General features: G+C 39.2%; 2 protein-coding genes, 1 long non-coding RNA gene, 1 other non-coding gene and 1 pseudogene across 5 annotated transcripts; 3 read left to right on the top strand and 2 right to left on the bottom strand.

Annotated features, from left to right (window-relative positions):
• Positions 1 to 32515: 32515 nt before the first annotated feature.
• Positions 32516 to 68790, bottom strand: NUP35 (nucleoporin 35). Its single transcript, XM_005573661.4, has 9 exons — positions 68686 to 68790; positions 64725 to 64895; positions 62570 to 62697; positions 59495 to 59552; positions 42391 to 42532; positions 36533 to 36602; positions 35652 to 35780; positions 34408 to 34572; positions 32516 to 33148 (listed from the first exon to the last, which is right to left on the bottom strand). The coding sequence occupies exons 1-9, from the start codon at positions 68723 to 68725 to the stop codon at positions 33071 to 33073; spliced, it is 981 nt and encodes a 326-aa protein (XP_005573718.2). The 5' UTR covers positions 68726 to 68790; the 3' UTR covers positions 32516 to 33070.
• On the top strand, positions 68312 to 94471 carry LOC135966568 (uncharacterized). Its single transcript, XR_010579961.1, has 4 exons — positions 68312 to 68391; positions 84385 to 84438; positions 86831 to 87046; positions 93939 to 94471. It is a non-coding gene; the product is annotated as an uncharacterized lncRNA (long non-coding RNA).
• Positions 94472 to 97595: 3124 nt separating this feature from the next.
• On the bottom strand, positions 97596 to 118488 carry DUSP19 (dual specificity phosphatase 19). 2 transcript variants are annotated; one of them, XM_005573659.5, is made up of 4 exons: positions 118107 to 118488; positions 113725 to 113771; positions 110084 to 110236; positions 97596 to 101714 (listed from the first exon to the last, which is right to left on the bottom strand). In XM_005573659.5, exons 1-4 carry the CDS (start codon positions 118330 to 118332, stop codon positions 101487 to 101489), a joined length of 654 nt encoding a protein of 217 aa, XP_005573716.2. In that variant the 5' UTR covers positions 118333 to 118488; the 3' UTR covers positions 97596 to 101486. The 2 variants fall into 2 exon arrangements, with proteins under 2 accessions (XP_005573716.2, XP_045223288.1); XM_045367353.3 differs by having other exon boundaries at positions 110084 to 110118.
• Positions 118489 to 125151: 6663 nt separating this feature from the next.
• On the top strand, positions 125152 to 126579 carry LOC102141041 (keratin, type II cytoskeletal 8 pseudogene; annotated as a pseudogene).
• Positions 126580 to 133296: 6717 nt separating this feature from the next.
• LOC123568171 (small nucleolar RNA SNORA77) lies at positions 133297 to 133408 on the top strand. Its single transcript, XR_006691392.2, has one exon. It is a non-coding gene; the product is annotated as a small nucleolar RNA SNORA77 (small nucleolar RNA).
• Positions 133409 to 144179: the final 10771 nt, after the last annotated feature.

The following is a 144179-nucleotide window of genomic DNA, read 5'->3' as shown; positions in this document are numbered from 1 at the left end:
AAAAAAAAAAAAAAATAGTCAGGCGTGGTGGTGGGCGCCTGTGGTCCCAGCTACTCGGGAGGCTGAGGCAGGAGAACGGCGTGAACCTGGGAGGCAGAGCTTGCAGTGAGCAGAGATCATGCCACTGCACTCCAGCCTGGGTGACAGAGCACGACTCCGTCTCAAAACAAAAAAAAAGAACATAAGGCATTCTGAATAAAGGGGTTATAAACAAATTCTCAGAAGCAATTTGATCGTGGCATATCTAGAGTGACTGCTAGAGTGAACAAAAGGTTATATTAGAACTAGTGAAAAATAAACTGGAATATACAAGGTAGGGCCATATGTTAAAGGGTTTTGAATTTTAGGTTGAATTTTATCCTTTCCAGTAGTTCTAAAATGTTAGTGTACATCAGAATCACTTACGATGCCTTCTAAAAATGCTGATTCCCAGAATCCAGGCCCAGAGATTTGGTTTAGTTGATGTGGGATGGCCACCTTCAGCAAATATCACAAGTGATCCTGATGCTGCAATTCACGCATGATGTACTACACTTTGCCAAGTGAAATACTAACCTAGATTTATTCTTTTTGAAGGAGTAACATATAGGGAAAAAAATTATAATTTAAGATCAGTCTTCCAGCTATGTCTAGAATGAATTAAGCATATAGAAAAAAATTAAACAGCGTTATATTAATCTATTCATAAAATTATCAGGAACTGCAAGATAGTCAAAATCATAGTGGAACATGAATGGCGGATATGAAATATATTTCTAGACTAGAACTAGAAGGACTCTGATTAATTAAGAAAATTAAGGCAATACAAAATCCTAAAAACAACCCCAAAATTTCAAACCTAGAAGACTGGACGAACAGAATGAAGGAAATTGGTAAGAGACACTAATTTGCAAAGAAAAGATGATTGAGTTCTATTCCCAGTATGTGTAGCTTAGGATGGCAGCAGGATCACCCAATGGACATAAATGTTCATTAGGAGTACTAGAAGTCTGAGTCGTGAGTGAGAATATGAGACTAATAATAATAGATTTATTATTATTATTAATATTAATAGAGACTAATAATAAAAGATTTAAACATCAACACAAAAAGAAAAGTTTAAACCCCTAAGAATGGATCATTTCTTCGAGGAAAAAAAAATGAGAAAAGCAGAGGGTCAAAGGAAGAGAAAAATTGTTAAGGAGAACAACAATCAAAAGAACGTGAGGGCCAGGGGCGGTGGCTCACCCCTGTAATCCAGATAATCCAGAATCATCTCTCCACCTCAAGATCCTTAGTTTGATCACACCTGCAAAGTCCCTTGTGCTAAGATAACATATACATAGTCTTAGGTTCCATTGCTCTGCCTACCACACTGACTAGTTGTCTACAAGCCTTTTCACAAACATTTCCAGGAGATGCATTTTTTATCAGAAGTTTTTAGAATCTGGTTGCATATGGAGGGTGCAATATCTAGAGATCTAAAGATAGCTAACAATACAAGTAAAAAAAAAAAAAAAAAAAAGCTTTTCTTAAAACAGCCAACAGGAGCCTATTAGTTGCGGACTTCATATGCTCTAGTGATAGATGTGTTATTCTTTCCATTAACACTGTAACAGTTAAACATCAAGGAAAAGTAGGAGAGCAATATTTTCAACAAAGGTGAAAATAGTGGGAAACTTTTTTAGTTGTCAAAATAATTGGGAGGAATACTAGTGGCATTTAAAGGATGGGGGCCAGATATGCCAGATATACTGCAATACAATCACTAGGACTATACCCTTAAGAATGAAATGGCCATGTGCATGATTTCTGCAAGTGAAAACTTATTTATAATTACTTGGGCCTGGAACCTAACTCCACTTCACATGTAAATACAAAGTATGTCTGGCATTCTTTATGCAGTAACCATATATGTGGTACCATGTAATCAAGGAAAAAAATGTATTTGCTTTACCCAGAACTTAGCAAAGAGTTTCTCAATATTTTGGAAAAAAGTCACCATCATCATGCTCCTTCAATGTATAATACAATACAATGTGCATTCTTAGCTATTGCATTCAACATGCTTTCTATGTATAGATACACATCATTTGGCCAGGCACGGTGGCTCACGCCTGTAATCCCAGCACTTTGGGAGGCCAAGGCAGGCGGATCACCTGAGGTAGGGAGTTCGAGATCAGCCTGACCAATATGGAGAAACCCCGTTTCTACTAAAAATACAAAATTAGCCAGGTGTGGTGGCACATGCCTGTAATCCAGCTACTTGGGAGGCTGAGGCAGGGGAATCGCTTGAAACCAGAAGGCGGAGGTTGTGGTGAGCCAAGATGGCACCATTGCACTCCAGTGCGGGCAACAAGAGAGAAACTCCATCTCAAAAAAAAAAAAAAAAAAAAAAGATACACATCATTATGTCTTCAAGTGTAATTGTGCTCATGAATTTACACACTGGAATGTGTTTATTGTTTTATTTTTATTCCTTTTTCATTTTACAACTAGGGCATTTATTCTCCTAAATTTTTGCATGTAGGTAGGTTAAATTATCTGAGAATTCCATGTTAATATCATAAAGGAGAAATAATAACATATTTGTTATACGAAGGGAGGCTTGGGACTGTGCTGGATTTTCGGGGCTATAACTAGTCTTGTTCTCCTCTGTGGTATTGATTTTATGTGGTCTTTGAAAATTATAGATGCTACTTACTGTAGTCACCAAATAAATATGAAGATGTGTGTGTCACTTTTATACTTCAAACAATTTAGTTGGCTGCTTAGAGCTTTGTCATATGCCATGTCTAGCAGTCCACAACTTGTCCCTCTACTAAGCCCAGGGACTTTCCTCCAACACTACTCAGTCTATAATTAAAGGATATGAGAACATTAAATGATATTATTTTATTACACTAGTAATATAGGGTAATAACAAAATAGATCCCAATTTTAAAAAACAGAAACAGAAGTGTTATGATGCCAGTTATCTAGAAAACTAAAAGAATTATTTGGTTTGTGTAAAAAGTGCATTTTATCTCAATAAGATACACGGTACGGCCATACAAAGGGGGTTAGATGTGGAATGTTATGCAGTAGGTGACTGTAAAAGAAATAATGATTTACTCTTTTTAAAAAAAGTGAATTAATATTTTATATTCTTATCTCCAAATGTGAGGAAATAATTTTCAACATCTCAGAGAATTTTTGATGTGTGTATTCAGTGTTTAGAGGGAAAGATGTTTCCTTTAAAAGGAAATATACTGGATAACCCTAGGGAAGAGAAGATACACACATAATCTAAACATATTTGGGCTTTTGTACAGTCTATTTCTCCTTATCAACCTTGTCAAAAAATGGTAATACAGAAGCCTTGAAAAACAGATATTTACTGTAGTTTTCCTGACAAGTACACCACAGACTAAGCTGTTTTTTTGTTTGTTTGTTTGTTTGTTTGAGACGGAGTCTAGCTTTGTTGCCCTGGCTGGAGGGCGGTGGTACAATCTTGGCTCTTGCAACCTCCGCCTCCCAGGTTCAAACAATTCTCCTGCCTCAGACTCCCAGGTAGCTGGGATTACAGGCACCTGCCACCACACCTGGCTAATTTTTGTATTTTTAGTAGAGATAGGGTTTCATCATGTTGGTCAAGCTGGTCTCGAACTCCTGACCTCAAGTGATCTACCCGCCTCAGCCTCCCAAAGTCCTGGGATTACAGGCATGAGCCACAGCGCCCAGCCAGACTAAGTTGTATATAGCACACATCATATAGAAAGTTGCCTAAAATGCCTCTTGACATTTCTCCCTCCTCCCAAAATATCACACTATGGCATTGTTAGGTTTTCTTCATTAGTCTCTGTATATTTTCAAATTATTACCCTTCTTACCAGGCTCTTAGGATAAGGTTTTTGCATCTGAGGACGATTGCTTTCCTTAAGAGACCAGCTTACCAAGAATTCTGCCAAATAAAATGCATCTCAAATTTCAAAATTAAGCTTTATTTATCACACACCCCAGTTGGTCTGAAAGTCTTTTGCTTCTACTCCTTGGCTGTATCTCATGAACCATCCTACTCAGATGCTCTGGGCTCTTCTGTACCTAATCAGTTTATAATACAACTTGTACCTTCTCAAATCAGGAGCCAGACCAGAAGTTCCTAAATCTGAGATTCTCCATGGTGTCTGAGACATTAGAGTTATTACTAGAGTCTATTTGCATAGGCTATTCTGTTCATGTTTTCTTCCTTCAAGCAGTATTTTTTTTTCTTTTTCCTATGAACCCTAGACCTAATTTACCACTTCTAAAATCCTTCCAAGATGGACTTTTAACTTTTTCAGGAGCTAGCTACATTAAAACAAGTTAGGAAGCTTTCATTTTAACATTCCCTTTTCATAAGACATTATCTTTTCATTCCTTCACCTAAGACTATTTCTTACTTTTTCTTTATGTTTTGTTGTTGTTGACAGGATCTCACTCTGTCACTCAGGCTGGAGTGCAGTGGTGTGATTATGGCTCACTGCAGCCTTGAACTCCTGGGTTCAAGCCATCCTCTGCCTCAGACTTCCCAGTAGCTGTGACTATAGGCACGTGCCACCATGCCTAATTTTTTTTATTTTATTTTTTGTAGAGACAGGGTCTTGCTATATTAAGTAGGCTTTCTTCATCCTGGCCTCAAGTGATCCTCCTGCCTTTCTTTAAAAAAAAACAAAAGACAAATCTATTAAAAACAACTATAGCTACAATAATTTGTCAAGGGACACAAACCATAAAATATACAAAACATGTCAACAAAACAAACTGAGAGTGGGGAGTAAAAGAGTCGAGTTTGTGCAAGTGATCAAAGTTAAGTCATTATCAACTTAAAACAGCCTGTTATTAGCACAAAATGTTTTGTGTAAGCCTAATGGTAACTACAAAGCAAAAACCTATAGTAGATATACAAAGGATAAAAATAAAGAATTCAAACCACACTGTTACCAGTGTAGATATCTTTATCCTAGTTACTGGTGGCAAAATCTGTGCAGGTCTGAAGCAGCCTCGATTCTTGCCTTCTCAGGAAAGAATTCGAATGAGGGGCATAAGACAGAAAAAGAGACTGAGGGCCGGGCACGGTGGCTCACACCTGTGATCCCAGGACTTTGGGAGTCTGGGGTGGGTTGATCATGAAGTCAGGAGTTTGAGACCAGCCTGGCCAACATGGTGAAACCCCATCTCTACTAAAAAAAATATATATATATATACAAAAATTAGCTGGGCATGGTGGTGCATGCCTGTAATCCCAGCTACTCAGGAGGCTGAAGCAGGAGAATCACTTGCACCCAGGAGGTAGAAGTTGCAGTGAGCTGAGACCATGCCACTGCACTCCAGCCTAGGCAACAGAGCAAGACTCCATCTCAAAAAAGAAAAAAGAAAAAGAGACTGACGCAAGTTTCAGAACAGCAGTGGAAGTTTATTAAAAAGCTTTAGAGCAGGAAATAAAGGAAAGTACACTTCGAAGAGACCCAAGCAGGCACTGAGAAGGTCAAATGCAGCGTTTGACCTTGATCCTAGGAGTTTATAGGCTGGCCCACGTCCGGCGTCTTGCAACCTTTTTCCTTGATTCTTCCCATAGGGTGGGCGGCCTGCATGTACAGTGCCCTCCTTATGCTTGGGAAGTGTGCATGCACGGTGTGTTCAGGAAGTTGTACACATGCTCATCTGAGGCTTTCTTCCCTTTTCCAGTGGAGTGCCCCTGGAAGGTCATACTCTGCCATTTTGTCTCTTAATGCATGTGCCCAGGCTCACTAGCCCAATACCTGAGATTTTATTGGAAGCCCTTTTTGCTTCTCCCTGGTGTCTGCATTCAATTAACATTTTAATGTTAACAGCTTGTGGACCATTAGGAGATTGTCTGTTCCTAGTGCCAGCTGCCAAATTATCATTTTTCAAGAGTCAGTGTGATCACTGTCAGTCAAGTCATCACCTGACATTCCTAGTGGGTGGGGGAGAGCCCTCTTCCGCCCCACTCATGCCTGTCTAACTTGTAATAATACCACTACAGAAAATTATCAAACCGCAAAGGATGACAGCAAGAGAGGAAGAGAGAAACAAAGGATCTACAAATTAACTAGAAAACAATTAACAAAATGGCGATAGTAAGTCCTTACCTATGAATAATTACTTTGAATGTATATGGATTAAATTCTCCAATCAAAAGACACAGAGTGGCTAAAGGAATAAAAAAACAAGACTCATCTATATGTTGGCTACAAGTGACTCACTTCACCTTTAAGGACTCACAAAGACTGAAACTAAAGGGATGGAAAAAAGATATTTCACACAAATAAAAACCAAAAGAAAATGTGGACAAAATAGACTTTAAATCAAAACTATAAAACAGACAAAGAAGATCATTATAGGGTCAATTCATCAAGAAGCTATAACAATTATAAATATATATACATCCAACATTAAGCACCTAAATATATAAAGCAAATATTATAATATCTGAAGAAAGAGATGGACAAGGAAATATTGGACTTAAATTACAATTTATACCAAATGGACCTAACAGACATTTACAGAACATTTTATCCAACACTGCAGAATAAATATTCTTCTCATCACCACATAGAACATTCTCCAGGATAGATCATTAGTTAGGTCACAGAACAAGTCTTAACAAATGTATAAAGACTGAAATCATATCAAGTATCTTTTCTAGCCACAATGGCATGAAACTAGATAACAATAACAGGAGGAATCTTGGAAAACTTCACAAGTATGTGAAAATTAAACAGCACACTCCTTAACTACCAATGAGTCGAAGAGGAAATTAAAAGGGAATTTAAAAATATCTTGAGACAAGCAAAAATGGAAATACAACATACCAAAGCTTACAAAATGCAGCAAAAGCAGTCCTGGGAGGAAAGTTTATAGCAATAAAAACCTACGCCAAAATAGTAGAAATATCTCAAACAACCTAACGGGAGAGGCTTCTGATTAGAGGATCTACTTGCCTCCTCCGCTAGGAAGAACCAAATTAGTCAGTAGTCACACTTCAAATAGATCATCCAGGAAAGAACACTGGAATTCAACAGAGAAGTGACAGGAAACACCTAAAGCAAGGAAAAAGAGGGAAGCACGACAACCTGCTTGGTGGAGACTGAGATTGGCTACGAACCAGGAGAGACTCCCCAAGGTTGGAAAAAGATAAGTGAGGCAGCCCCAGCAATCCTCATTCCCAACACAGGATCCCTACAATCCTAGCTTCAGGAGAGCCCCTCAGCATTCACTAGCCCTGAAGCTCCCTGGAAACTGCATGAAGGCACTGCTCCAGAGAGAGCACACACTGGATCCCACAAAACCCTGAATCCTAAGCAGTGGCAGCACAGCACCACTTTAAGCCTACCCCACACTGGACTGCATACTACCCTACAACTGGAGTGAGGAGAGAGTCACCAGCAGCAAACCTACCCCACTGCAGAGGGTTTGCCAAGCATTCTCACACACCCCCAAGGACAAATTCCACTGCCTGCAACTGCCACAGCTGCACTAGCAAGCCCATGTCTCCTAGCTGCCTGCCTAAGACTGCTCCCAGGAAAAGCAACTCTGTCCTCCCCAGTAGCAGGGGCACAGCACGGCCACTGTGTCTTCCAATTGAGCATTCTACTGGGGGTCTGGGGTCCATTCCACCACTGCATACCACCCCTAGTAGCATCTATATGCACCTCTTAGGGCTCTAAAAGCACAGCCCAGCCTGGCTCCAACCCCCAAATTCCAGTACCTGAGCACACAGTCCAAAGCCCTGGGGAACGCCCAGCCAAGTCCACTACCAGTGGCACACCTGAGCACCCCTCATGGGATCTGAGGTCAGGTCCACTCAACCTGCTGCCACCAAACACACACACCACCCAGATTCATAAAGAAAATATTATGAGATCTAAAGAGATAGACTCCAATATAATAATAGTGGGGACTGTCAGCATTAGACAGACCATTTAGATAGAAAATAAGCAAATTAACATTGGATTTAAACTGGACTTTAGACAAAATGAACCGAAAAGACATTTATAGAACATTTTTTCCAACAACTGCAAAATAAATATTCTTCTAATCAGAACATGAAACATTCTCCAGAACAGACCATATGTTTGGCCAAAAAATAAGCCTCAACAAATTTTAGAAAGTCAAAATCATATTAGGTATCTTCTCAGACCACAGTGGAATAAAACCTGGAATCAATACCAAAAGGGACTTTGGAAGCTATCCAAATTCATGAAAATTAAACAACATGCTCCTGAGAAACAATGGGGTCAATGATGAAATTAAGATAAAAATTTTAAAATTTCTTGAAACAGAAATTTTTTGAAAAAGAGAATATAGCATACCAAAACTTGTATTTTACAGAAAAACAGTGCCAAGAGGGAAGTTTATAGTAATAAACGCCTACACCAAAAAAAAATAGAAAGATTTTTTAAAAATAACAATGCACTGCAAGGAACCAGAAAAGCAGAAACAAGCCAATCCCGAAGCCAGCAGCAAAAGAGAAATAATAAAGATCAGATCTGAACTAAACAAAATGAAGACTGAAAAAGCAATACAAAGCATCAGTGAAATGAAAAGTTTGTTTTTGGAAAAGTTAAGTAAAATTGATAAATCACTAATTAGACTAACCAAAAAAAGAAGACAGTAGATCCACATAAACAAAATCAGAAATGAAAAAGGAGTCATTACAACTGATACTACAGAAATACGGAAGATCATCCTAGACTATTAAGAATAACTATATGCTAACAAACTGAAAAATCTAAAGAAAATGGATAAATTTCTGGAAGCATACAACCTACCAATCATTAATTAGGAAGAAATAGAAAACCCAAACAGACCAATAATGAGTAGTAAGATTGAATCAGTAATAGAAAGTCTCTCAACAAAGAAAAGTCCAGGACCAGGTGGATTCACTACTGAATTAAAGAAAAATTAATACCAATCCTCTTCAAACTATTTCAAAAAATTGAAGATGAGGGAATCTCCCTAACTCATTCCATGAGACCAGCATTACCTGACACCAAATCAAAGACACAGCAAAGAAAACTATACACTAATATCCCTGATGAACAGACACAAAAATCCTCAAAAGTGCATAAAAAAGATCATTCAGTATTATTAAGTGGAAATCCTATCAGGGATGCAAGGATGGTTCAACATATGCAAATAAATGTGATACATCAAATCAACAGAATGAAGCACAAAAACCACATGATCATTTCAATACATACAAAAAAAAAAAAGCATTTGACAAAGTTCAACATTCATTAATATTGAAAACTCTCACAAAAAACAAAAGGTATGGAAGGACTATACCTCAACATAATAAAGGCCATATATAATAAGCCCACTGCTAACATCATACTAAATAGCGAAAAGTTGAAAGTTTTTCCTCCAAGATCAGACACAAAACAAGGAAACCTATTCTCATAACTTCTATTCAACGAAGTACTGGAAGTCCTAGCCAGAGCAATTAGGCAAGGAAAAGAAATAAAAGGCATCCATACAGGAAAGGAGGGAAATCATCTCTGCTGATGACATGATTTAATATTAAGAAATCCCTAAAGATTTCACCAATAAACTGCTAGAACGGATAAGTTCAGTAAAGTTGCACATTACAAATTCAACATACAAACATCAGTAGCATTTCTATACACTAACAGTGAACTATCTGAAAAAGAAATCAGGAAAACAATCCCATTTATAAGAGCATCAAAAAAAGGACTTAGGAATACATTAACAATCAGCTGATTTTTGACAAAAGGACCAAGAACACATAATGGAAAAGGATAGTCTCTTCAACAAGTAGTGTTGGGGAAACTGCATAACCACAAGCAGAGGAATGAAATTGGACCCTTATCTCACACCATATATAAAAATCAACTAAAAACATATGAGACTTCAATTTTAAAGCTACTAGAAGAAACACAGGGTCTCAACACATGAAAATCAATTAGTATGATATAGCACATCAACAGAATAAAATATTTGTATCATATGATCATCTCAAAAGATGCAGAAAAAGCATTTAACTAAGTTCAACACTGTTTCAGAGACACACTCTTAACAAACTAGAAATAAAAGAAAAATGCCTAAACACAATAAAGGCAGTACATGAAAAGCCCACAGCTAACATCATACACAACTGTGAAAAAAATGAAAGCTTTTCCTCTAAAATCAGGAACAAAACAAGAAAGTCCACTCTCACCACTTCTATTTAAGATAATACTAAAAGTCCTAGATAAAGCAATTCAAAAACAAAACGAAATATAAAAGGCATCTGAATTGGAAAGAAGTAAAAATATCCCTGTTTGCTAACATGATCTTATATAGAAAACCCCAGGCTGGGCACAGTGGTTCACATCTATAATCTCAGCACTTGGGAGGCCAAGGTGGAAGGATCACTTGAGTTTAAGAGTTCAAAATCAGCCTTGTCAACATAGTGAGACCTTGCCTCTACAAAAGAAAAATTTTAAAATTAGCCAGATATGGTGGCACATACCTGTGGTCCCAGCTGCTTGAAAGGTTGAGGCAGGAGGATCACTTGAGCTCAAGAGTTCAAGGTTTCGGTGAGCTTATGATTGCACCACTGTACTCCAGCTCAGGTGAGAGAACAAGATCCTATCTCTAAAATAAAAAAGATAGAAAATCACAAACACTTAAAAATATATATTTTAAATAATAAATGAATTCAGTTAAGTTGCAGGATACAAAACCAACATACAAAAATAAGTCGCCTTTCTATACATTAACAGCAAACTACCTGAAAAGGAAATTATGAAAGCAATCCCATTTACAAAAGTACTGAAAAGAATAAAATACTTTGAAATAGGAATAAATCTAGGAAAAAAAGAGGTAAAAGATTTATATACTGAAAACTACAAAACATTCTTAAAGAAATTAAACAAGAGACAACAAATGTACATACATCTTGTGTTGCTGAATTGGAAGACTTACTATTGTTCAGATGTCTATACTACTCAAAGCAATTGACATATTCAATGCAATCCCTTCAAAATTTCAAAGACATGTTTTACAGAAATAGAAAAAGGTTATATACTTCACATAGAACAAAAGATTATGAACCAAATCAATCCTGACAAAGAACAAAGCTAGAGGCATCACATTTCCTGATTTCAAAATATTTTATGAAGCTACAGTAATCAAAACAGTATGGTACATGGTACTGGCATAAAGACAGCCATATAGACTAATGGAAAAATAGAAAACCCCAAAGTAAACCTACACATATATGGTCACTGACCTTTGGCAAGGATGCAAAGAATACATGTTGGAACAATAATAGTCTTTTTCAACAAATGTTGTGAGGAAAACTGAATATTCACACATACAAGAATAAAATTGAACCCTTATCTTACACTATATACAAAATCAACTCAAAATGGATTAAAGACTTAAACCTAAGACCTGAAACTATAAAACTCCTAGAAGAAAACATAGGATCAGGACTCCTTGACTTTGGTCTTGGTTGTGATTTTATGGATATGACCCCAAAAGCAAAATAAATAAGTAGGACTATATCAAACTAAAAATCTTCTGCACAGCAAAAGAAACATTGACAGAGTGAAAAGGCAACCTACAGAATGGGAGAAAATATGAAAACAATATAGCTGATAAGTGGCTAATACCCAGAATGTACAAGGAATTAATACAGATCAAAGCAAAAAAACTAATAAGCCAATAACAACAACAAAAAAAAATGGGCCAAGGGCTTCACTAGACATTTCTCCTGAGAAGACTTCAGCTTTTCCAGTTTAGAAAGGATAGTGGAAGCAGCATATCTATTGTAGCTAACATTTTAGCACAAAGACCAGAGGAATGGGAGTTTTTCCTTAAGAATGCTTATATATTATAGTTCTATCACTGAAGAGTGATTTTTGAAGCTAGTGGTCTTCTAGTATACCGTAAGGTCAACTTATTTTGAAACACAAAAGCACAATAGAGGATTAGCTTCCATCAATATACATACTATACTGAATACAGCCGGCTTGAGGAAACCTCTTTTTAAGAACGTTCTATAAGTGACTGCTAAATCCTATTTCTGATCTTTCTACATGTTGGCCCAAAAGTTTTCCTTTGTCATATTCTCCTACAGCTATAATTTAACCATCACTGATTGGAGCAGTTCTATTGTCCCAAGCTGAAATTGATTGCCTCGGATGGAGGTAGGGTTTTTTTTGTTTTTGTTTTTGTTTTTGAGACGGAGTCTTGCTCTGTGCCCCAGGCTGGAGTGCAGTGGCGCGATCTCGGCTCACTGCAAGCTCCGTCCCCTGGGTTCACGCCATTCTCCTGACTCAGCCTCCCGAGTAGCTGGGACTACAGGCGCCCGCCACCACGCCCGGCTAATTTTTTCTTGCATTTTTAGTAGAGACAGGGTTTCACTGTGTTAGCCAGGATGGTCTTGATCTCCTGACCTCGTGATCCGCCCACCTCGGCCTCCCAAAGTGCTGGGATTACAGGCTTGAGCCACTGCGCCTGGCCGGAGGTAGGTCTTATTGAGCCACTATTTCATACAAATTTAGAAGACAGTTATTTACTGATGATCAATTAATAAATCTCATGTGCTGTTACTGCTTGAGGCAGCCAAATTGGAATGCTGTGAAAAACATACCCATATTTTTTTAAAATACTGAAACATGGGCTTAGAGACAATATCTTTTTATTCTTCACTAAATTTTCAGCAACGTTAGTTTTAACAAGGACTTAGTTTGTGGGAAGAAAGATGAAAAAAGAAAAAAGGTAAATGGAGGGTTAGGACTGGCTTTAGAGAAAATTTAGGCTTGGCTTTGCTACCAAAAAAAATATGTCATTTTTCCATAAATGAATTAAATAACTTTAAATTTATTTAATTGTTCCAGATCATATTAATCTGGATTTCCTGGAAAAAATACATACATATTAATGCTGAAATCTAGTATAAAAGGCTTTTTGAACTGTCAAAATTCAGTGTCTGGTATCCAGGATATAAATTACTCAGCTCTACTACTAAAGCTGAAAGGATTTTAACCTTAATGAGAGATTGTGATAACCATTAACAGGTCATGGAAATTTACATGACAAAAGACATTAGTCATATCATGATTACTCCTCTACTCAGAAGCATCCAATGTTTCACTCAGAGCATATTAGTTTTCTATGACCACCGTTACAAATCACCACAAATTTAGTTGCTTAAAAAAATGCAGATTTATTATTTTACAGTTCCCATAGGTCAGAGTCAGGTGAACTCAGATGAGTCTCTGCTTAAAGTCTCACAAAGCCAAAGTCAAGAACTCAGCAGGGCTGCATTCCCTTTGGGAGGCTCTAGGAGAGACTCCGTTTCTTGCTCATTCAGATTATTGGCAGGATGCAGTTTCTTGCAGTTGTAGGACTGATGTCTCCATTCTCTTACTGGCTGTCAGCTGAGGGCTATTCTCAGATTCTAGAGGCTCTATCTCTGACAGGGAAGTTAGGAGGTATCATGTTTAAAAGCTAATGTGAATGATTAGATTGGACCCACCTGAATAATCTATGATACTCTCCCCATCTTGAGGTCTAGACTCTTAATCACATCCACGCAGTCCCCTTTGCCATGTGATGTATGTAACAAATTGACAACTTAAGAATCACACAATTTATAAATTTTAAAAGGAGAGTTTATTTCTTCTGGAAGTTACAACCTGCAAGCTAAGAAGCAGCCTCTGGTCAAACTCAGAGGCGGGCACTTCGAAGGAGGAGGGATTAGGGCAGGAGCTTTATGCTGAAAGGGTGGTCTAAACATACATATTCAACAGCTTGCAGGAGTAGCTAGATGCACAAAGGGGGTTTACTGAATAAACATTATGTTACCTACAACCCATGTTCATTTTAGGATGAAGACTTAACATTTAAATGTATTACAATTAGGCCCGTACATCAAAAGGTAAAGCAGGGGCACGAAGGCATTCAGTGCCTCTATAAATCAGCCAGAACCAGTCCATGGCAGGTGACATCTTATCAAGAGAAAGTTACTGAAATCAGTCTGTTGTCCAGTCGAAGCTGTAGTTATGGCTTGTGGAATAGGGGGTTAGTCAGTGTCTAGCAATGGATGAGATGCAATTGTTTCATCTTGCTTATCTCCAGGCCAGTGCTTGTTTAGCTGCTAGAGAAAAAGAAAAACCTTGTGGCAGTTAGAACATGGCTTATTTTTTAAATGTAGGGGTGCATGATTTAACCCTTGCCTAGTATGGCCGTAGGTGTTATCATTTTGGTATCTTATTGCCACAGAGTCCATTCCACTAATCTTATGATCTCTATTTTATTAATGCTGGTCAGTTGTGTCTAAACTGCAAAAGGAAGGCGGCATAATGAAGAATGTCCTACCTCCCATCCCATTATGGCCAGGAACTCAGTTTTTAAGGTTTCTCTGTGGTTCTCTTGGCCAAGAGCGGGTTCGTTCAGTAAACTGGGGGGCTTAGGATTTCATTTTTAGTTCTCAATATTCACAAGTACTGAGAATTAGAATGCTGACATCTTTATTCTGCCTACCGCAAAGAGTAAAAACCAGTCTTTATAAAGGTCTAGCAGATCCCATGCAACCTAAGCTCCCACTACCTCTAATCTCTTTTCCTACTACTAGTCCCCTTGCTCACTGAACTCTAGCCTCCTCCATGCTGTTCCTTGAACACACCAGGCAAACGCCTGCCTTTGTTCTTAATGTTCACTCTGCCTAGAATGTTCTTCCCCAGAGTCCATTCTGCTAACAACCTCATCCCCTTTAAATCTTTGCTCAAATCTCATCTTTTCAATAAAGCCTACCATGAGTGCCCTGTTTTAATACTCCAGCATTTCTTATCTTTTCTCCCCATAGCACCTATTGCTCTTTAACTTACTCTATACCTTATTTACTAGAATCATTTCCTACTGTTTCTTTCTGCTAGAATGTTAGCTCTGCCAGAGCGGGTAACTATCTTTCTTCCTCTGATGTATCCCAAGGCCTTGCACATATTAGGAGCTCAATAAATATTATAATACTTGAATTGGTTGTTGAATGCAGTTCTCCAAGTATTGACTGATGGAATGAGTTATATACAACCTATGCTGTTCTCGCAGCTCCTATAGACTGCAGTAGAGCTGCTTGAAACACTGAATTATATCCTCTTATTCTTACTCATTTCCAATTTTTAAATCAATGACATAAATCCATGCCAAAATCCAATATTCTTTTTATTCTGGCTTTTAAAAAAAAAGTTTGAAGGCCAGGTGCGGTGGCTCAAGCCTGTAATCCCAGCACTTTGGAAGGCCGAGGTGGGCAGATCACGAGCTCAGGAGATCGAGATCATCCTGCTTAACACGGTGAAACCCCGTCTCTACTAAAAATACAAAAAAAAAAAAAATTAGCCAGGTGTGGTGGCAGGTGCCTGTAGTACCAGCTACTCGGGAAGCTGAGGCAGGAGAATGGCGTGAACTCAGGAGGTGGAGCTTGCAGTGAGCCGAGATCCCGCCACTGCACTCCAGCCTGGGCAACAGAGCAAGACTCTGTCTCCAATCAATCAATCAATCAATAACTTTGAAAAAGAAAAAGTATTCTTAGAAAAATGTTTTAAGAAAAATATTTTGTAAAAGTATTTATGCCTGTTCATTACACTCAAAAAACATTTCTGATCCTTTCTGATAAAAGTAAGTATGTATAATAGGACTAAAACCAAGCCTTAAGAAAGGTGGAAAGGAAAAAAAATGTAAAGGAAAAGTTGTCAATCTTCCTAAAATCTTAAATACAGCAACTGATTTTTATGTCAGATTTTCCAGCTTTTGTATTTAAATTTTACTCTAGGAGTTCCTGGGCAAGATGGCTGAAGAGCAACAGCTCCCGTCTGCAGCTCCCAGCGACATCAACACAGAAGGCGGGTGATTTCTGCATTTCCAACTGAGGTACCCAGTTCGTCTCACTGGGACTGGTTAAACTGTGGGTGCAGCCCATGGAGGGCGAGCAGAAGCAGGGTGGGGCAACACCTCACCTGGGAAGTGTAAAGGTCCAGGGACCTCCCTCACCTAGTCAAGGGACTGTGCTATCCAGCCCAGATACTACAGTTTTCCTACAGTTTTTACAAACTGCAGACCAGAAGATTACCTTGTGTGTCTACACCACCAGGGCCCTGGGTTTCAAGCACAAAACTGGGTGCCTGTTTGGGCAGACACTGAGCTAGCTGCAGGAGTTTATTTTTCATACCCCAGTGGCACCTGAAACCCCAGCGAGACAGAATCGTTCACACCCCTGTAAAGGGGGCTGAAGCCAGAGAGCCAAGTGGTCTCACTCGGCAGGTCCCACTCCCACTCTTAGCTTGCTGGAACCAAGCAAGTTAAGAACGACTGGCTTGAGATTGTCGCTGCCAGCACAGCAGTCTGAAGTTGAGCTGGGACACTTGAGCTTGGTGGGGGTTGGGGAGTCTGCCATTACTGAGGTTTGCATAGGCGGTTTTCCCCACACAGTGTTAAGGAAGCAACCGGGAAGTTCGAACTGTGTGGAATTCACCCCAGCACAGAAAAGTGGCTGTGGCCAGACTTCCTCTTTAGATTCCTCCTCACTAGGCAGGGCATCTCTGAAAGAAAGCCAGCAGCAGCCCCAGTCAAGGACTTATAGATAAAACTCCCATCTCCCTGGGACAGAGCACCTGGGAGAAGAGGCAGGCTGTGGGCACAGCTTCAGCACTGAAACGTTCCCACCCGCTGACTCTGAAGTGAGCAGCGGATCTCCCAGCACAGCACTCCAGCTCTGCTAAGGGACAGACTGCCTCCTCAAGTGGGTCCCTGACCGCCATGCCTCCTGACTGGGAGACACCTCCCAGCAGAGGTCAACAGACACCTCATACAGGAGAGGTCTGGCTGGCATCAGGGGGATGCCCACTAGGATGAAGCTGACAGAGGAAGAATCAGGCAGCAATCTTTGCCGTTCTGCAGCCTCTGCTGGTAATATCCAGGCAAACAAGATCTGGAGTGGACCCCCAGCAAACTCCAGCAGACCTGCAGAAGAGGGGACCAACTGTTAAAAGGAAAACCAACAAACAGAAAGCAGTAACATCAACAAAAAGGACACCCACACAAAAACCGCATCCAAAGGTCATCAACATCAAAGACCAAAGGTAGATAAATCCACGAAGATGAGGAAAAACCAGGGCAAAATGCTGAAAATTCCAAAAACCAGAATGTGTCTTATCTTCCAAATGATCACAACCCCTCTCCAGCAAGGGCACAAAACTGGACAGAGAGTGAGTTTGATGAACTGGCAGAAGTAGGCTTCAGAAGGTGGGTAATAATAAACTCCTCTGAGCTAAAGGAGCATGTTCTAACCCAATGCAAGGAAGCTAAAATCCTTGAAAAGAGGTTAGAGGAATTTCTAACTAGAATAAGCAGTTTAGAGAAGAACATAAATGACCTGATGGAGCTGAAAACCACAGCAGGAGAACTTCGTGAAGCATACACAAGTATCAATAGTGGAATCAATCAAGTGAAAGAAAGGATATCAGAAATTGAAGATCAACTAAATAAAGTGTGAAGATAAGACTAGAGAAAAAAGAATGAAAAGGAATGAATGAAGACTCCAAGAAATATGGGACTATGAGAAAAGACCAAACCTATGATTGACAGGTGGACCTGAAAGTGACAGAGAGAATGGAACCAAGTTAAAAAACACACTTCAAGATATTATCCAGGAGAACTTCCCCAACCAAGCAAGACAGGCCAACATTCAAATTTAGGAAATACAGAGAACACCACTAAGATACTCCTCACGAAGAGCAACCCCAAGACACATAATTGTCAGATTCTCCAAGGTTGAAACAAAGGAGAAAATGTTAAGGGCAGCCAGAGAGAAAGGTCAGGTTACCTACAAAGGGAAGCCCATCAGACTAACAGTGGATCCCTCTGCAGAAACCCTAGAAGCCTGAAAAGAGTGGGGCCAATATTCAACATTGTTGGAAAAGAATTCTCAAACCAGAATTTCATATCCAGCCAAACTAAGCTTCATAAGCAAAGGAGAAATAAAATTCTTTACAGACAAGCAAATGCTGAGAGACTTTTGTCACCACCAGGCCTGCCTTATAAGAGCTCTTGAAGGAAGCACTAAATATGGAAAGGAAAAACTGGTGCAATCAAATTAGAACTCAGGATTAAGAAACTCACTCAAAAACGCACAACTACATGGAAACTGAACAACCTGCTCCTTAATAACTACTGGGTAAATAACAAAATTAAGGCAGAAATAAAGAAATTATTTGAAACCAATGAGAACAAAGACATAATGTACCAGAATCTCTAACACAGCTAAAGCAGTGGTTAGAGGAAAATTTATAGCACTAAATGCCCACATCAGAAAGCAGAAAAGATCTAAAACTGACATCCTAACTTCACAATTAAAAGAGCTAGAGAAGCAAGAGCAAACAAATTCAAAAGCTAGCAGAAGACAAGAAATAACTAAGATCAAAGCAGAACTGAAGGAGATAGAGACATGAAAAATCCTTCAAAAATTCAGTGAATCCAGGAGCTGGTTTTTTGAAAAGATTAACAAAGTAGATACACAGCTAGCCAGCCTAACAATGAAGAAAAGAGAGAAGAATCAAATAGACACAATAAAAAAATGATAAAAGGGATATCACCACTGATGCCACATAAATACAAACTACCATCACCTCTATGCAAATAAACTAGAAAATCTAGAAGAAATGGATAAATTCCTGGACACATACACCCCCCTAAGCCTAAACGAGAAAGAAGTCGAATCTCTGAATAGACCAATAACAAGTTCTGAAATTGAGGCAGTAATTAATAGCCTACCAACCAAAAAAAGTCCAGGACCAGACAGATTCACAGCTGAATTCTACCAGAGGGACAAAGAGGAGCTGGTCCCATTCCTTCTGAAACTATTCCAAACAACAGAAAAACAAGGACTCCTCCTCAACTCATTTTATGAGGCCAGCATCATCCTGATACCAAAACCTGGCAGAGACACAACAAAAAAAAGAGAATTTCAGGCCAATATCCCTGATGAACATCAATGTGAGAATCCTCAATAAAATACGGCAAACTGAATCCAGCAACACATCAAAAAGCTTATCCACCATGATCAAGTCAGCTTCATCTCTGGGATGCAAGGCTGGTTCAATATATGCAAATCAATAAACGTAATCCATCACACAAACAGAACCAATGACAAAAACTACATGACTATCTCAATAAATGCAGAAAAGGCCTTCAATAAAATTCAACACCCCATCATACTAAAAACACTCAATAAACTAGGTATCCATGGAACATATCTCAAAATAATAAGAGCTATTTATGACAAACCCATAGCCAATATCATACTGAATAGGCAAAAGCTGGAAGCATTCCCTTTGGAAACTGGCATGAGACAAGGATGCCCTCTCTCACCACTCCTATTCAACATAGTATTGGAAGTTCTGGCCAGGGCAATCAGGCAAGATAAATAAATAAAGTGTATTCAAATAGGAAGAGAGGAAGTCAAATTGTCTCAGTTTGCAGATGACATGATTGCATATTTAGAAAACCCCATCATCTCAGTCAAAAAACTCCTTAAGCTGATAAGCAACTTCAGCAAAGTCTCAGGATACAAAATCAATGTGCAAAAATCACAAGCATTCCTATACACCAATAATAGACAAACAGCCAAATCATGAGTGAACTCCCACTCACAATTGCTACAAAGAAAATAAAATACCTAGGAATACAACTTACAAGGCATGTGAAGGACCTCTTCAAGGAAAACTACAAACCACTGCTCAAGGAAATAAGAGAGGACACAAGCAAACGGAAAAACATTCCATGCTCATGGATAGGAAGAATTAATATCATGAAAATGGCCATACTGCCCAAAGTAATTTACAGATTCAGTGCTATATCCATCAAGCTACCATTGGCTTTCTGCACAGATTTAGAAAAAAACTAATTTAAATTTCATATGGAAACAAACAAAGAGCCCATACAGCCAAGACAATCCTAAGCAAAAAGTAACAAAACTTGAGGCATCACACTACTTGACTTCAAACTATACTACAAGGCTATAGTAACAAAAACAGCATGGTACTGGTACCAAAACAGATATATAGACCAATGGAACAGAACAGAGGCCTCAGAAATAATGCCACACATCTACAACCAACTGATCTTTGACAAACTTGACAAAAACAAGCAATATGGAAAGGATTCCCTATTTAATAAATGGTGTTGGGAAAACTGGCTAGCCATATGAAAAAACTGAAACTGGATCCCCTTCCTTACACCTTATACAAAAATTAACTCAAGATGGATTAAAGACATAAGCGTAAAACCTAAAACCATAGAAAGCCTAGAAGAAAACCTAGGCAATACCATTCAGGACACAGGCATGGGCAAAGACTTCATGCATAAAACACCAAAAGCAATGGCAACAAAAGCCAAAATTGACAAATGGGATGTAATTAAACTGAAGAGCTTCTGGACAGCAAAAGAAACTAACATCAGAGTGAACAGGCAACCTGCAGAATGAGAAAAAATTTTTTCCATCTATCCATCTGACAAAGGTCTAATATCCAGAATCGCCAAGAAACTTAATCAGATTTACAAGAAAAAAAACAAACCCCATCAAAAAGTGGGCAAAGGATATGAATAGACACTTCTCAAAAGAAGACATTTATGCGGCCAACAAACATATGAAAAAAAGGCTCATCATCACTGGTCATTAGAGAAATGCAAATCAAAATCACAACGAGACACCATCTCATGCCAGTTAGAATGGCTATCATGAAAATGTCAGGAAACAACAGATGCTGGAGAGGATGTGGAGATATAGGTACACTTTTACACCATTGGTGGGAGTGTAAATTAGTTCAACCATTGTGGAAGAGAGTGTGGCAATTCCTCAAGAATCTAGAACTAGAAAATACCATTTGACCCAGCAATTCCATTACTGGGTACATACCCAGAGGATTATAAATCATTCTACTATAAAGACACATGCACACTTATGTTTACTGCAGCATTATTTACAATAGCAAAGACTTGGAACCAATCCAAATGTCCATCAATGATAGACTGGGTAAAGAAAAAGTGGCATATATATACCTCGGAATACTATGCAGCTACAAAAAAGAATGAGTTCATGTCTTTGCAGGGACATGGATGAAGTTGGAAACCATCATTCTCAGCAAACTAACACAAGAACAGAAAAACAAACACTGCATGTTCTCACTCATAAGTAGGAGTTGAACAATGAGAACACATGGACACAGGGAGGAGAACATCATATACTGGGGCCTGTCAGTAGGGGGACAAGGGGAGGGAGAGCATGAGGACAAACACCTAATGCATGCGGGGCTTAAAACCTAGATGATGGATTGATGGGTGCAGCAAACCACCATGGCACATGTATACCTATGTAACAAACCTGCAGGTACTGCATATGTAGCCCAAAACTTAAAAGTATAAAAAAACAAAAAAAAAAAAAAGGAAAAAAATTTTTACTGTAAAACTTTTTCATGTTGAACACTTCTGACAAGTCACCACAAGATGGAGGTACATCTGAAGTTTGAGTTAGATATGTTTTTAAAGTATTGAGTACATGAAAGCTGTTTTCAATAATAGACAATCGCCCAGGCCCAGTGGCTCACGCCTGTAATCCTAGCACTTTGGGAGGCCAAGGCGGGTGGATCACCTGAGGTCAGGAGTTCAAGATCAGCCTGGCCAACATGGTAAAACCCCATCTCTACTAAAAATACAAAAAACTAGCTGGGCGTGGTGGCAGGCACCCGTAATCCCAGCTACCCAGGAGGTGGATGCAGGACAATCACTTGAACCCGGGAGGCAGAGGTTGCAGTGAGCCGAGATTGTGCCATTGCACTCCAGCCTGGGCAACAAGAGTGAAACACCATCACATATACAAAAAAAAAAGACAATCTATTTAAATGCCACTTGAAATTGTGCTTTAAAACCTGCTGCAAGACTTTACTACATATGAAAAAAAAAACCAACCAGGAAGAGACAGATGGTTTAAATTTATAAAATATCTTCCACTGATGAGCCAAGAAATAACCTGATAACTTAAGACATGACCCAAAGGCTCCAGACAAACCTTCTTCACCAACCCTCCTGAGACCAGCCTGGCCAGCATGGTGAAACCCCGTCTTTACTAAAAATACAAAACTTAGCCAGGCGTAGTGGCATGTGCCTGTAATCCCAGCTACCTGGGAGACTGAGGTAGGACAATCACTGGAACCCAGGAGGCAGAGGCTGCAGTGAGACGAGATTGTGCCACTGCACTCCAGCCTGGGTGACAGAGCAAGCTTCCGTCTCAATAAAAAAGAAAGAAAAAAGTTTGGAGTCCCTTCACTGTGTCTTTGCCTCTATCCCAGCACACATTGCCCTGATGTTTCTCCCAGTTGGCAAAACATGGAGATCTTGGAGCTAAAGGATGCATATGTGTCCTCTGAGTCAGAGACACTTTTTTGTCCCAAGAATGTCCCTGTGCCTCAGCCTAGACAATAAGTGCTAGCACAAACAAAATATATGAAGAAGTCAGCACTTTGATACTATTTAAATATTCAGTTAACAAATGTGTCCAGTAATTTACACTGAGATCATCCTTTGCACGTTGTAAAGTTTTAAGTATACTTTTTTTATATGACCAAAAAGAAATATTTTATTTGGCTTTATGTTTTTAAAATACAATCTTTTCAAATATTCTTTAATTAGTAGTTAATTAAGGAGCTGTGATTGGAACCCAGGAGATTCATGTAAAATATTTATCCAGTTCACCTAAGTTTAAGTGGTTTAAAAATCAAATAACCTTGGGGGTTGGGTCAAGATGGAAGACTAGAAGCAGCTCATGCATGCCATTCTCATGGAGAGGAAACAAAAGGGCTAGTGAACACTGACGCTGCAGGCCAATCATCTGAGAAACCACATCAGGATGCATAAAGGCAGCAGGGGGGCAGAGAGAGCAGAGAGGAGCGAAGCTGGGCACCAGCCTGTCTGGGCTTAGGGTGGAGGCAGGAGAATCTCCTCAACACAGAAAAAGATCAATAAGCGAGAGCCCCCTGGGGGACACACACTCTCCACAGGGACCTGTGCAAGACTGGGAACAGGAGAATCCTCCTGGCTCCCCTGCACCTCCCGCACTGTGCTTTGAGGACTGAGGTGGAGAGACACCGGGACATTTTGTAGGGGCAACACTCAAGTCCAAGGGGACCTCGACAAGCCTTGAGCCCCAGAGCAGACCAGCACTGGTGCCACAGACCCAACAGACGCTGTAGTCATGGTGCCTGGGAGCAGTAACATTACTGCACACCCCCTCGCTGGACAAGGCTTGGTGCCGGCCTCCAGCCCTGCAGAACCACTTCTGCCTGGACTCAGCCAGTGGCTGCAGCCTCTTGTCCTGGAAACACCCAGACAGCAGGGTGGGTGACCCCACTCACCCCACCCACCCCACTCACCCCTACTACTAGTAGCCTGGTGGGCAGTGCTTGCCAGAGCTTCCAGCTCAGGGGTCGCACTTCCGTGTGAACTCAGCCAGAGTTTGCAGCCCCCTATTGCCCAGGAAGCACCTGAATAACAGGGTGAGTGACCCCACCCAACCCCACTACTAGAAGCCAGGTAGGCAATACCTGCTACAGATTCCAGCCCAGTGGTCCCCTTCTGTGTAGACTTAGCTGGTGGGCACAGCCTCCTGTTGTCCCAGGAAACACCTGAATAACAGGGTGGATGACCCCACTCACCCCTGCAGCTGGCAGCCAGGCAAGCAATGCCTGCTAGAGCTTCCAGCCTAGCTGTCCCACTTCTGCCTGATTGTAGCACCCTGTTGTCCTGGAAAATACCCAGAGGGCAGGGTGGGTGACTCCAGGAGAACCACACCTGCTAGAGCTTCCAGTCCAGAGGTCCTACCTCTGCCTGAATTTGCTGAGGGGCACAGCCTCCTGTTGCCCTGGAAATGCCTGGATGGCAGGGCAGGCAACTCCATCCACTCTCTTAAGAAGGGCCATACCCATTAAAGCTTCTAGTCCAGGGGTCCTGCTTATGCCTGGGCAGGCACAACCCTGTGGCCCCCCAGGAAGCACTCGGAGAGCAGATTATGGCTGACCCAGCAAGTATATGGCTTGTCTACAACTGTGAAACCTGCCTGAGGGAGCTCCATGGACAAGAACACCCAACAAAAGAAAAGCAGGGGCCAGGTGCAGTGGCTCATGCCTGTAATCCCAGCACTTTGGGAGGCTAAGGCAGGCGTATTACTTGAAGCCACAGGTTCGAGACCAGCCTGGCCAACATGATGAAACCCTGTCGCTGCTAAAAATACAAAAATTAGTCAGGCATGGTGGCAGGCACCTGTAGTCCCAGCTACTCAGGAGGCCAAGGCAGGAGAATCACTTGAATCTGGGAGGCAGAGGTTGCAGTGAGTCAAGATTGTACCACTGTACTCCAGCCTGGGCAACAGAACAAGACTATGCCTTAAACAGAAGAGAAGAGAAGAGAAGAGAAGAGAAGAGAAGAGAAGAGAAGAGAAAAGGAAAAGAGAAGAAAAGCAGGCACAGAGACAGTAATTGAGGGGGGAATCCTCCAAGACCCAGGAGCAGACTAGAATTAAGGCCAGTTGACTGAACTCACCTTATACCACAGTGAAACCACAAAGGGCATCAAAGAAGGTAAAAGAGGGGGGAAAAAACATTCAAAAGACAGCAACTTCAAAGATTGAAGGAACATCAGCCCACACAGATGAGAAAAAAACAACACAAAAACTCTGGTAACTCAAAAATCCAGAATGTCTTCTCATCTCCAACCACACTAGTTCCCCAGCAATGGTTCTTAACCAAGCTTAAATGGCTTAAGGTCAGAAATAGAATTTAGAACATGAATAGGAATGAAGATCATCAAATTTCAGGAGAAAGCTGAAACCCAATCCAAGGAATCTAAGGACTACAATAAAATGATAAAGCTAATAAAAGACAAAATGATCCTTTCTACTTTTCAGTAGAAAGAACTACTGAATTGACAGAGCTCAAAAATTCACTTCAAGAATTTTATAATATAACCACAAGTATTAACAGCAGAATTGACCAAGATGAGGAAAGAATCTCAGAACTTGAGATTGCTTCTCCAAAATAACCCAGACAAAACTACAAACAAACAGCAAACAGAAAAAAGCAGGGGTTGCTATTCCAATTTCAGACAAAACAGACTTGCGACCAACAATGATCAGAAAAGATAAAGAAGGGCATTACACAATGGTAAAGTGTTCCACAAGAAGACCAAACTATCCTAATATATTAATATATGCACCCAACACAGGAGCACCCAAATTCATAAAGCAAGTTCTTAGAGACCAACACAGAGACCTAGATAACCACACAATAATAGTGGGAGACTTCAACACCCCACTGACAATATTAGACAGATCATCGAGGCAGAAAACTAACAAAGATATTTGGGACATGAACTCAACATTTGACCCAGGGGCCTAACAGAACTCTCTACCCCAAAACAACAGAACATATATTCTCATCTGCACGTGGCACACACTCTAAAATCAACCACATAATCAGTCATAAAACAATCCTTACCAAATTCAAAAAAAATTGAAATCATACCAAATACAGTCTTGGACCACAACACAATAAAAATGGAAATGAAAACTAAGAAAATCACTCAGAATCATGTAATTAAATGGAAATTAAACAACCTGCTCCTGAATAACCTTTGTTTAAACAGGAAATTAAGATAGAAATAAAGAAATTCTTTGAATAAAACAACATATCAGAATCTCTAGCACACAGCTAAAGAAGTGTTAAGAAGGAGAAGTTGGCTGGGCCCAGTGGCGCAAGTCTGTAAACCTAGCACTGTGGGAGGCTGAGGTGGGCAGATCACCTGAGGTCAGGAGTTCGAGACCAGCCTGGCCACATGGTGAAACCCTGTCTCTACTAAAAATACAAAAATTAGCCGGGTGTGGTGGTGTGCGCCTGTAATCCCAGCTACTCTGGAAGCTGATGCAGAAGAATCGCTTGAATTGAATGAACCCGGGAGGGGGAGGTTGCAGTGAGCTGAGATCGTGACACTGCACTCCAGCCTGGGCAACAGAGTGAGACTGGGAAAAGAAAGGGGAAAGGGGAAAAAGGGAAAAGGGAAAAGGAAAGGGAAAAGGAAAAGGAAAGAAAAGAAAACTAAACTTCAGGTCAATATCCTTGATGAGCATAGATGCAAAAATCCTCAACAAAATACTATCAAACTAAAACCAGCAGCATAGTAAAAAGGTAATCTATAAAAATCAAGCAGGGTTTATCCCTGGGACACAGTGTTGCTTCAACATATACAAATCAGTAAATATGATTCACCACATAAACCAGAACTAAGCACAAAAACCATTTCAATAGATGCAGAAAAGGCTTTCAATAAAATTCAACATCCCTTCACGTCAAAAACTCCCAACAAACTAGTCATTGAAGGAAAGCACCTCAAAATAATAAGAGCCATCTATGACAAACCTACAGCCAACATCATACTCAATGGGCAAAAGCTGAAAGCATTTCCCTTCAGAACCATATCATGATAAGGATGCCCACTCTCACCACTCCTATTCAATGTAGTACTGGAAGCCCTGGCTAGAGCACTCAGTCAAGGGAAAGAAATAAAAAGCATCCAAGTAGAGAGAAAGTCAGTCTATCTCTGTTTGCAGACAATATGACTCTATACCTAAAAAACTCCATAAGCTCTGCCCACAAGCTCCTAAATCTGATACACAACTTCAGCAAAGTTTCAGGATATAAAAATCAGTAGCATTTCTAAACACCAAGACCGTCCAAGCCAAAAGCCTAATAAAGAATGCAATACCATTCACAATAGCCACAAAAGTTATAAAATACCTAGAAATACAGCTATATACAGATATATATACATATATATATGAGTATATTAAGTATTAACTTACAAGATCACAAGGTCCCACAATAGGCTGTCTGCAAGCTGAGGAGCAAGGAGAGCCAGTGAGTCCCAAAACTGAAAAACGGAGTCCGATGTTCGAGGGCAGGAAGCATCCAGCACGGGAGAAAGATGTAGGCTGCGAGGCTAGGCCCATCTCTCTCTTTTCATGTTTTTCTGCCTGCTTTGTATTTGCTGGCAGCTGATTAGATTATGCCCACCAGATTAAGGTGGATCTACCTTTCCCAGTCAACTGACTCAAATGTTAATCTCTTTTGGCAACACACTCACAGACACACCCAGGATTAATACTTTGTATCCCTCAATTCAATCAAGTTGACCCTCAGTATTAACCATTACACAGACTAAACAGACAACCTACGGAATTAAAGAAAATATTTGCCAACTATACATCCCACAAATGTCTAATATCCAGAATCTATATGGAACTTAAATTAACAAGCAAAAATAACCCCATTAAAAAGTCAGCAAAGGATATGAACAGATACCTTTCAAAAGAAGACATATATATAGCCAACAAGCATATGAAAAAATGTTCAACATCACTAGTCACAGAAATTCAAATCAAAACCACAATGAGATATCATCTCACACCAGTCAGAATGGCTATTAAAAGTCAAGAAAAATGTTGGCAAGGTTGCAGAGAAGAGAGAACACTTATACACTGATGGGAGGAAGGTAAATTGGTTCAGCCATTGTGGAAAGCAGTGTGGCAATTCCTCAGAGAACTGAAAACAGAATTACCATTCAACCCAGAAACCTCATTGTTGGGTATATACCCAGAGGAACATAAATCATCCTACTATAAAAATACATGCACACGTATCTTCATCACAGCACTATTCACAACAGCAAAGACATGGAATCAACGTAAATACCCAACAACAGTAATAGACTGGATAAAGAAAATATGCTACATATACTCCATGGAATACTACACAGCCATAAAAAAGAACAAAATCATGTCCCTTGCAGCAACATGGATGGAGAGGCAGGCCATTATACTAAGCAATCTAACACAGGAACAGAAAACCAAATACTGCATGTTCTCATTCCATGTGTACTCAATGTGGAAGCTAAACATTGACTACACAAGGACACAAAGAAGGGAACAACAGAAGTTGGATGGTGGGAGAAGGGAGAGGACTGAAAAACTACCTATCACGTACCATGCTTATTATGTAAGTGACAAAATAATCCCTGTAACACACGATTAACATATGTAACAATACTGCATATGTACTCCTGGACCCAAAATAGAAACTAAATACCTAAATCTTAAAATGTTACAGTTGAACAAAACTGCATTCTAAAAAAAAAAAAGTTTTTATCCTATTGCTGTTACTACATATCTATGTGATCTTAGACATTAATGTATCTGTGTTCTTACCCTCTGTTCTAGTTGTTGTGTACCCTACAACAAATCAAAAAATGGATGATCAAATATGGTAATATACATGAGAGAATATTATTCAGCCTTAAAAAGGAAATTCTGACATATGCTACAACATATATCAATCTTGAAGATATCATGCTAAATGAAATAAGCAAGTCACAAAAATACAAATACTGCAAGATGCCATTTATATGAGAAAGCATAGTCAAAATTTTGGAGCTAGAAATAATAGCAGTTGCTAGGACCTGGGAGAAGGGGAGGGGTATTATTTAATGGATACTTTCATTTTTGCAAGATTAAAAGAATTATGGCAATGGATAGTGATGATGGTTGCATTTTATGAATGTATTTAATATCACTGAACATCTCTTAAAAACTGTTTTAAGATGAGATGGGCACGGTAGCTCTCACCGGCAACCCAGCACTTTGGGAGGCTGAGGTAGGCAGATAGCTTGAGCCCAGGAGTTCAACACCAGCCTGGGCAACGTGGCAAACTCTACTAAAAAATACAAATTAGCCAGAAATGGTGGTATATGCCTGTAGTCCCAGCTACTCAGGAGGCTGAGGTAGGAGGATCACTTTAGCCCAGGAGGTTGAGGCTGCAGTGAGCTGTGTTTCCACCACTGCACTCCAGCCCAGGTGAGAGACCCTGTCTCCAAAAAAAAAAAAAAAAGTTAAGATGGTAATTTTTATGTAGTATGTATTGTACCACAAGAAAAAGTATTTTTTTAAAGAAATAACTGGCCGTGCCCAATGGCTCATGCCTATAATCCCAGCACTTTAGGAGGCTGAGGCGGGTGGATCATCTGAAGTCAGGAATTGAAGACCAGCCTGGCCAACATGGGAAACCCTGTCTCTACTAAAAATACAAAAATTAGCTGTGCATAGTGGTGGGTGCCTGTAATCCCAGCTACTCAGAGAATCACTTGAACCTGGGAGGCAGAGGCTGCAGTGAGCCAAGATCCTGCCATTGCACTCCAGCCCACACAACAAGAGCAAAACTCCATTAAAAAAAAATTAATAACTGGAAGTACTCTGGATGCCCTAAGTCACATGCATCCCAAAAGGTTAGAGATAAACCACAAAAATTCAGAGGACAACCACATTGGTAAAGTTATGAGGGGTTCACTGGTCTGGAGCATGCTAGGACTGCCCCTCACTAATGGATAAATTATTTCACCTTGATCCTCCTACCATTAAAAAGAGATACAGCACTTTATAGGCTTCTGGATTTTAGCAACACAAATTGTAGACAGGAAAACTCCTTTGACCCATTTCTTATGTGGCTTAGATTTTAAAGGGGCCCAGAGTGAGGGCGTTTGGGAGCAAGTTCAGGCTTATAGTACAAATAACTTGACATTTAGGCCATAGGACCTGGCAAATACCATGATGCCAGAGACATTCCTGGTAGACAAGGATGCTACATAGAGTCTCTGGCAAGCCCTGGTTGCATAAGTTGTAACACAGACCTTTAGGTTTCTGGAGTTAAGTCAGTCTTTCCGCAGCAGATAACTAGTCACTATTTAAAGAGTAGCTCCTCACATCAGAGCACATCAACTATGTGACCAGAGCTATCCATCACAAGCTGGGTATTGTCAGATCCACCAAACCCTAAGAATAGACCAGCATAGTAATAACTCATGGTACATTCAGGATGGTGCCCAAGCAGTTCCCAAGGCTCCAACTTTCATGAAAAGGTGGCCCATGTAACTTACCTCCAAGACACCAGCACCTTTCCCTCAGCTCATGGCTTTGTTGGGGTTCACCATTATCAGGTGACAGAGGAGGAAAAAACCCCGGGCTTGATTCACAGATAAATCAGCTTGGTATTTTACTGTAAACCAAAGACTGACTCCTGCCATATTAGCCTGAGTAGACTTGAAAGGCACAGATAAGGGAAAAGCTCCCTAGTGGCCTGAGCTTCAAGCAATAAACCTGGTCAGCACTTTGCTCATGATGTAACATAAAATTAAATGCTCACCAGACTTTGTCATCTTTCTAGGAATTTAGCTTGCTGAAGGTGCATTTTCTAGTCTATTCCTCAGGACACACTCAAGGGAAACACGTTCCCTGAACTCTTGCACGTTGATAGTGTCTGAGGAGCTATTTTTATACTTAATCAGTTTTGGTAGATACAAAATCTTTCACTCACATTTTCTTTCTACAAATATCTTAAAGGGGCTATTCTTTTTCCTCCTGACATAGTGCTGCTGTTTTAACTCTTGCTCTTGTAAGTCAGTTGCTGTTTTTGTCTAGTCAAACCCAGTTTGTATATTGCCATTGGTTGTTCTGGTATAATCTCAGGTAGGCAGGGTTTTTTTCAAAGTAGTCATTTGATTTTGTTCTGTATGTTGCATTTTTTCTTTTCTGTCTCTAAAGTTTGTCATATCCCTACTAATCCTTTTTATCTCTTTTCTTTCTGATTTCTAAAAGTCCTCCATTTTTATTTTTCATTTCTCTTACGGTATTATCTGTTGTTCATCAGTTGTCATTTATTCTAGTCTTAATTTATGGTGATTTTTTCCTCTATTACTACTATTTCCCCAAGTTCTTCAATTTTATTTTTGTTTTCTCATATCTTGTATCATTTTCTAAACATCTTAAAACTCAATTTTAAGTATACTCTATAGCTTTTATTCATTTTATGGGCATGCCTTTCTGGTGTGCTTTCAATGTCTACAGGGATGTTATTTTTTTCCTTATACTCTTTAACAACCTTGCATTGACTATAGTTTCATATCATTTATTTTTGTTTGAAGTCAGCTTCTCTGAGGTTTTAAAAGGAGGCTTAGTTCAGGGTAACTTTCCTAACATCACAGATATTCCACTTTTGTTGTTTTTATATAGTGTTCAAAAATAAGACAGCTTGCTTTCTGAAATTTTCCTGGATCTTTTAAACTAAATAATAGATACAAAGATGGGTAGGATATGATACTGGGAGAAATAACAAAATATAGCAAACAAGTATTTTTGGCCCAAAAGCAAACTTCACACTCCATGAAGGCCTATGCAAATAAATAAAACACTCCCTTCAATCAACAACCCTTTTAATAAAATGTGTATTAATTCAAATACAAATGCAGTGTAAAATGGAATTTAGTAGCCAGTTCTAAATTGAATAATTGAGTTCTACACATAATGAAATAGGATATAAATATAATCCTAAATTGGAAGAAAAAGACTTCAATGTAAAACTTTTCAGATGAAAATATACTTTATAAATGCATTTTCATTCATGCCAATACATTCCTCAGTATTACTTAGTAATACTTCCCAGTACTTTGGGAGGTCGTGGCAGGCAGATCACTTGAGTTCAGGAGTTCCATATCAACCTGGTCAACATGGCGAAATCCCGTCTCTACTAAAAATACAAAAATTAGCCAGGCATGGTGGCGCACGCCTGTAGTCCTAACTAATTGGGAAGCTGAGGCACAAAAATCACTTGAGCCCAGGAGGTAGAAGCTTCAGTAAGCCAAGATTGCACCACTGCACTCCAGTCTGGGTGATAGAGCAAGACTCTATCTCAAAAAAAAGATATTAATTATGTCCAGTGGGATACTGACATTGTAATTCCATGTAGAAATATTTTTTGATATATCCTCAAGTATTTAGAGTAAAATAACATTTTATCTGAGATGTGCTTTAAACAAAATAAAAGGGGAAGAAAAGAAACAAGTATGGCAAAATTTAATGGTAATTAAAGCTGGTATATAGTGGTTCATAACATATTTTCTCTTTCAAAAAGTACTTAAAGCTTTTTATAATAAACTGCCCTTTCAAAAAATGTTCAATACATATTGATATCATTTGGATATCCGTCCCCACCAAATCTCATGTTGAAATATGATCCCCGATGTTGGAAGTGGGGACTAGAGTGAGATGTTTAGATCATGGGGGCAGATGCCTCATGAATGGCGTGCTGCCCTCCCTGCAGTAATGAGTTCATGTGTGATCTGGTTATTGAAAAGTGTCTAGAACCTCCTTCTTCCTGCTCTCTTCCTCTCTTTCACCATGTGATATGCTCACTGTCCTTCAGTTTCCTCCATGAGTAAAGCATCACGCTTCTTGTACAGCTACAAGTCAAATAAACCCTGAGCCAAATAAACCTCTTTTATTTTTAATAAATTACCCAGCCTCAGGTATTCCTTTATAGCAATGCAAACAGACGAATACACATATCATTGACAAGGTTTATTATCAAGAAACTTTAGTAGTAAGTTTTTAAAAAGAATGCTCGTTTTAGAATACATCAAGAGGACATTCTGTGACAGGACATATACAAACAAGGATAATTAAAATATTAAATACTATCTAAATTAAAAGACCATAATTCAAATTGCTAATTATAATCTTTGTGTCAGTAGAAATAACTACAGTTCCCCTTCATGAAATTCACCCCCACGTTCTCATGAAGACTAAGAAGTCTCACCACAATTTCAGTTATTTAATTTACAATAATCAATGCTGAGTTTTCGGTGCTGAAGCATGCACTGTTACAGAAAGCACAAAATCCTATTCACAGGGATTTTTAGTTTTCTTTAAAATGTATCTCAAGCATCTTTTAAAGTGCGAGCTACAAAAAGGCTGTATCCTTAATGAAAAAGGCTTCTTTCTAAAAGAAGTATGAGACAGCTATCCAATATTGCAGGAACGGTTATATAACTAACCGAAGGAACCAGCAGCACTCTGCTAACTCGGTTTTAGTGTAGCAACCTCCTCCTTGGTCTTCTACTACCAGCCAAACATGTACTCCATTGCTTTGGATACAAGACTTTCATCTTTTTTTGGCGTTTGTCTGTCAGAAATAACCTATTAAAAACACACACACACACAAAGCTGTTAGGTTATTGTTACTTCAGTGTCATAGTCAATTCTAGAATTGCTCATTTAAAAGAGAAACACCAAAATGCATGTATAGCACTGAATTGTATATTTTTAAAATTAATATATGGACTTAGAATATCCTTATGCTTTTAAGAATGCCAAAATTTCATTTCTTTGGAAAAGCAAATAATATCTGTTTCTTAAATTAGAAAATTTAATAGCTGTGTGCAGTGGCTCATGTCTGTAATCCCAGCACTTTGGGAGGTCAAGGTGGGCAGATCACTCGAGGTCAGGAGTTCAAGACCACTATGGCCAACATGGCCCCATCTCTACTAAAAATACAAAAAATTAGCTGGGCGTAGTGGCACGTGCCTGTAATCTACTCAGGAGGCTGAGGTAGAAGAATCAACTGAACCCAGGAGGCAGAGGTTGCAGTGAGCTGGGATCGCACCACTGCACTCCAGCCTGGGCAACAGAGTGAGATTCCATCTCAAAACAAAAGAAAGAAAACTAAATAAAACAAAAGCTGCAAAAAATGGGAAATTTAAAATAACAGTAACAGAAACTAAAGAAACAGTTCTAGAATGATCTCCAAATTTCAGAGGAAGTCAAAAAACTGAACTACCACTATCTGCCCTACTAAAGCACAAGTGTTTCATGTACTGTGTTTGCAGGACCTGTTTCTGCAGCTGGTTAAGTTCAAACACTTGGCTACTCAGTAGGAGACAATAATATACTGAATGAGGTCATAATACTTCTACCATTCTTCGAAGAACATAATTAACTTCTTTAAGCTTTTTTGAAATGAGAAATTTTTTTCTGTCTGAATGGGAGTTGGTCAATGTCTTCATTTCAATAACCAAAGCTACTCCAACCTAAGGTTCTGCACTTTGGATACCATCAATTTAGTCACCAATTTAATAGTGCTTTAATGCGCCCTCATGTCAAAGATGTACATGGGATACATTTTGTATGTATGCAAATATAACTTAGAAAAAGCTAAAACAACTCTCAAAAAATTTTAAGGAATGGCAAATAAATTGTTCTTTAATTCATGATAACTTTCCAATTGGCCAAGATGCTAACTTTAAAAAAGAAAATTTTTAAAGTGTAAAGGTTTCATCAAGGTAATAGCCTCATCAAGAAACATTTAATAGCATACAAATCAACACAATGAAAAAGTTAAGCATGCTATGCACTCAGCCGCTAAGGTACATCTTTTTTTTATCTAATCCTTAAAATACCTGATAATCACTAGTAGAGGCTTTGTATGCTGTAGCAAGAGGTCTCATGGTAGAAATCCTAGGAGTACTTCCAGGTTGTGTTGGTGTACCTAGAGTTTTGATTGGTGGTGTAAAGGCTAAAGATGGAGATGATAAAGCACATCTGTCACTGCTTTCCATAACACTCTAGAGAAACAAAGAAACAACTCCTTTGTTTATAAAAGTAATACATATCATCCAGTATTACAGTCTACTTAGAAAGAAAATTTAATTAAAAGATAAGGATGAAATACTTTATTTGCTCTAATTAAACTTCCAAATAATTTTAAGCTTGAGAAAACATTTGCTCCTTAGGTAGCATGAGATTGAATGCTCAGCCAGAAATCTCACTTCAGTGACCTCAAACAATCTCAATACAACTATAGACCACAAAAATAAGAATTTCCTAAAACACTATGAAAAATCATCAAGGACAAAAAAAGTTCTTAGGGAAACCTGGAAAAGAATCAAAATCCAAAGATTTTTAATGCTCAGTAACCCCAAATATTCTCTGGCCTCTGCAAACATTTGTTACAACACAGTATTATAACTATATAACTACACTGCTATAACAGATTCTAAGAATAGGAACCACGTCTTGCTTTGTTCATTAATGTGTGTATACTGGCACCAAGCACAATGCCTGGAATGTAGTACAAGTTTACATATACTTAAAGAATGTTCACAATGATTTAACAAGCCACAAAGAACAGTTTAAATTGTACTCTGTACTATTTAATGAGTATATATAGAATAATTTTAAAATAGTTTGAAATAGAAATATTTTGAAACAAAAACCTTTGGCATTTAAAAGTTAACTATCAGTTAACATTCATACGAACTAATTCATTCTGAAATAGTACCATTCCATTTAAGTACTTTAAAGAATCTGGTATCGCTTTGCACAAGAAAGAGAATGAATTAGTAGTCAAGAGACCTAAAATCTAGGCCTCATCTGTAACAACTCTGGACAAGTTACTTAAGTTCTCTCGGTTTCTTTCCTTTATCTGAAAAATGAAGAAGTGAGGACAGATTATCTCTAAATTCTAAAGTCTATGATTAAATACCTTCGGCTTACCACAAAGAGTACTGTAAGTATCATCACATGTTACAAACTACGAAAAAGAGACACAGTGAAACCAAATGACACAACCATCAATTTCAATCCTTGGTCTTGTGTTCTTCATACAGATTAAGCTACTTTCCTTACATCACCAATAACTTACTTTGTCAATACATGGTTTTACACCAATCATGATGGATTCTCCAAAAATCCTCCCATCTTTGCTTAAGGCTTTCCGAGCCTGCAGTTTAGATTGGTAACGAATATGCATCCAATTTCCTGTATTAGACATCTGCACAGAATGAAATTCTCTTAAAATAGAAAATATATAAAATCTACATCTAATGAATTCTACTACAAAATAGAAACGTGAAGATAAATTTACTTCCATTTCATATTTGATGCCTTGTAAAAAGCTGTGAAGTTCAACAAAAATCATATTTAAAACAGCTTCAACAATCTCTCAATTCTCTACAATCAATATGTACATATTCTCTGAAAGTAAAATACTTCTCAAAATATGTTTATTGTAAAGAGATCATAGCAACACTTGCCATAAAATTATTTAAAACTACTCAATTTGATTTTGTATAGGAGTTAATTAAGTCAATCTCTAGTAACAAAAAAAGATTTGTTACTTATAACTTGTAGCACAAGGTAAGATAATTTTTTAAATTTTAGAACTATAAAGCTCTAAAAACTCTAAAAGCTCAGGAACCTCCTACTTCCTTTATCCCCAATAAAAGAAGCTCAAATTGGAAAACAGTAATATAATACTTGGTATAATCTATCTTTTTTAAGACTGTAAACTGTTTAAGGAAGGGGGTGAGAAGAGGTGGATTTTCAAACTCATTTTATCTCTTTTTATCAAAAACTATGCAACTTCCAGCCTTCCAGATTTCAAAGGATATACGATATCAAAACTTTTAAAAAAAATTAAGTTTAAAAAAAAAAATCCACAAAATTCAGAAGCAAAGTTTCTCTCAATTCACAATTTACCCCTCTTTAGTCAAAACTCTGAACTGAAAAAAAATTAAGCCTTACCACATGTTTTAAGATATTCCCATACTGTGCAAATTGTAATAATATGTAGGACGCAGATGCTTGAGGAAACCTGAAAAAAACAGTTGTCCAAAGAAAACAGTCAGCTTCTACTATCAATGTGAATGCAAATTACTACAAGATAATGTTTCAAGATACATTCCCCCCAGCTGTCTAGAACGTTAACAGGAGAGTGCTGATCATCCTGTTTTCCTCGATATGGGCTAATTCTGTCAACGACCAGTCACTCAAAAGCAAATACCTTAAAGTTAGTCTTATTCTGCCATTCTTCTCCACCCTCAAATTCTACCTCTGAAATCTCTAAAAATGCTACTCTCATTGTCATTATCCAGGTCTTAGAAAAAAACTATAAAGTTGCAGTTCTATATATGATTTATTTCAATATATGTACGTTAATATGTAATACATTTAAGTATACTACAGTTACGAAAAGATAAAGAATTTTAAATTATAAGCAAATCATTATACATTGAGCATCACTTAAAAATTCTGAAATTAAGTCTTATAACAAAGATAAAATTCAGCATCAATATCTATGGTATAGAATCACTTAAAAGGACAGTTACCAAAATTTGATTAGCCATATCTCTGCATGAGAAAATTCTAAGTAATTTTTACTTTCTTCTTTATAAAGTTCTGTATGGTTTGAATATTTTACAATGACACATTATTATTTTATAGTCCTAACAATAAAGCTATTTTCAATTTGAGAACAATAACCACTACCAACAGAATAGAAATGGCTATCTGGAGGCTCTCTAACCTCTAACTTCAGTTATCTGAAGACTGAATTAGAACCCTAAAGACAAAAAAAAAAAAAAATCTGAGTCTCAAAAATAAATCAGAAACCAAACACATTAAAAATCTATGTGAGGCCAGGCACGACGACTCACGCCTATAATACCAGCACTTTCGGAGGCCGAGGCAGGTGGATCACTTGAGGTAAGGAGTTCGAGACCAGCCTGGCCAACCTGATGAAACCCCGCCTCTACTAAAAATTAGCTGGGCATGGTGGCGGCACCTGTAGTCCCAGCTACTCAGGAGGCTGAGGCGGAAGAATCGCTTGAACCTGGGAGGGAAAGGTGGCAGTGAACTGAGATCATGCCACTGCACTCCAGCCAGTGACAGAGTAAGACCTTTTCTCAAAATAAATAAATTAATTAATTAAATCTGTATGAGTAACATATTCATGCAATCAGAACTGAAAATTCATTTGTATAAAATATGGACATGAAATTTCTAACCACAAAGAAAAACAACAAATAGGTTGGGTGCCTACAGGGCGGAGATAAAACAAAAATGAAAAGAAGGAAGAACGGCTGCAAGTGAGGGAAGTACTTAAGAAATAAAACATAATTCTAAACTCTTGGACCACTTTGAGTAGAAACTTACATTCTAATACTCTACAGTAGAATCACCCAAAACAATGAATGATATTTCATAACCCTAAGTCAGTAGGAAAAAGTTAAACTACCAAAGAAAGAACATATATAGTGCATCTTTCAGAGGTACTTCCCCATAAATGATCAAAATAAAATACTTTATCCCTTAAAGGAGAATGCTTCAGTTCTTGAAATTAAAGTCACAGAGGGTTGTTAAAACCTGAAAGTAAAAAAATAAATAGCTGGGAAAGTTAATATCTGAAATTTGAAAACATACTAGGAGTGCTTCAAGTAATTTATCTAATTACTGGAAATCTTAAAAGTTAAACCACTACTATTGAGCCTGAAAAACAGATTTAAGAGTGCGTATCTATTTTCAAAAACATGCAGCCAAGCTGGTTCATTACTGTTATCCCAACTACTCATAAGGCTGAGGCAGAAGGATTGCTTGAGGCCAGGAATTGGAGACTGCAGTGAGCTATGATCAAGCCACTGCACTCCAGCCTAGATGACAGAGACTGTCTCAAAAAAAAAAAAAATCAAAAACAAAAACAAAACAAAGCAAAAAGCCATTTTATGAGAGAATATAAAAATGTAAAAGAAGAAGAAGAAAAAAAAAAAACACGCCAGCCCAATTGCCATGGATATAGGACTGAGTATGGGCTTTCTAGAGAACAACAAAATGCAATGACCCTGCTTTTTACCTAAATAGAAATCAATAACACAGAAAATCTCTCTGGAAACATACACAAAAAACAGGTGGCAATCATTGCCTTAAAGAGGAGGAAAACTAGCTGGGGAGAAAAGCAAAAGGGAAGACTTCATTGTTCATTTTCACATACCTTTTGAACTTTTTAATTTTAAATAAATTGAATACACTAAACATTTATTGTGCACCTTTCTTCCTTCAAGGAGCTCAAGTGTTACTTTTATGTTTTTTAATCCCCCAAAAAAATATAATAGATAGATACATTCCAGTATCAGCATGTGATACAGTTCAGCTGTGTCTCCACCCAAATCTCAACTTGAATTGCACCTCCCAGAATTCCCATGTGTTGTGGGACGGACCCGGGGGAGGTAACTGAATTGGGAGGGCCGGTCTTTCCCATACTGTTCTCATGATAGTGAGTAAGTCTCAAGATCTGATGGGTTTATCTGGGGCTTCTGTTTTTGCTTCTTCATTTCCTCTTGACATCACCATGTAAGTTGCCTCCCGCCATGATTCTGAGGCCTCCCCAGCCATGTGGAACCGTAAGTCCAATGAAACCTCTTTTTCTTCCCTGTCTCAAGTATGTCTTTATCAGCAGCATAAAAATGGACTAACACAGTAATTGCTACCAGTAGAGTAGGGCATTGCTGAAAAGATACCCAAAAATGTGAAGCGACGTTGGCACTGGGTAATAGGCAGAGGTTGGAACAGTCTGGAGAGCTCAGAAGAAGACAGGCAAATGTGGGAAGTTTGGAACCTCCTAGAGACTTGTTGAACGGCTTTTACAAAAATGCTGATACTGATATGAACAATAAGGTCCATGCTGAGGTGGTCTCAGATGGAGATGAGGAACTTGTTGGGGACTGGAGCAAAGGTGACTCTTGCTATGTTTTAGCAAAGAGACTGATGGCATTTTGCCCCTGCCCTAGAGATTTGTGGAGCTTTGAACTTGAGAGAGATGATTTAAGGTATCTGGCGGAAGAAATTTCTAAGCAGCAAAGCATTCAAAAGGTGATTTGGGTGCTTTTAAAAGCATTCCATTTTAAAGGGAAACAGCATAAAAGTTCAGAAAATTTGCAGCCCAACAAGGCAGGAGAAAAGGAAAACTCATTTTCTGAGGAGAAATTCAAGCCAGCTGTAGAAATCTACATAAGTATAAAGAAGCCTAATGTTAAGGCCCAAGAGCATGGGGAAAATGTCTCTAGGGCATGTCAGAGCCCTTCAAGACAGCTAAACCCATCACAGGCCTGGAGGCCCAGGAGGAAAAAGCGGTTTCGTGGTCCGGGCCCAGGATCCCTGTGCTGTGTGCAGCCTAGGGACTTGGTGCCCTGTGTCCCAGCCTCTCCAGCCATGGCTGAAAGGGGCCAATGTAGAGCCTGGGCTGTGGCTCAGAGGGTGGAAGCCCTAAACCTTGGCAGCTTCCACATGGTGTTGAGTCTGTGGGTGCACAGAATCAAGAATTGAGGTTTGGGAACCTTCACCTAGATTTCAGAAGATGTATGGAAATACCTGGATGCCCAGGCAAAACTGTGCTGCAGGGGTGGGGCCCTCATGGAGAACCTCTGCTAGGGCAGTGTGGAAGGGAACTGTGGGGTCAAAGCTCCCACACAAGGTCCCTACTGGGGCACTGCCTAGTGGGGCTGTGAGAAAAGGGCCACCATCCTCCAGACCCCAGAATGGTAGATCCACTGACAGTTTGCACTGTGTGCCTGGAAAACCCACACACTCAGTGCCAGCATGGGAAAGCAGCCGGGAGGGAGCCTGTACCCTGCAAAGTCATAGGGGTGGAGCTGCCTAAGACCATGGAAACCCACCTCTTGCATCAGCGTGACCAGGAAGTCAAAGGAGATCATTTTGGAGCTTTAAAATTTGACTGCCCCGCTGGATTTTTAACTTGCATGGGGCCTACAACCCCTTTGTTTTGGCCAATTTCTCCCATTTGGAATGGCTGTATTTACCCAATTCCTAAACTCCCATTGTATCCAGGAAGTAACCAGCTTGCTTTTGATTTTACAGGCTCATAGGTGGAAGGGACTTGCCTTAGCTCAGATGAGACTTGGGACTGTGGACTTTTGGGTTAATGCTGAAATGAGTTAAGACTTTGGGGGATGTATCGGGAAGCCATGATTGGTTTTGAAATGTGAGGACATGAGATTTAGAGGGGCCAGGGATGAAATGAAATGGTTTGGCTGTGTCTCCACCCAAATCTCAACTCAAATTATATCTCCCAGAATTCCCATGTATTGTGGGAGGAATCCAGGGAGAGGTAATTGATTCATGGGGGCCAATCTTTCCTGTGCTATTCTCATGATAGTGAATAATTCTCATGAGATCTGATGGGTTTAGCAGGTGCTTCCACTTTTGCTTCTTCCTCATTTTCTCTTGACACCGCCATGTAAGAATGTCCTTCACCTCCCACCATGATTCTGAGGACTCTCCAGCCATGGAAACATAAGTCCAATTAAACCTCTTTTTCTTTCCAGTCTAGGGTATGTCTTTATCAGCATGAAAATGGACTAATACAGTATGGCAAATCATACTTTCAGAAACAAACCTTATATTGTACAGTATAAATATTAGCTTGAATATCAAAAGACCTAAGTTTTTGCTGGAGCTTTGCTAATAATAACTAGATATAAACTGCTGAATAAATCACTTAAGCTGCCTACACCTCAGTTTCCTCACCTGTAAAATAAAACATTGTACAATATGATCTCTAAGGTGTTTTACAGTGATATACATACACACACACACACACACACACACACACACACACACAATGGAATACTACTCAGCCATAAAAAGGAATTAATTAATGGCATTTGCAGCAACCTGGATGGAACTGGAGACTATTATTCTAAGTGAAGTAACTCACTTATTCTAAGTGAAGTAACTCGGGAATGGAAAAAGCAAACATCGTACGTTCTCACTCATAAGTGGGAGCTAAGCTATAAGGATGCAAAGGCATAAGAATGATGAAATGGACTTTGGGGACTCGGGAAAATGGCGGGAAGAGGCTGAGGGATAAAAGACTATAAACTGGGGTCAGTGTATATTGCTCAGGAGATGGGTGCACCAAAGTCTCACAAATCATGTAAAGGACTTACTCATGTAACCAAATACCACCTGTTCCCCAAAAACCTACGGAAATAAAAATTTTAAAGAAAGGTATTTTAAAGTATATTTTGGACCTAAAAATCTATTCAAAAATGTAACGAGGAGCGTCATACTCTGTTTCTATTAATATTCAATACTTTGTGACTAGAAAGTATCAACCCTGTGATGTGTGTGTGTGTGTGTGTGTAAATGTTCATTCTGTTAGTTCAAAACTGGTGAATTCCACTAGATATAGAGAACTAGTCACTAGAAAAAGGGGAGGAAGTCCCTAAGTCTAAAGGGACAACTGTATTCCATCTAGCAAATATGCTTAAGAGAAAATAAGCTGGGAAGAAATAAACAGACAAATGATTAAAAAAACTACAAACAAATATCAAACTCTAGTTAATGACATGCATGCTCAAGTGTCAGGGTAATATGTATTGTTGTCTACAACTTATCATGAAATGTACCAACAAAAAGAATGAATTGATAGATGGATGAATGATAGATAAAGCAAATGTAGCAAACTGTTAACCATAGAATCTAGGCAGTAGTAATATGGGTGTTTGCTATGCGCTTCTTTCCATTTTTCTGTATGTTTGATTATATTCGGTGGGGTTTTTAAAAGGCAAATGATCTAAAAACCTTACCCAAACACAGTCACCCAAGAGTCATCGAGGTGATCTTCTGAAGTCAAAGAATCTCCTTGAGTATAAAAAGGATCCAACTGGGCAGGAGATAATGTCGTCTTTCGTGGCTGACCGATACTTGCTGGACTAAACATACTTTGGCCTGTATTAAGATATTTAGCAAGTTAGTTACCAGTATAAACACTTTGATTGATTCTAAATCAAAAATCTTAGTTTTAAATGATAAAGTCTAATAAAGTTGGCAATTACATAAATAGTTCAAAACATACAACTGTGGTCAAATAGCAATTTCATGCTACCACACAATTAGAGGAAGTAATAATTGGGCATAGTTTATAATTTTGCAAATGTTTTATTATGTATGATAAATTATCTAAATGCTTTATTAAGCATGTCTGGTTAAGCCGGCACCAGAAGGATATCCCAGGCAATCTCAAAGACTTCTGCTGGTTTCATCTTCCAAACCTACCACTTTTATCACAGCACCTCTGCCTTAAGAACATGTAAAAATGTATTACCCACAGAACAAAATCTGAATGCCTCAGCCTTGGCTATACAGTTGCAATCTTACTTTGCCCGTATGCACTAAACAATATCTACCCTACCCCTTAAAATGTGAATGCAATTTCCTTTTATTCAGGTCATTTCTACTTAAAATGTCTTATCCTTTTATTTCTTATTCTTCAGTAACAGCCAGCAATTAATGAGTACTTCCATGTATCCAACATGCCATGCTAAACAAACACTTTACAAATTCATTTTATCTCAGAAGCACTGTCCAATTAAGGTTATACATTTGTGAGAAACAGAGACTATTTCCCTTTCATCTTCACAGTAGCAATCATGATTTATTCATTCACAAAATATTTTGTCAGCACTTAAATATGCACCAAGCATCAACCTAGGTATTGAAGGTATAGCAGTAAACACATTAGACAAATAAAAACAAAAAATCCATCCCTACTGGAGCCTACATTCTAGAGAAAGAGAGACATATAAGTAAATACTTAGTGTGCTACAAAACTAAAAATACTATAGGGAAAAAAAAAATAAAGCAGAGAAGGGAGACAGGGCCAATTTGTGTGGATGGGTTAAATGAAAAAGGATTTCACTCAGGTGCGTTAAAGCAAAAACCTGAAGGACAAGGGAAGCAAAACAATATTTGAAGAAGTGAACATTCTGTGGAGAAAATAATAAAACCAAGGCCCTGAGGAAAGACATGACTGGTTTTAGATGAACACAACAAGGCCACTATTTGCACAGTGAGTGGGGGGGATGTGAGATGAGAACAAGGATATGAAAGCAGAGAGGCAGCAATATGCCAGATCATGAAGAAAAACCTTATAAAGCCACTGTAAAAGCCAAAGCTCTAAGTGAGGTAGGAAACCAACAGAAAATTCTGAGCAAGCGTGACATAACGAGACTAAAACTTTGATAGTAAAAGGTAGCATTTTAAGGGCCAGGCCAGTGGCTCACGCCTGTCATCCCAACACTTTGGGAGGCCTAGGCGAGCAGATCATGACGTCAGGAGTTCGTGACTGGCTTGGTTAACATGGTAAAACCCCATCTCTACTAAAAAATACAAAAATTAGCCAGGTGTGGTGGCACATGCCTGTAATCCCAGCTCCTCGCGAGGCTGAGGCAGGAGAATCGCTTGAACCCAGGAGGCGGAGGCTGCAGTGAGCTGAGATAGCGTCACCGTGTTCCAGCCTGGGTGATAGAGAGACTCTGTCTCAAAAAAAAAAAAAAAATAGGTAGCATTTTATTAAGTGATTATTATACTTTACGAGTGTAATTACATTTAATCCTAACAATCCTATAAAATCGGTCCAATTAGTCCATTTAACAAATTAGGAAAATGATAATATTAAATAACAGTAGGGAAGTTGGAATTCCAATCCAGGCAATAGGAATCCAAAGCATGAGCTCTGAGGCAGTAATCTAGTTAACATGTTTATTTCTTATGGCGGTACTACAAGCGTGGTCTGGAGACCCTTGGCTCCCCCAAGACCCTCTCATGAGATCAGCCAACTCAAAATTATTTTCACAAAAACATGAAGTTTCATTTGTCTTTTTCTCAGTCTCTTATGAGTGTACAATGGAGTTTTCCAGAGGCAACTTCATGTGATTATGTGATTCAACGGACTCAGGTTGAACAGAGAAGCAGATTCATGAGAATTCAGAGGTATTTTATTAAGCCAGACACTAAAAAGATTTTTAAAACAAAAACAATGTCACTCTTTCCACAAAATTTTTTTTATCTTTAGAAAATAGTTACTGTTCACTTCAAAAAGGGTTGTTTATATGAAATAACTTTATTTTTAAATCAGTTAATAGTTAAGTTTTAAAATTTTCTGTTTTAATTTTGAATGCAGTAAATATTGATAGCTATAAGCTATATAAACGAAAGCTCTTTAACTGTTAAGAGTAAAAACAAGGTAAAAACTATAAAACTAAGACGTTTGAGAACCACTGTTCTACAGGTCAATGCACATGAGTCACGCTCCTTAACACATGGAGGCTACTTAACACATTCTAACTATTGTATATATCTCCTGGCTTGTCATTTATCCTTAATTCCCAAATGAGCTGAAAACCATCCTAACTCATTCCAAAGTGTTTACAGTCACCTGGATTTCTCAATGTTCTCAAGAAACCAAAAAGACTATCTATAGAAAGTGGGGGGAAAAGCTACTGTGATAAAAAGCTTGACTTTGCACCATGGCTCATGGCTGTAATCCCAGCGCTTTGGGAGGCCAAGGCAGGAGGATTGCTTGAGCTTAGGAGCTCGAGATCAGCTTGGGCAACATGGTGAAATCCTATCTCTACTAAAAATACAAAAAATTAGCTGGGCGTAGTGGTGTGCGCCTGTGGTCCCAGCTATTTGAGACGCTGAGATGGAAGGATCACTTGAGCCTGGGACATGGAGGTTGCAGTGAGCCAAAATTGCGCCACTGCATTCCAACCTAAATGACAGAGTAAGACCCCCCATCTCAAAAAAAATGTATATGTATATTTGATAAAAATAACTTATTAAAGAAGTGGGTAAAGAACATGAATAGACATTTTTCAAAAATACAAATGGCTAAGAGGTATATGAAAAAATGCTCAACATCACTAATCATCAGAGAAATGCAATTCAAAACTACATTATCATCTTACCCTAGTCAGAATGGCTATTGTCAAACAAAAAAAACAAAGAGATGCTGGCAAGGATGCAGAGAAAAAACTCATACACTGATAGTGAGAACAGAAATTAGTACAACCTCTATAGAAAGCCATATGGAGATTTCTCAAAGAACTAAAAATAGAACTACCATTCAATCCAACAATCTCTCTTATTGGGTATCTAACCAAAGGAAAAGAAATAATATACCAAAAAGACCACAGGACTTGTAAGTTTATCACAGCACTATTCACAATAGCAAAGATATGGAATCAACTAAGGGTCCATCAATGGGTGAGTGAATAAAGAAAATGTGGTATACATACACAATGGAATATTATTCAGCCATTAAAAAGAAAGGAATCAATTTTGTAGCAACATGGATGGAATTGGAAGTCAGTATCTTAAGTGAAACAACACAGGCACAGAAAGACAAACATCACATATGCTCACTCATAAGCAAGTGCTTTAAAAAGTATTCACAAAAATCAGTAGCATTTATATATGGCAATAACATTCAAGCTGAGAACTAAATCAAAAATGTAATCCCATTTACAATAGCCACATACAAAAAAAAAAATTAAAATACTTAGGAATACATCTACCCCAGGAGGTGAAAAATCTCTACAAGGAGAACTCCAAAGCACTGATGAAAGAAATCACAGATGACACAAATGGAACAACATTCCATGCTCATAGATTAGAAGAATCAATATCATTAAAATGACCATATTGCCCAAAGGAATTCAACACATTTTCAATCAAATAACCAACATCATTTTTCACAGAATTATAAAAAACTACTCTAAAATTCACAGAGAAGCAAGAAGAGCCCAAATAGCCAAAGCAATCCTAAGCAAAAAGAACAAAGCCAGCAGCATCATTGGCCTAGGCAAAGACTTTATAACTAACATTGCAAAAGCAAATACGACAAAAACAAAGATTGACAAGTTGGACCTCATTAAACTAATGACTTTCCGCACACAAAAGAAACTATCAAAAGAATAAACAACCTACAGAATAGGAGAAAATATGTTCAAAGTATGCATCCAACAAAGGAATCTGTAAGGAACTTAAATTAACAAGAAAAAAACACATTAAAAAATGGGCAAAGGACATGAGCAGGCATTTCTCAGAAGAAGATATGCAGGTGACCAACAAACATAAAAAAATGTTCAATGTCACTAATCAGAGAGACTGCAAATCAAAACCACAATGTGATACTATCTCACACCAATCAAAATGGTTACTATTAAAAAGTCAAAAAATAGGCCAAGCCCAGTGGCTCACACCTGTAATCCTAGCACTTTGGGAGGCCAAGTCATTTGGATTGCCTGAGGTCAAGAGTTCGGGACAAGCCTGGCCAACATGGCGAAACCCCATCTCTACTAAAAACACAAAAACTAGCTGGGCATGGTGGCGGGCGCCTGTAGTCCCAGCTACTTGGGAAACTGAGACAAGAAAATCACTCGAACCCAGGGAGCAGAGGTTGCAGTGAGCCGAGATCGTGCCACTTCACTCCAGCCTGGGTGACAGTGAGATTCCATCTCAAAAAAAAAAAAAAAAAAAAAATCAAAAAATAAGAACGTAGGCCGGGCGTGGTGGCTCAAGCCTGTAATCCCAGCACTTTGGGAGGCTGAGACGGGCGGATCACAAGGTCAGGAGACCAAGACCATCCTGGCTAACACGGTGAAACCCCGTCTCTACTAAAAAATACAAAAAAAAAAACTAGCCGGGCGAGGTGGCGGGTGCCTGTAGTCCCAGCTACTCAGGAGGCTGAGGCAGGAGAATGGCGTGAACCTGAAAGGCGGAGCTTGCAGTGAGCTGAGATCCGGCCACCGCACGCCAGTTTGGGCGACAAAGCGAGACTCCGTCTCAAAAAAAAAAAAAAAAAAAAAAAAAAAAAAAGAATGTAAGAATGTTGGTGAGGCTGCAGAGGGAACCCTTATATGCTGTTGGTGGGAGTGTAAATTAGTGCAGCCCCAGCAGAAAGCGGTTTGGAGATTTGTAGAACTCAAAATAGCACTACTATTTGAACATCTTGTTGTCTAGTAAGGTATAGAATAGCGTTCTGGATAAAATAGATTATTTAATAAGCTTAATAGATGTGAGGTGATCTGAAACATATTTTTCCTAGAGGAAAGTTTACATTAATAGGTTAAATTAGATTAGTTCTAGTTTCTAACTTTGAATTCAAAGCAGTCTAGGAACTCAAATTGTTTAGCAACCCTAAAGAGGTAAGATTTTTGAAACACTTTTTTTTTTGCGACAGAGTCTTGCTCTGTTGCCCAGGCTGGAGTGTAGTGGTGCAATCATAGCCCACTGCAACCTCCGCCTCCTGGGTTCAAGGGTTTCTCCTGTCTCTGCTTCTGGAGTAGCTGGGATTACAGGTGTGCGCCACCACAGCCAGTTAATTTTTGTATTTTTAGTAGAGACGAGGTTTCACCAGGTTGGCCAGGCTGGTCTCAAACTCCTCACGTCAGGTGATCTGCCCGCCTTGGTCTCCCAAAGTGCTGGAATTACAAGCGTGAGCTACCATGCCCAGCAGACTTTTGAAATTCTTAAGTGATTATATTTTTTTCTCTTCAGTTAGAATGATATTATTGCATTATAGCTTTTACTTGACAACTCTTTTGATCCTGTCCAGGCTGTAGTTTTGTTTTGATATCATTTGGAGGCAAGACATGGACATCATTCCTAGAAGTCTTTTAGATTTGACTTTATAAATTAACATTTGTGCTGTAATTGAAGTTATATATTACTAACAACAGTTAACTTTTTTAAGTTCTTGTCTATTGTCGCATTTTATTTTTGGAGTAACACCTAAGTCTTGTGTTACAGGTTCATTATAAACATAATAACTAAGTAATATTTGTTAAACCTTTTTAAAAATTTTCTTTCAGGTAATCTTCAACTATACGGGACAGTTTTTTTTTTATTTGTACAAATGTACGGGGTAGATGTGCAGGAATACTAAAGTACATCATCCTATAATACATTTAACAATTTATTTCCCTCATCGCCACAGAAGCATTTAATACGTATAGGCTGAGTATCCAAAATCTGTAAATACAAAATCCAAAATGTTCCAAAACCTGTAACTTTTGGAGCACGAGCATAACACTCAAAGGAAATTTCAGATTTTCAACGCTCAACTGATAAGTATAATGCAAATATTCCAAAATCTGAAACTCTTCTGGTCCAAAGCAGTTCTGATAAGGGATACTCAACCTATTCAATATATTTCTAGAATAAGGCTAATTTAAAATGAAACATCCCACTTTGACAAGAGATATATTTTTAAGAATCTGCTTATCAACTAAGTTACCAACTATTGCTTTACTAAGTAAGCAAAAGCATATATTTATACAAAAGATACTCTTAACTAATTTTAGTTACTACAAAGATTGCATTAACAAACCAAAGACAGTAAAAGGCATTTAATCTGAAGCCAATCCAAATTTTCTATGGTCTATATGCATTACCATTAAGATAACATTTAGTTATGCTACATCATGTAATAACCTTCAAGCAAGAAATTAAATGAAGGTTCAAATTATGACAACCATTACAACCTTTAAAAATAAAATCAAAAATAAGTCTCAAACGAATAAGCAATCTAATTTTTGCCCTGTCAACTACTCTGAGTAACATAATTACTTATACATAATCTAAAACTATTTACATAACTTTAGCATAATTGCCCCCCACCTAGTTAATGTTTAATTGCTCCACTGATTTTACTTCCTTTCAATCAGACTTCTGGTGCCCACACGCCATGCTTTATAAGATGAAAATAAAGTATGCCTATCAAACCACATCAAATCGGAGTGTAATGTGTCTCCCTGAGTAAATCACTATCCAAACATTCTTCCTAAAACTGGATTAAAGCAGAGGGCAAAAGACCTTATTACCCTTTATGACAATGTCTTCAATTAAAGAAAGATTCAATTATTTCAAAATAGACCACTAACCTAAATGAAAACAAAAGAGATTAAAAGATAAGTAAATTTTAAACAGATATAAGCCAAATGAAACTTAGAAAAAAAGAGGTTTCTGGCAGTGTTAACTTCTTAGCATGAAACAAAGTAGCACAAAATGTACTAAGGGATTTGGTCTCTGCTCAATGAGAGGAGGAAGACTGGAGATTCAACTCAACCATTTGATTGATAATTCAATCATGCCCACGTAATGAAACTCCAATAAAAACTGTGAACATAGACGCTCCAGTGAGCTTCCCTCGTTGGTAGTACTCCATGTATATTGCTATACATTGACAATGGGAGGATAACACATCTCCCTTCACATTTGGAACCCTTTCCAACTTCGCCCTATGTCTCTTCCTTTGGCTGGCTCTACTTTGTTTCTTTTTGCTGTAATAAAACTGTAACCATGAGTACAGCACTTTCAGTGGGGCTGTGAGTCTTTCTAGTAAACTACCAAACATTACAAGCAGCCTTGGGAATCTCTTACTTTATAGACAGTTGGTCTAAAGTGATCGTTTCAAACTTAACAGCTAGTATCTGAAGTAAGGATAATCTTATAAGGACTATTTAATCAGACTTTGTAGTATGGCACACACATTGTACCCAAAAAGCGTACTGAACAGTGGGTATAATGTTCAATCAAGCATAGTGAACTGAACCCTGTATTCACTTGTAATCCCTTGCAAACACCTAATGACAGACACTCTAAAAAAGTTTCAGGTTTTGGGGACAATGATACTGTGGAAAACTCCTGGCTGAACTTAAGGAAAACTAGTGTAAAGTATATAATAAGGGCTTAGAGGCCAGGCCTCTCCTTATCCCAGGCAGCCAGATAACTGTCACTTTCCCAATCCACCCTCAAAGACCAAAGAGTTTGTCTCTGGAGAAAAGGAACCTAAACAGCTCAAAACTCAATGAGTCTGACAGCAGAAGACAACTGTAATGAGATTAAGTGAAAATCTGCACACTGAAAAGGAGACTTGCCCCTGCCTAGATTCAGAACACCAGCTTAGGCAATAAGGCTATTAAAAGATTCTTCTTTGTGAACACTTAAAGGTGAAGCCCAGTAAGATACAAAACAGCTTCTCTCCATCAATTCTACCCTGCTGCCAATACTGAACCCTATACACACAGTTATTCCAAGTAGCTTTCTAGTGCCTCATTTGATAAATATTTGCTCACCAGCAATGACAGAGGGGTTAAAAAAAAAAAAAAAAAAAAAAAAAAACCAATAACTAGAAGAGACGAGACAGTAAGAGCAGGAATAAAAAAGACTGCTATTAACCTCACTGCTAGGACATTTTACCTATGAAAGAACAGAATGCTGTATTTCTAAGTATATTCAAAGAATAACAACAAAAATGTTCCCGGAATTAAAATGACAGAGAAAATAAAAAACTGATTGAGATGGTGGGGCACGGTGGCTCACACCTGTAGTCCCAGCACTTTGGGAGGCTGATGAAGGTGGATCACTTGAGGTCAGGAGTTCGAGACCAGCCTGGCCAACATGGTGAAACCCTGTCTCTACTAAAAATACAAAAAATCAGCCCGGAATGGTGGCGCACCATCTGTAGTCCCAGCTACTTGGGAAGCTGAGGAGGAGAATCACTTGAACCTGGGAGGCAGGTTGCAGTGAGCAGAGATTGCATCACTGCACTCCAGCCTGGGCAACTCCATCTCAAAACAAAAAAAAAAAGCCAAAACACACACACACACACACACACACACACACACACACACACACACACCATTTGAGAAAATCTCTCAGAAAGTAGCATACAGATATAAATGATAACATAAAAGGGAAGAAATAATTAGAAATCTCTGCAGTAATGCAACACACAAACAGAAATAATTCCAAAAAAGGGAACACAGAAAGCAGAGAGAAAGCAATTGTCAAGCAAATAATACAGGGAAGTTTCTCAGAACTGAAGAATATAAGCTTCTTGATGCCAAGGATCCATCAATTCCCCAGAAAAACAATTTAAAAAGCTCTACACCTAGTCACATTTGTGAAACTGAGAATACCAACCATAGAGATACCATAAATTTTGGAAAACAGGTCACACAGAAATACTCAGGAATCATCACCACAAATGGCTTCCACAGAACACTGGAAGGCAGAAGACAATGGAATGATGCCTCCAAAATTCCAACCTACCAACCTACGCTATCAGTCAAGTGTGAAGACTGAAAATAAAGCATTTCTGACATGAGGTCTTAGATTTTTACTTCCTAAGCAAGCTTTTTTAGAAAGCTACTCAAATATATTCTTCACCAAAACCAGGACATAAAGAGGAAGGGATGCTTTCTAGGAAAAAGAACTCGATGCTAGAAACTTGCAAGTCCTAGGATGACAGTCATACACCATGCCAAAACAAGAAATCAAGACAGAGGCTAAGAGAGAGAAATTCTCAGTTTAAAACAAAGAAAAATGTGCTTGAAAAATGAGTGTACTAAAATAGGTGTATACCATAGCAACAGAATGTTTGCTTAAAATAAAGGGAACAAATGGCACATAGAAAAAAAATACAATTATTAGCTATTGGAGAATCAAGAGTTTTACAGAAAGAACAGTATTAATTGGTTCAGCACTGAGCAGTATTTACATAGTCACAATACAAACACTGACAAAGGAATAAAATTAGATATAACTATATTCAGATAATATGAGGGGAAAATACAGTATCTTCAATTACTTTAAGAGAAATACAGCAAAATTAAAAACTGAAAATTAAGAATTAGCAATATGATGATATGTGGCTGGCTAAATAATAACCCTCCAAGATAACAAAATCCTAATCCCTGAAATCTGCGAATGCTATCTATGTGGCAAAAGGGATCTTGCAGATGCGATTACAGATCCCAAGATGGGGAGATTATCCAGGTGGGCCCTATATGTAACCACAAGTATCCTTACAAGAGGGAAGTAGAAGGAGATTTTACTTCGGAGAAGATTATGTGATTATGGAAGCAGGGATTGGAATGACATGCTTTGAAGATGGAGGAAAAAGGCATAAACAAGAATCCAACTAGATGCTTAAAAAAAACAAGGAAGCTGATTGTCCATAGAATCTCCAGAGGTAATCCTATCAACACCTTGACTTTAGCCCAGTGAAACTGATTTTGGATTTCTGACTTCCAAAACTCTAAGAGAATGAACATAAAGTGTTTTAAGTCACTACATTTGTGGTAATTTGTTATAACAGCAAGAGTAAACTAATCTAGCATCTCATTTGGACATGAAAGTAAATTCCAAAAAGAACAGCTCTAAGATCTGGACTGGCTAGTTCAAAATAAGGTTAAAGATTATTGCATTTTGTTATAAGTATTTAAGTTCTATTTAATTTTCTTTTTTTTTTTTTTTCTTTTTTTTGAGATAGAGTTTTGCTCTTGTTGCCCAGGCTGGAGTTCAGTGGTGCAATCTTGGTTCACTGCCACTTCCACCTCCCCAGTTCAAGCGATTCTCCTGCCTCAGCCTCCTGAGTGGCTGGGATTACAGGCACCCACCACCATGCCTGGCTAATTTTTTGTAGTTTTAGTAGAGATGGGGTTTCACCATGTTGGCCAAGCTGATCTTCAACTCCTGACCTCAGGTGATCCACCCACCTTGGCCTCCCAAAGTGCTGGGATTACAGTAAGCTCTATTTAATTTTCTAAAACTATCTGAATTTATTATTTTGACTAAAACATAAATATTGCCACCACCGTAACTAGAAACCACTCAATGGTAGCCTAATCTGACATGAGAGTAAATAAAATTTTGGTGACTATCAAAAATAAGATTATCCTAGATTATCCAAAAAGGCCCAATATAACCAACAAGGTCTTAAAGAGGGAAGAGGAAAGGAAAAGAATGATGTAGAAACACTGCTGGCTCTGAAGATGGTAGGGGGACACAAGTCAAAGAATGTGGGCAGCCTCCAGAAGTTGGAAAAGAAAAAAAAAAATTATCCTCTAGAGCCTCCAGAAAGGAATGCAGTCCTGCTAACATCTTGATTTTAGTCCACTGAGGCCTACTTCAGACTTCTGATCTCCCCAACTGTAACACAATACATTCGTGTTGTTTTAAGCCATTAATTTGTGATAATATGGTTCAGCAGCAATAAGAACCTACATAGTCTAGAATAAGGATAGTGTTTATTTGGTATTATTAAAGAAAAATGCCTTGCCAAGTTGGATGCAAATACTCCAATCCTCTTATTTGGTAGTAGATACTGGTGTTGGAACGTCATTGTCTTGAAACAATATTTACATATATTAGTTACCTGTGGCTGCTGTAACAAATTACCACAAACTGGATAGATTAAAACAGAAATTTATTCTCTCACAAGTTCTGGAGGCCCGAAGTCCCAAATTATGTTGTTGGCAAGGTGGCATGCCTGCTGGAGACTCTAAGGAAGGATCCACTGCTTGCTTCCTCCATCTTCTGGTGACTTACGGCATGCTTTGGAAACAACACTCTAACCTCTGCCCCCTTATGAACATCACCTTCTCTCTCCTCTCTGTTTCTCTTCCTCTTCTGTTTCAAATTTCTTTCCACCTCGTACCTACAAGGACCCTTGTGACTGGGTTTAGGAGCCATCCAGGCAATCCAGGATTCCCTCCCCTTCCCTCCCTAACTCTTTACACTCTCCTTCAGAGTCTCCCCTCTGAAAATCCTTAATGCAATCATATATAAGTTAACAGTCACAGGTTCCAGTGATTAGGATGTGGACATATTGTATGGAGGCCACCATTCGACTCTCTACAGCTTATATCCATCAATATATTCAGTCAACAAACATGTACAAAGGGCTGGGTATGGCATGGTGGCACACGCCTAAAATTCCAGTACTATGGGAGGTCAAGGTGGGAGGACTGCTTGAGCCTGGGAGTTAAAGGCTGCAGGGACCTATGATTGCACCACTGCACTCCAGCCTGGGTGACAGCGAGATCTTTTCTCAAAAAAAATAAAGAAATGCAAAAACATAACGTTAAGTAATGTTTTACATTTTAGCAGCTCTATTAGTTGACTGAAAAGCATACGTTTTAATTTTCTTAATGATGTCAAGTGGAAAAGCACAGGATTAATGTTAGGCCCTTTGCACCCAGCTCTGAGATGGGTAAACACTGAAGACACAGGAAGTCTCTGTCCTGAAGGAGTTCATAATCAAGTAATAAAGACAGAAGAGAGCCAAGCAGAGAGAACTTTAAAAGGAGCACATGTTAGGAGTACCTAACCCAAACCAGAAAACAAAGAGTCACTTTTGGCCCCCACTTCCAGAAACACTATCAAAACTCTGAGGTCCTTCCATCAACAAAAGCAGCCATAAAATGCTATTATCACTTAATATCACACTTAACCCCTTAACAATATGCTAACACAAATAATGATTCTAGTTAATTAACTAGTGACCCACCATTTTGGAAGAGAGCTAATATATAAGTGAAAGAACTTCTCAAGAAAAAAATAAATAAAAAATATAAAGAAAGAAGAAAAGCAGAAGAAAACTTCAACAGCGGCAGAAAAAAATATTGAGGGATGAGGATGGAGCAAGCAGAGCAAACACATTCAATGTTCTTTACCGGGGCAGTAATACACCATGACTAAGAGTTTCTTATATTCTTTAATCCAGATTTCCTATTTTGACTTATGACCAATGTTTTCCTGCACCAGAAATAATATTCTAAAAAAGATCTTAACATCAGTTACAGAATGTTTAACAAAAAAAAATAAAAACCCACCAACCTCCTTATTGGATGCAAAAAAACCCTAAGCATAAAATGGCAGTCATGCCATTACATCCCATGACATCTCTTTATAAAAGTTGCCAATCTCAGAAGGCTAAGATTTACTAATCATCCAAAAAAACTGCACTTAACAGTAAATACAGGAGCTAAAAAAAAAAAAAAAAAAAAAAAAAAAAGCTCTAAATGAAAAATTCTAGGTTTTCCCCTCAATTTTCTTATCAATTCCCTTTTCCTATTTCTTGCCTATCATTGGCCATGGATGATAGGTCTCCACACCTTGTCATCTTTTCAAAAATATTCTTGTTAACTTATGTCCTATTAAGACTTTCTATATGCAAATTCCTTAAACTCAAAGTAGAAGCAGCAGTGGCTCCCAGTGGCCAATTCATGATAGCTATTTTTCCTATCACAGCTCTTGTATTTTCACATATAGTTTCCACAATTACAAAACCTCACAGAAGTCACTATATTAGAAAAAAAATAAGTTAACAAAAAGATATTAACATTAATCCTGTGCTTTTCCACTTGACAACAGTTAAGAAAATTAAAATGTACACTTTTCAGTCAACTAAGAGAGACGCTAAAATGTAAAACATTACTTAACATTATGTGTTTTTGCTTTTTTTTTTTTTTTGAGGTCTCACTGTCACCCAGGCTGGAGTGCAGTGGTGCAATCATAGCTGCCTGCAGCCTTAAACTCCCAGGGTCAAACAGTCTTCCCACCTTGACCTCCCATAGTACTGGAATTATAGGCATGTGCCATCATGCCACACCTAGCCCTGTTTTTGGATTTTCAATGTCCCTGGGATCACTTACTGACTCAATTATTTTATTTATTTGAAACAAGGTCTCACTCTTATCACCCTGGTTGGAATGCAGTGGTGTGATCACTGCTCACTACAGCCTCGACTTCCCAGGCTCAAGTGATCTTCTTAACCCCAGCCTCCGAGGTAGTTGGGACTACAGGTGTGTGCCACCATGCCAGGCTTATTTTTTAATTTTTTTGTACAGACAGGCATCTCACTATGTTGCCCGGGCTGGTCTCAAAACTCCTGGACTCAAGTGATCCGCTTGCCTCAGGATTACAGACGTGAACCAGTGGTACCTGGCATGACTCAAATAACTGAATAGTCACTATTTCTGTGTGTAACAAAGCATCATCATCCACCTATTTGTTACAGTTTGATCAGCTTAAGGCTGTTCAGAACTAATTTTCCTAGACATTCAACCTCAGTTATGTAGCTGAAAAGATTAGGGTGACATTCTAGATGTTTGATATCTGAAGATGGAAGATGGAGAGCCATGAGCCAAGGAGTGAGGGCAGCCTCTAGAAGTTAAGAACTTTAAGGTAACAGTCAGCAAGGAGAGGGACCTCATTCATTCCTATAACCACACGGAACTAAATTCTGCCAACAACCTGAAAGAGCCTGGAAACAGATTCACACCCAAAGCCTCCAGAGAGAAACACAGCCCTGTTGACACCTGAGCTCTAAGCAACGACCCAGATATCTGATCTCTAGAAACTAGAAGATAATACATGTGTTGTTTTAAACTACTAAGTTTGTAGTAACTTCTTATGGCAACTACAGCAAACTAGTACAGATTGTTGGGACAAGTCAGGTGCTGCTGTTAACACACAGCTAAAAAAGTGGAAACGGATTTAGAAATCAGGCAGTCGGTAGAGGCTGGAAGAATTCTGAGCATCGTGATAGAAAATGACTAAGTTTCCTTGAACAACCTGTTACTAGAAATGTAGACTTTAAAGACATGGCCAATGAGTGCTCACAGACTGCCTGAAGAAATTCAGACTTGCAGGATTCAAAGGATCCAATTCGTATTGGGTGTTCCTTTGTTATTTATTCTGACAACATCTGCCTTAACCAGAGTGTTTAATACATTTTACATAATTGTTAATTTGGTTAGTTTTGCTTTTTTTTTTTTTTTAATTTTATTTACTTTTTTTTTTAGATAGGGTCTTGCTCTGTCACCCAGGCTGGAGTGCAGTGACAAAATCAGCTCACTGCAACCTCGAATTCCTGGGCTCCAGCAATCCTCCTGCCTCAACCTTCTGAGTAGCTGGAACTACAGGCACATGCCTGATTTCTTAGTTTAAAATCTACTGTCTTGCTATTGTTTCTAATGTTCCATCTTTCTGTTACTGTATTCTTTTCCTTCTTGCCTGCCTTCTTTTTCTATCACTATCATCTCTCACCTAGATTGCTACAAGTAGCCTCCTAACTTGTCTCCTTGCTTCTAGGCTAATTTTTACTCCCAAACTAGTTGTATCCAGCAACAGTCTCATCCTTATTGTCTTCCACCTTTTCTGGGTAAAGACCAATTGTGACAATAACCTACAAGGCCCTGTAATACATCTGCCCCCATTACCTCTCCTCTCTGACCTCATTTTCTACTATTCTCCCCCTCACTTACTCCATTTCAGTCATACTGTCCCCTTATTCTTCCTTGAACACCCCAGACACACTCCCACCTCAGGACCCTTGTGTCTGCTGTTACCTCCATCTAGAATACTATTCCCTACTTCCCTCACTTACAGACTTTTGAGTAAAGTTTACTTGTCCTGTAACTATCAGTGGTAGGTGGAATAATCTGGGTAGGTCCCCAAATGATGTCCATGATCTAATCCCTGGAACCTGTGAATGTTACATTACATGGCAAAGGGGAATTAAGGTTGCAGGTGAAATTAAGGCTGCTAATCAACTGACCTTAAAATACGAAGATTATACTACATTACCTAGAAGGGCCCAATGTATTCACAGGGGTCTTTAAAAGAGAGAGGATGATGTGACTACAGAAGAACGGTCAGAGTTACAAAGTTGCTGACTATGAAGAGGGAGGAAGGGAACCACAAACAAGAAACATAAGCAGCCTCCAGAAATGGAAAAGGCAAGAAAATAGATTATTGCTGGCCAGATGCGGTGGCTCAGGCCTGTCATCCCAGCACTTTGGGAGGCCGAGGCAGGTGGATCACAAGGTCAGGAGTTCGAGACCAGCCTAGCCAATATGGTGAAACCCCATCTCTACTAAAAATACAAAAAAAAAAAAAAAAATTAGCGGGAACAGTGGTGGGTGCCTATAATCCCAGCTACTCAGGAAGCTGAGGCAGGAGAATCGCTTGAACCCAGGAGGCAGAGGTTGCAGTGAGCCGAGATCGTGCCACTGCACTCTAACCTGGGTGACAGAGCAAGACTCCATCTCAAAAAAAAAAAAAAAAAAAAGATTATTGTCTAGAACCTCCATAAATGAACACAGCCCTACCAATGTCTAGATTTTAGCCCACCAAGACCCATTTCAAACTTCTGACCTCCAGAAATGAAAGATAATGAATTTGTATTGTTTAAGCCACTTTTATGTTTGCAGTAGTTTGTTATGGCAGCAATAGAAAACTAATACATTACCCTATTTAAATCTCTAAGTCTCCACCCCTTTCCCCACTTTGCTGCTTAATCTTTTTCCTCCACAAAATGCAATACCTTCTAACAAATTTTATAATTTACTTGTTTTGTTTATAAATGTAAATTCTGCAAAGAAATGTAAGTTCCATAAAGGCCGGGAGTATCTATTTCGTCTACTATTTCCCAGAGTACAGTTAGGTGCTCAAATATTTGCCGAATAAACATTTGATGGGATTATACACATATGACTATATATGAAGAACTGTGCTAAGGATAATGATGATGATTAAAAAGCCATTAATCTTAAAGAAAAACTAGGTATATAATCAGTGGTTGCTTCTATTCAACAGCATTTAGATTTATAACTATGCATTAACATCTCTCAAAACACCTTTATTATTCAGTGTCTTAACTATTCCTTTTCATCCCAATTGCAACGGCTTTTTTGTTGACAAATTTTAATAACTAAGGAGACACTTCAAACATCTATTAAGTATACAATTTCTTAAAAAGACATTCTGAATATTCACCCATCATGCCTTTGGGGTGATTTGATTCAGAAAATAATCAATATACAAAGTATTTCCTTCCTGAAAGAAGTTATAGAGATTTCGGAAAATCCCCAGGTTTGAAATATAAAACAAAGAATTTTGGCAATTACCAACAAACATATCTTCATTCGACGAACAGAGAAATCTTTGGTGTTAGAGTTGTTTACTCCATGATTACACCACTGCACTCCAGCATGGGTAGCAGAGCCAGACCCTGTCTTAAAAAAAAAAAGAAAGAAAGAAAAAATCACTTACCTGTTCCAGGGGTAGATGTAACTCCAACAAGAGGACTCTGCATTACTGAAATGTTTGGCTACGCAAAAACAGAAGAAAGTGTTATGGTAAAAATGCAAAACACAAATACAGTAAGCGTTAAAAGGCTTCATTCAACAGATAACTGAACTTTTACCAGGTGCTAGAGATGCCTCTAATTAGATCAAAGTACAAAGGCACTCTTTTTTTCCGTAAGTTAAACAGTATTAACCTAAAATATACTAGACCCCTTAGTATTTGTTAAAATAAGAAAAGTCATGTTTAAAAAAAAAAAAAGACATTATCTTCTATAAAAGGTGACATGGTAACTATCTGTTTTTAGTTTCTAAAGTGCAATATTTGAAATAACAGAGATAATGGTAATTTTTAAAATGACCAAGTTCATACAGAAAAACAGAAGGATGACAGAATATGATTTTCAACAGATACTTAGAAACCATGAAATACTCTAGATTCAAATCAGTCTAAACAATAATAGACAGCATATCCCTACCACTACCGGTAGAACGTTCCAAAACTGGTAAATTATCCATTTTAGTCCCTTTAAATATAATTAAGGATTAAAACAGTTAAAAATCCTTCTAAAACAAAGACGATATTCAAACAATAAATGAGAACAGACTCTACCTAGAACTCAATATTTTTAAAAACAGATTCTAATTAAACTAAGGAAATCTCAAATAGCTTCATCTAGCAACCAGAACTAAATGCTGAGAGAATGTTGGGAGAGATATAAAATGTATTCTTCAATTATTAATGCCAATTCTTTCATGATTAGAAAAAGGTTGAGCAAATTCCAGGGGGCATAACTAATTTGGGCTCTAATCTAGCAATGATATTCTTACCAACTTTCAAATCAAAAACATTCTCTATAAATTATGACCCATGAGTCTTTCAAGCATTTTGAATACAGCAGTATCTGCAAGCCTTTGCCTATATCATCAGAGAAGCAACGAAAACTTGCACAAATTTAGAAGCCAGTGGTTCTTGTAACAAACAATTTTTAAATTTTTATTATTTTATTTATTTTTGAGACAGGGTCTCACTCTGTCACGCAGGTTGAGTGCAGTAACACAATCACAGCCCATTGTAGCCTGAGCTTCCCAGGCTCAAGTAATCATCCCACCTCAGCTTTCTGAGTAGCTGGGACTATAGGTACACACCACCACACCCAGTCAATTTTTTTTTTTTTTTTTTTGTATGTTTAGTAGACACAGAGTTTCGCCATGTAGCCCAGGCTGATCTCAAACTCATGGGCTCAAGTGATCTGCCCAAAGCCCAGCACAGGGGCTCACACTTGTAATCCCAGCACTTTGGGAGGCCAAGGAAGGTGGATTACTTGAGCTCAGGAGTTCAAGACCAGCCTGGGCAACAGGACAAATCCCATCTCTACAAAAAATACAAAAATTAGCCAGGCATGGTGGTGCACGTGTGTAGTCCCTGCTACTAAGGAGCAGAGGTGGGAGGATCACTTGAGCCCAGGAGGTCAAGGCTACAGTGCGGCATGAGCATTCCACTGCAATCTAGTCTGGGTGATACAGCAAGACCCTGTCTCAAAAAATAATAATAATAAAAATGATAAAAATACATAAAAATCAAGCAATCCGCCCACCTCAGCCTCCCAAAGTGCTGGGATTACAGGTGTGCACCAACATGCCCAGCCTTCATACCAAACTAAACATAAGCTTTACTTACCAACCTTTAGAAAACCATCCCAGACCAGAATATCTGTCCATTAGGAACAACAAATGCCATACATGTAATTTTACCATTTCTAGTAGGTACATTTAAAAAGTACAAACAGGTGAAATTTAGTAATGGTTTATTTAGCCCAACACATCCAAAACATTCTCATTTCAATATGTAATCAACATAAAAAATAAGATACCTTACATTCTTTCTAAGTCTTCAAACTCTGGTGTGTATTTTATACTTAAAGTATATCTCAAGTGAGACTAGTTATATCTCTAGTATCAATAGCCACACTTAGCTAGTGGCTCCTGTTAGACACGAAGGCAGGTCTAGAAGTGCTGGGAAGAAACAGTAATCTGTTTACCACAGTGAATGAATTTTGCTTTACTTGACAAGTAAGCCTAGTATGCCAGATATATCAAGCCTATAAATAGCACGAATCTACTGAAAAAAGCTTTTTAATATTCTTGAACTCTTAACTTCACGAAATACAATTCAGGGAAAAGCATAAAACATATATCTAAAGCAAACAGCAGACATATGTTTATATAAAGAACTTATCAACTTAACTGATAAACTTTGTTTATGATTGTCCTACTAAGCACAATAATAATAGGAAACAACACTTGTGTCTATGAAGCTACTAAATTTTCCACTTAAAAGAAAAGTTGGCCAGGCATAGTGGCTCACACTTATAATCTAGCGCTTTGAGAGGTCAAGGTGCAAGGATCACTTGAAGCCAGCAAGACCTCATCTCTACAAAAAATAACACAATTAGCCAGGCATAGCAGCACGTGCCTATATCCCAATAGGACAGTTGAGGCAGAAGGATTGTTTGAACCCAGGAGTTCAAGGCTGCAGAGTTATGACTGCATCACTGCACTCTAGCCTGGGCAACAGAGCAGGACCCTGTTGGGACCTTAAAAAACAGAAGAAAATAAAGAGAAGTCTATACTACTTCTCAGCTGACAAGTGCCCTAGATCTAGATGAAACTCTAAATTTTCATTTATTCTTTCACATAATTTTTAAATATTAAACTTCTTAAACAATCAGAAAGATTTAAACCATAATCACATTCTACATGTATATTAAGTAGATTGGAGGTATGAGCAGGTGGATAAGGCATACCTATAAAAACCTGAGAATTATCTATGAGAGAAAATCTAGAGTTCTACGCTGTTAAGTACAGTTCATCATCAACAATTTAAGTAGATTGTACGATAAATGTGTTTAATGCTTATTCTGTGCAACACAGTTACATTAAAATAGACCTCAGGGAAACATTTCAAAGTATTGACTCTCACTGAACAGTCACATAAAACCATGATGTTGTTCACTGTGGATCAAAATGGTATTTATATTACCTGTCTTCTTGAAGTTAAAGGTGTTGATCCAAGTCCTGGGCTAGAAATGTCATCATATATACTTCTAACTGGTGGAGCGCCACTTTTATCTTTATGAGCTGGTAAAACTGGTTGTGGTGGTGACCCACCTACAGTGTACAAAAAAAAAAAAAGGTGAGAAAAGAAAGGATTCTTCTATCTTTTTGGTAAGATTTTTAAAATTTTATATTTTTGAAATATTGACTTAAAATCTTGTCTCCTAGTTCTTTTCAAACTTTAATAAGCTGAAGAGTCACTTGGGAACCTTGTTAAAATTCAGACTCTGATTCAGAAGGTGTAGGGTGATGCCTGAGATTATACAGTTCTAACAAGCTCCCAGGTGATGCCAATGCTGCTAATCCACAGACTGCACTTTGAACAAAAGGATTCAGAGTAAGTAGTTAATGAAAATCTTAGTTTTCAGAAAACACATGTAACTTTTGCTCTCTCTACAAAATGCTTAACATTTAAATACAAAACTTGATCCCATTTCTCACTTAAAAGTAGGTACTAAACAACTCCAGTCTGTAGATTCCTGAATAAATATAATTCCCTAATGTAGAGTCTATCTAGATTAAGTACATCCCATTCATGTTTCTCACAGTAGAAATATATTTAAGTACATAATAAAGACGTAATAAAAGGAACAACTTCTGTGACATAAAGATGTCTTTTTCGATCAGAGAACATGCAATGCCAAAGAGTGATGCAGCCCAGGCCATTGGTAAGACTAATGTCTAAGCTTGGACAGTATAGCTTGAGCTATTTAGAGCACAGTCTATGGAATAAGACTAACCTGAGGTTTATAGCGCTCTCTCACTAGCAAGTGAGCTTCAGCAAATTATTTGTTGCATTTAGCCTCAGTTTCCTCTTTTTAAAAATGGGGATACTGTTACCTACCCTTTAAAATTGACAAAATAAGGATTAGCATACTGCCAGGCTCATAAGCAATCAATATATGTTGGCTACCCTAATAAAACACATTTGAAATTTAATGTTTAATGTTAAATGAATTATTTCAAATATAATTTATAATTCTCCTGGATAAATCCTAAATAATAATAAACCATTTTAAAGCAAAAATACTTTAAAGGGCAATTAAGGTAAAAAGAGTTTTCATTTGAACAACTACTAAAGGATATTAGCTCACAATTAGAATTCAACCACTTCCGTAGCTAATTCTCACTACTCAGTTAAAACTTTGAAGTCATTTTTTAAAATATTTCTTTGCTAAAGGAGTTCTGCAATAAATACAGGCTGCATTTACAATACTTTGCCCTGACAATCACAAATTCTGTGTATAAAACCTCCCCCTAGTTTGCAAAGTCAGTCCTTTCCTCAAACATGCTATATGTGACAATCTCAATTCACTAAGACTAAAGGCAGAATTCACATCTACATCTTCAAGTTACATTTCTTTTGACCAATCATTTCCTATGCTTGTATCTTAAGATGAATTACTTTAAATTAATTCAGTTGAAGCTAAATGATGGTATTTCATCAACTCTATGAGGCACTCTCCCCCCACCACACTCTGACATCTCCAAAACAGAAATTTTACAAAAAATGCCATCTTAGCATTATGTCATATTTAGGGTTATTTTTGCTAGTGGTACTTAAAAGCCAATTCAATGGCATCTTAGAATGAATAAATTTTAGACGTATGAATAATTTTAAACGTAGAATACATTTTAGTGGCTCTAGAAATTATAGCTTATACTGCTTACATCTCTATTCCAAGAGCCTTAAAATAAAAGCTTTGCTTTATAATAGACACATTGCTTAATTTTTTTTAAATTAATGAACGTATTGACGAGGGTGAATGCTGCACCATTACACTTTTTAAAATTCTAGCATAAGCTTGTCCCACCCGTGGCTTGAATACCACATGAAGCCCAGGATGGCCTTGAATGTGGCCCAACACAAATTGCTAAACTTTCTTAAAACATTATGACTTTTTTTTTGCATTTTTTTTTTTTTTTTTTTTTTTTTTGTAGCTCATCAGCTATTGTTAGAGTTACTGTATTTTATGTGTGGCCCAAGTCAATTCTTCTTCCCATGTGGTCCAGGGAAGCCAAAAGATTGGACATCCCTGTATGCAGCACGTCTATAAAATTATTTTAAGCAATTCACCTACCTGCAAGTAAAGGTGATCTCATTTCCATTACTCCTACCGAAGGGCCACTAATTGATCGAGGTTGGGGAGTCACCGGAGCTGGCAAATCCCCCATTAAAAATCCAGGTAAGAACTGGGCATTAACTCCTGGCTTTGGAGATGTGGGTGAACCCAGCATCATTGGTTCAGATCCTACATGAATCAAAACATAAATTAAAGACTTTTCTGTTACAATATCTGACAAATACATGCAAGAATCTACCATAATTTTGAAAGTTTAATCAAAACTTTTAGATATAATAGAACTATAGTTGAAGTTATTATTTTAAAAGCCAACAAAAATTATTTCTAGAAATTTGTAAAGTTATCTTGTATTCACTTTTTTTTTTTTTTTTTTTTTTTTTTTTTGAGAGTCAGACTCTCGCTCTGTCACCAGGCTGGACTGCAGTGGCGCAATCTCAGTTCACTGCAACCTCTACCTCCTAGACTCAAGCGATCCTCCCTCCTCAGCCTCTCAGTAGCTGAGTCTACAGGCCTGCACTACCACGCCCAGCTAATTTTTGTATTTTTTTTGTAGAAATGGGGTTTCACCATGCTGCCCAGGCTGGTCTGGAGCTCCTGAGCTCAGGTGATCCACCAGCCTTGGCCTCCCCAAGTGCTGAGATTAAAAGCATGAAGCCACCATGCCTGGCAGCACAATATTAATCCGTGACAGCTATTTTTGTTTACATTATTTCAGGGATTTAAAAATCACACTAATAACTTCTTTCCATTTCCGAATCAGTTTGGACTATGTAACAACCGAAAACAAGGACAGGCTGCACTACTTATACAAAGTCTTAGAATATCAAACACAACGCATTTAGCTTGCTAAATTGTTTCTTTTTCTTCCCCATAAAAAGTGCATCATTATTGTGATAAAACTGTAACCATGCATATATTAGAGCACTTACAAAATAACAGTGATAACTAGCACCCTAACTCAGAAACATGTTGAAAAGAATTGAAAACTTGTTTTTGTAACTTTTTTCTTAATAATTAGTTTAAGTCAAGAATAATCACAGCTGGGCGTGTTGACTCAAGCCTGAAATCCTAGCACTTTGGGAGGCCAAGGCAGGAGGATCACTTGAGCTCAGGAATTCAAGACCAGCCTGGGAAACACAGTGAGAGCTCATCCTTTTTATTAAAAAAAAAAAAAAAAAAAAAAAAAAAATTAAAGAATCATCTCTAAATATTCCCCTAATATAAAGCCAACTTAGAGAACTGAAACCTCTCACAATTGTTGATACAAAATCCTCACAATCTATAGATATTATTTCCCTTATGAAGATGAGTGAGCTATATAATTCTATTTTCATAGCAAAATAGCAGAATAAGGAAAACGACGGGCTATGGAGTCAAAGATGTGCGTTCAAGGTCTTTCAGCAAAACGGAAACAGAGCTTTTGTTAGAATTATAGCAAGTACAGCTTGACCTGGTACCTGATACACAGTTAAGTGCTCAGTAAATACGAATTATTATTTTCTACAAGTATTTCATAATAGCAAAAACTGAGTAGTGAAAGTATAAATGTAGAATTTGCAATCTCTGCTTATGAAAATAATTTTCAACTAGCTGACAAGCCTGAGTGTGACTCATGGCACCCAGAAGGGTCAAATGTTTGCTATGTTATTTGTATGTTTTTTATTAACTATTACTTAACTTCCAGACAGCCTTAAAAATCTGTTTCTTGATATCTAAAAGCTGCCAACTCTTTACTCTTCCTCTTATTTCCCATTACACTAGGCCTAGATATTAACAATACAAGTGTATAAAAGACAAAAAAAAAAAAAATTCAATAAATGGATAAAGCAGATGCTAAAACAAGGTGTAAAAAACTCTAATTACATTTAAAAAGTGCTAGTTACTATGTTACATGGCACTACAGAAATATTTCCTAAGAATATCCACTAAAATCAAACCAAAAGTCTAAACAAAGGCATATTCCTAACAGATATTTAGAATACCATATTAAATGCAAAGTTTTTGGTAACATCCACTACATTCACTCCCCTCCTAAAAGAAAAAAAAAATTATAGCAAAATAAAGTAAGAATTGGCTTAAGAAAAGTTGTGATATATCTGGATACATATAGACACAGTAGAAGCCTCAAGCCTGTAATCCCAGGATTTTGGGAGGCCGAGGGGGGCGGATCGCTTAAGCTCAGTTCCAGACCAGTCTGGACAAAAGGGCGAAACCTTGCCTCCACCAAAAATACAAAAAGTAGCTGGGAGTGGCGGCACACGCCACTGGGAGGCTGAGGTGGGAGGATTGTTTGAGCCCGGAGGCGGAGGCGGAAGTTGCAGTGGGCTGAGATTGCACAACTGCACTCCAGCCCAGCCCGGGGGACAGGGCGAGACCCTGTGTCAAAAAAGAGGAAGAGAGGGAGGGAGGAGGGAGAGAGGGAAGAAGGAACGAAAAGAAAAAAGAAAGCACCAGACAGCAAGGAGGGCACAAGGGGCTCTTAATCAGGACTGTCACTAACCACCCTTCAGACTAAATTTCACTTAAAGCAAACTTAAGGAAAAAATGCTGCATGTCCTCAATTCCATTTCATATTCTGTGCTCCTAAAAGATTCGTACTCAGCTAGTACAGTTTGTTGAAGTCAACCCTTAGTTTTACTACACCAGTGGGCACCTGGAATATCTGCAAAATGTGAACTTGCACATTAATACTGGCTAATGTCAGATTTCTGGCAAGGCAATATACAGGGATTGGTTTACTCACATTTGTAACCCCAATAAATATGCACTCCAAAATGTTTTTGTTCAATAGAAAAATTTGGAACTGGAAATGAAGAGCTTTCTGATCTCTAAAATATATTAAAAATAAATACCAAGACGACATTTGTACATAAATTTTAATGCAGATTATTGACATTATGCATTTAGTTTTTTTATGACATACTAAAGCAGTTCAAGTTACTCTATTCTCAAAAGGAACTTATTTTACACCAAACATGGCAAGCATTATATACCCTTCAAATCTAAAAAGACTCTTTCTACACTATATATATATATATATATATATCTCACTTGCTCTCTTTTCCAAGCTCAGAAAGTTATAACCTAACTTTCAGGTAAGTCTCTATGACAGTAAGACGGTTTATTTTCCGTTCTAAAATTTTCGACGGTTCTCACAAGTCGCAAAACTCAGCAGGAAAAAAAAAAGGAATCCGCGTGCTATTACATTGGTAGATTTTTTTCAAATACGACATATTTCAATGAGGCTCCGCAATAAATAATGGGAGTGAATCTTTAAAAAATTCAGATCGTGACCTATTAGAGAAAAATACCTCCTACAATACTTAAGAGTCACTTTCCCCAAATAAAGGCGGGAAATATCGTGCGAACTCCTAGCTTGCTATTAAGGCCAATATCTCAATGACTACCAACCACCTGGTTGATTAAACGTTGCACGATTCAAGCTTCCATTAATAACAAGATTCCTTTTGCAAAGCCCGGGAGAGAGGAGGAGTCAAAACAGGAACTAGAAGCACAGGTAATCAAGAAGCAGTGGACTGCACCCACACACTTCAGGGCACCGCCCACCCACGTGTACCGCGGTCAGTTCCTTCCAGGGAGGCTTCCGGGGAACCGGGGAATCCAGCAACTAGCAGCGCGTCTCGGGTATCAGAAGGAGGTTAAGGTATGGGCCAGTCTGGCGTAGCTGGCGTGTGGGGGCACAAACACAGCTCAGTCACCGTCCGACGGCCTTTCCTTCACCCTCCCAGGCCCACAGCTTCCCGGCGCCACCTCTGTAGCAGTATGGAGGCGATGCGTTGAGTAGGGGACTGACTAGGAACTTGGGGGCACCCAATGGTTCCCTCTCCGCGACTGAAACCAGCAGACGAGAGCCTGACGACTGCCCTTCAGTCTTGCCCGCCTCCAGGCCCAAAGCAGGGATGGCAGTGCCAACAAGGAAAAGCAGTATTTCACTCACCTAACGCGGGCCCCTGAGGTTCCACGGCAAAGGCTGCCATTGCGTCGGCAACTACACTTAAAACCAGGACCTTACCAATTTTCAAAAATGGCGGAAACGCTCCCTACGGGTGAGGGCGTGCTAGCTCTTGGGGTTGCGTAACTTCCGGACCTGCGCTGTGCTTAAGTTGTGGGCGCCGGAGCCATTTTGGAATAGGGCAAAGTTTTTGCGCTAAGAATTTCCGGAAAAAGGGTTTTTCCACCGGGAAGGTGGCGAACCAGCGTGTGGTTCTGGGAATGCTTTTCGTCCCTCTGTGAGCTTCCTGATTTGTTGGCACTTGAGTTACATAGAAGCACAGATTATTTTACTCACGGTTTCATAATTAGCGTGAGTTGACCCAGTGCCCTATCACCTGTCAGCTTTTCCGAGTAACACCTGGGAAAGTCAGCTTGATGAAAACAATTGGTGCCTCTTTCCAATGTAAATTTCTGGACTTAGTGCATGACGCTTTTTTCTCAAAATATGTTTTCTACTATCTGTATGCCATTTCTTTTAAATTTTGTGTTATGTAGACAATTTTACGTTAAAGCATAACTCATACGATGTTTTGTTGCATATTAATACATACAAAAATATAGCTAACGAACGCATAAGTACACATGTAGATAATGGAGGATAATTATACGCACCCACGAACCCTCCACACCGCGGAATCTTTCGTGCTCCTGCCTGTGCCATCCCTGCCATCCATCTCCCCTCACTTTGCTGCTTTTCTTTAGGGCATAGTCATACGTAGATCACATATACATATTCTGCATATGTGTGTGTAAAAATATGTTGTTTAGTTTTGCTCAGTTACTAACTTTATACAATAATGTGCTACATATGTATAACTGGGGTGTTCTCAGCTCCATACCATGAGGATTATTTCCAAAATATCCACCCATGCTCAGCTATTTCTTCTACGACTTCCAAAATCTCAAATCCAGTAAGAATTTTGTCTTTGGAATGAGGCAGTAACAATTCCAGAATTAAATGGTAGGTTCCCAGAAATCAAATTTTAAAACCACTCACAGATCAAATTGACTTTTTGAAAATGGGTGTGTGAATTGAATTATGTCCCCCAAAAATTTATGTTCATGTCCTAACCCTCATACTTATGAATATGACCTTATTTGGAAATTGGGTCTTTGCAGATGTAATAAAGTTCAGATAAAGTCATATTGGAGTACCACAGGCTCGGTAACCTAAATCAGCACAAATGTATCTCTTATAATTCTGGAGGCCAGAAATCCAAAATGAGTATTATGGGGCTAAAATCAATAAGAAGGACTATTTTCTTCTGGAGGCTCCAGGGGAGAATCTATTACCTTGCTTTTTCAAGCTTCTAGAAGCTACTTATATTTCCTAGCTTTTGTCACCTTCCTGCCTTTTCAAAGCCAAAGATGAAGCATCTTTGGTCTGTCTGACACTGCTTTGTTCAGCTTCTGCCATCACATAGCCTTGTGATTACATTTAGGACTCACCCAGGTGATCCAGGATAATCTTACTATTTCAATATCCAGTAGAGGTGATTAAGTTAATAATCACATCTTCAAAATATCTTTTGCCATATAAGGTAACATTCACAGGTTCTAAAGCTTAGTGTATGGATATCTTTGGGGACTAGTTAGCCCACTACACGGAGCAATCCACTTTTTAAAATTAAGCTACCAAGAAAAGTTCATCAATGAAGAAATTTCTACACACATTGAGGCTAGATGTGGTGGCTCACACCTGCAATCCCAGCACTTTGGGAGGCTGAGGGGTGGATCGCTTGAGCCCAGGAGTTTGAGACATAGTAAGAACCCACTTCGCTACAAAATAAAAAATAAATTTTTAAAAAAGAAATTTCTATAAAAATTATGATCTAGCCAAGCAAAAGAACACTATACACCGGCTAAAATAAATTAGATGGATTTGATATGAGTGTAAATATTAACCTAGAAAGATCTCTGTGATAGATACAATGAAAAAAAGTAATTTGAAAACATAAATATATATGCATACATATGTGGCACCATTTTATTTTTATTTAATAACAGGTTTATTTAGGAACAGATACAGAGAAAGAGAGAGAGAGAGAAAGAAAAGAGTGATGCTTCTTTAAATAAAGGAAGATGTTGAAAAAGATTTGCACTGGCCAGGCTCTGTGGCTCACACCTGTAATCCTAGCACTTTGGGAGGCCAAGACGGGCAGATCACAAGATCAGGAGTTCAAGACCAGCCTGGCCAACATGGTGAAACCCCATCTCTACTAAAAATACAAAAATTAGCCAGGCATGGTGATGCGTGCCTGTAATCCCAGCTGCTTGGGAGGCTGAAGCAGGAGAATCGCTTGAACCCAGGAGGTGGAGGTTGCAGTGAGCCAAGACCGTGCCACTGTACTCCAGCATGGCGACAGAGCAAGACTCTGTCTCAGAAAAAGAAAAAGATTTGCACCAAACTATTAACAGTAGAAATAAAGTAGTAAAAGGTTTGTAAATTGGAGGAATGGCCTTTAACTTATTTTATACAATTTTTGTGGTTGATTACAGGTGTTACTGCTATTTTGTTTATTTGTTTATTTATTTATTTATTGAGATGTAGTCTTGCTCTGTCACCAGGCTGTAGTGCAGTGTTGCAATCTCAGCTCACTGCAACCTCCACCTCCTGGGTTCAAGCGATTCCCCTGCCTCAGCCTCCGGAGTAGCTGGGACTACAGGCGCCTGCCACCACACCCGACTAATTTTTTTTTTTTTTTTTTTTTTTTTTTTTGGTAGAGACAGGGTTTCACCATGTTGTCCAGGATGGTCTCGATCTCCTGACCTCATGATCCACTCGCCTCACTCTCCCAAAGAGCTGGGATTACAGGCATGAGCCACTGTACCCGGCCCTATTTTCTTTATTTTTTTTATTAAAAACTTTTTTCCATTAATAAATTTATTTTCCTTTCTTTACCTGCATTTCAATATTTTACCCTTTCGATGGGCTCTTTTCCTTACCAAGCTATAAAGAAGCCCAATATTGAAACCCTCCCTAGGCCTTGCTCTTCCACCTACCTACCATGTGCTAATTTCTCTCTCATTTCATTTTTTCATGATCTCAAAAGAAATGTCTATAGATTTTAGTAAATTATCTGTTTCCCTATCTTTACTATTTTGATTTTTAATTAATTACAGATTGGCTCCTGTGTAATGCTCTTCTGAAATAAAACTACTGACCCCAACTATTTTTTTTTTTCTAATTGGCAAATTAGACCTGCCTCCTTGACATCTGCAGTATCCAACAGCTTTGACAATCTTTTCCTAAGTACAAGTGTTTTCTTTATTTTTGGTGATGCTACACTTCCTATTTCTCATAACTTTACTCCTTTTCTTGTTTTTCAATAATTGATCCCATTTTTTTCTAACCTGGGAATATTATTGTTGTTCAAGCCTTTGCTCTCTCCTTTCTTTTTCAACTCTTAGTGGTCTTCCTTGGAATCCTTATCATTGTCACCCTGTTCAAATAATTGTTAATAATCTATGCCCAACATCTCTAAAGTCAAATGCCACTTTTCCAGATGCTTGCTGGACAACCTACCATACATCAAACCTCAAAAGCAAGCTCATCTTTTGTCCCTTTTTCTGTTCATCTCTTAGAAACTCAAAATTAAATTTATAGTGTGTTAGCGGAATTTAGAGTCAGACGGACCTCAATTCAGAGCCCAACTCTCTCACTAAAACCTATATACTTGGATTTGTATTTGATTTCTAGATTTTATTGTTTGTAAAATAGAAACAATACCTGCTTTGAAAGGTGGTTATTCTTAGTACAGTGCCTGCTCCACTTCGGTTTTTATGACATTCACTTTCTCTACCATCAAACATTCAGATATTCTTTCTGCCTCTTCAATTTCTATACAATTGCAGTCAACTCTTCACATCTCCCTGCCTTCAGTTTCTCCCACCTAACACACCAGTAGCCAAAACTTTCTTTTTGTTGTTGTTGTTTTTTGAGATGGAGTCTCATTCTGCCATCCAGGCTGGAGTGCAGTGAAGCGATCTCAGGTTATTGCAACATCTGCCTCCTATGTTCAAGCAATTCTCCTGCCTCAGGCTCCTGAGTAGCTGAGATTACAGGTGCACACCACCATGCCAGGCTAATTTTTGTATTTTTAATAGAGATAGGGTTTTGCCATGTTGGCGAGGCTGGTCTCAAACTCCTGACCTCAAGTGATCCTCCAGCTTTGGCCTCCCAAAGTGTTGGAATTACAGGCATGAGCCACTGCACCTGGCCCAAAGTTTTTTCTTCATACACATTACCCAGCTGTCTGAAAACACTCACTGAGTTCCTATTTTCTACAGAAGCCTCCTTTTCTTCAGCCTCCACAAGGCTCAGGTGTGCAGCACATGTCATCTAGTAACATCCTTTATTATACCATATACATTGTCACCTGGACAGCAAAGGAGGAAAAAATCAAAATATCTCATGGTGGGAGGGTAGAAGCATCTCTTTGAGAGACTTCCATAGGAACCCCTAAAGGCAATACACATTGTTACCCTACTTTCACCTTGGGATAACTGAGAACCTTGGTTTCAAAAGTAAAATCCCAGGGTGTGGTGGCATGTACCTTGTAGTCCCAGCTACTCAGGAGGCTGAGGCGGGAGGATCACTTGAGCCCAGGAGTTCCATGCTGCAGTGAGCCATGATCCTGCTACTGAACTCCAGCCTAGGCCACAGAGCAGGACCCTGTTCCCTGGCCCCCCCAAAAAAGAAAATTTCCTTCACCTCCTCATCCTAAAATTTGCTCCAATCAATTATCTCGTTATTCCCTGTTGGAAACCCTCATTCTCTTGTGAACAGCTCCTCACATTGTATGTCTTGCTCACATCAACCTTCAGACTAGCATCCCTTAGCTTTCCACCCCAATTTGCAAAGTCTTGTGTTTCTTTCAAGTAGCAGCTCGAGTCTCTTTCTGTCATGAAACCTGCCCCAACCATGCCAACTCTGAATCATCTTCTCTCTTCACCTCACTTTGCTGTAAGATACTTGTAAGTTTTCTTTTCAGCCCCACTAGATGGATTTTCTTGAGGCCAGGGACCATAACTTTTCCTATTTTGTATTTCCATTACTTTTCAATTAAATGTATCTTGAAAAATGAATGGTTACAGTATGTAGCTATTTAGGCATAAACAGAGCAAGAGAAGGTGACCCCTACCCCAACCGGGAATGTCAAGCGGTTGTTAAACTGTCTCTCTGAAATAATTGGTTGCAGCCAGTGCCAGGAAAAGGCAGTTTCCCAACAGATAGAAACACCTAAAACTGGTGATCAGCAGCTTCCGGATAAGATCTAAGGAGATGGGAGAGTGGGCTCAGGCATGCATATTAAGAGGCAAAATCGAGGAGTTTAACTGGTACATGACCTCCTAAGGACATTCAGCTGGTAAGGGAAGAACACCTCTGGTGAGCATGCGTACAACTCCAGTAAACACACTGCGCACGCTCACCTCCAAAGTGCTAACAGGCCTCCCTCTCCAAGGAAAGAATCAAGGGAAAAGGGACGCAAGATGCCGGAAGTATGCCAACATGTAAAACCCTACATCCAAGGTCAAATGGGGCACTTGTCCTCTAAGATGGCCACTTGGCCCTCTTCCAAGTGTACTTTACTTTCTTTTCATTCCTCCTCTAAAGTTTTTCAATAAACCTTCACTCCCACTCTAAAATTTGCCTTGATCTCTTCGTCTACCTTACACCCCTTAGTCGGATTCTTTCCTGAGGACACAAGAATTGTTGTTGCAGACCCGTATTAGTCGGATTCTTTCCTGAGGACACAAGAATTGTTGTTGCAGACCCGTATGGATTTGCCGCTGATAACATATTCTGATGCTGTGTAACTCGGATTCCCACCACCGATAACAAAATGATTAAACGTTAATTACAAGCTGTAAATAAACATTAAACAAAGGATAATTATCTGACATAACTTATTTAATGCAATTTTGCATGTTTGCCAATTTTAAAAATCGTAACTGCACATTAATTATATTAGTGCTTATTATAAAATAAAGACCTATTTATAGTTCTAATTACTCTCTTTTGTGTAAAATGAGATCTTCAAAGTGTGGATTACCTTGAATGAGAAACATTTGTACATTTTTTTATTTCTTGTTAAACTGAAATTTTACAAATATTGCAGGTTCACTATATTCCTCTGTACATGAATATTATCTTGATTACAATACTTGTTTCTCTACCTTCTATTCTGAACATATTATATAAACTGTCAAATGGAACCTGTTTCCTATTTCTGTTCTGAATTCCTCCCTCCCAGGGCATCAGATTTCATCAAAGTGCTATTTTTGTAGACCATTGATTATCAAACTTAGGTGGGGAGCCCTTTCTTCAACAAAGGATGGTGCAGATGCTTAATAAATACAACTGCCCAGTTGGGAGGGGAGGAACAGATAGAGTACAAGGGTTCTTGCCCCCTAAACTGCCAACTATCACAACTCCAAGTGACTCTTGAAACTCTTGGTTTGGAGTACCTAGGGCTACAGAGAGCTCAACCTGAAAATTTGCTCTGGGCTGTATTTCAACTTTCTTCTAAACTCAAATTTTGAAAAAGTCAGAAATATGTAAAATCTCACATTAAAAAATTTTTTCGGCCGGGCGCGGTGGCTCAAGCCTGTAATCCCAGCACTTTGGGAGGCCGAGACGGGCGGATCACGAGGTCAGGAGATCGAGACTATCCTGGATAACCCGGTGAAACCCCGTCTTTACTAAAAAATACAAAAAACTAGCCGGGCGAGGCGGCGGGCGCCTGTAGTCCCAGCTACTCGGGAGGCTGAGGCAGGAGAATGGCGTAAACCCGGGAGGCAGAGCTTGCAGTAAGCTGAGATCCGGCCACTGCACTCCCGCCTGGGCGACAAACTGAGACTCCGTCTCAAAAAAAAAAAAAAAAAAAAAAAAAAAAATTTTCAATAAGTTTAATATATTCACACCCAAACTGCTTGTGTATCTATCATATACTGAATATTCATCAACCTACTTATAAATGTCTAACTATGCAGTGTTTGTATATAAATATAAAATCAACTTCTTAATCTTAAAAGCCCACTCTCAGTCTATTCTATAAAACAAAAACAAATACTTTTTTAAATGAAGGGAAGAAAAAAGATTTCCACCTTTAGTAAGACTTCAGAAAAAAGATGGAGTTTGTCATCTTCAGAAAGAGCAAGGGGAGAGAACATCTTATCACTCATGCTGTCACCATCTCAGCCTTCAGCACCTGGTGTAGCATGGGCTACCATTCACTTAGTGATGTCATATAAAGCACACAGAGGAACCATGACTTCATGGGTACCAAGGACAAGTGATCTCCAAAGGCCCTTTGTGATGTTTACGATGTAGAGATCTGGCTGGGCATGGTGACTCATGCCTGTGATCCCAGCACTTTGGGAGGCTGAAGCAGGAGGATTGCTTGAGCTCAGGAGTTTAAACTCAATCTGGGCCACATAGTGAGAACTCATCTTCAAACAAATCACCTTTAAAAGAATCAGACATCATCTTTTAAAAAATACAAATTTGGCCGGGCACAGTGGCTCATGCCTGTAATCCCAGAAATTTGGGAGGCCGAAGTGGGTGGATCACCTGAGGTCAGGAGTTTGAGACCAGCCCAGACAACATGAAAGTCCGTTTCTACTAAAAAAGTACAAAAACTAGCTGGGTGCGGTGGTGGGCGCCTGTAATCCCAGCTACTCGGGAGGCTGAGGCAAGAGAATCGCTTGAATCCAGCAGGTGGAGGTTGCAGTGAGCCAAGATCACGCAATTGTACTCCAGTCTGGGCAACAAGAGCGAAACTCTGTCTCAAAAAAAAAAAGTACAAATTCGCTCGTTGTTATTTGCGTTATCTGACCTCTATAAACAATCATGACCAAAGTCACGTCTTTATAAAGTTAAAAATAAAATGTTACATGTGAAAATATATGAAGTTTTTATGATCATTTTATTATAATAAACAACTGGCAGACAAGAAGTAGCTAAACTTCAAAAGAAACATCAGTGTACTTCATTCAACTGTTGTCGTTAAATCAATTAAATGATTCCTTTCACCTGTAGGAAGTGAAAAACTAAAACTTACATAACTTTCAGGTGTAATTTTATTTCCTGCTCTTCTATTTGAACTATCAGGTAGTTTGATCAGATGTTTAAAAGTAGAAATTTATAGCAGGCAAAATTGACAACTTTGAATAAAAAATGCTATAGATTTTAGGAAGAGCTATGTCTGGGATTTGCCTTGAAATAATTTGCTAGGGTAGGGAGGGCAGAAAGAGAGGAGGGATGATGGCTAGGGGTACTTATTAAACCAGAAAAGCCATGAGCCTAAATTCTAGAGTGTTCAAAAGTCATTCATTCTGTCTCAGCTTATGTGAAAAATGAGAAGGAAAAAAAAAAAGAAAAACACTGGGCATGGTGGCCCCAGCCTATAATCTTAGCCACTCAGAAGGCTGAGGCAAGAGGATCACTTCAGGCCAGGAGTTTGAGATCAGCCAGGGCAACTTAGGGCGACCCAAGAAATAAAAATTAAAAATTTTGCCAGGCATGGTGATGCATGCCTGTAGTCCCAGCTACTTGGGAGGCTAAGGTAGGAGGATAGCTTGAGCCCAGGAAGTTTGAGGCTGCAGTGAGCTATGATCACAGCACTGCACTCCATCCTGGGTGATTGAGTGAGACCCTATCTCTACAAAAAACAAAAAAAGGAAAACATGAATCTTTCCTTGCTTGATAATGCCGTTGTTTAGAGAATCAGCATGTTGTTGAGTACAGGTGCAAATCTTGACTTTAAATACTTAATAGTTATGTGACATGAACATCTCTAAGACTCAGTTTTAAAAATCCGAATAGTGTGAATAATTTTACCCACCTCATGTAATACATTGACTTATTTAACCAGTGACATATATATAATATATTCAACAACTGAATTTTAGCCTAATGGCCTTATCTGTCATCAGCATATGACATAGCCTTTGATAAACTAATTTGGCTTCTTCCCCCATTAATCTGCCAAACAAGTCTTTCCAAAGTCACCAAAGACCATCTAATATGTTTTGGATCTGTGTCCCCACCCAAATCTTATACTGAAATGTAATCCATGGTATTGGAGGTGGGGTCTGATGGGAAGTGATTGGATCGTGGGGATGGATTTCTCATGAATGGTTTAGCATTATCCCTCCTGGCACTGTCTTTGAGATAGTGAGTTCTCACGAGATATGGTTGTTTAAAAGTGTGTGGCATGTCCTGCCTCACTCTCTGGTTCCTGCTTTCACCATGTGAAGCACCTGTTCCTGTTCTGCCTTCCACTATGAGTAAAAAGCTTCCTGGGGCCTTCCCAGAAGCAAATACCACTATACTTCCTATACAGCCTGCAGAACTATGAGCCAATTAAACATCTTTTCTTATAAATTACCCAGTCTTCAGTATTTGTTTATAGCAAAGCAAGAACAGACTAATACAACCACCATGAGGCTAAATTCAATACATTTTCCGTTCTAACCTTTTGTAACTTCTCAGTATGAGTTCTTGAACACTCTCTTTGAAGCCTTCAGTTTCTCTGGCAATGTACTCTTGGGTTCCTGCTTACCCCTCTAATCATATGACCGTGTCTTTTCTTGACTCATCCTCCTCTACCTAGCCACTAAAAATTGTTCTCATAGCCAGGTGCAGTGACTCACACCTATAATTCTAACACTTTGGGAGGCTAAGGCAGGAAGATCGCTTGAACCCAGGAGTTTGAGACCAGCCTGGGCAACATAGCAAGACCCTGTCTCTATAAAAATAGGAATAATAATAATAAAATTGTCCCCCAAGGCTTTATCTTATGATCTGGTCTTGCCCTACACTCTTTCCTTATATGTTGTCATCCATGCACATTGCCTATAATGTCTCTCAATTCATACCGCCAGCCCAGATCATTCTGTGTGGTACAAATTTATGTACCCAATTACCTATTTGACATATCTGTTTGACTTGGATATCTCAAAGGTACTTCAAAATCAAATTTAAAAAGCCAAACCCATGGTCTTTTGTGTAAAACTTGAATGTTTATCTCAGGGAATGGCACTACCACCATCAAGACCATGGATGGTCTTGAAAACCTCTTTCCAACACCAATCCAATGCCAAGTCCTGTGAACTCTACCTCCTAAATACCATTTTAATGCATCCATTTTTTTTTCAATTTTTACTGCTTTAGCAAAATCCCGGTTTCCTCACTTGAGACCTGGACCCTAGTTTCCTTAATGAACTTGCTTTCCCTCCCTAATCCACTCTCCATAGTGCAGTCAGACTGATCTTTTCAAAGTAATATTCTGCACAAGTTTCTCTCCTGCTTAAAACTTCTCCATTTTGCTGGGTGCAGTGAGTCACACCTCTAATCCTAACACTTTGGGAGGCTCAGATGGGATTGCTACAGGTAGTCCCAGCTGCTTGGGTGGCTAAGGCAGGAGAGCCCGGGAAGTTGAGGCTGCAGTGAGTCCTGAGCATGCCACTGCACTCCAGCCTGGGCGACAGAGCGAGATCTTATCTCATAACTTCTCAGTTTCTTTCACTGTTTAAAAGGCCAAAATCCTAGGGCTGCCTACAATCCCCTGCTTGATTTAGCCTAACAGTCCAGCCTCATCTGACACCACCTTATTGCTTCTGGTTCACTGCTTCAGCCATTCAGCCCTCTTTCCATCACTCCAATGTGTCATGCTCCTTCCCAACCCTGGGTCTTAACGTATTCTCTTCCCTCAGTTCTGGAAGACCTGCAACAACCCACTCTCCCTCACTTAGTCAACGCCTATCTTTTATAACTGATGGTAAATGTCACTCAAAAGTCAGGAAAGCCTTCCCTCATAACTAGATGAGGTTACTGTTTGAGTTACACACTTCTGTACTTTAAAAAATAATCCGTATCTCCCCTCCCAACTAGATTATAAGCTCCATGAAGTCAAGGAATTGGGTTTTTTTCATTAAGCCTTTTAAAAACTTTAAAAATTTTTGAGATATTTATAGATTCACTAGCAGTTGTAAAAACTAATGCAGAGAAATCTCATGTGCACTTTACCCAGTTTCTCCTAATGTACATCTTGCACAACTAAAGTATAATGTCATAACCAGGATATTGAACAGTGATACATCAAGTTAAAGGACATTATTATTATCATGTGGCCCTTTCATAACCCCACCAACTTCCCTCTCCTGCCACGATTTCCTTAATTCCTGACAATCACTATTCTGTTCTCCATTTCTATAATTTTGTCATGTCAAGAATGTTATAGTAGTGGAAAATTACAGTATTGGGGATTGACTTTTTTACTCAGCATAATTCTTTGTAGATTCATCTGGCTTGATGCGCATATCATTAGTTTGTTCCTCTTTATGACTGAGTGGTATTTCATGGCATGGATGCATCACACTTTAGACAGCCATTCACCCATTGAAGAACATCTGCGTTGTTTCCAGTTCTGCCTGTAACAAATAAAGTGTCTATAAACATTCATGTAAAAGTTTTTGTATTAATATACATAATCATTTCTCTGGGGAAAATGCCCAGGTGTATAGTTGCTGAGTCACACAGTAGTTGTGTATTTAGCTTTTTCAAAAACTGCCAAAATCTTTTCTAGAGTAGCTGTACCCTTTTACATTTCCACCAATAACATATAAGTGATTCTATTTCTCTATTTCCTTGCCAACATTTGGTGGGTCATTATCTCTTAGCCATTCTGGTGGGTATGTAGTGATATCTCATTGTGGTTTTAACTTGCACTTTCCTGGTAGCTATGATGTTGAACATTTTATTATGTGTTTATTTGTCATCTGTGTATCCTCTTCAGTAAAGTGTCTCTTGATACATTTTGTCCATTTCCTAATTGGGTTGATTTTTTTTCTGACTGTTGAACTTTGAGAAATGTTTAAATATATTCTAGATGCTAATCTTTTGTCAAATACATGGTTCGCAAATATATTCTTCCATTTTTCATCTTCTTAACAAGGTCTTTCAAATAGCAAAGTTTTTAATTTTGATGAGATCCAATTTATAAATTTTTGCTTTTGTGGATCACAAGTTTGGTGTCAAGTCTAAGGACATTTTGACTAGCCCTGGAGCCCAATGATTTTCTTTGATTTTCTCCTAAAAGTTTTTTAGTTTTCCATTTAAGTCTATGCTCCATTTTTGAGTTAATTTTTGTTGAAGATATGAGATTACATAGAATTTCTTTCTTTTTTCTTTTTTTTTGCCTATGGAAATACAGATGTCCAATTGCTCCAGCATCATTTGTTAAAAAGGCTATCTTTCCTTCATCAAATTGCTTTCGCACCTTAGTCAAAGATCACTTGAGCATATTTATGTGGGTCTACTTCTGGATTTTTTTGTTCTGTTCCATTGATCTAAGTGTCTATCTCTCTGCCAATACTACATAGTCTTGATTACTGTAGCTATGTAACCAGTCTTGAAATCGGATTACTTTATTCTTCTTTTTCAAAATTGTTGTAGCTATTTTTGTTTCTTGCCTTTCTGTATACATTTCAGAATAATCTTGTCTATATCTGTAAAAAGTCTTGCTGAGGTTTTCATAGGAATTTGATTAAACCTGTGTATCAATTTGGGGTCAACTGATATCTTTACTATGCTTAATTTTTTAATACATTAACAATTTTCTACATTTATTTAGATCTCTTTTTATTTCTTCATTAGCATGCTATAGCTTTTGGCATATAAGTCCTGTACATGTTGTATTAAATTTACACCTAAATATTTCTTCACTTTAAAAACTTTTTTTTGAGATGGAGTCTCACTCTGGCTGGAGTACAATGGCACAATCTTGGCTCACTGCAACCTCCGCTTCCCAGGTTCAAGCGATTCTCCTGCCTCAGCCATCCAAGTAGCTGGGATTACAGGCACCTACCACCATTCCTGGTTAATTTTTGTATTTTTAGTAGAAATGGGGTTTCACCATGTTGTCCAGGCTGGTCTCGAACTCCTGATCTCAGGTAATCTGCCTGCCTTGGCCTCCAAAAGTGCTGAGATTGCAGGCCTGAGCCACTGCGCTCGGCCTCTTCACTTTTTTTTTTTTTTTTGAGTGAATGTAAATCGTATTGTATTTTTAATCTCAGTGATCGTGTTTGTTGCTAGCATGTGGAAGTACAATTGTATTCAGTTTTTTTGTAAATTCTTTTGAATTTTTTATGTAAACAACCATGCAGTCTGCAAAAGGAACTCTTTTATTTCTTCCTATCTGATCTGTTGCCTTTTATTTCCTGGTTTTGATTTATTACACTGGCTAGGAGTTGCAGCAATATGTTGAAGAAGAGCGGTGAAAACACACATCCTTGCTTTGTTCCTGATCTTAGGAGAAAAGCATTTAGTCTTTCACCATTAAATATAATATTATATATAAGGTTTACTTTATTTTTTTTTTTTACTTCTATTTGTTTATTTTTTGAGACAGAGAATCACTCTGTTGCCCATGCTGGAGTGCAGTGGCGCAGTCTCGGCTCACTGCAACCTCCATTTCCTGGATTCAAGCGATTCTCCTGCCTCAGCCTCCCAAGTAGCTGGTATTACAGGCACCCACCACCACGCCTGGCTAATTTTTTGTATTTTTAGTAGAGACGGGGTTTCACCATTGTTGGCCAGGCTGTTCTCAAACTCCTGACCTCATGATCCACCTGCCTTGGCCTCCCAAATTGCTGGGATTACAGGCGTGAGCCACCGTGCCCGGCTATTTTATTTTATTTTTTGAGACAGAATCCTGCTCTGTTACCCAGGTTGGAGTACAGTGGTGTGATCTTGGCTCACTGAAACCTCCAACTTCCGGGTTCAAGAGATTCTCCTGCCTCAGCCTCCCGAGTAGCTGGAACTACATGTGCATGCCACCTTGCCTGGCTAATTTTTGTATTTTCGGTAGAGACGTGGTTTCACCATTTTGGCCAGGCTGGTCTCAAACTCCTGACCTTAGGTGATCCGCCTGTCTCTACCTCCCAAAGTGCTGGGATTGTAGGCGTGAGCCACCATCCTCAGCTATAGAGGTTTCTTGTAAATGCTTTTTATCAAGTTGAGATAGTTTCCTCTCCAATTTTTCTGAGAGTGATGAATTGGTATTGAAGCTTGTCAAATGTTTTTTTGGTATTAATTTACATGATTATGTGATTTTTCTTATTTTCCCTGTTAATATGATTGATTATACTGATTGATTTTCAATAGTTGAGACAACCTTGCGTCTCTGACATAATCCACTTGGTCATGGCACGTCATTCTTTTTACAAATAGCTGAGTTGTCTCCTACAGGAAGGAAGAGCTGAATTCTTTTTTCTAATATTCTGTTAAGGACTTCTGCATCTATATTCAAGAGTGATATTGGCTGTATTCTTTCTTTGCCTGTTTTGGGTATCAGGCTAACTTCATAAAACAAAATGGAAATTGTTTCCTCCTCTTCTGTTTTCTGTAAGGGATTGAGTAGATTGGGTGTTGTGCTAGGTTCTACACTATATATACATAACTGGTCACACTATACTACTGTTATTTTAACTATTTCAAACAAAATATGGAAACTTTTATGCCTCTTTATCCTTCCCCATTTGCAATATAATTGTTTTAGATATTTCCTCTACATACAGTTAAAAACACATCAGACTGTTATTATTATGGTTTAAACCTCAAACTTAATGCAGTAACTCAAGATGACATGGAAAGCTTATTTTATTTAGTCATATTTTGTTTGCCAAGTTATTCTTGTTCCAAGATTTTTTTTTCCTTTATCATTTTGTCTCTGTTTAGAGAACTTCTTTTAAGCTATTATTTTAGAATAGGTGTGCCAGCCACAGCTTTTCTTCATTTTCCTCATATAATAATGTCCTGAGGACAGGCACAGTAGCTCATAACTGTAATCCCACCACCTTGGGAGGCTGAGGCGGGCTGATCACTTGAGTCCAGGAGTTCGAGACTGGACTGGGTAACATGGTGAAACCCTGTCTCAACAACAACAACAAAATACAAAAAATTAGCTGGATGTGGTGGCACATACCTGTTGTCCCAGATACTAGGAGGCTGAGGCAGGAGGATTGCTTGAACCTGGGAGGCAGAGGTTGCAGCAAACTGAGATCATGCCACTGCACTCCAGTCTGGGCAACAGAAATCCTATCCGAAAAAAAAAAAAAAAGCAAGAATGTCTTGATCGATTTCCCCTTAATTCCTGAAGAATATTTTGGCTGGTTGTAGGATAAACATTTGAAAAATATGATGCCACTTCCCTTTGGCCTCCATGTCTTCTGATGAGAAATCCACTGTCATTCAAATTGTTTTATACAGACAGGGCCAGGCGCAGTGCTCATGCCTGTAATCCCAGCACTTTGGGAGGCTGAGGAGGGTGGATCACCTGAGGTCAGGAGTTCAAGACTAGCCTGGCCAACATGGTGAAACCCCATCTCTACTGAAAATACAAAATTAGCTAGGCGTAATGGCACATGCCTGTAATCCCAGCTACTCAGGAGGCTGAGGCAGGGGAATCACTTGAACCCAGGAGGCAGAGGTTGCAGTGAGCCAAGATCACGCCATTGCACTCCAGCCTGGGCAACAAAAGCAAAACTCCGTCTCAAAAAAAAATTGTTTTATATAGACAGAATAGATAAGGTGTCATTTTCTTTGCTCCCTTCATGAATTTTTTTTGTCTTTCAGATGTTCGAGTGTCCTGATGTGCATTCGTTTTGGATGGGTGGTTATCCAATTGGGGTCTGTTCTGCTTCTTTAATCTATCAATTTATTTCTCCGGCCAAATTTGTGGAGTTTTCAACCATTATTTCTTCAAGCACTTATTCATCCCTGACCTTTCACCCTGCTTTCCAGGACTCCACTGACAGGAGTATTCAACCTTTGGTTATAGTCCTACAAGTCTCTAAGCCTCTGTTCATTTTTTCAGTCTACTTCACTCTGTTCAGGTTGGATTGTTTCTATTGTTCTATCTTCCAGTTCATTGGGACTTTTTTCTGTCACCTCCATTCTGCTGTTAAGTCCATCTTTGGAGATTTTTATTTTGGTTACTTTATTTTTCAAGTCTAAAATTTTCATAGGGTTTTTTCTTATATTTTCTATTTTTTTATGAGGCTTTCCTTTTTTTATTTGTTTCACACATTCATAATTGCTCATTAAAACATTTTTGTAATGACTGCTTTAAAATCTTTGTCATATGCTTAATGGTAACTAAATATTATCATCAAAATCATTAATTAGTTTTTGATAACCTTCAGAACTGAATCTCAAAATGTTGCCCATTACATAGATTTTTCTTATCACAAACAGCCATGCAAATTGTACCCTCTGCCTGCTAACATCACTGAAACATGCTGTAACCCTGTTCCTTATCAATGGCTTCTACTATCACCTGTACTTCTGGCTTAACTCCTAAACCTGTCTCTTATCCAACAGTTTCCCTATAGCTTCTATGTCTCCTATTTTTACATATAGTCTACAATTATATTGAACTGTTTCCAAAAAAATACGTACTTACAAACATGAAAACTCTTTTTAGGCCCAAGATGATCTGTTCTAGGCATTTAACAGTATTTGTATATGCAATACTAAGCATCATTCAATGATATTTTAAAAACACAATATTTATCAAGAGCATTTGTTAAGAACATTAGCTTCATGCCTATGTTGTTTTACATTATATTCGTTTCTATAAATTAAAAGAGAAATAAAAACTCTAACACTAATACAAAGAAATGTTTATTTTTGTTTGAAATACCTGGATATTCATTAACTAATGTATTATAGAGTACAATTTAACATTGTATTATTTAAAATAAAGATAATTCAAGACACTAGCTGCGGACTAGTACACCCTGGACTATATAGTCTGGGGAAGGACTCGTACACCCTGTGCTATGGACTAAGGGAGGATTAACATATCATGTGCTGAGAACACACATTTTAAAAGCAGAGATTAAACTGAAGTTTCTAGAAAGTCTTTAATGACTAAAAGGTTTGTTCTGACCAATTCATCTGAGAAAGTAATAAAATTACTATGGCAGTTTACAGTTTTAAATGGCATATTTTCATGCCATCCAAGTTTAGAGCCGTTAATTAGGGTAGACGATATTAAGTCAACTGGTAAGAAAAGATAACAACTTGACTCCTAATTTGCTCCAAGTTTCTCTGACCAAAGTTTTGCACCAAGTAGGTCAATCATTAATTGGTCCAAGTTGAGAATAACCTCAGTGAGATCAAGAGTCTGCAGTGTCAACTGGGCGCAGCAGCTCAGACCTATAATCCCAGCGCTTTGGGAGGCCGAGGTGGGTGGATCACCTGAGGTCAGGAGTTCAAGACCAGCCTGGCCAACATGGTGAAACCCCATCTCTACTAAATATACAAAAAATTACCTGGGTGTGATGGCGGGCACCTGTAATCCCAATTACTTGGGAGGCTAAGACAGGAGAATCACTTGAACCTGGGAAGCAGAGGTTGCAGTGAGCTGAGATCGCATCATTGCACTCCAGCCTGGGTGACAAGAGTGAAACTCCATCTCAAAAAAAAGAAAAAAAACAAAAGAGTCTGCAGTATCAAAGAGCCAAATACTTGTAGCATTGGGTCAGCTTGTGGTGGTGGACAAGGTATAGCTGTTCTTATTTGCTGAAAGAGAAAAGACCACAGAATTGAATACCAGTGATTTCCCATTTTCTTAACTCTACTGAAAAGGTAATTTACTTTTTTTTAAGGAAAGCTTTTATGAATACTTCATTTTTCTATAATTAATGAGACTTGTAGTATATATTATTGCTTATTGAAAGAGAGTCTTTGTTATTATAAGAATATAGCTTATGTTGTGAGAAAATATCATTCCTGGGCTACCCATGATATAGAAATCTACTTCAACTTTAAAAAAAAAAAAAATGATTGCCTACAATTAAGCCACATTATCTCATTTAATCTTTAAAACTACTGTATGAAATATGTTTAAAAGTTAATTTGCCCAAGTAAGCAGTGAAGTCAAAATTTGAATTGACAATCTGACTTCAGACCTTAGACCCTTATTTCAGAAAATATTGCATTTCCTTTTATAAAAGCTGTATATGAACAAATCTCTTGTGGTAAGACATTAACTGTTTTGATTTACTCCTTACAGTCATAAAGCTGCATTAGCAATAATTATAACTACAGTTGACCCTTGAACAACATGGGATTGAACTGTGTGGGTCCACTTACATGCAGATTTTCTTCCACTTCTGCCACCCTGAGGCAGCAAGTCAGCTCCTCTGCTCCCTCCTTCTCCTCAGCCTACTCTCCAGAAAGATGATGCCCAAGAAGACCTTTATGATGATCCACTTCCACTTAATTAATGGTAAGTATATTTTCTCTTCCTTATGATTTTCTTCATTTGTTTTTGTCTTGTTTTTGCATTTTTGTTTGTTTTGAGGCAGGGTCTCACTCTGTCACCCAGGTTGGAGTGTAGTGGCATGATCATAGCTCACTGTACCCTCAACTTCCTGGGCTGTAGTGATCCATCCACCTCATCCTCCCAAGTATCTGGAACCACAGGCATTTGCCACTATGCCTGGATAATTTTTTTTATTTTTAGTAGAGATGAGGCTTCACCATTTTGCCCAGGTTGGTCTCAAACTCCTGAGCTCAAGTAATCTTCCCACCTCAGGCTCCCAAACTGCTAGGATTACAGGCATGGGCCACCATGCCCAGCCTATGATTTTCTTAATAACATTTTTTCTCTATCTTACTTTATTGTAAGAATATGGAATACATATAACATACAAAATATATGTGTAATTTTTGTGTGTACCTGGCGGTATATACCTATAGTCCCAGCTTCTTGGAAGGCTGAGACAGGAGGACAGCTTGAGCCCTGGAGTTTTAGTCTAGCCTGGGCAACATAGCAAGACCCCATGCCCTGGAAGAAAAAAGTTATACATGGATTTCCTACTGTGGAGGGAAGGGTTGGCTCCTGCAATACCCACCTTGTTCAAGGGACAACTCTATTATTAAGTAAATTCGCACATTTAATAGAAGAACTGAATTGTGGAAAGAGGAGAATGAAACTTTAGAGAATGGAAGCAATTAAACAGACTTTCTATCCTACCAGAATGATATTCAAGTAGAATAATACTCAAGTGGAAAGAGCAAAGGCAAGTTGCATTATTGGTGTTCTTTACTTCTAACTTTGAAGGATTTATCACTGTGTAGATAACAAGCATCAACAAAATCAGATTTATATGCAGTATTCTTATATTAAACACCATTTGTATTGATAGTTAGATTCTCAATAAATATTTCTACAGTATTAATTGCTATAGCAAGATGGTGAAACAGAACTCTCCAGCAATCATCCCCGCTACAGAAACACCAAATTGAACAACTATCTACACAAGAAAGCACTTTATAAAAAACAGAAAACAGGTGTTCTATCAAAGTACCTAGTTTTAACATCATATCAGGGAAAGAGGGACTGGAAAGGGTACGAAAGACTTGAATTGCGGATACCACTTCTCCCCCATCCCTTGGCAGTGACTGTGTCACCTCTAGAGAGAATCTATGTGCTTGGGAAAGAGAGAGCACAATGACTGTGGAACTTTGCATTGGAACTCAGTGCTGCTCTGTTACAGCAGAAAGCAACATAAGGCAGGATTCAGTTAGCGCCCACCAAGAGACACTTCCCATCTGGCTAGGGCTGGTCTGCCCAGTGGTCAGAATCTGAGTTTCAGCTAGCCCCACCACCATGGGCTAAAGTGCTAGGGGGTCCTAAATAAACTTGAAAGACAGTCTAGGGCATAAGGACTATGATTCCAGGGCAAGTCCTGGTGCTGTGCTGGGCTTGGAGCCAGTAGACTTAGGGTGGTGCTACCTAGTGAGACACCAGCTGGGGCTGTCAAGAGAGTACTTGCATCACCCATCCTTTAACCCTAAGCAGTGCAGATCATAGCTTCAAGAGATTCCTTCCTTCAGGACCTAGCTCCTAGACATTTCTAGACACACTCTGGGTCAGAAGGGAACCAACTTCCTTGAAAGGAAGAGCCCAGTCGTAGAAGGATTTATCACCTGCTGACTAACAAGCCCTTGGTCCTTGAATAAACATCAGTGGTACTCAGCCAGTAATCACCATGGGACTTGGGTAAAATCCAGGGCCATGCTGGCTTCAGGAATGACACAGCACATTCCCAGCTGTGGTGGCCATGGAGACAGACTCCTTCTGCTTAAGGAAAGAAGAGGAAAGCATAAAGGGGACTGTGTCTTGCAGCTTGGGTACCAGCATGGCCACAGTTGGGCAGAGTGCAAAGTGAACTCCTAAGGTTCCTGATTCCAGGCCTTGGCTCCTGGATAGCATTTCTGGGCCCACCCTGGGCCACAGGAGAGCACACTGCCCTAAAGGGAGAGACTCAGGCCTGGCAGCATTCACCACAAGCTGACTGAAGAGCCCCTGGGCTTTGAGTGAACATTGGCAGTAGCCAGGCGGTACTCACTGTGGGCCTGGAGCAGTGGTGGCCATGAGGAGTGACTATTTCTGCATGAGCAAAGGAGAGGTAATAGTAGGAAGGTGATGATATGGTTTGGCTTTTTGTCACCACCCAAATCTCATCTTGAATTGTAATGCCATAATCCCCATGTGTCGCATGAAGGACCCAGTGGGAGGTAATTGAATAATAGGGGCAGTTTTCCGCCATACTGTTCTCATAATAGTGAGTGAGTTCTAGTGAGATCTGATGGTTTTATAAGGGGCTTCCCCCTTCGCTTGGCATTCATTCACTTCTCTCCTACCGCCATGTGAAGAGGTGCTTTCCACTATGATTTTAAGTTTTCTGAGACTTTGCCAGCCATGCAGAACTGTGAGTCAATTAAACCTCTTTTCTTTAAAAAATTACCCAGTCTTGGGCAGTTCTTTATGGCAGCGTGAGAACAGACTAATACAGAAGAACTGTGTCCCGTGGGTTGGCTGCCAGCTCAGCCACAGTAGAAACACCCTTAAAGACACTCATAGACTGAAAGTAGAGGAATGGAAAGATATTCCATGCAAATCAAAACCAAAAAAGAGCACGAGTAGTGGCTATATTTATATCCGACAAAATAGATTCCAAGACAAAATATATAAAAAGAGACAAAGTTACCATGTAATGATAAAGGAGTCAATTCAACAAGAGGATATTACAATCGTAAGTGTATATGTACCCAACACTGGAGCACCCAGATATATGAAACAATTATTACTAGAGGTAAAGAGGGAGATAAATCCCAATACAATAATAGCTGGAGACTTCAACACCTCACTTTCAGCTTTGGGCAGATAATCCAGACAGAAAATCAACAAAGAAACATTGGATTTAATCTGCACTGTAGACCAAATGGACCTAATAGGTATTTACAGGACATTTTAGCCAACAGCTGTAGAATCACATTCTTGTCCTCAGTACTTAGATCATTCTCAAGGATAAACCATATGTTAGGCCACAAAACAAGTTTTTAAAAATTCAGAAAAACATTGAAATCACATCAAGTATTTTTTCTGACTAGGAATGCTATAAAACTGGAAATCAACGGCAAGAGGAACTTTGGAAACTACATGAACACCTGGAAGTTAAATAATATGCTCCTGAATGACCAGTGAGCCAATGAATAAATTAAGAAGATAATTTAAAATTTTCTAGAAATAAAAGAAAATGGAAACACAACTTACTAAAACCTATGGGATACAGTGAAAGCAGTACTAAGAGGAAAGTTTATAGCAATCAGCACCTACAACAAAAAAATAGAAAAACTTCAAATAAAAAACCTAACCATGCATCTGTAAAAACTAGAAGAGCAAGAGCAAACCAAACAAAAAATTAGTAGAAGAAAATAAATACTAAATATTTGAGCAGAAATAAATGAAATGGAAATGGAAAAAATACAAAAGATCGATAAAATAAAAAGTTGTTCTTTGAAAAGATAAACAAAATTGACAGACTTTTAGTCAGACTAACATTCTGGGTCAGAGTTCCCTTCTAACGTAGAGTGTTTCTAGAATAAGAGAGAGAAGACTAAATAAACAAAATCACAGATAGAGGAGACATTACAACTGATACCCCAGATATTCAAAGGATCATTAGAGACTACTATGAGCAACTGTATGCCAATAATTGCAAAACCTAGAAAAAATGAAAAACATCCTAGAAACATACAACCTACTGAGACTAAACCATAAAAAAATCCAAAACCGGAATAGACCAATAACAAGGAATGAGATCAAAGCCATAATAAAAAGTCTGCCAGCAAAGAAAAGTCCAGGACCCAGTGGCTTTTCTCCTGAATTTTATAAAACATTTAAAGCAGGACTAAAATCAATCCTACTCACACTATTTTGAAAAACAGAGGAGGAAGCAATATTACCAAATGTATTCTATGAGGTTAGTATTACCCTGATACCAAAATCACACAAAGACTCACTAGAAAAAAGCTGAAAGCATTCCCTTTGAAAACCGGCACAAGACAAGGATGCCTTCTCAACACTCCTATTAAACACAGTATTGGAAGTTCTGGCCAGGGAAACCAGGGAAGGAAATAAAGGATATTCAAATAGGAAGAGAGGTAGACAAATTGTCTCTGTTTGCAGATGACATGAGGGTATAGTTAGAAAACCCCATCATCTCAGCCCAAAACCTCCTTAAGCTGATAAGCAACTTCAACAAAGGCTCAGGATACAAAATCAATGTGCAAAAATCACAAGCATTCCTATACACCAATAACAGACAAACAGAGAGCCAAATCATGAGTGAACTCCCATTCACAATTGCTACAAATAAAATAAAATAAAATAAAATGGAAATACCTAGGAATACAACTCACAAGGGATGTGAAGGACCTCTTTAAGGAGAACTACAAACCACTGCTCAAGGAAATAAGAGAGGACACAAACAAATGGAAAAATAGTCCATGCTCATGGATAAGAAGAATCAATATTGTGAAAATGGCCATACTGCCCAAAGTAATTTGCAGATTCAATGCTATTCCCAACAAGCTACCACTGACTTTCTTCACAGAATTAGAAAAAAACTAATTTAAATTTCATATGGAAAAAAAACAAAGCTCATATAGCCAAGACAATTCTAAGCAAAAAGAACAAAGTGTAGGCATCACATTACCTGACTTCAAACTATATACTACAAGGCTACAGTAACCAAAACAGCATGGTACTAGTACCAAAACAGATATATAGACCAATGGAACAGAACAGAGGCCTCAGAAATAATGCCACACATCTACAACCATCTGATCTTAGACAAAGCTGACAAAAACAAGCAACGAGGAAAGGATTCCCTATTTAATAAATGGTGCTGGGAAAACTGGCTAGCCATATGCAGAAAACTGAAACTGGACCCCTTCCTCACACCTTATATAAAAATTAACTCAAGATGGATTAAAGACTTAAGCTTAAGACCTAAAACCATAAAAACCCTAGAAGAAAATCTAGGCAATACCATTCAGGGAATGGGCATGGGCAAAGACTTCATTACTAAAACACCAAAAGTAATTACAACAAAAGCCAAAATTGACCAATGGGATCTAATTAAACTAAAGAGCTTCTGCACAGCAAAAGAAACTATCATGAGAGAGAATAGGCAACCTACAGAATGGGAGAAAATTTTTGCAATCCAGCCATCTGACGAAGGGCTAATATACAGAATCTACAAGGAACTTCAACAAAAATATACAAAAAAAAAAAAAAAAAAACCAAAAAAAAAAACCTCATCAAAAAGTGGGTGAAGGATATGAACAGACACTTCTCAAAAGAAGACATTTATGTGGCCAACAAACATATGAAAAAAACGCTCGTCATCACTGGTCTTTAGAGAAACGCAAATCAAAAGCACAATGAGATACCATTTCACGCCAGTTAGAATGGTGATCGTTAAAAAGTCAGGAAACAACAGATGCTGGAGAGGATGTGGAGAAATCGGTATGATTTTACACTGTTGGTGGGATTGTAAATTAGTTCAACTATTGTGGAAGACAGTGGGGCAATTCCTCAAGGATCTAGAACCAGAAATACCATTTGACCCAGTAGTTCCAGTACTGGGTATATACACAAAGGATTATAAATCATTCTACTATAAAGACACATGCACACATATCATTATTGCCACACTCTTTACAACAGAAAAGACTTGGAACCAACCCAAATGCCCATCAATGATAGATTGGATAAAGAAAATGGCATATATACACCATGGAATACTATGCAGCCATAAAAAAGAATGAGTTCATGTCCTTTGCAGGGACATGGAAGAAGCTAGAAACCATCATTCTCAGCAAACTAACACAGAAACAGAAAACCAAACAACAAATGTTCTCACTCATAAGAAGGAGTTGAACAATGAGAACATATGGACACAGGGAGGGGAATATCACACACTGGGGCCTGTCGAGGGGTGGGAGGTAAGGGGAGGGATAGCATTAGGAGATATACCTAACGCATGTGGAGCTTAAAACCTAGATGACAGGTTGAAGGGTGCAGCAAACCACCCTGGCACATGTGTACCTATTTAACAAACCCCCAAGTTCTGCACATGTATCCCAGAACTAAAAGTATAATAATAATAAAAAGGACACATGAAAAAAGAAAACTATTGACCCATATCCCTGATGAACATTGATATATACCCAAAAGAAAGGAGATTAGTATATCAAAGAGATATTTGCATTCCCATGTTTATTGTGACACTATTCACAACAGCCAAGATTTGGAAGCAATCTAAGTGTCCATCAATAGATGAATGGATAAATAACATGTAGTACATATACATAATGGAGTAGTATTCAACCATAAAAAAGAATGAGATCTCGTCCTTTGGAAAAACATGTATAGAACTGGAGAACATTATGTTAAGTCAAATAAGGCTGGCACAGAAAGACAAACTTCACATGTTCTCCCTCCTTTGTGGGAGCTAAAAATTAAAACAATTGAATACAGGGAGATAGACAGCAGAATGATGGTTACCAGAAGCTGGAAAGAATATTGGGGACATGAAGGGGAGAAGTGTGATGGTTAATGGGTATTAAAATATAGCTACATTTAATAAGATCTAGTATTTGATAGCATAACAGGGTGACTACAGTCAACAATAATTTATTGTACATCTTAAAATAACTATTGCTGAAATATTTGTAACACAAAGAAATTATAAATGCTTGAGATAATGGATACCCCATTTACCCTGATGTGATTATTATTTATTTATTTATTTATTTTTAAGACAGAGTCTCACTCTGTTGCCCAGGCTGGAGTCCAGTGGTGCAATCTTGGCTCACAGCAACCTCCGCCTCCCGGATTCAAGTGATTCTTCTGCCTCAGCCTTCTGAGTCGCTAGGAGTACAGACACCCACCACGACGGCTGGCTAATTTTTGTATTTTGAGTAGAGATGGAGTTTTACCATCTTGGTCAGGCTGGTCTCTAAACCTAACCTCAAGCGATCTACCCTTGGCCTCCCAGAGTGCTGGGATTACAGGCGTGAACCACTACGCCTGACCGCCTGACATGATTATTATGTATTGTATGTTTGTATCAAAGTATCTCATGTATTCCATAAATATATATGCCTACTATGTACCCATAAAAATTAAAAAGAAAATAATTGGTTATAAATTATAGGCTGAATCAGTCTGGATCCAATCTGGAGAGATAAATCACACAATAGTTTGATCAGAGAGAGTTTAATATAATGATTTATTAACTGTAATGGGACTGAAGTAATGAGGGATTGTCTAAAAACAAAGAAGTAAAAAGAATTCTAAATATAGGAATAGCAGCTATAAAAAGCAGCCACTCACTCCTAGGGCTAAGATAAAACATTCAAGGAAGAAAGGGGTAGAGCCTGACCAGTAAATGAAAAATAAATTAGCCGGGCGCGGTGGCTCACGCCTGTAATCCCAGCACTTTGGGAGGCCGAGGCGGGCGGATCACGAGGTCAGGAGATCGAGACCATCCTGGCTAACACGGTGAAACCCCGTCTCTACTAAAAATGCAAAAAATTAGCTGGGCGAGGCGGCGGGCGCCTGTAGTCCCAGCTACTCGGGAGGCTGAGACAGGAGAATGGCGTGAACCCGGGAGGCGGAGCTTGCAGTGAGCCGAGTTCGCGCCATTGCACTCCAGCCTGGGCGACTAAGCGAGACTCTGTCTCAAAAAAAAAAAAAAGAAAAAAAAGAAAAATAAATTAAAGATAATAATAAAGGGAGAGGGACTGCATGTCGAAATACCAGTCTTATTATTTAAGATTGTCCCCATCCCTAACACTTGGACAGAGTGAAGTCATGAGTCACTGGATTGCTGAGTTGTTGACCAACAGAACTTACTGAAACTGTACCTTCTAAGATGCCAAGTGTTGAAAATGGCTGTCTTGTGCATATAGTCTTTTTACCCCTGGCTGCCACATAATGGGCCTTGGGCCTGGAATACTTCCTAATGGAGAGAGAGTCTTCCTAGCCTGTACTGGGTTTATCGCCTTGCATGGGATTACATTTCCCTATTTTAGATACAATATGTACTCATTTGTTCTGCTTAAGCACATTTATCACTGGCCCTCAGGCATGTCCCCAGATTTCTATATTTCACATCCCATTGGGGAGACGGTCAGGGTCTTTCTACTGCAGCAGAAAGTGAGGTGTATGCAGTTACACAACCCGTGTTGACTTAGAATGAATCCACTCTTCCTTTCCTCTTGCTGTAAATAAACACTGTACCACTTGAGCCTGGTGTAGCTATGGTCTGTTCTCCGTGGCCTCAAATCATGCATTGGTCTCTTCCCTGGGTAATGCTTACATGCCTTTTAACTTTGACCACACAGCTTGGCCACTCAGTGAACGGTGTAACACCAGGCAAAGCTGTTGACAGAGGGTGTTTCAACAGAGGTGCTCTGCTACAAAACTACCTCAGGGTGTTATCTGGAAAAGCTGCTAGCCGGGGTGGCAGTGGAGGGAGGGGGCGGTGCTGCAGATGCCAAGTGCTGGAGAAGCCACCTGCACAATAGGACCAAATGGTGAAGTTGTGAGTACTGTATGATCCTGACACTGGGAAAATCGTCTGTACTGAAAACTTGACAAGCAAGCACAACAGAACCAGGTAGAGAAACCCCTCCCCTTCAACACAGAATCTTCTACTGACAAAGTGTGACATCATTCCAGCTGTCAAAGGAAAAACGTTTCAAGGGCAAATCGCCACTTTTGCAGAGTGGCCAATAAAGAGTGGACTTGGAGTTGACAGACAATAAATTGATCATTAGCACATAAATAGTTGTTCTTTTATATCTAGAGTGAAGGCAAAATCCTATTATACTGGATACTCTTGCTGGTTATGTAATCAGCTTTTTAACTTTTAAATAATTTGATAGACTTTACCGTAGAAAAAGGGCACAGATATTTGCTGCTGTTTGGGGTTCTGTGTGGATCCTGTTTTAGACCTATCATTCCAAACTGCCATCTTCATGCACTGTCAGAACATGGCTACACACCGCACTGTGGGTCATCTGCCAGAGCTTCAACTGTCATCTTCAATAGGTAGCTTATTGTTGTAACAACATGTATCCTTTTTTTCCCTTCCTTCCTCCCTTCCTCCTAAAAAGCGATTTTTGAATTCCTGATATGATACACATGCATTTTTATATGCTTGCTGTAGATAAACAACATAGTTAGGGAAGGGGACAATTTTAAATAAAGTGGTCAGGGAAGGCTTTACTAAGTAGGTAACATTCAAACAGAGATCTGATATCTCTAGGGGAAAAGTGCTCCAGGTAGAGGGAACAGCAGGGGTGAAGGGAGACCTTGGTTATGTGTTTTCAAGGAACAGCAAAGAGGCCAAGGGGTTTGAAGCAGAGAGAGGAAGAAAGCAGTCAGCAATGAAGTCAAAGATATAACAGCCTGTTTGCATGAGCGTGGGAGGCACATGCTTCACTATGTACAAATAATCTCAATGCAGTAATGGTTAGAATGTAGGGTAATTTAATCTGACAGTAATTCAGCATCTTCTCAACTTAAATAAGGTGTTCTATTGAATTTTCATTGCCAATTTGTCCACAGTGATGCCAATTATAAACTCTTACTTTAGCTTTTCTTTTTTGTTTTTTGAGACAGTCTCGCTCTGTCACCTAGGCTGGAGTGCAGTGGCGCAATCTCAGTTCACTGCAACCTCTGCCTCCCAGGTTCAAGCGATTCTCCTGCCTCAGCCTCCCAAGTAGCTGGGACTATAGGCATGTGCCACCATGCCCGGCTAATTTTTTTTTTTTTTTTTTTTTTTTTTTGTATTTTTAGTAGAGACAGGGTTTCACCATATTGGCCAGGCTGCTCTTGAACTCCTGACCTCGTGATCCGCCTGCCTTGGCCTCCCAAAATGCTGAGATTACAGGTGTGACCACCCCACCCAGCCGGCTTTTCATTTCTTGAAGAGACTGGAACAACAAATCTTCATAGATCTAAACTAACTTACATTTTAAAATATAAAACTGTGTGTCTTGCCAACAGAATTTTTTTTTTTTTTTTTTTTTTTTTTTTTTTTGAGACAGAGTCTCACTCTGTCACCTAGAAGTGCAGTGGTGCTATCTCGGCTCACTGCAACCTCCGCCTCCCAGGGTCAAGCGATTCTCCTACCTCAGCCTCTGAGAAGCTGGGATTACAGGCACCCACCACCACGCCCGGGTAATTTTTGTATTTTTAGTAATGGGGTTTTGCCATGTTGGCCAGGCTGGTGTTGAACTCCTGGCCTCAAGTGATCTACCTCCTTGGCCTCCCAAAAAGTTGGGATTACAGGCATGAGCCACCGCGCCTGGCCACCAACAGATTTTTTAACCCAGAATTTGACAGTAAATAAGTGTTACATCTTTTAAAACAAACACCTTCAAAGAAATACATTAATGGAGAAATATTAAACATATCATTTTTATTAAAGTATATCAACACCTAGAAACAATAAAGGGTACATGATGAATATGTATAAAAATAAGTAACTCAAAGCTTTACTTGAAATAGAAAAGTCTAACTATAAGTTATTTTTTAAGTGTACATCAATGGAAACAAACCATAAATTTGCTGATTATAACGCCATTTTATGTATTGCAAGAATATACAGCTTCAAAGTCTTCTGGTTTAAATTCCTAAATAACTACAGGGTAACTAAATATGTTCAGGATCCTTCAGACACAAAAATCAACTATATAAAGTCACCTGGAACAAATAAATAAGTAATCATACCACATTTCTGTTGTTTTTAAATTTATCATGGTTTTGCTTATAAAGGTATTGACTCATTGGGTTAACTCTGTAAGGTTATAAGATGATATCTGATTTATACTTGCTATATTTATGACTACCTATATACATTTGAACAATCTGAGTTACAAATAATCATGCTGACAAATTCAGGTTTCCCCACTACCACTGAAATGATCAGAGTATAAGCTGAAAAAAAAAATCCGTATTCATACATTTTAATCAAGGTTCAGTAGGGAAGAAGGGAAGAAAAAGTAAAACTGCAAACAAAATGTTAAATACTATACTCCATTTCCTCTGAAATATTTGTCTTTGAATTATTATGTTGGTCTAAATTTTGCCTCCAAAAATCTAAGAAAAATATTGTTTGGGTTTTCCAAAAATCTACATGCTTCTTGAGTTTTTTATTCAAATATTATGTAATCAGAAACCTATTTTAAAGCACAAAATTAGAAAAACATTAAAAAATTATTAACTTTAATCAATCTCAGATAAATAGAATTGTATTGTATGCTCCACTGCCTTTGTTCTACTCATCTTTTTCAGTTTGTTGTTTAAAGCCTCTATATTTGGTTTCAATGTTTAAAAAAGACATACTGTTTTCATTTTCCCTTTCCTTTAAAAAATGGCAGAATAATCTATTTAAAAACAAAGAGGCAAAAACTCCTTGAAATATTTTTCTTCTCATTTAAAACGGACCTATATTTGGTGTACATATCTTTTAAGTTTACAATATGTGAGAAAGAGGATCGTAATGATAAAGATCCTTTTTAAAAATAACCAGGAATGACAGAGCGATTTATCTCCATGGGAAGCGCAATAAACATATTGTATAGTATATACGACCTTATGTTTTACTTGGTGCCCCTAAAAGACTGAATTATATTCGTTGATCTATTTTAATACAGTGAACTACAATTTAAGATTAAAACAAACTTGAGGCTCAAAGCACTTCTGTAGAAGATACAAAAGACAAATGTTTGAATCTTACCCAGGTCACTACAAGCAACTATTAAGTATATAAACCACAGACATAAATAATACACAATCCAGGCCAGGTGCAGTGGCTCACACCGTAATCCCAGCACTTTGGGAGACCAAAGTGGGTGGATCACTTGCCTTCAGGAGCTCGAGACCAGCCTGACCAGCATGGTTAAACCCCGTCTCTACCAAAAAAATACAAACTTAGCTGGGCATGGTGGCACATGCCTGTAATCCTGGCTACTTGGGAGGCTCATGCAGGAGAATCGCTTGAAGCTGGGAGGCAGAGGTTGCAGTGAGCCAAGATCACGCCACTGCACTCCAGCCTGGGCAGTAAGAGCAAAACTCTGTCTCAAATAATAATAATATCATTAAGAGCAAAACTCCATCTCAAATAATAATAATAATACACGATCCATTATTAACAAATTCTATCAAGGCTTCATGTGACATTTAATGGCTGAAAACTAAACAGGACTCAGCAAAATAAAATGTATTTAAATACATGCTTTCTTGTGAAAGAAGGCTCATCCAGTGATACTGACCATAGAGAGAAACTATACATCACTCTCATATTTAAGAGGGTTCTGCCTGCCTTGGTTGGCTTCAAACAGCTCACTGTCAGTTGATTATATTTAGACTGGTTCTCAGCAGAAGCAAAGAGTTCATAACATCACAAGTGATGGCATCTTGTCAGGGTGTAAGCAATCTCAAAACATAACTTGCATTTATCACTTCTACTTTTTGCTCATGACAGCACATGAAAGCCTGCCTTCTCAAATGCACAGATGTGCTCAATATGCACTTTCCATCTATGCTTGCTCTCCATAATGTGTATTTAAGAAGAGCTCAAGACTTTTAAAAATAAAATCTACATGGCAATGGTATCTTCTAAGTCATGAAAAACTATTTGGAAACTATCAGGCCAGGCACGGTGGTTGACGCCTGTAATCCTAGCACTTGGGATGCTGAGGCGGGAGTTTGAGATCAGCCTGGGCAACATGGCAAGACTCCTGTCTCTACAAAAAAAAAAAAAAAAAAAAAAAAAAATTAGCCAGAGGTGGTGGCGCACAGCTGTAGTCTCAGTCACTCAGGAGACTGAGGTGGGAGGATTGCTTGAGCCCAGGAGGTAGAGACTGCAGTGCATTGTGTTCATGCCACTCCACTCTAGCCTGGGTGACAGAGCAAGACCCTGTCTCGAAAAAAAAAAAGAAAAGAAACGAAACTGTGCTAATTAATTAAGTATACCTTATTCTGAAGAAAAAAAAAATCAAAAAATCAAACTGTAAATGACTGTGGGTTTCCTAAAAGTATATTTAAAGTTTCTTACAAAACCATAACCCTTCTCCCCTAAAAAATATGTTCTCTGGTAGAATACTGAAGTAGAAAACAGACCACTGAACAATGATCTCGCAGTATCAAACATTTTCTCAAACAATTATGACATAGGATCAAAAAACAGAATGCTAGGCACCCAGGATAAAAAGCACAAAATGTAAGAGAATAGATCACCTATTCAAAGAACCAAAGCTCACAAGAATGTATGAAAGAACATCTATACATTAAAGAAAGAAAAGAAAGAAAGAAAGAAAGAAAGAAAGAAAGAAAGAAAGAAAGAAATGAATGCAGATAATAGAATTGAAAAAACCAAAATGAGGCCGGAGGCAGTGACTCACACCTGTAATCCCAGCATTTAGGAAGGCCAAGGTGGGTGGGTCACCTGAGGTCAGGAGTTCAAGACCAGCCTGGCCTACATGGTGAAACTCCGTTTCTATTAAAACTACAAAAATTAGCCAGGCATGGTGGCAGGCACCTATAATCCCAACTACTTGGGAGACTGAGGCAGGAGAATCGCTTGAACCCAGGAGGCAGAGGTTGCAGTGAGCCGAGATTGTGCCATTGCACTCCAGCCTGGGTGACAACAGCCAAATTATATCTCAAATAAAAAAAAAAAAAAAAAGAAGAAGAAGAAGAAGAAGAAAGAAGAGGAAGAAAAACAAAATGAAAAGTGTATATTTTTCATAAGAGAACACAGGAATTTTGTGAATAGTGTAGCCACTATATAAATATTGTATAAACCTTCAGATACTGGTTATCTCTTTTGGGAGATTTAAGGTATTCATTTTTAATCTTAAAAAGATTCTTTAAAAAGAAATTTACTTCCCTCTGAAATAGTAAGTTAAGTAGCACTTCAAGCTTTTCCTTAATAAAAACCGTTGCTGGAACAGAAAAATAGGCTTATTAATTAAATGATTCTCTCCATGCTCTAAATACACATTTTAAATGTACACCTTTTTCTTCTACAGAAAACAATGATTACTAATACTTTGTTGTTTTCCCTTAGCAATTTAAAAAAGCATTTAACCACACATTATAATAACAAAGAGAAAGTAATGACATTTGAAATTTACTTATACAGTAGGTCAGGACATTCAAATTGACCTCCATTTATGCATAAAAAAGGCAAGAGAAAAAAGGGAGTTTTGCTACTCTCCAAAGAAGGGAAAAGATGGCTATAGAAGCCAGTTCAGAAACTACAGTTGTCCATTGTCTGCTATAAGGCAACTCAAGAACTGTTCTCCTGTATTCTGTCACACTTATTGCTTTCTTTGCCCTCTTGATATGTACGAAGCTGCTCCATGAAGCCAGAATTTGGACATATGGAAGGTCTTGCATTTTTCACCAAAGAAAAAGCACTGGTAAATGAGGTTTGTTCAGAATTCATCAGGAAGCCTATTACAATTGCAGCAGCCCTGGAAACTCCTGCATTACAATGAACAAGAACCACTCCATCCTACAAAAAAAAAAAAAAAAAAAACTTCATTATTCATTTGAGAAAGATTATTAAATCAATTGCACATTCTTATACTACTTGAAATTATAAAGTAAATATTCAATTTTATCAATTTATTTGATTCAACTTATTTGATTACTGAAATAAAATTCATTACCCACAACAAATGGACACTCAATCAGTCAATCAATCAACCTATACCTCCCTTACCTACTAACCCATGATTGAAATGCTTTAATGATGTTTGGAATTCTGAAACAGTATCTTTCACTAAACTAAAGTAATCCAGTAAAGAACACATTAAAACCTAACAACTTAGTAGCCAAATGTATCAGTAAACACAAAAACCTAATAACTTAGTAGTCAAATGTATCAGTAAAGTACACATGAAAACCTAACAACTTAGTAGCCAAATGTTTCGGTAAAGTACACATAAAACCTAAGAACTTAGTAGACAAGTGTATATAAATAAGAAAAAAAACACAGGAAATATATGTGAAAACATAAAATAAAATCATAAGTATAAACTAAACAGAGAGCCAGAAATACTCCAGAGTATACTTAGTGTTCTCATAAATAAGCTAGTGTCAGTGGCTTGCAAATCTGTTTAAATAATCAGCAAGGAAAACATTTTCCACCCTTGGACATATTTTATTCTGGCAGGAAGTTACTTAAAAATATTTAAACTTATGAGGTAGTAAAATGTGATACAAATAGTTCATAACAATGTGAAGTGGAAAAGGTAATCAGACACCAGCATGAGGTCAATAAATGAAAAAACGTTTCAGGTAACTTGCAAATGATACTTTCCAAGTGAAAAGAGACACAGCGCAAGACCAATGCTGATGGGGGCAATATTGTATTAATAATGAATGTGATAGATCTGATGGGACAGCACTGATACAGCTTGGCCCATCTGAAGCCTTTAAAAAGTTAATGATCTAAATGAAACGTGGTGAACCGTGAGCATACCCTCCAGAATTAGACATTTTAGTTACTTCATTTCCTGATTCTTTATTTGGTACAACACAAAAAAAGATGAGAGCAGGAGGAAAAAAATATGCTACCAAAAACCCTCTACCCAGAGCACATATTAACAATACTACTGTTATGACTCATCAGATTATTTTACTTCTGCAAGGTAGTTTTCTGATTCATACATCTGTTGCAAAACTCCTTTCCTTGATCTGCTGTAACAAACTTGCAAGTGCATCTCTTTTCAAGAAAGTCAATTTTTAATAACAAAATTAGTTAACATTTTGAAAATCCTCATATAAAAAAGGACAATATCAATTGCTTTCTTTTTTCACATCTTACATTACTGTGGGATATACTGTTTTCTATAGATATTTATGACTCCTTTTCAAACTTCAGCAGTTTCTATATAAGAAAAGCAAAACACAAATATTCACTATACACCTTGGAAACTTTTTGTAGCAATAGCCCATTTTTACAAAACTTAAGATGTTTAAAAATTATATTAAGGTAACTGATGAAAATTATTAATGAACTTCATTTAGCATAAAACAAATTAATTAGATACTCCAGAGAAACTTGCAATCATAAGCTTAATAAGCAAGAGATACCCTTCAATGTCACTTTTAGTATTTCCTGCTTATATATTAGTCGGCTTTACTTTATGATCCATACATAGGCTTTTGAACATGAAACTAGTTTTATTTTCAGTCTTACACAATGTGCATCCAATTTTAGCTAATGTTTTAAAATGATATTATTTTCTTCTTCTTTCTACTTTATATAATAGCTGTTTTTCTACAGCTTTTCAATTTACCTACTTTCTACCTTTTGATTATTCGTTAGGTATCATATTGTCCTTGAAAGTATTTCCAGAGAAATTATTGGCTTTGTATCCCTTTTTCAGAGCTCAAAACAGTAACAAACAATTTATAAAGCATTTTTTTTTCTTTGCATTTGCTGTTGTCTTATGCCTAGAAGACTTTTGCTCTTCTTGGTACAGCTAATTCTGACTTCTGTTCTAAGACTGCCTCTTTCCAAGTGAAATGAGGGCAGGAGGAATGTCTTGGCCATCTTTGTATGCCTAGTAGTTAGTGCAATTCTTGGCATACAGTAGGTATTCCGTAACTGTTTGCTAAGTGAATAAATTTGTTCTGCATTTCTGAAAGGAAAGTGTTCTTTCAAAAATTCAAAATCACCATTTTGCTATGGGCAAGTAGTAACTTATAGGCAGATAGTAATTATGCTATGTTATTTCCATTTCACAGAGTTGTCTTTGTTCTTGTGCCGTTACAGTTTTCAACTAGATTGCAAGCTCCTGGAGGGCAGCAATGTGTATCCCTCACATCTTCTCAGAATAAGTAATTAATATTCCTTAACGGTAACTGAGCCAAGCCCAGGTGTTTTTCCTTACATTTAACTTCCATTAAAACTTTAGCATCTCCAGGCACGGTGGCTCACACCTGTAATCCCAGCACTTTGGGAAGCTGAGGCAGGTGGATCACAGGTCAGGAGTTTGAGACCAGCCTGGCCAACATGGTGAAACCCCATCTCTACTAAAAATACAAAAATTAGCTGGGCATGGTGGTGGGTGCCTGTAATCCCAGCTATTTGGGAGGCTGATGCAGGAGAATCGCCTGAACTCAGGAGGCAGAGGTTGCAGTGAGCTGAGATCGTGCCACTGCACTCCAGCCTGGTTGATGAGAGAGACGCTGTCTCAAAACAAACAAACAAACAAACAAAAACTTGGGCATAAGCACTACTCATAATAGCAAAGACATGGAATCAACTCAATGCCGATCAATTATAGTCTGTATAATGAAAGTGTGGTACATATACCCCATGGAATACTATACAGCCATAAAAGGAATGAAATCATGTCCTTTGCAGGGACATAGATGGAGTTGGAAGCCATTATCCTTAGCAAACTAACACAGGAACAGAAAACCAAACACCGCATGTCTCACTTATAGGTGGAAGCTGAACAATGTGAACACACAGACACATGGAAGGGAACAACACAAACTGGGGGCCTGTCAGGGTGGGGTGGGGTAGGAGGAGGGAGAGCATCAGGAAAAATAACTAATGCATGCTGGGCTTAATACCTAGGTGATGGGTTGATAGGTGCAGCAAATCCCCATGGCACACATTTACCAATGTTAACAAACCTGCACATGCTGTACATGTGCCCCAGAACTTAAAAAACCTTGGGTATAGTGTGATAGTCTGCAAGTGCCTGACAGTCACCTATGATGAAATAAGAATTCTGCAGTGGAATGAAAATCAATTGTCACTAAAAATATACTCCTTAGTTCAGCGTTTGGGTGGGGTGGGGGAGTAGCCAAAATCTCTCAAAGAACTAAGCAATGTCTTGGTTTATATTCAGGCACAACCTTCTTATCCTGCAGAGATCTGGTAGCAAACCGGACAACACTATGAGGAGCACAGGTCACAACAGTCCACTCATGACTATCCACAGTAGTAGAGGTGAATGTAAATATGACAAACACAAAAAAAGTGATGGGTAGGCTGCTTTGAAACAAACTGGAAGAAGTAAGGCAAGAGAATAGGGTCTGGCAGCAGGGAACCTAAGGCTGTTTCACGCAGACTTCCTAGCACTAAATTAAAAGGAAAACCCTAACTTTCCACACCTAAGTAACAAAAGGACCAGAGGGCTACTGCCTTTGCAAAACCCCCCACTTTTTCTGCATGCAGATGGGAAATTTGCTGTCCACAACCAATCATATTGATTGCAGGCCAAGTCTTCGTTTGCATAGAAGTGTAACTTTGTAACTTCACCCTAGCCTCTCATTGGTTGCTTTTTGAAACCAATCAGATGTTTGCACAGGAGCCTGACTTTGTAACTTCACTTAAGCCTCTGGTTGGCTGCTTTCTCTAACCAATCAGACTGACTGCAGGATACCACTTCCTTTACATGAGGTGAGCATGAAGTGGCCATTGGGAAACTTCTAGCGGATATTTGGGCTCAAGAAGTTTCTGTATCCTGTCCCTTGGGCCACTGCTTGGGCCTGCTCCCAAACTGTGGAGTGTGCTTTCGCTTTCAATAAATCCCTGCTTTCACTCTTTCGCTTCATTCTTTCTTTGCTTCGATGGGCGTTCTGTCCAATTCTTTGTTCAAAATGCCAAGAACCTGGACAACTTGCAGTCATGACCCTCTATTGGTAACAGAAGCATCTAAAAACTTAGTGAATTTAGGTACTTATTTAGACCCATGTTTCTCTAACGAACTTTTACTTATATTGAACAAAAAACTACAAACAGCTTACATGTCTCACAGTAGGAAATAAGATAAATTATAGAATCACCAACTACCGTAATACTGTGCAAAAATTTAAAATGATTTGAATCATTAAGTATAAAAAGCAGGCTATACAGAGGGGACCAGGGCCGGAGATGGGACCAGGAAGGAACTGAGGACCAAGAAGTGCAAATATTAGTATCCAGGACCAGAGTGGCTGCCCGAAGGTCCAGATCTCACATGTGATGTCACCCTGTCAGCCCTCCCCTCCTGAGCAGGGATCCAAGAATGTGCCAAGAGTCCTGCTGGCTTCAGCCAGGTGGGCCTGTACATAGGGTCCATGTGCAATAGGGAGGGACATCTTCTATTTTTTGCTGCCCCCTCCCAGCCCACTGTCTGGGGCAGGGGGAGAAGGTATTTTCAAGATAAAGCACAGGTACCACAAATAAAAGTCATGAAGTTGCAAAAAAAAAAAAAAAAAAAAAAAAAGGCAGGCTATAAAAGAATTTAAACTGTATGATACTATTTTTATAAAAATATATATACAGGTCTAGAAAAATATATCAAAATGCTAACAATTGTTATATCTAAGTGTGGAAGTATCTTAATTTTTTCCATTTTTTTCTACAAAGAACATGGACTACTTACATCATGTTTTTAAAATCGTATCTTATAAATAAAAAACATGAAATATCAAATATACATTGTCATACTTTGCACCTTTTGCACGTAAAAAGAGGGGACAAATAAATTTAGTTTCTAAAAGGACTCTGGGCTATAGAAGTTACCATTACTGTTCCTCTCAGGTGTATTTCTGTCCCTTTAGGCATAAAGGAAGGACAGAGAAACCAAACAGAGTTTTGCAAGTACAGAGGGAAATGAGGAAAGACTTGGGAAATGGAAACCATTCCATTTGGCAATGGTATGTAAAAAGATAAAAACAACAAACTAGGCCTAGAAAGGTAGTTTTGAAACATGTAATTCACTGAGTAATTAAATTTAACAATATTTGAATATAAAATAGACAAAGGCATGAAGAGATCTTTTCTAAAACAAATGAAAAAAATTCAAGAATTCTATTGCTAAAACTAAATATATATTAGCCTTCCAGGCATGATGGCTCATGCCTATAATCCCAGCACTTTGGGAGGCTGAGGCAGGTGGATCAATTAACATCAGGCACGTGAGACTATCCTGGCCAACATGGCAAACCCCCGTCTCTACTAAAAATACAAAAATTAACCAGGCGTGGTGGCACGCACCTGTAATCCCAGCTACTATGGAGGCTGAGGCAGGAGAATCACTTGAGCCCAGGAGGCGGAGTTGCAGCAAGCTGAGATTGTGTCAATGCACTGAGTTTTCAGGGCAGGCAAATACTGGCTGAGGTTAGGATCCCAGTATAAAACATAAGGCTTGAGAGGGTAGAACATATTGCTGAAATCTAATTCATCTTATCAGAAACATTTTCTGCAACTCCTCAGATTCTCGTGGTGCCGCCATCTCACAGACCCTCTCAGCACACTCCACCTCAGCTACCACCTCCATGACTGACTACTCTCCCCTTAGGTCCATTCACTTTTGCCTGTCAAAGAAGGAGCTCTTCTTCAATGGTGTCCACAGCATAGACAGGCGTACTCTGAGTCCTGGATTTTCTATTTTTCAACTTGGTTGAAAAGTTGTATTACAGGGTGTTAGATTTGGCTTTGAGATGGCCGCTGAAGGAGTGGAATGTTATAACCCAGAATTGTGGGGTTGGTTATATCCCCACTGGCAAACTTTGGCCAATGGGAAACAGAAGCTGACAGGAAGCCAGGCAGATAAATTCTCTCTCCTTCCTCCCTCCCAGGCTGGGTTGAGGTACAGTTTCTTGGTACTGCCTGTCCAGAGATATTTTGGGTGGTAGAGTAGCTATACCTGCTGAATAGCCAACAGTCAGCTCACTGTGCAATGAGCCCAGCAGGGTAAATGCATCACTTTGTATTCCTTCTCGTCCCACCTTGAATCACTTTCCTTTCTTGCCACTCTCACTGCCTACAGATTGTACCTCTCAAATTAAGCATCAGCTCTAAATCCTCATCTCAAGCTTTGTTTTTAGGAAACCCAAGCTAAAATCCACTCTAATTTACTGGCCCAAATTAAGGCAAACTTTATTTTTAAATTTATTTAAAATTCCACACTTATTAGAATATTCAATCTCTTGCTTTTCTTTCTAGATAGTATTACCCTGTCTAATTTTTACTTGCAATATTTACATCTCTTCTAATGTTAATATGAATATGGATGACATCTACACTTTCCCATCTCTGGCATATTCTACATCTCCTTAGAGAAGGAGCTAATACAGAAATATCATTTTTATTTTTAAAACTATTAACTCACACACTGGAATGTTACAATCCAGAGCCTGTAAATTTTTTCACAAGAAAACAGAATGGCCAATATTAGGCTTTGAATTAGAAGACCTCTTCCTTGGCCACGTGCGGTGGCTCACGCCTGTAATCCTAGCACTTTGGGAGGCCCTGGCGGGCAGTCTGCCTGAGCTCAGGAGTTCGAGACCAGCCTGGGCAATACAGTGAAACCCCGTCTCTACTAAAATACAAAAAATTAGCCAGGTGTGGTGGTGTGCACCTGCAGTCCCAGCTACTTGGCAGGCTGAGGCAGGAGAATCACTTGAACCCGGGAAGTGGAGGTTGCAGTGAGCTGGAGTTTGCAGTGTGCCGAGATCATGCCACCATACTCCAGCCTCATGACAGAGCGAGACTCCGTCTCAAAAAAAAGAAAAACCACAAAAAACAAACAAACAAAAACCCTCTTCCTTTGCTTCCATTCAAATACAGTCATGCATCATTTAACAGTGGTGATGCATTCTGAGAAATGTGTTGTTAGGCAGTTTGTTTGTGCTGTAAACATCACAGAGTGGACCCACACAAACTAGAATGGTATGGCCTATTGCTCCAAGGCTACAGACCTGTTCAGCATGTTACTGTACTAACTTGTAGGCAACTGTAACACAATGGTATGTATTTGTGTATCTAAACATACCTAAACATAGAAAAGGTATGGTAAAAATATATTATTATAATCTTATGGAACCACCATCATATATGCAGTCCAAACATCATTATGCAGCGCATGACTGTATCTGCTATTAAAGTTGATGAACAGTAGAATGGAATAGTTTTATATTTTCCAGGTAGTCTAGTGGAAAGGTAAGTAGAACAGTGCTAGGCACCTAAGGCATTCAATAAATATTACCAAATGAAAGGAAAGAAGGGAGAGAGGGAGAGAAAATGGGAAGGAGAGAAGGTAGAAGGGAGAGAAGGTAGGCCAGAGTTCAATTAAACCTGATTGTAATCTTGTCATTGTTAGGTGTTCCAGAAGAGTTATTTCTCTCTGTAAATGCTTCTACTTTCCCACCTACGTATCTTACGTAAAATCTGTGAGAATTATTTGCTGACTAAAAATGATGCTATTTCAAGGAATAATTATTGATAACAGCCAACCTAGAAACTTTGCCTGTCAGAATGTTGACTTGAATCCAATAACAAGATTGAAGTACCATATGGCATTGGCCATTGGTCTTCTAACTTCAGAAAACCAACAGACAGCTTCTGATCAGCATTTTCATACAATCTAAGTAAAGCAATACACATTTAGTCCTTAGAGTGCCTTAAAATTTTACTGCTAAAAATGCAGTTTCACAATAACTATCTCATTCATTAAAATGAAATGCATGTTAATCATCATAAATACACTAACAAGTCTAGAGCAGTCTCTGTTTTATAGTCCCCCTGAATATCTTGCGGACTGGTCAGAGGTCAGGCGGCTATAAACCCTCAAAGGAAATCTAGCTACATGTTTACAGACGAAAACTCGGTAAGTAGAGGATTTTTATTTCTGAACATTTCTCAGTAAGGCATAGGAAAATGAGAAACTGAATTAATGTTAAAACTAAGTATCTTATTGAAAAAAGAGCAATTAACCAAATAATTGTAGGAAATAATGAAACATTGTTAGAAGGGAAATTTCATAATGGTTTTTTAGAGATTCATTATAAAAACAATAAAGATTGGGTAATGGATCCATACTTTCAAATTTCTGCTTCTGAAGAACTATGGATCAAAACAAAACTCACCTTTCTTTTTGCTTCTTCAATAAATTCAAAACATTCTGGAAAATAAGACAGGATGTTGGTTTCAGGCAGATCCAATATAGAAATGCTCTTATATGTAAAGTCACTGAGGAAAGCATTTTCAACTCCATATGCAACATTAAGAATATGAGTCACCTTAAAGAGAAAGAAAAAAGATGATTTTTTAAAATCCCATGAATTAGGTTATCTAAAAAGAGACTGGGGTGTTGTGTTGACATCTATAACAAGAAAGGTAAAAAATTTAAATGCGACTCACTTGATTGATAATACTTCTTCAACCCACACCAGAAGTGCTCCTTCTACTATATGTTCTCTCTCTCTCCCCTCCACCCTTTTTTTTAACTTATTATTATCATCATGTAGAGACAGGGTCTCTTTCTGTCACCCAGGCTGGAGTGCAATGATGCAATCATAGGTCACTGCAATCTTGAACTCCTGGGCTCAGGTGATCCTCCCGCCTCAGCCGCCCAAGTAGCTGGGACTACAGGAGTGTACCACCACACCCAGCTAATTTTTTTTTTTTTCAGAGAGGGGTCTCGCTTTTTTTGCCCAGGCTGGTCTTGAACTCCTGGCCTCAAGTGACGTTCCCACTCCCGCCTCCCACAGTGCTGGGATTACAGGCGTGAGCCACCACACCTGGCCTATATATTCTCATAGCCCTGGACTTGCCCTATTACAGCTCATACCACTTAGAGATTGTTTGTCTCTTTCATTGCACTAGAAACTACATGAGGGTAGGGACCATGTTTAACTTAGTGTTATAAGCGAATGAGCAGTGAGTTTAGCAGAAAATGCTTAAAATCTTTGTTGAATTAATCTGTAAATATCCATATAAAAAACTTAAATAGGAGAAGTATATCAGTAGTACACAACTTCCCTTTCAAGAATTATTTCCCTATTTTCCTTCATATTCTTTACTTAATAAAATGGTTCTCCAGGATGACTGCACATTAGAGTCACCTGATGAACTCTTAAAAACTATCAATACCACAGGGTCTCATACCCAGAGATTCTGATGAACTAATCTGGCTGAAAAGTAAGGGGAGGGGTGGTTGTAAAAAATTTTCTTTCAGGTGGTACATTTGAGCAACCTCCTCCTCTTCCATCTATGTATTTGAGCCCCTTTTCTTAGAGGCCACCAAACATGTGGAAGAAAGCCATGTAGAAAGTCCATTAAGATAATCCAGAGGCTGAGAATCACTTGAACCCAGGAGGTGAAGGTTGCAGTGAGCCACGGTCATGCAACTGTGCTCCAGCCTGAGCAACAGAGTGAGACTCCATCTCAAAAAAAAAAAAGAAAAAGAAAAAAGAAAAAGAAAAAAAAAAACTAACAACTTTGTCCACATCTGTACTTCCCCTCTGCCTTCTGATTACAATGAAGGATGTGCTCATGCATCTTCAATAAGGCTCATTCCAGAATCTGTGCTTGGAGTCACAGTGCTTCCTACTTTCTTGGCATCTCCCTATAGTCATAATTCTTGCTTTTCTGTATCTTCAATTTCTTCTTCTACCATCAGCCTTAAAACATGCTGAAAGCTCTCCCATCCCCCCTCCTCACCTATAGCTCCTCTCTCTCTTTCTTTTCCCCTTCCCATCACTTCCTCACTTCTCAATCTTTTGCAATACGGCTTTGGCCTCCAATTCAAATGAAACTGTTTCCACCAAATGCACTAACAACCTCTCTGTCACCAAGTCCCATGAACATAATTTAGGCCTAATCGTACTTAAACTTTTGCAGTATCTGACATTGCTGACTCTCTCCTCCTTAAAACACTATTCTCTTTGGCTTCCACGACACCACCTTTTTGTTTTACCTTCTTTTGGCCTCTTTTGGATCCTCCTTTCCCACTGCAGACTCTTCTTCCTTTGATCATTCCATATAGGGTGATATTCCTCAATTTATCAGTTCTATGATAAGATTCTGTTATAGGCCCTCTTCTCTCTTACTTTATACATTTCCCCAGGCAGCTTCATCTATTCTAATGATTTCAGTAACTATTTAAAAGCTGAAGATTCCTAAATCTGTATATTCACCTCTATTCTGAACTTCAGACCCTACATATCTACCCACCTAGATGATCCACATCACCCAAAATCTAACACGTTCAAAACTAAGCACACAGTTTTGCCTTCAAAGCCTGTTCCTTCTACGCTGTTTTCAATCTCATGGAACAATAACCTTACTTAGTTACCAAAGAAAGTGAGACATCAGCCTTGACTCCTCCTTCTCCCTTAGCCCCACTCCCTATCCTGCCTCATAAGTAATCAAATTGTAAGAATTCTACCCCCTAAAATACCCCTCACAGCTATGTAATTCTATCTCCACTACATCTTAATCTCAGCCATTGTCATCTTTTCCTTAGATTACTGCAATAGCTTTATAACCAGTTTCCCTATCTCTAACTTGAGCAACCCTCCAATGGATTTTCCACACTGCTTCTAATGAGAAATCTTTCTAAATTGCAAATTTGATCCTGTTACATCTCTGGGTAACTTCTCAGTGGCTTTCCACAGTCTTTTGGATCAAGTCCAAACAACTAACTCTGGCTTACATGGCCTTTTGGGATCTGGCTCATGCTTACCTCTCTCTCTGGTCTTGTCTCTTAGTGCCCTTCTTTCTCACACTCTCTATTCCAGGGCCACTGAACTTTTCTGTCCCTGAAAGCATCAGCCTTTCTCTTGCTTCTTGGCCTTCACACATATCTTTTATTCTGTGTGAACACTTTTCTTCCCTTTTTTTTTTTTTTTTTTTTGAGATAGAGTCTTGCTTTGTCACCCAGTCTGGAGTACAGTAGCAAAATCATAGCACACTGTAATCTTGAACTCCTGGGGTCAACCAATCCTCCTGCCTTGGTCTCCAAAAGCACTGGGATTACAGGCTGTCTACTCCTTTCCCACCCTCTTCAGAGAAATACTTCAATATCACTTCCTCCAGGAAGTCTCCCCTGACTCACCTATCCCCCAAAAAACAAACCAAACCAAACATGGGTTAAGAGCATCATCTCCTCTGCACTTCTATAGCACCCTGCACTTCCCCATCAAAGCACACAAATGCTGTTCTGTAGCTGCTTGTCTGTCTTCCCTGTCTGCCCCTTACGTCATAGGCTTCAAGTGAACAAGAATCTCTTGCACTCCTTCAACGACAGCAATTCCATGACCTGAAACAGTGCTCAACAAAATGGTAGAGGGCTAAAAATTCTTTTGAGTAAATATGTAATAAATCACATCAGTTGAATGGAGTAGAGTGGCTGGAAATGGCATTACAGAAGACATGGTATGTGAGTTGGGACTTAAGGCCTGGGCAGTCTTGGACAAATAGAGATGAGGGAAAGCCTATCCCACACAGAGGAACTCCATAAACACAGGCAAGAAAGACATGCCTCCAAGGTCAGGCTCATGAGGGTACATGAAGGAGATCAAGAAGAATGTAAAACTGGAAAGATAGATTACAGATCCACATATTTGAATTATGCGCCAATTATTTTTCAACTCTATTAAAATGATAGCGAAAATGTTACCAAGTAAACTCCATAATGTACCAAAGATGCACAATACAGTTTTTCCTAAATAAAACAACTAAAATATTCTGTGTATATGGTGCCAAACTTAAAGCATTTTTTTACCTTGTTCTTTTTCAGTGTATCCAAATCATGAGCAGCGTCTTGTGACCCTAGAAAAAATAAATGATACCACCTTGAACATAAATATAATCATCTTGACCTTTTATATAAATTTGTACAGCCATTCTGTTATTTAAAAAAAAAAAAAAAAGACGAACAACTTGGAAGGACCTTAGTCCAACTTTCTGAAGGCCAATTTGATAAGAGTCATCCTACATAAACTCTTGGACTCTGAAATCCTACTTCTAAAAATTTGTCCTAAAAGTTACAGATGTTGCAAAGATTAGCTGTAAGAATGTTCACCATAGTATTGTTTGTAATATAAACAAAACAAAAACAAAAGAACAGCAAAAGCCCAATAGCTGTTGCATTAAATAAAAAATGGTACAATTGCATAGTGAAATACATACAGCCATTACCACCATTAGAAATAAGAAATGTAAGCCTGAACAACATTGTGAGACTCTCTCTATAGAAAAAAAATTTTTTTTTTAATTAGCCAGGCGTGGTAGTGTGTGCCTGTATTCCCAGGTATTCAGAAGGCTAAGGCAGGAGGATCCCTTGAACCTAGGAATTTGGGGTTACAGTATGCTATGGTTATGCCACTGCACTCCAGCCTGGGTGACACAGCAAGAAGAAGAAAGAAAAGGAAAAGGAAAAGAGAAGAAGGAGAAAGGGAGGGAGGGAGGGAGGGAGGGAAGGAGGAAGGAAGGAAGAAAAGGAAGGGAAGGAAAGCAAAGAAAGAGAGGGAGAGAGAGAAAGAAGAAATGTGGTAAAATATTTATAGCATGTAAACATGTTCTTGGCCAGGAGTGATGGCTCCTGCCTATAATCCCAGCACTTTGGGAGGCTCGGACAGATAGATCACTTGAGGTTAGGAATTCAAAACCAGCCTGGCCAACATGACAAAACCCCATCTCTACTAAAAATACAAAAATTAGCTGGGTGTGGTGGTGCACACCTGTAATCCCAGCTATTCAGGAGGCTGAGGCATGAGAATTGCTTGAACCTGGGAGGTGGAAGTTGCAGTGAGCCAAGATCGTGCCATTGCATTCCAGCCTGGATGACAGAGCAAGACTCCATCTCAGAAAAAAAAAAGAAAGAAAGAAAGAAAGAAAAATGTTATCAATGTATCTGGTGATAAAAGCAGGTTACAAAATACTATCATCCATTTTTGTAACAAAAAATATGTATGTGCTTAAAAAATGGACAGGAAGTATATATAGAACAAAATGTTAATAGTGGGGTTGCAGGTGATTTTTTTTCTTCTTTATGCTCATTCTGACTTTTTACAATAAACATCTCTTTATTTTGTAACTTAAAAAAGGATATTACAAAAACCATACACCCACAAGACGACTTCGTGCCAGTCGGTTTGGGAACACCCAGTAGCTTAGAGCAAATGCTGTTGGCCTGCAGGATCCCACCCACACTCCATGTACCACTAGGGCTGTGCCCTTCTACAATCTTTCTGTCACAGCCGGCTTCCCAGATCTCCCACACTTGGAAACTGGCTCTAGTTAATAAGCAAGTTCATATGGAGAATAACTAGTTCAAATAAAGTGAGTTTCACAGTTTAAAGATTTCAAGCATTTTACTTTCCTGAATTAGGTTCTATTTCATAAACTTTTTTTTTAAGCTACGTATGTGGGAATTCAGCCAACTTTTTCAATGTGATTTTAGGTAGCAGAAAGGCCAGCAAGTATGCTGTTTGGCCAATATCCTCTTGATAATACCAAGCTTACAGGTTCCTTACTGAACTCACATTCAGCTTTATTCTACTTAAAAGTTAGCCTATCAAAATATTAACATTTGTTAAAGCTGAATGGTGTATACATAATGGTCTATTAGTTTCTGTAATTTTCTACAAATGTGAAATACTTCATTCTTTAAAAAATTCTGTTTTCTAATGTAGAAAGCCCTAATCAACTCCAGGGGAAAAAATAGGTTCAAATAATTGAAACTTGGTGATTTAGTCAGGCGCGGTGGCTCATGCCTATAATCCCAGAACTCTGGGAGGCCAATGCAGGCAGATTGCTCAAGCCCAGGAGTTCAAGACTAGCTTGGGCAACATGGTAAAATCACATCTCTACAAAAAGTACAAAAAAATTAGCCAGGCATGGTGGTGTGCACCTGTAGTCCCAGCTATTCAGAGGCTGAGGTGGGAGGATCGATGGAGCCTGGAAGGTGGAGGTTGTAGTGAGCCAAGATTATGCCACTGCACTCCACTCTGGATTTATTTTGAGACCCTATCTCAAAATAAATAAATAAATAATAAATATCTATCTGTCTATAATATATAATTTTCAAAGCCTAGGACAAAAATGCTATCTAAAATCTTTCATCCATTCTTTAAATGGTTCAAGGGCCTATGTAATATTTTTTAAATGCAATCATTTTTTAGAGTTTATAAACTAAAAAAGATTACATATTTACAACTCTTTGTTTTCTTTATTCACTACCAAAACCAAAAGTTGTTTGGCATGCGATGCTGGGAAGAAGCTGTGTCGCTTCGAGGAGATGAAGGAAGCTCTTAGAACCAACCTGCAAACAACCCCAGTCTCCCAGACGTAAACTAAGTCTGGTCAGAAACAACTCTTTCAACATTCATGTAGAAGAACTGTAGGTGGAACCACCCACGGGTCCTTCAGGAATGAGGCACTTGTAATTAGGCAGAAAAAGGTGCGCTTTCAGAAGAGGGGAGGTTGTTCCTGATGAAAGTATTCCATTTCCTGGTCCAGTGAGAAGACCTTATTAGGGCTAGTTTCAGAAGTTCCTCCCAGGACTCTCCCACTATCCTGGGGAGGTTCCCAACCCCAATCTCAGAACACTACCTTGATTAATTCACTTTGGATAAGTCCACAAATAATAATAATAGTAATAAGCAAAGTTCATGAAGACCCTAAATTGGTGAATGATATATGAAAATTCTACCATAATTATTCCAAGCCATGATTACTACAGCGGAAGCCAAAATAACTGAAAAATGTGCCATGGCATATTTTCTTTCCTAGATATGGTGAGCAAGGCCTAGGTGAACTTTTCAGATTACCTAAATAACTCAATTTTTCACTGTAAATGTCACAAGAATATGGCATAATTTTTCACGGGGCTGCAGAAACTAGTTAGAGACATTTATTTGGTGAATTTAAAGATAGCCTATGTAACAATTCATATAATATTTAATAACATATGTATACTGCAACTGATTTGCATCAAAAACCTTTTACAACAACCACCACCTCAGGAGGATCCTATGACATAAGCAGATACTGTTACTTCATCTTTACAGATGGCTTTTTGGAGGACCAGAAAGGATAAATGGCTTGCACCAGCTAATCTAGTAAATTAGAGGCAGAGCAGGACTGAAAACTTGGTCTATGTGAGGCAGCCCCGTATAACAATGGACAGCAGGAGTCCATCAGACTTGGGCTTGATGCCTAGCTCTGTTACTTACTAGGTGTGTTACCTTGTGTAAATTATTTCACCAACTTTAAATCCTGGTTTCTATTTGTAAAACAAAGCTGATAATCCCTACTTCGCAGGATTCTGCAAAGGAATGAGACACTAGGTGAACAATACCTGGGCTATTTGTCAGTCTTCTCTCTATTCAAGAATGCCTTCGCAGCATAGTGACACGTCATTTAGTCTTCCCAAGTCTTAATTTCTCTATTCATAAACAGAAATAATTCAGACGTACTTGAAAACATTCTTGACTATTTTTTTAAGAATACCATACCATATTCTTGCCAAATTAACAAGTTTGTACTTTTATGACCTTGCTTCATTTGCTATTTGTGAACTATGCTTGTATAGGGACTCAGTATTTCCATAATGCGAAATAAACCACAAAATCTTCAGACTCATAGCTATAAAATAAAAGATCTCCTTCTCTTAAACACTCCAAAAACAGACACCATGAACAGACGTGGCCACAGGAGGCATGTATTCCGCACGGTTTGTAAGAGCTGCGCAGGCCAGCAAGCACAGGACTATTTCAAATATTAACTTTTCTATAACTTTAACCATTGTCACTTGTAGTTCTGCCTTATACATTCTTTTTTTTTTTTTTAAGTTGTATCTTTTATAATCCGAGAAAACACAACACCAATGTGTTATTCTCCAGAGAAGTTAGAGAAACGGGAAGAAAGCTTTGCTAATGCGGTGCCAAGTGCTACTAGAATAGCATCTATGCTTCTTATGGGTACATTGTGAGGCAGAAACGGCTGTAGCTGGCTAACGGAAGTTCCGTATCCAAAAAAGGAAACAGTTCAGCTTTTCGGCAGGATAGCTGATAATACAGACTATTACGCATAAAGGGGGAAAATGAGAACGTAATCTGGCTAAAAGGACTCAATGATTTAGTGGCAAGTCGATGTACTCACCTAGGAGCAACCATGGCTTAATAACGCCAACCTGCAGGTCCGAGCTAAGGTCCTGCACATAACCACAACCACCCCCACTGCTCGGCTCTACTTCTTCCACAACATGAATTCTGGCATCTTTCCATGTTTCTATAATTTTCTTTCCAGTTAGCGTTGTCACCCTGGTGCATTGCTTCCTGAGATTATTCCGGGAGAATGCTTTAATTTCCTGGTTAAGGGAGTGCATTACATGAGCAGAGGCTGGGAACAAATACAAACAATCCAGCAGGCACAGAGAAGGGCTGAACTGCTAGTCCCTTATTGCCCAGGTAACAAAGAGCCTCAGAGGTGCTCGCCCATCCAGGTAACAGCAGCAGCCACAGGCCGAGAGACGGAGTCGTCCAGCTCCGTTTCTCCCAGCGATGCAATGTAAGGCGAAATTTGATTGGTCATTGAGACACAAGTGCCGATTGGATGCTGTTTCTTCTTCCTGTCAGCCAGAAATCTGCATTTTCCCGAAAAGCTCAAGGGATCCACTGGGGGAGATTTCTTATTGTTGCTGTTTACATTTAGCTTTATAATACACGCAGAATGGTAAAATATAAGACTTCGTTGGAGAAAGGGATGACGTGTCCTCGTTCTTTAAAGGCAGTGATTTTCTGATATATTCTGCTGGTGTCACTTACGGCAGCGACCATAGGCGATCCGGGCTGACCTGTGTATCGCTACCGCTTGAATGAGACTGGCGGAGTCACCTTGCAAATCACCCTATGTCCCAAAGCCTTTCCTGCCCGTCTGCTTTTAGGCTAGTCCAGGAGGGCTAGAGCGGACTTTGTTTCTCGCTTCCTGTATCCTTCACACATTCTCCTTTTGCTGTTAATGCAAGAGGAACGTTTACTAGATAAAGTTGTTTTGCATATTTGTGAGGCAACAATTTAAATAAACTGGGAAAAAAGATATCTTTTTAAAATTCATGCTCATATATGTAGATAGACAAGAGCTTAAAATTTATGTATTTTTTGACTTTCAGCCTACGTTTTCATTTCATACAGTAAATATACATCCTAAAGAAGAATTACAGCAAGTCCCTCCATATGAAGAATTAAGAAAATCAGTTGTGTAAGCATCCAAATTTATAAAGCAGATAAATAAATTATAGAACGATGATTCTGATTACCAAAAAAAGTTTTGCAAAAGAAATCACAAGATTCCTTTAAAGAGAAAATTTTCAAACCCCTATTAAAGTAAATGTAATTTTAAATGAATTTCAACACAATGTATAAACACATATATAAAATGAAGAAGTTGCACTTATGAAAACTTTTCTTCCAATACCACATATTAAAATTTGTGTTGTTGTTGAAACTTTCTGACATAAAATTCAACTATTATGGATTGACTATTTCTGTCCCTTCAAAATGCATATGTTAAAGATTTAAACCTCAATGTGATATGGTATTTAAACGGGACTTTTAGGATGTAATTTAGAATTAGACTAAGACCCTAGGGTAGACTCCTCATGATGGGTTTAGTGGCTTCAGGAGAACTGAAAGAGATCTTCCAGCTCCCCTGTATGGACCAAGGAAAGACAGTATGAGGACATAAGAAGAAGCTGGCTGTCTGCAGGCCAAGAAGAGAGCTCTCACCAGGAACTGAATAAGCCAGCACCTTGATCTTGGACTTCTCAGCCTCCAGAACTGTAAGAAAATTTATTTTGGTTGTTTAAGCAACATAGTTTATGGCGTTTTGTTAGAGCAGCCTCAGCAGACCAAGATATAAACCAAATTTCTCCCTCTTGGAAAGAGAACAGGCCTGGTACGGTGGCTCATGTCTGTAATCTCAGCACTTTGGGAGGCCAAAATGGGTAGATTGCTTGAGCCCAGGAGTTCGAGACCAGCCTGGGCAACATGATGCAACCTCAACTCGACTAAAAAAAATACAAAAAAATTAGCCATGTTTGGTGGCACGTGCCTGTAGTCCCAGCTACCTGGGAGGCTGAGGTGGGAGGAACACCTGAGCTAAGGAGTTTGAGGCTGCAGTGAGCCATGATTATGCCACTGTACTCTGGCCTGGGCAACAGAGTAAGACCCTGTCTCAAAAAAAGAAAAAAGAAAAAGAAAAAAATATGTATAAGCTCAGGCTATCTGCAGGACATCCGAAAATGAAAAACTGAAGAAACTATTTGCATTTTTAAAACAACAATCACAGGCTCATCAAAAAACAACTCTAACCATAAATCAATCCATATATTTATCATAATAATGATCAAAAAAATAAGTACTATTAAGCATTTACTGCATGGTAGGCACTGTGCTTATAAACAATTTTAGATTCTTAGTATTATCACTTAGCTGTTTAACAATGCTTTACATGCATTATCCTATTTGACCTCACCCCTAACCTATTATGTACATACTATTATAATCATCTTCATTTTACAACTGGGAAAAACTCAGGTACAGAGAAAGCATATCACATAGTCTACATTACACAGCTCATAAGTTTAGAATCACAAATAAAACCTATGTTTGTTTCCGTTCAGTGCCTTAATTCTTAGTTACTGTAGAATACTGCCCTGCTTCCAAAATAATTACAGTTAATGAATATTTATTGAGATTCAACTATGTGCCTGGCACTGTGACAGTCATTGGAAATATAGCAATGAATAAAAACAAAGTCCCTTATTTCATGGATCTTACATCCAAGTGAAGGAAGCAAGAAACAAATATACATATACCGATGTTGGGTCACAATTTAAATGCTAAAAAAAAAACATCAAGCAAAATAAGGGAACGGAGTGAGAGGGCAGTGTGTTATTTGCTTTAGGGTGGTAAGAGAAAGCACTTCTGATTCAGTGAAAATTGAATAGAGACTTGAATAAAGTGCAGAAGCCAGCCCTGTAGATATATGGGGGAATAGCTTCATAGCCAAGTGTCTAAATCTTCTGACAGATTTGGAATGTCTATGCCAAGTGCTGAAACAGGAGTGCACTAGTAGGAGATGGAGAGGTTCAAGAAACACCTGGGTAGCTAACTTGGCTTTAAGGGAGTGAATTAAGGGAAAGAGTTGGAGGAGATGTGGACAGAGAGAAAGGATAAGAACTTTGGCTTGTATTCTGAGTGATGGGAAGCCACAGGAAGGAACTAGGGCAAGGAGTCATATGATGGATCCTGTGTTGTGCTACCCCGATCCTTCTTCAATGAATACCTATTGTCTCCACTACCTGGTGTACTATTGGCTGACTGGTAGGTAACAATCCCTTCAGGGACTGCTGCAGCTGCAGAGGGCTGCTTTGCTGAGGTTGTGTCCCTTATGGAATAGACCATATCCATGGCTGATTGATGAGGGAGCATAAAGATCTGTGTGTTAGCCCAGTTTGGAACAATTCTGAGGAGCCATTCTAGCTCTGAAAAGCTAACATGTGGTTGGCTAAGCCTGTCATTGGATCTGTATAGCCACTTAACTTCTGTGTCTGCCCAATTCTGCTTTCTTCTTCCCTTCCACAAATGTTTATCCCAAGGGCACTCTTTGAAAAGTCTTACATGCTAAACTCTACCTCAGTCAGCTTCCAGGAAACTTAACCTATGACAAGTGACATGACATTGCTTATGCCATAGGAGGGTCTTCCTGGCTACTATAAGGAAAGGGAGCTCCCTTTCCTGCTTGTTGTTAGGAGACTACTACAGAGGTCCAGATGGAAGATGATAGTTGCTTGGGCTAGAATGGCAACAGAAGGAAGGTAAGAAGTAGTCAGATTCTAGGGACACATGAGAATCATGCCAAGAGAATCTGTTAGTAGATTGATGTGGAGTGATTCGGATAATTCCAAAGTTCCTAGCCTAAGCAACTGAAGAATAGATTTGCCAGTTACCAAGAAAGAGGTGATATGAATATGAGAAGTTTGTGACTTGTTAAGTTTAATACTCCTATTAGTCAGCCAAATGGAGATGTCAATTAGTCAGCCAAATGGAGACATCAAGTGGGCAGCTATACATATGAATCTGGACTTCATAAGAGAGGTATCTGCTGGAAATGCAACTTCTGGAGTAATCAGCTTAAAGATGCTATATAAAGCCATGGAGCTGAATGAGATGGCCTGGTAGTGAGGGTTGATAGAGAAGCCTCATCTATACCAAAGTGACTAACAAGGAGAGGTTAGGGAGTTGAATGAAAATGAATGAGAGAGAGAGAGTTCTGAGAGTACAAGTAAAGAAAATGTATTAAAGGGCAGAGTGTGATCAGCTGTTTCATATGCTGTTGATAGTGTTGGATAAGATGAAGACTGTGCACTATAATGGATTTAAAGACGCCTTCAACAAGAACAGATCTATGTCCCAGGAATATAAAAACAGTATCTGATTCAATCCCTATGATAACCTAATAAAATAGGTATCCATTCTCTTTTTATAAAGAAGGACATTTAACTTGGAACCTAAGGACACAGCCTTTGGTCACACAGTTCAGATCTGTTAGGTAACAGATCTGAGTAACAAGGTTGAACACAGTTCTATCTTACTCATGAGCCCATATTCTATACACCACATCATTCTGTAGAGGATGGGTAGAGTTGTTGGTTATATACTGATAGCTGCAGTCCCTGCTGGTAATACTAGAATATTAATGTCTGTAGTAACATTGGTTGTTAATATCCTGACATCTAGACGCTATCCAACTCATATCAACATTTTGCAGAAGAACCAAGGTGCAGAAAAGTAAACTGATTTGCCCAAGTTCACATCCCTTATAATCTCAGGTCCCTTGACTCAATATACAATGCTTGTTCCACTGCACTGTATGGCTTTCCAAAAAGTCCCTTAAGGGCAAAAATCCTTTACACAAAGCTAGCTTAGAGTGCTGGCAGGAGAGAAATAAGAGGCAAAATGTTATTAGACCCAGGCCAGAGGGAGAGGGCAGCATTCCACCCCTGGAGAAGGCATTGCCTATGCTGACACGTGAATGGTAAGAGATTGTCCTGCAAGAAAGGGCACATCCTTACAAGGGCTAAAGGGCCTTGGATCTGAGGAAAAGGGAAAAGTGTGAAGTGAATACATCCTAGAATATGTTCCTATGTTCTCCGTATAATTCTTGTCTCCTAACAGATTTAGAGTGTCTATGTGAAGTGCTATGCTAGACATTTTCTGAGCATTACCTCTAATCCTCACAAAATCCCACTTTTAGATAAAGTGGCTAAATTGCAATGAAGTAGTAAGCAGTGGATCTTGTATACTTAGTCTCAGGTCTGTTGAATTCTTTAATTTTTAAAATTTTTTTGAGACTGAGTCTTGCTGTGTCGCCCAGACTGTAGTACAGTGGCTTGATCTCAGCTCACTGCAACCTCCACCTCTTGACTTCAAGCGATTCTCCTGCCTCCATCTCCTGAGTAGCTGGAATTACAGGCAAGTGACACCTTACCTGGCTAATTTTTGTATTTTTTTTTTTTAGTAGAGACAGAGTTTCTCCATGTTGGCCAGGCTGGTCTGGAACTCCTGACCTCAGGTGATCCACCCACCTTGGCCTCCCAAAGTGCTGGGATTACAGGCGTGAGACACCGCACCCGGCCACTGGTCTGTTGAATTCTAAGATCCACTTTTATCCCACTACATTACATGCTCTGACATATTACGTAATAAAATCTGCCATGGGAATATGTAATCCTCATTAATTCGGATGTGACTTATATGGGTAAAAATCATTTATAAATAATCAAAAATCCTCCCCTTTGCATTACAATTTCTAGCCTGAGTTAGTAATCTCAATTCTGCACTTCACTAAGAACATGCAGACACAGCCTGAAATGAATATAGAGAAAAACAAAATTCAGCCAAGCACGTTGGCTCACCCCTGTAATCCCAGCACTTTGGGAGGCCGAGTCGGGCAGATCACTTGAGCTCAGGAGTTGCAGACCAGCCTGGACAACATGGTGAAACCCAGTCTCTACAAAAAATATAAAAGAAGTAGTTGGGCATGATGGCACGCACCTATAGTACTAGCTATTTAGGGGGCTAAGGTAGGAGGATTGCTGGAGCCCAGGAGGTCGAGACTGCAGTGAGCCAAAATCATACCACTGTACTACAGCCTGGGTGACAAAGAGAGAGAGACCCTGTCTCAAAACAAAACAAAACAAAACCCACAAAATTCCTCTCATGATTATGGCACCTGCTTCCTGTGTGATCCTTTAGAAGACTTTTTAAAAATTTCAATTAAGGCCGGGCGCGGTGGCTCAAGCCTGTAATCCCAGCACTTTGGGAGGCCGAGACGGGCGGATCACGAGGTCAGGAGATCGAGACCATCCTGGGTAACACAGTGAAACCCCGTCTCTACTAAAAATACAAAAAAACTTAGCCGGGCGAGGTGGCAGGCGCCTGTAGTCCCAGCTACTCGGGAGGCTGAGGCAGGAGAATGGCGTGAACCCGGGAGGCGGAGCTTGCAGTGAGCTGAGATCCGGCCACTGCACTCCAGCCTGGGTGACAGAGCGAGACTCCGTCTCAAAAAAAAAAAAAAAAAAAAAAATTTCAATTAAAACAAGTTTGAATGTAAACTTTCTTCATGAATGTAATTCCTTATGTATAAATTTGTTACTAGAGTATTTTGATTACACAACATTTTTTGGTTATATATGTGTGATTTTGTATATGTGTGTGTGTGTGTGTGTGTGTGGAGAGAGAGAGAGAGAGAGAGAGAGAGAGAGATGGAGTCTTGCTCTGGCGCACAGGCTGGAGTGTAGTGGCGCAATCTTGGCCCACTGCAACCTCCACCTCCCAGGTTCAAGTGATTCTCCCACCTCAGCCTCCCAAGTAGCTGGGACTACAGGCAAGCACCACCATGCCCGGCTAATTTTTTGTATTTTTAGTAGAGATGGGGTTTCACCATGTTGGTCAGGCTGGTCTCCAACTCCTGGCCTCAGGTGATCCACCCGCCTCAGCCTCCCAAAGTGCTGGGATTATAGGCGTGAGCCACCAAGTCCAGCCTTAGTTATTTATATTATATTGATAATATAAGAAGTCAATCAAGAAGCAGCTTCTCCACTCCTTCTGGGAACTTCGCCTGGTTCAGCCTGCCTGCCTCCACTCCTGCCTCCACCATGTCCATCAGGGTGACCCAGAAGTCCTACAAGGTGTCCACCTCTGGTCCCCTGGCCTTCAGCAGCCATTCCTACACGAGTGGGCCTGGTGCCTGCATCAGCTCCTTGAGCTCCCGAGTGGGCAGCAGCAGCTTCAGGGGTGACCTGGGCAGAGGCCATGGTGGGGCCAGTGGCATGGGAGGCATCACCACTGTCACTGTCAACCAGAGCCTGCTGAGCCCCCTTAACCTGGAGGTGGACCCCAGCATCCAGGCAGTGCACACCCAGAAGAAGGAACAGATCAAGACCCTCAACAACAAGTTTGCCTCCTTCATAGATAAGGTATGGTTCCTGGAGTAGCAGAACAAGATGCTGGAGACCAAGTGGAGCCTCCTGCAGCAGCAGAAGACAGCTCAGAGCAACATGGACAACATGTTCCAGAGCTACATCAACAACCTTAGGCAGCAGCTGGAGACTGTGGACCAGGAGAAGCTGAAGCTGGAGGCGGAACTTGGCAACATTCAGGGGCTGGCGGAGGACTTCAAGAACAAGTATGAGGATGAGACCAATAAGTGTAGAGAGATGGAGAATGAATTTGTCCTCATCAAGAAGGATGTGGATGAAGCTTACATGAACAAGGTAGAGCTGGAGTCTCGCCTGGAAGGGCTGACTGACGAAATCAACTTCCTCAGGCAGCTGTATGAAGAGGATATCCCAGAGCTGCAGTCCCAGATCTCAGACACGTCTGTGGTGCTGTCCATGGACAACAGCAGCTCCCTGGACATGGACAGCATCATCGCTGAGGTCAAGACGCAGTACGAGATCACCAACCGCAGCCGGTACCAGATCGAGTATGAGGAGCTGCAGACACTGAATGACCTGAGGCATACAAAGGCTGAGATCTCCGAGATGAACCGGAACATCAGCCAGCTCCAGGCTGAGATTGAGAGTCTCAAAGGCCAGAGGGCTTCCCTGGAGGCCGCCATTGCAGATGCCGAGCAGCGCGGGGAGTTGGCCATTCAGGATGCCAACCCCAAGCTGTCCCAGCTGTAGGCCGCACTGCAGCGGGCCAAGCAGGACATGGTGCGGCAGCTGCGTGAGTACCAGGAGCTGATGAATGCCAAGCTGGCCCTGGACATCGAGATCGCCACCTACAGGAAGCTGCTGGAGGGCGAGGAGAGCCGGCTGGAGTCTGGGATACGGAACATGAGCATCCATACAAAGACCACCAGCAGCTATGCAGGTGGTCTGAGCTCGGCCTATGGGGGTCTCACAAGTCCCAGCCTTAGCTATGACCTGGGCTCCAGCTTTGGCTCTGGCACAGGCTCCAGCTCCTTCAGCTGCACCAGCTACACTAGGGCCGTGGTTGTGAAGAAGATCGAGACCTGTGATGGGAAGCTGGTGTCCAAGTCCTCTGAGGTCCTATCCAAGTGAATAGCCACGGCAGCCCCTCCCAGCCTGCCCCTCCTGTGGCTGCACCAGAGCCCGTGAGGGAGCCTGCTGTGAAGGGCAGCACAGGGAATGGGAGACCCACCTGAGCCTCAGTCTTAGCCCTCAGCCCATCCGCCGAGGGGGGAGTTTACTACCTGAGGACTCCCCTAGCCCGTGCCTCCAGCTACAATTCAATAGCTTTTTTTTTTTTCCAAAATAAAACCTCAGCTAGCTCTGCGAAATATATATAGTAATACAAACAGAGATATAAAAACTTCCTTTTTTTTTTTTTTTTTTTGAGATGGAGTCTCACTCTGTTGCTCAGGCTGGAGTGCAATGGTGTGATCTCGGCTCACTGCAGCCTCTGCCTCCTGGGTTCAAGCGATTCTCCTGCCTCAGCCTCCTGAGTAGCTGGGACTACAGGCACGCACCACCACGCCTGGCTAATTTTTTGTAGTTTTAGTAGAGACGGGGTTTCACCATGCTGACCAGGCTGGTCTTGAACTCCTGACCTTGTGATCCACCTGCCTCAGCCTCCCAAAGTGCTGGGATTACAGGCATGAGCCACCATGTCCAGTTGAGATATAGAGACTTTCTGCATTTCCTTTCAAATATCAATTCCTTGTATGTTTGTGCTAATATTTAAGAATCTCACATTTCCCAAAACCAGTGAGATATTTTTCAAGCTCAGTGAAATAGAGCATGGGATGCTCTCTATTTCTACTTTTTAAAAATTCCATATATCACAATGAATAGAATTCTAAATTTCTAAATCCAGAAATTTAGAATTCTATTCATTGTAATATATGGTATTTTTAAAAAGCAGTCTCCACATACTGTCACAGGATCCTTAGGGTGTCGCTCTTCCAGCTGTAAACCTCTGTGGCTGGTGATGCCTTTGCCCAAGTTTTCTCTGGCCTGCTGGACTCATTCTGCCCACTTGACCTGGCAGACTGCGCTCAGCTTGCACTACCAGACTGGATCCCATGCCTCGGAAGAGACTGGAGCCAGGCACACAGCAGTGAGGCATGCGTCCATGAGCAACCAGGGGGTCGGGCCACTGTGCACAGTCAGGCACATCGGTTGCTGCAGCAGGGTAGTCAGCTCCAGATGCCAGCACAGATTCTGGCTTCATGCAAGCCTGCGGCTGGATCAGATGCATCGCAAGCAGTTCCCACTGTGGGCACCTGAGTATGAAGGGAATGCGGTGGTGCCCAGAAGCTTGAAGATGCCAAAAACTGCAGAGCCCCAAAGAGGGTGTCACAGCCCTGGTTTGGGGAGCCCCTAGGTCTGAACACCCCAAAGGGTGGCAAATCTTCTCACCTTCTTGTCACCCACAACTTGGTGAGCAGGCAGTGGCAGGGGCGTGTAGTGTTTCTTCCCTGTTTGTGTTACAGCTCTTTCAGTCCCACCATTTGGTAGGTCCTGAGTTCTTGTCCTGCATCCAGGAAGAATGAGGTACATGGACAATTGAAAGGTGAGCAAGGTGAAGAGGTGCTTTATTGAGCAACATTAAGCTCTCAGGACACCTGAAGTGGGTAACTCCTTTCTGCAGCCTGGTTGTCCCATTGAATCTGCAGCCCTCTGCAGAGATGAGACCCAGAGTGGGTAGCTCCTTTGCGCAGACAGGTCATCCTGTCTCTGAGAGCCTGTCTCTGAGTCCTGGGGTTTTTATGAACTTCAGAAGGGAGGAAGTGCATGCTGATTGGTCCATGGGCAGCCATGGGTGGGACCAGAAACGGCATCATAAGTTGTCACTCCAGGGTGCAGACTCTACCTGAAACTGACAGCCCAGCCCTCATGCTTCAAGGGATCCCTGGCTTGAAGGTGGAGTTTCACCAGGGACCTGCCCTTTTCCACACAGGAACCTGTCTGTCTCCCGCCATCAACATGCTATCCACAGTGCCCAGGCTGTTATTGCCCAATGGTGCCTGCAGGCCCACGCCAAGCTTCCCTCAGCACCCCCGACTGCCCTCCCATTATTGTCTGTGCCCAAAGTCCCAAGAGAGCTGAGGTGGTAGGGGGCTGGCATGTCAGCACTGACCTGAACACATGCACACCTGGCTGGGTTGTGACAGCACCCAGGCTTGCACTAGAGTGGGCACCAGGAGCAGGCAGAGGCCAGACAGTGGGAGGCCAGACAGCAGGCACTTCTGAGGTTGTAAGAACCCTTTCTGGGTTCAGAGCCACAGCTGTGCAGCTGCAACTGTGCCTGGGAGTGCAGGGCTCCTGCCCTGCCAACTCAATAGAGGGCAGGTCTCATACCTGTTCCTGGCTTATGCTGCTCCGCAGAACACACAACACCAGCCACCACCCCCTATCCCTCCTGCAGCCAGCATCTTCACAGCTGTTGCTCCAGATGGGCCACTGCTGCCATCAATAATTATCTAATTATTTTTCTACTTCACTTCAGAAAACAAACCATTTTAAAATTTAATTTTGAAATTAGGTATATGCTAGACATGCAGGTTATCTTTATGGCAGCCACTTATGCTTCAAAACCATACAATCAACCAACAAACTTTTTTGGAGTGTCTGCAAAGAGCTAAATACTCCATTAAAGACTATCAAGGTGCAAAAAAAAAAAAAAGGCATTTCATTGAATTTAAAATGCCATTGATTATGGACACTATTATTTTATGTACCACGAAAAACATAAATAAATAAATATTACCAATTGAACTGTATTAAAATGTTTAAGACATTATTGATTAAAAGATACACCCTCATTTTCAGGAAGTTAATAATGCAAGAAATGTGCATTTTAGAATTGATACAATTCAACAATTAAAACTAGATTTTGGCATTCAGATGTTTACAATTCCATTTGGAAGAGGAAAAAAATCAACCCAGAAAAAAAGAGTCACAGGTATTAGCAAATAATAGAAGTTAAAAGTAATATGTGTTTGTGGGGAAACATCTGAGCTTTAAGAAGGGTGTATGTTGGGAATAAAATTTACGCAGCATGGTGGATCTAGATTATGTAAGCTTCAAAAACCAGGTGGAGATTTTTGGGCTTATAGTGTTTTATAAACATTAAGAATAACATGATAAAAAACATTATACAAGCTGAAGAAAATAAGTCAGAGGACCAATCAGGAAACTAAGATAGTAATGAAGGTACAAGGGATTTGACAACTTGAATCATGTTGAAGCCCATAAGAATGATGACCTATAAAGTACTTTTAAATAATACAATTTTGAAAATTTTTTCACAGACAAAGTCTCACAGTGTTTCCCCTTGCTAATCTCTAACTCCTAGCCTCAAGTGATCCTCCTGCCTCAGGCTTCCAAAATGCTGGGATTACAGGCATGAGTCACCATGTCCAACCAAAAGCCAATTTTTAATAAAAATAATGAAAACTTATTTTTAAAAATTTATTTAGGGATTAAAGAAAGAGGGTCATCAAAAATGACTTGACAATTTCTAGCTAGGGAAATTTGGACACTAGTATTAAAAGGACTATGAGCTGTGTTTTTCCAGGGTGCTGAGTAGCCCAACTTATCTATTTAGTGCTTGCCACATTGTAAGCATTCAATAAATATTTCATGGATGGATGAATGAGTGATGAAGCCAGGATATCTGAGTTGAGTTGAGGTCATTCACATAAAGGTGATGGCTGAATGAGAAGATATGAACTTCTCAAAGGAGCCAGTTTACAGAAAGCCCAGGAAGGGACGATGGTTTAGGGAACAAAATTTGGAGTTTTGAAAAGAAATGAAACATGAAAAAAATAAATAAATAAAGAGAAGTTATAGAAACCAGTGAAAGCCTAAACCATGTATTCAAAAGTAAATAGAATTTCAAAAAAAAAAAAAAGAAAGAAAGAAAAAGAAAAGTTGTTCAGTGGTGTAAAAAGTTACAGAGAAGTCAGAATACAGAGAATGAAGACAAGTTAAATTGACATGATACAATGAGATCAGCTGATGATTTTTCATAGAACGACTTAAATAGGGTGGTAGAAGAGCTGCCAAATTAAAGAGCTTGAAAAGATATGATGGCGTATAACTAGAGGCAGCTGGAGGTTGTGTCCGGAAAGTACTAGACTGTCCATGACGGAAAATTCACTTCCAGAGTGTCATTTTCAGATAATGTTGACCTCCCTACCTTCTTCTAGGAATCTATCCTCCTCCTTTAAAATGCTATTAATTATTAATAATACTTATTAATATAAAACATATGACTTAATTTAAAATAATAAAAAGCTGGGAAGAAATATGATCAAATTGTTTTAAAGAATCAGGAATAATATGGATAACGTGAACTAAATTAATAAAATCCTAGGATATTCAAAATAATAGGGAATGTATCTTGAAGTTTAAAAGAAGTACTTTTATGTCGACTAAAAGGATATGGTGCGTAATAAAGTTATTGAATGCACTGTCTTATGTACTGGTAGAGACAACAACAGAATAATATCCAAGAAGCTGAGAAAATGTTTGGATTAAACATCAACTGATCCAGTTGATTAAGGAAAGCATCCCTATTTCTGGATTTTTAATTGATGAATTAGAAAGCTATAGCACTTACCCTCAAAATTTATTGTGGTGTCAGTATTCTTTAGGATAATCAACTGGTCCAATGCAATATGACATGTCTCTATTTTAATCTTCAATCCTTTCCTTTTCAATTGAGTCAGGAGTCCCCTGTAACTTTTTTACTGGAAATATTCCTAAAAAACTGTATATTTTCCTGAAAGTATTTATGTAGATATTTCATAATGATGAATAGTTAAATGCTAGAAGCACTAGAGCTATACATAAAGGTGAAACGCCAGCTCTTTTCAAACAATGGTTATTTAAAGACATATTAATTAATCTAGATGAGGCTACGTAGAGTGAAAAGATATTTTTTCTGATTTCTGAGGGGTCTCTCATTCTACATTAAAAATCTTTTTTTTTTTTCTTTTTGAGACAGAGTCTTGCTCTGTCGCCCGGGCTGGAGTGCAGTGGCCGGATCTCAGCTCACTGCAAGCTCCGCCTCCCGGGTTCACGCCATTCTCCTGCCTCAGCCTCCCAAGTAGCTGGGACTACAGGCGCCGCCACCACGCCCGGCTAGTTTTTGGTATTTTTTTTAGTAGAAATGGGGTTTCATCGTGTTTGCCAGGATGGTCTCGATCTCCTGACTTCGTGATCCGCCCGTCTCGGCCTCCCAAAGTGCTGGGATTACAGGCTTGAGCCACCACGCCCGGCCCATTAAAAATCTTTTACTTCCCAAGACAGATTTAAAAGATTAAGATTTTAAAACTTTATATTTATTTTTAAAGGCTTGGATCTACTTATTAATACATTGATAAATAATATTTCATTTGAAAATAAGCCATATTAGATGGACAAATTTAGGGGAAAAATTTCACAAGTTATTCAGTACTGAAATTCTAGAAGGCAGTGTGATAAGAGCACTAAAATGAAAACAAATAAAGGTTATATAATCAGCTTTTTTGCTGACCTAGGTTTTGTATTTTGTGATTTTCTCTCTAAAACTAATGATGCTTAAGTTTGAAAATGGCAGCATATACTGAGAAATCATACATGACTTTTTTTTTTTTTTTTTTTTTGAGGCAGAGTCTCACTCTGTCACCCAGGCTGGAGTGCAGAGGTGCAGTCTTGGCTCACTGAAACTTCTGCCTCCCAGGTTCAAGCGATTCTTCCATCTCAGCTTCCTGAGCTCCTGAGTAGCTGGGATTACAGGCGTGTGCCACCACACGTGGCTAATTTTTGTATTTTTATTACTGACAGGGCAGGGTTTCATCATGTTGGCCAGGATGGTCTCGAACTCCTGGCCTCAAGTGATCTGCCCACCTCAGCCTCCCAAAGCTCTGGTATTACAGGTGTGAGCCAACACACGCAGCCCATACATGGCTATTTTTAATGAAAAGATCGTAAAAAATGACTAGTTGTTTTATAGTTGTACTTTTTGTGTACTCTTTAGCTATTATAAGGTGTTTGTTTACTAATCAGATGTATTAAAATCGCTGTCTTAAAAAAAGCAGAAAACATTTATTTTTTTTTATTTATTTTGTTTATTCTTGTGATTCTATAAAACAAGTCAAAGTACATGGCTTACTTTAAAGATATGCTTAAATACATTTGCAGTAATTAGTCTTGAAAAAATTAACTCTGGTGCATGAGAAAAGATTGCTTTTCACACAAGAAATAGATGAACGATGGCATGTAGCTTCAAAGCTAAATGTGGCTAAATCATTGGTGTATTTAATCACTTGCATGATGGAGAAAGCATTATTATTATTATTATTCTAGTTATTATTACTTACACTACTGAATTTAGTGCACCCGCATTGCACCCTATACACAATGAAGCCTTTGAAGTTTCCAGGGAAAATAGAAAAAAACTCCAAATTGTGGAGGAAAAAAGGTTTCTTATTGACGAGTTCAGTTATTCAAAAGAGTTGTTATTACAATATTTTGCATTTGATTTAAAACGATGGGGGAAGGAGGGTTGTAAACCAAACAGAATTAGCCATACGTTGATAAGTATTGAAGCTGGGTGATGGGTACATGGGAAGGGGCTTAATTTTATTATCCTTTCATTTTTCGTTTGAAAATTTGAAAACATCCATTATAAAATGTAAAGAAAAAGGTAAAAATATTAAAGCAAATTAACTTTATCAGAATATATGCCTTTGTGATCTCTGCAAGTTATCACTGAAAGTAGCTAGTCTCTTGGGAATTTACACATGTGAAAACATTTATTTTTTTGCAGACTCACTCAGCATCCAGCGGGTGCTTTTTCTGTCTGCCAGTGAGCATTCCAGGGTGCTGTGACCATTTTGGCCTCTCTAGGGTGATGTAGCTGCCTGGGGACACAGAGGGGCAAACATTCCTGAAGAAAAAGAAAAATCCAAGCAAAAAAGGGAAACAAGGCCAGGCGTGGTGGCTCACGCCTGTAATCCCAGCGCTTTGGGAGGCCAAGGTGGGTGGATCACGAGGTCAGGAGATCGAGACTATCCTGGCTAACACAGTGAAACCCTGTCTCTACTAAAAATACAAAAACAATCGGGCGTGGTGGCGGGCGCCTATAGTCCCAGCTACTTGGGAGGCTGAGGCAGAAGAATTGCTTGAACCCGGGAGGCAGAGGTTGCAGTGAGCGGAGATCGCACCACTGCACTCCAGCCTGGGCGACAGAGTGAGACCCCGTTTCAATAAAAAAACAAAAAAGGGGAACGAATGAACGAATGAAAGAGAAGGAAAAAGGAAAGAAGAAAGAAAGAGAAAGAAAGAAGGAAGGAAGAAAGAGAAAGAAAGAAAGAAAGAAAGAAAGAAAGAAAGAAAGAAAGAAAGAAAGAAAGAAAGAAAGAAAGAAAGAAAGAAAGAAAAAGAAAGAAAGAAGAAAGAAAGTACCTAACTAGCTAGAGAGGGAGAGAGAAATTAGGTAAATACCTATGCCCAATATTGAGTGCTTTGGGAAAAATAACTCAAGAACTTCTTGTAATATATTCTGAGTTTGTTTTTACTTTTGATTTTTATATTTCTACTTTAAGAAGCAGTGATGTCTAAGAAACATGTTCTTATTATTTATTTTACTTGTTAAGTATGTTGTTACTCTTTAAACTTGATTCAGACTACTTTATGATGTTTTTAAAAAGTGGTTTTTATATCATCATACAATATTACATTTTAAAATGTCTACAATTTGCAGACCCTTCCACCACCAAAGTTCAGCACTACATGGAATTTTATTATTATTTTACAAAAAGAGGAACAACATAACTTTATTGTGCATGTGTGCATGAGCTCTTGTGCATCTGTGTGTGTATATAGCTATTTATGTCTTAGTAGCATAGATGACTCTAACTTGCAAGCTGTAGAGTCATACAACGTGTGCTCATCTCCATGGTAACCATTTCTAAGATAAATGCACTTCTGAACAATGGTCCCAAAATAGCCTATTACCCATTTTTGTAGATTTCCACTGTGGCAACAAAAAACAATTTTGGAAAACCTTGATCCATTCTTTAACCAACAAAAATAGAGACAACAAACACATATTCAGATCTGCAGAGAAAATACGGTTAAGTGTAATGACATTTTCTACAACAAACTCAGGATTTCATGGATCTGATTTTTATTTTATGAATTATCTATACTTAATGTTTCTCCTGCAACTTTTTGACTTCCTACATGTAGCTATTTATCCTTTCTGAGATTTCTTTTTTTTTTCTGAGACAGGGTCTCACTGTCACCTAGGCTGCAGTGCAGTGGCAAGATCATAGGTTATTGCAACCTTGAACTCCCAGGCTCAAGGGATTCTCCTGACTCAGCCTCCTAAGTTAACTGGGACTATAGGTGCACACGACTGTGCCTGGCAAATTTCTTTCTTTTTTTTTTTTTTTTTTAATTTTTAGAGATGGGGCATCTTACTGTGTTGCCCAGTCTGGTCTCCAACTCCTGGGCTTAAATGATTCTTTTATCTTGGCCTCCCAAAGCATTGAGATTATAGGTGTGAGCTACCATGTCAGGTCTGAGATTTCTTATCTATAAAATGAAGGGGAAGAAATTATCTCTGAGGCCTTTTTTAGGTCTAAACTTATGATTTTATGATTTCTCCACTCGAACTATTATGAGAAGGTAAGCAGGGGAAATAAAAACAACTGAAACTTAAGTTAGGCAATCTTAGCCCCTTGTTAGGTTAAATAAAAGAGACTTTTAAAACTATTTACTGGGCCGGGTAAATAGTAATCCCAGCACTTTGAGAGGCCGAGGTGGATGGATCGCCTGAGGCCAGGAGTTTGAGACCAGCCTGGCCAACATGGTGAAACCCCTCCCCCACGTCTCTACTAAAAATACAAAATTAGCTGGGCATGGTGGCACATGCCTGTAATCCCAGCTACTCAGGAGGCTGAGGCAGTGGAATCGCCTGAACCCGGGAGGTGGATGTTGCAGTGAGCCAATAGCGCTCCATTGCACTCCAGCCTGGGCGAAAAGAGTGGGACTTCATCTCAAAAAAAAAAAAAAAAAAAAAAAAAGCTATTTACCATCATAACTGGATTGCATTCCCATAAATTCCAAATAATTTAGTCTTTTTTTCCTATTAAAGTTGGCAGCATTTTCTTAAAGTTTAGAATATCTTAATTTTCCCAAAGGAGGATAGATTGAAAAGTGTTCTCAAGATGGGGGAACCCCTTTCTGTAATTTTAAAGATGCTCATCCATCACATACCCCTCCACATTGCCTCTGCTGGGGTTTCGATGTCAGACTCTAAGAGAGCAGGAAAGCCTTTGTGATCCTGAAGTGAACAGGGGCAGAATAGATGTCAATGAAGAGAATGGTAAAAAGCAGGGCTGATTCTACCCAGCCCTCTTCAGCTCCTGGGAAATGGAAAGCTAACTCCTTGGGTTTCATAGCTCTACCACTCCCCCTAACACTGCAACTCCCAGTGCCATTAAATTATCTATGTTCCAAGATTTAGAGGGATAGGGAGAACATAAGCCATTATTATTATTGTTGTTATTATTATTATTATTTTGAGACAGAGTCCTGCTCTGTCTCCAGGCTGGAGTGCAGTGGTGCGATCTCGGCTCACTGCAATCTCCGCCTCCTGTATTCAAGCAATTCCCCTGCCTCAGCTTCCTGAGTAGCTGGGACTACAGGCGTGCACCACCACACCCGGCTAATTTCTTGTATTTTTAGTAAAGACAGGGTTTCACCATGTTGGCCAGGATGGTCTTGATCTCCTAACCTCGTGATCCGCCCACCAAAGTGCTGTGATTACACGCGTGAGCCACCACACCTGGCCGCTTTATTTTTATAAGGGTAAACGATTTTTTCGGAGCAGCCTTTGGCAGAATTGTGACACCATCTTTTTCCTTTGAGAGCAATCCTTATTGACCGCCCAACTCTGAGTACATTTCTTTGAAATGGTTTCCTGCCTTTGGAGTGCCACATCTTCTCTCATAGCATTCCTGAATGCTGATAAGTTCTCTCCTTCTGCTCTTCTTCAGGGAAGGAGAATGTTACTAGCATCCGTATAAGAGACCACCTGAGCAGGCTTAGTGTGAGCAACAGGGCTGTTTATTAACTTGGGTGCCGGGGGGCTGAGTCTGAGAAAGGAGTCAGCGAAGGGTGGTGAGATTATCACTGGTTCTTATAGGTTTGGGATAGGCGGTGGAGTCAGGAGCAATTATTTGAGGGCAGGGGATGGATGTTACAAAGTACATTCTCAAGGGCAGGGAGGGTGTATTGTCACAAGGGCGGGGAGGAATGTTACAAAGTACATTCACAAGGATGGGGAGTATCACAAAGTACATTATCACAAGGCCAGGGGAATGTCACGATGGCTTGGCCATGGTGTGGCCAGCTCAGAGGACCTTACAGAGAACTTCCTCCTTCTCTTATCAGGGCATAGAGAACTTTTTACAGCACATTCTGGCCAGACCAAGACTACCACTGTTATTCTTTTCCCAACTCCAGACCCACCAGACCCACCTGCAAACAGACTAACTCCTCTTATACCTTCCTCCTCAATACAAGGCTGCCTACTGACCTAATCCATGCTAACAAAGGGAAAGGGGGGTTTGGAGCATTTGCATCTACCTTTTGGACATAAGTACATTTAAAATGCCGCCCTCTGCAGTCAGTGCCACTACATTTTTTGGCTGAAGCAAAGAATGTTGGGGATTTCAAAGGAGTAGAGCAGCACCATAGAATGCCTGTGAATGGGATGGTTTAGGCAAAGGGCTCTTCAGTGCATGGTTTTCATTAAAGTGCCACAGAAGATATAAAACAGTTCAAGTGCAACTTCATTTTGGTTCCCATAAATTAGTCTGGATTTTGTACCTCAAAAGTCCAACTCAATCAGTCATTGTCCACAGGCCAAGTGGAACTTGAGATCACTATGCCTGTCTTGTCCTGATCCCTTGTCAGATCAAAAATGGATATACCTCTCAGAAGGCCCATTTGTCTGAATAACATAATCTTTTTGGTTATGACCCTAGAACACTTTAAAGAGGTAGGTATACATTACTTTTACTAAGACCTGCCTATCTACATTTTCTTTCATGGGCATACAATTATTTTGAAATTTCTTGGTGTAGATGTACTGTAACTCCTGTAACTCTTTCCTACTATGAGAATTTAGATTGTGTCTAATCTATGTTATTATTCAGAGCATTTCTGTAATCCCTGGGTGAATATTATTGTTGACAAGACAGACAGCACAAGTCCTGGTAGCTTCATGCCTGCCAGTTCTTAAAGAAGAGTGAATTACTTGGAAGAAAAATAAAAGTGATTCATTCAGTAAGTGGTTGATGGTTCTCTCTTTCAACATGGTGACTCAGCAAAATGAAAGCACTGGGTACGTTCTTCACTTACTTCTCTGAGAAACCAGGATTTAGGAAGCACTCCTCATATAATTATGATATCACATGCTGTTAGCTTAGGTTCAGTTTGATAGACATGTTTTACTCCTTGGTTTGGCTATTGCCAAGAGTGTCACTTTGATATTTATTCTTACCATCTCCTCTTTTTAAAATGTTGATTAAAATTACCATTAAGAAATGTGAAAATGTCTAGCTTGCCACATCTGTAGTCCTAACTATTTGGGAGGCTGAGGAGGGAGGACTGCTTGTGGCTAGGAATTTGAGGCTGCAGTGAGCCTGTGAATAGCCAGTGTATTCCAGAGTGGGCAACATAGCAAGGCCTTGTCCTAAAAAAAAAAAAAAAAAATGGCTGGGCACGGTGGCTCACACCTGTAATCCCAGCACTTTGGGAGACCGAGGTGGGCAGATCACAAGGTCAGGAGTTCGAGACCAGCATGACCAACATGGTGAAACCCCGTCTCTAGTAAAAATACAAAAATTAGCTGGGCATGGTGGTGTGCACCTGTAATCCAGCTGCTCAGGAGGCTGAGGCAGGGGAATCACTTTAACCGGGAGGCAGAGGCTGCAGTGAGCCAAGATCACACCACTGCACTCCAGCCACTGCACCCCAGCCAGGGCGACAGAGCAAGACTTCGTCTCAAAAACAAACAAGCAAGCAAGCAAGCAAACAAACAAACAAAAACTATTGCGCCAGGAGTGGTGGTGTGCGTTTGTAGTCCCAGCTACTCGGGAAGCAGAGGCACCAGAATCTCTTGAACCTGGCGGGTGGAGGTTGCAGTGAGCTGAGATCACACCACTGCACTCCAATTTGGGGGACAGAGCGAGATTCTGTCTCAAAAAAAAAAGAAAGAAAAACGAAAACAAAAAGTTTCTAACTATTACTTATATTAGTTTTTATTCTAATGTATTATTTTAGCATAAATAAGACTTCCGGTTTAGATTGTGGACAAACCTTTCACATTCCGGTTTGGAAAAATGTCATTAAGTGTCAAAGTTGGGTGATCATTACATGGGAAGTTAATATACTCTTCTATTTACTCTTTTCGTGTTTGAAATTCTCAGTAATAAACAGTTTTTTTGTTTTGTTTTGTTTTGTTTTGTTTTTTGAGATGGAGTCTCGCTCTGTCTCCCAGGCTGGAGTGCTGTGGCACGATCTCAGCTCACTGCAAGCTCCGCCTCTCGGGTTCACGCCATTCTCCTGCCTAAGCCTCCCGATAGCTGGGACTACAGGCGCCAGCCACCACGCCCGGCTAATTTTTTGTATTTTTAGTAGAGACGGGGTTTCACATAAAAAGTTTTTTAAAAGTTTTTAAAAGGCAGTGGCTCATGTCTGTAATCCCAGCACTTTGGGAGGCCAAGGCGGGCGGATCATCTGAGGTCGGGAGTTTGAGACTAGCTTCCGCGTCTCAAACCCGCCCCTACTAAAAATACAAAAATTAGCCAGACGGGGTGGTGCAGGTGCCTGTAGTCCCAGCTACCTGGGAAGCTGTGCCAGGAGAATTGTTTGAACCCAGGAGGTGGAGGTTGCAGTGAGCGGAGATTGCGCCACTGCGCACTCCAGCCCGGGAGACAGAGGGAGACTCCGTCTCAAAACAAAACAAAACAAAACAAAACAAGGCCGGCGCGGTGGCTCACGCCTGTAATCCCAGCACTTTGGGAGGCCGAGGTGGGTGGATCACGATGTCAGGAGATCGAGACCATCCTGGCTAACACGGTGAAACCCCGTCTCTACTAAAAAAAAAAAAAAATAGCCTGGCGAGGTGGCGGGCACCGGTAGTCCCAGCTACTCGGGAGGCTGAGGCAGCAGAATGACGTGAACCCAAGAGGCGGAGCTTGCAGTGAGCCGAAATCGCGCCACTGCACTCCAGCCTGGGCGACAGAGCGAGACTCAGTCTCCAAAAAAGAAAAAATAATAAAAATAAATAAATAAATAAATAAACCCTTCACACTAAAGGTAGGAATACTTCTTGAAATGAAAAGGACATAAGAGAAAAAGAAACAATTTCACATGAATTAAGCTAATCTGTCTCCCAGGGAGAGAAGGAAAAAAAATTCCTTATTTCTAGTACAGTGTTTGATTATATTTTCACATGACCTCATTCCACAAAAAATCCGAGGCAGCTTGACTAACTCTGATAATTGTAATCAAGTCCATTGCTTTGTGTCAAACTGATATTTAACATTAAATAATGACGGTGGTGGTGGTGGTGGTGATATTTACCTTACATTAACTTTTTCCTCACAAAAACAAAAGCAGGATGAAATAGACGCCAGTTGTACATCTGTGGAATGGGAGTTTGCCAGCTAGCACTGAAATCAAGAGAAGAGGTATTATGCTAACGAGAGAATATTGTCAACACTCAAAGACATGAATGCCTAGGTATTTGAACGCTGAACCAATACCAAATATTTTTAGAACCTGTTGCTGCTTCTTCCGTTTTTGTGACCCTATCACATATCTTATGCTTCTTCTTCATGTTAAGTTTTACCTCTTAGGAACAGGGTATGGTATGAAAAGGGTGTACCAGCAACAGATTTCCAAATGTGCTATTTTACACAGAGCAGTGTTGAAAGCTGAAAAGCTGGCTGGGCCTACATTAGCAGCCAGTTTCTGAGACTAAATTTACAATATTTCTGCAATCATTCTGAGGCAGACTAACTATGGCTTATGTAATGTGCAGAAGCCACAGGATTTCTTTAAAACACTGTACATTTCATTAAGAAACATCCAACCCTTTATTACTTACAACAATAAGAAAAAGGGACACGTAGACAAATGATAACTTGCAGACCATTAAAAGACTTTTTCTAATCAGCAGTTTCCATATCTTCTTTTACATGAAACTGTTTAGTCAAGATGTTCAAATGAAAGCAAAACAAAACAATTTGAGCCTCATGTTTTCAGTTCTCCTTCCCACTTTCTGTTGGAGGTGCCAAAGGGCTTGGCAGCCAGAGGGAGGCAGATAAAGAGAGAACTTGAGTAATTGATCTACAGTGGGATATTTAGTTCTGATAAAATGTTGATAACGGAGGCTACCTTATTACTGTCAGGGAAGGATTGCCATAGGGTAATGCATTGAACTCATCAGGAAAGAGGCCCTTTTACAGATCCAGATGACATTCTAAGAAGCTTTTTGCCTTTAAAAATTTTTTTTTATTTTTATTTTTAGTAAAGACAGGGTTTCACCATGTTGGCCAGGCTGGTCTCAAAATCCTGACCTCAGGTGATCCACCCGCCTCAGCGTCCCAAAGTGCTGGGATTACAGGCATGAGCCACCACCTCCAGTATAAAAAGTTTTCTTTTTAACATTTATGTCAGGTTAAACCTGGATGCTTAGCACATGATTACCAGGGTATACAATTGCTCCTATTATGCCATTTTTGGTAGACCCATTACAATGCAGAATGTTTTCAAATCTAGGGTCTCTGGAGCTTTATATAGTCTTAATTAAACTATCAACTATTTAAAATTGTACTAAAATATTTGTATATATTTCATGGATACGATGCACAGCTTCAGTGGATTTATACAGGGCGATCCATTACTCAAAGCTAATTAGAGGCCGGGCGCAGTGGCTCACGCCTGTGATCCCGGCCCTTTGGGAGGCCGAGGCAGGTGGATCACGAGGTCAAGAGATTGAGACCATCCTGGCCAACATGGTGAAACGCTGTCTCTACTAAAAATACAAAAAATTAGCTGGGCGTGGTGGCACATGCCTATAGTCCCAGCTACTTGGGAGGCTGAGGCAGGCGAATCACTTGAATTCGGGAGGTGGAGATTGCAGTGAGCCGAGATAGCACCACTGCACTCCAGCCTGGTGACAGAGCAAGACTCTGTCAAAAAAAAAAAAAAAAGCTAATTAGAAAACTTGTAACCAAAAATTAAATGGCCAATACTAGCATAAAGAAAAAATGATTTCAGCTTTGTTTTTATTTCTGCTTTGACTTCATGGGGAAAATGAATAAAGATGTGTGGCTCACTTCATTCCTTTCTTCCGACTCAATTCACAGGCTTTAAGTCTTTCACTCTCTTTTAAAACAGGAGGGTGCGCTAAGCTAATTCTGTTATTTCCAGAATTGCACAGCCAAAGTTCTCTTCTGATGTTTGGTAGTCCCATAGTCTGTAATGTAGTAGCAGGTGCATTTTTAGCTAATATAGTTTATAACAGAACTACTAGCACTTTTGGCTAATATATTAGGTAACATATTTTTATTTAAATCAACTTACAAATGTTTACTACTTAAGTAATATAATTATATAATTAAAATGTGACATAAGAAAGTATTTATAGATACATATTTAATGCTAAACTTTGCTTTAATGTGTTCCTAATATTTTACATGTAGAATCAACTATATAAATAAATAAATTGGACACTAGTTAGGAAATGTGGGTTTCCTCTCTTCACAAACTAAAAGTAAATTGTTCATCCTTTCATTTCAAATATAGCACAAATGAAGACCATTGGGAAATAAGAAATGTAAAAAGTAGTTGTAGAAAATGTGAATAAATTCTGATTCTAAAGGTTTGTGCAAAGAGTAATGAGTTGAAGCAATTAAAAATAATCTATGAAATGGTAAAACTTTAATATGCAAACAGTCTAGGTGGGGCAGTGTATGTTCATAGTTTCAAAGCAGAAAAACATGATTTTATAGTAGCAGCTTAGTTTGTATGACTGTAGTTAAGCAACACTGGCTTTTTTTTTTTTTTTTTTTTTTGAGACAGGGTCTCACTTTGTCACCTAGGGTGAAGTGCAGTGGTGCGATCTCAGCTCACTGCAGTCTCTACCTCCTGGGATCAAGCTACTTCCCCACCTCAGCCTCCCAGGTAGCTGGGACCACGGGCACGTGCCACCATACCCAGCTAATTTTTTCTTTTGTATTTATTATAGAGACAAGGTTTCTCCATGTTGCCCAGGATGGTCTCAAACTTCTGAGCTCAGGCAATCTGCCCAATTCGACCTCCCGAAGTGCTGGCATTACAGGTGTGAGCCACTGTACCTGGCCTGAATTTTAATGTTTACAATTATTATTATTATTCTTTTTTAGAGAGGGAATCTTGTTATGTTGCCCAAGCTGGTCTCGAACCCCTGACCTCATGTGATCCTTCTGCCTCTGCCTCACAAAGAGTTGGGATTGCAGGTGTGAGCCACTGCACTTGGCCTGGATTTTAATTTAAGTGGGACTGCAAAGTTCAATTGACACATCAGTGAACAACTGACTTATTGTAAACATTTAGATTTCAGCAGTGTCTTACTGGGGAAAATAATCTTACAATGAGTTTATAATACTTTAACATAATATATATTTTTATAATAAGAAAAAAATTAATGTCCTTAACATTTGCACACAATCAAGGCTTAGAAGTATAATGATTATGGTGTGTACTTAGTGTGAAAGTGAAAATGTCATTTCTGGAAGTTATTACGTTGAAATAGGAGTTTATCAAGCACAGCAATTTAATACATTTAGGTAGATTTTTAATTCTCTTTTTGTTGAATGCTAAAACACAATGTGTTGGCTATTTAAAGTAGGCTATTATTCTCTAGTCACTACTCTTATTTCTTTGTCACTCTCTCCCTCCATTACACTTATCTAAAAAAAGAAAAATCCGTAACTTTCTATCTTCTTTGGGCCTGAAGCCATGTACCAACATAGAAAATCACAAAACTGGGCAGAATGGAGTGACAATAATAATAACAATAACTTTAAGAGTAGTAATAAAAAGCAACATTTATAGCTAGTATAACTGCACAAAAGAAAATGCTAAAAATGATCTCATATATTCCTCATGACAATCTAGTGAGGTAGGTACAATTATCCCCATTCATGATGAAAATCTGAGGATTAGAGAGCTTTATTCGTGTGTCCAAGGTCACACTACTGTAAGTAGCAAAGCCAGGTTTTCAACTCTGTTAATCTGACTCCAGACTCTAGGCTTTTTTCTGCTGACCACTTAAGTACATGACACCATGCACAAATGAACATTTAACATTTTCTGATGTATGACCTCCCTCTTAGGATTATGAAATATTTCTATTTCATTGGAGAAATAGAAGATATGAAAAATGGGAAATTCTCATCTTCTCAAAACCAGTTCTACCGACCTACATCAGTATACTCCAGTGGTTAAGAGTGTGAGCTCTTCCCCTTACCAGCTGTGACCTTAGACACTCATCTGTTTGACAGGAATGATTATGGGTACCTACTTTGTTGGGAACAGCTCTCTCAAAATCTGGCCATAAACTGGCCCCAAAACTGGCC

Source organism: Macaca fascicularis, chromosome 12, assembly GCF_037993035.2.
Source record: "Macaca fascicularis isolate 582-1 chromosome 12, T2T-MFA8v1.1".
Lineage (NCBI taxonomy): Eukaryota > Metazoa > Chordata > Mammalia > Primates > Cercopithecidae > Macaca > Macaca fascicularis.
Note: the sequence above shows the minus strand (reverse complement) of the source record. Positions and strands in the feature narration are given on the sequence as shown.

Excerpts from the sequence above, each read along its gene's own strand:
- NUP35 (XM_005573661.4), bottom strand. The coding sequence starts at position 68,725 with ATGGCAGCCTTTGCCGTGGAACCTCAGGGGCCCGCGTTAG. Across the intron at positions 62,698-64,724 it reads GAGATCACCTTTACTTGCAG|GTGGGTCACCACCACAACCA; the intron begins GTAGGTGAATTG and ends TGTACACTGTAG. Across the intron at positions 59,553-62,569 it reads CTTTAACTTCAAGAAGACAG|CCAAACATTTCAGTAATGCA; the intron begins GTAATATAAATA and ends GTTTTTGCGTAG.
- DUSP19 (XM_005573659.5), bottom strand. The coding sequence starts at position 118,332 with ATGCACTCCCTTAACCAGGAAATTAAAGCATTCTCCCGGAATAATCTC. Across the intron at positions 113,772-118,106 it reads TAAGCCATGGTTGCTCCTAG|GGTCACAAGACGCTGCTCAT; the intron begins GTGAGTACATCG and ends TATTTTTTCTAG. Across the intron at positions 110,237-113,724 it reads ATACACTGAAAAAGAACAAG|GTGACTCATATTCTTAATGT; the intron begins GTAAAAAAATGC and ends TTTCTCTTTAAG.